At 45.4% G+C, this 125,804-nt stretch overlaps 1 protein-coding gene across 1 annotated transcript; it reads left to right on the top strand.

Moving 5' to 3' along the window:
- Positions 1-7,457: 7,457 nt before the first annotated feature.
- Positions 7,458-119,353, top strand: DIPK2B (divergent protein kinase domain 2B). The gene is made up of 5 exons (XM_089665131.1): positions 7,458-7,716; positions 35,436-35,700; positions 70,820-70,993; positions 88,353-88,641; positions 117,627-119,353. The coding sequence occupies exons 1-5, from the start codon at positions 7,499-7,501 to the stop codon at positions 117,956-117,958; spliced, it is 1,278 nt and encodes a 425-aa protein (XP_089521257.1). The 5' UTR covers positions 7,458-7,498; the 3' UTR covers positions 117,959-119,353.
- Positions 119,354-125,804: the final 6,451 nt, after the last annotated feature.

Raw genomic sequence — 125,804 nt, forward strand, 5'->3', positions numbered from 1 at the left:
CATAAAATTAAAAATATTAACATTGACGTACAAAGCTGTTCATAACACTGCCTCAAACTACATCACCGACCTGATATCCATCTACCACCCAAAACTCACTCTCCGTTACTCACAAGACCTCCTACTCTCCAGTTCCCTGGTCTCCTCCTCCCATGCCCATCTCCAGGATTTTTCCAGGGCTTCCCACATCCTCTGGAACCCACTACCCCAATCCATCAGACTGTCACCTTCCCTCCTCACCTTTAGGCACACCCTGAAAACCCATCTCTTCAGAAAAGCCTACCCCGTCCTCACCTAATTGCTGAACTCCTCCGCTCTTCCCACCACTCCATCCCCCACAGCAATTTCCTCCTGTGCCACTCTCCCCTCCCTCCTAGATTGTAAGCTCCAAGGAGCAGGGCCCTCGAACCCCTCGTGTATTGTACTGTATTGTTACTGTACTGTCTCGTGTACTGTCTCCCATTATAATGTACAGCACTAAGCAAACCGTTGGCGCTATATAAATACTGTATAATAATAATTCATTTTTATTATTCAAAGCAAACTCATCCATCCGTGTTGGTATTTCTGGCAGTGGCCATCTTGAGTAAAGGCAGATGATTCATGTATCATTTACTTCCTGGAATTAATCTGCCCTTATTCAGGCAGATTCTGAGCTGAGAACCCTCCATCCCATCCTGAAGACTGCTGGGATGTATGTTGTCATTTGCCTAGGCATGGAAACCAGGAAGTAACTGAAGAAATGTAAAAAAAAGTTTAAAACAAGTAAATATTATATTTCCTATCTATTTACTAATGTTAGCAGCATAAAAATTAAAAATAGTCAATGTTGATTGAGAGAGCGAAGTTCCACTTTACGCATATCAACCATTGGTAATTATCTCTCCAGGTCAGACTTTTTAAATTTAAACCCTACTGTTTGGCAGGGCACAACAGGCCTTGTAGTTGGTCAACACCTGCCGAATTTCAGGTTGACCAATTCTGCTCCAAACCTTTGTTTCACAGCTAGATTAAATGATGTATGCCTTGGCTAGCGATGACCAATTCAACTGTTGAATTTCCTTGAATCCAAATATCTCTGAAGCATGTAGAATGTATATCTGTATACCTTTAGTATATACATATGTTATAAAACACCCATATAACAACATATATTTTAAATAACTAATAATAAGTTGTATATTATTTGATATTTGCTAAGACTTTAACTGTTATCCTTCATTAATGTTAACAAACAAATATTCCACTCTGCTCTATAGTATGCATGGGCACTACAATGTCTTTGCATTGGCTAACATCCAAGGAATAATTCACCCTGCCATACATCAGACTATGTTTGGTGATGAGTGTCTTCTCCCTTTGGAGACTGGGCCGCAAGGCAGTATTCCAACATGATAACGACCCCAAACACACCTCCAAGGCAACCACTGCTTTGCTAAAGAAGTTGAGGGTAAAGGTGATGGACTGACCAAGCAGACCTAAACCCTATTGAGCATCTGTGGGGCATCCTCAAATGGAAAGTGGAGGAGCGCAAGGTCTCTAACATCCACCAGCTCCGTGATGTCATCATGGAGGAGTGGAGGGGAGGACTCCAGTGGCAACCTATGAAGCTCTGGTGAACTCGATGCCCAAGAGGGTTAAAGCAGTGCTGGAAAATAATGGTGGCCACACAAAATATTGACACTTTGGGCCCAATTTGGACATTTTCACTTAGGAGTGTACTCACTTTTGATGCCAGCGGTTTAGACATTAATGGCTGTGTGTTGAGTTATTTTGAGGGGAAAGCAGATTTACACGGTTATACAAGCTGTACACTCACTACTTTACATTGTAGCAAAGTGTCATTTCTTCAGTGTTGTCACATGAAAAAATAGAATAAAATATTTACAAAAATGTGAGGGGTGTACTCACTTCTGTGAGATACTGTAAATGGTTTACGTGAAAGTTTTAGCGTTTACAAATGGCGGTATAGATACAGGAATTTTTTTTTATTTTTTACTAGTAATGGCGGCAAGCAGCAACTTATAGCGGGACTGCGGCGGGCATTCTGACACTGGGGGGAACTGACTTGGTGTCACTGTCATCTCCAGTGACACCAATACAGTGATCAGTGCTAAAAAAAGCACTGACACTGTACTAATAGCACTTGGCAGGAAGGGGTTAACATGAGGGGCGATAAAAGGGTTAACTGTGTGCTGGGAGTGTTTTACTAGGGGGCTGTGTCCATGTGCTTCACTGTAAACACACTGCTTTGGATGGCTGTGTTGTGCACAGCCATCCAAAGCAGTTTGCCCGAGGTGACAGGGAGGAGAACTGTTAGTAAACCAAAGAGTTCTCCTCCCTGTCAGAGATCATCGAAAATCACCGGGCGCCGGTGATTAATCACCATTCAGGACTGGGTGATTGACAGCCGCAGCCGCAGATGGAGGCACGGGTAGGCCCCGTGCAAAATCATATATATATATACGCGATTTTGTGCACCCGTGCTGCCCTGTAGCAGTATTTCTGTTATAGGGCAGTCAGGAAGCTGTTAATAAAACTGGAGAATGCAAAATCTGGTTCAGTTCTGCACAGAAACCAATCAGCTTCCAGGTTTTATTGTCAAAGCTTAATTGAACAAGCTGAAGTTAGAAGCTGATTGGATACCATGCACAGCTGCACCAGATTTTGCACTCTCCAGTTTTTCATAAATCAGCCCCACAGTATGTGGTTATTTCAGTAGGCGAGGGTATTTCTTTTCACTCTATAACACTACATTCTCTAGCAGTCTTTGACTGATTGAAGAGTGCCAGTCATAGAATGCGGAGCAATACTCCATTTTCTACATCAAATAAATGAGAAAAGGTGTTTCAAAATTTGTCATTTTTTATTGAGTGTAAAAAAGTTTGGAACCCTTTTATGTGGTGGACAAAGTGTCTGTCTTGCAGTTACAAGGTCAAACAAAGTTGAGAAGAAAATTGTCGTTTGTCTGTAAATCCATAGTGGGATGTATAATTGTACGTGATTTGAAAACTTGGGCATACAGAGTGCAGCTCACAGGTCAGGGAAATGTTGTGCATTTTATCTGTGTAATGAGAGTTCATTCTCCTTGAGACAACAGCGATCTCAAGCTGTGGTCCTATTTCAAAACTCTACAATAGTGCAAATTAAACCAAGAGAAGGAAAAGAAAGCAATCTTGTAACACTATTTCATCCCTGCCGAGCAAAGTATATGGTGTAGAAAACCTTATCACAGATTGTTTCAAAAGTCTGTAAAATCTTCAAAGCAAGAAAATTAAAGGACACGCATGATCTAAAACAAGTCCTGGAAGTGCTTTACCTATGTACATAAGACAGCTCCTGTAAAGCCAGAAAGCAAGGAATTGAATATTATTGATTTTCACTATATGACTGTTCATCTTCTGGTTCAACAGGAATCTATCACATTTTAGGCATTTAATCTCATTTTAATATAGTCTTGTCTGTCTTACTTCATTAGATGAGTCAGTTGAAGGGTTTTATTTGATTAAAGGGAATGTATAGCATTTTTATACAAAAGAACTTCTAAAGAATAAAAAATGAATTTAAAATATTTTTTTCTTTCGTTGTAGTTAAATATAAAATACAGTATAATAATATGTATATATCCAGCCTGCAGGTAGATTTTTAGTCTCCTTTTTATGGGTTCCATTTTTTGCCTAAACTCCTGTTTAGAAAAAAGTGTGTTACGTACAGAGCTCTGTAGCTCAAGGGGAAATGTATACACAGAATGGAATGAGTTGGGGCAGTGACTTTACCTCCTCCTTCCTCACAGCTCTGTGAGGAATCATACTCACCTAGATGGTTGCAGCACCTATCCCATACAGTCGGACTGTCTGTCTGTTTTTCATCCATCTGTTGACAGATGAAAACTAGACAGCAATGTATTTCTATGGATCAAGGATGTGAATGGATGATCATCTATTTACATCCGTTTACCTGTTCCAGTCCAGTACGCCCAGATCCATTGAAACGGATGGAATGGATGTAAACAGATGTAAACGGATGCTATACATTTACATCTATTCCGTTTATGTCCATTTTTAGGCAAGACATTTTTTTGTTTATACTTTTGTCATCTCTGATTGGTCTCTGCAAAAACGAAATAAAATTGGATGCAAAAACAATGTAGACTGATGTAAACTGAACTGATATAAACTGATGTAAATTTAATGGAAGTGAAAGCTGACATAAACTGACACAAACTGAACTGAACTGAAAAATAATGTAAAAACTGAAGTAAATTACTGTAGTACTGCGTTTACACGTGTTTTTGCCGGGTTTAGCATTTTTCTGTTGCCAGTAGAGTTAACAGCTTCCCGTCCCCCCTATAGCAGAAGTACTGCTACAGGGCGGCACAGGTGTGCAAAATCACGTATATATACGTGATTTTGCAGTTCCGGGCAGGGGGCACGCGTCCTTGCACACATAGGCTTTTATCAGAGTTTAGTAGCACAAGAGTTTCGGGGCAGTTAAACATTCCTCTCCTGAATACAGAAGTATTGCATTGAGGAGAAGAACATTTTGGCCAAAAAAAGCCAAACACTGAAAAAACGTGTGCAAACATGCTTAAGCTCTAGCCGCATTTAGGGCTTGGGCATTTATGCATTTCAATGGCAAATACTCTGGTCAATGAAATGAATAAACGTCCAAGTGCTAAATGAGGCAAAACCCAGTACTGAGTTTACACTTGTTTTTGCCATGTTTAGCATTATTCTGTTGCCAGTAGTGTTAATGTCTATGGCAGTTCCAGTGTACACGTAGCCTTAGCCTGAGCCATCTGCTAGTCCAGGCATATGGGTGGATCCAGACTCTAAAGTCACGATCTCTCCAGAGCCTGGAGTGGCTGAGTGACAACAGCCGACATCGGACATAAGCGTGCTGTTGGCTGAAAATGAGTCACAGGAGGGTAGAACAAAGTCACTCCTGTGATCCATAGAAGTAGGGCCAAACGAGCTTTGGCCCTACTTCTCTACTTCTCCTTTAACAATTACTGTTGTAATTTCTCTTTAGAAACCCACAGTTTACTGGGAATGCTTTGTTATATTTTAATTGTTTATTATTGATTTTATAAAATCAGTACTGCCTGAAGAAGGAGGTTCCTTCCAGAGAAAACGGCGGGCTGTTCTGTGCCAATCCCTGCCCTATTACATCCTGCTCTGCCCCACTCCACTGATTGGCATCATGTAGCTACTTTTTGGCTCATACCTCATGTTGTTGTCAACAAAGTGCAAAGGCTTCAATGGGGAAGCATTGTATTACAAAAATAAACAGAAAACTAAGAGATTTTAACCATTTCATATCTAAAACAAAAAGTTTGACTTACTTTAAATGCTGGTCAATGTACTCCCATCAAATGAAAAATGAAAGAACACCTGAACTGGATCAATTTATTAAAGATCATCATCTTGGTAGAGACAGGGCTTTGTTTTTTCATGTCAAAGCCTCAAACAAACAGAACAGTGAGTGACATGATAGAAACTCCAACAAATGTAATTTCAAATCTACTGAGACTAGCAGTTACAGGCAGCAGTCATTAAAAATCTTCAAGTGTACTGTACTTTACTAATACCACAGGAGATCTGTTAGTCCTTGCAAGCTCTGCACATATGGACAGCACAGTGGCTAAATGGTTAGCACTTCTGCCTGGCAATATTAGGGTAGTTAGTTTGAATCCCAACCATGGCACCACCTGCCTGGAGTTTACATGTTCTCCCTGTGCCTGCGTGGGTTCCCTCCATGTACTCTAGTTTCCACTTACACTCCAAAGACATGCTGGTAGGTTAATTGGATCCTGTCTAAAAATTGGCCCAAATATGTATATGTATGAATGGAAGTTAGAGCTCTTAGATTGTGCAAATTGACAGCACTATATAAAGACCTGTAATAAACTAATAAATATCCAAAGGCCATATAAGCAAGCAAAAATGAAACACAAACCAGATCCAACAGATGTAAACACCTTTTAATAAATAAAAAATTATTAAATTTGAACTTACAACAACGTGGCTTGGCCAGAACACATTATCAAGAATGTCCCACCAACAGATGCTGAAGACATTCTCACTGGATAGCAAGCAAAAGAAGAGACACTAGTAAGGATGATTACCTCTGAAGGGGGCATTGCAGAAACCATGGACACGGAGTGTACAAAGACATCTCCAGAGCCCGGAAACAGAGGACAGAATTTGTATCTTGGATATGTGAAGTACCTCCACTAACATGTTTTGGGGCCTATGTCCCCTTATCGGGATAAGATACTAAAAGAGGTTTTAAGTAGGCTTTGGAGAAGACTGTAATCAGCTTATTGTTCACATGGGACTAAAAGTCCAGGACAGCTCTGCCATTCACTGACGGCCAGGATGAATGTACTAGCCACGCTCTGAGGCATGTCCCACTGCAATGCTGTCACACTGAAGCTTGCATTTGGGCACTATTTACAGTCCTTTCCCTAGCCTACTTCAACACTCTTTTAGTGCCCCACCCTCAACTATGATGAGGGGGGCATGGGACCCAAAACATACTAGTGGAGGCACTTCACATATCAGGATATAATTTGGGTCTTTTGTTTCCACACTCTGGGGACATTTTTGTACATTCTTTGTCCACGGTTTCAGCAATATCCACTTCAGAGGTAACCATCCCGGCTAGCGTCTCTCCATTTGCCAGCTACCCAGTGAGAATGTCTTCAACACCGGTTGTTGTGACCTGGTTTAGCATTGCAGGGATATTCCTGATTATATGTCCTGGTCAAGCCACTTTATTGTAAATGCAGTTTTACCATTTTTTATTTATTAAGTTATTCAACTCTGCATGATCTAGTGAGCTCTGTTTTGTGTTTCTATCAGAGGCAGCAGTACCTTGGATTTCACATATCATTTGTACAACTAGTTAGCTGAGTGTTCTCCAAACTACCTATCTGGAGAAAAATCAGCAGGACAGGAAATGAGGGAAAATTTGTCAAACAGAATCCCGAAATAGCAGTAAAATAAACAGTGATTCAAACGTTCCCCACTCTATGACTAAGAAAAGAAGTTTGTGCTAAACATACACTTTTAATATATCTTACCTATTTTAAAGGTGACAATTTTGGTTACCAATTTCGAATCAATCAACACATTTTTCAATCAAATATTATGTTGTATTATTTATGTATGCATGTTGTTTGTTAAAGGTCAAATATGTGTTATTTGTTACTTACAAACAATTATTTAAAAATGTAGGTTGTGCACACAATAAAGTGGAAAGTATTTTTGTGTCCACTGATCTGAATTCTTTAAAGGTTTCTAGCTCAAACCTGTAAAGTTAGCATAGGAAGAGTAACCATAGCAATCAATATTATCTGTATCCTCCACGAGTTTCCTTCTTCCTCTCATTGCCAGCAACACTTCTTCCCATTTAGAAGTAGAAAGTTACATTTCTTTTTGATGGATCGTTAGTGAAGTTGTTCAGAAGATTATGCAACCAATCTGATGCAAAAATGTTTTTTTGGCTATGCTTATCTTTTTTACAAAAATGTCACATTTGTATTTCCTTTCTCATTATTATGATGGAAAGAGAAAATGTTGGTGCAATCAATTCTTCAGACTCCAAACTGAAAAGCTCCTATAATTTTGGAAAAAGTTTTCTTGGATTGGACAAATGTAATGCTTGCATTGGAACTTCTGCATGCAAGAAATTCTTTAAAGAAGAAATAAGGTTAGCAGCTTTATCTATCTATCTATCTATCTATCTATCTATCTATCTATCTATCTAATAATGATCTATCTATCTATCTATCTATCTATCTATCTAATAATGATCTATCTATCTATCTATCTAATAATGATCTATCTATCTATCTATCTATCTATCTATCTATCTATCTATCTATCTATCTTATTTTCAACTCCTGATTATAATGGTCAGTGTGAGAAAAACAAATTTGGCATCAATGATAATTGGGAGTAAAAAATACACTAGAGTGAATAGAAAGAAAAATACCCTGGTGTCAGTTGTCAGTGGGAGGAAACAAACCTGGTGTCAGTGCTCAGGGAAAGTAATAAATACCCTGGTGTCAGTGGTCAGTGAGAAAAAAAATGACTTGGTGTGGGTGGTCAGTGGAAGTACTAAATGCAGTCAGTGGGAGCAATAATACTTTGGTGTCAGTGGGAAGAAAAAATACCCTTATATGTGGGAGGAAAAAATACCCTGGTATCAGTAGTCAGTTGGAGTAAAAATATATCCTAGTGTCAGTGGAAGTAAAAATTACCCTGGAGTCAATGGACAGTGGGAGGCAAAAATATACTCTATTTTCAGTGGTAATTGAGAGAACAAATATCCCGATGGCAGGATCAGTGGCAGGAAAATATTACCCTGGTGTCAGTGGTTAGTGGAAGTAAAAATTATCCTGGTGTCAGTGGCCAATGGAAGTGAAAAATACCCTGTTATAAGTTGGAAATAAAATGTCCTGTTGTCAGTAGTGAGTGGAGGGAAAAACTATCTTGGTGTCAGTGGGAGGAAAAATGGTTTGGTGTCAGTGGTCATTGAGTGAAAAAAAATTACCTGGTGTAAGTGGTCAGTGGGAAGAAAAAAATACCCTGTCAGTAGTCAATGGGAGGAAAAAATACCCTGGTTTCAGTAGTCAATGGAATGAAAAAATACCCTGGTTTCAGTACGGTGGGAAATTTAAAAATGTGAAAAGTGACATTCACTAAATTCACTAAAATCACACAGTATAACATTACTGTATCAAAGCATTTCACATACATTTTGTCCCTACTGCTTTGTCCTGTGCCCTGCCTGCATTTTTACTGTTCTTTCTGCCTGGAAACTAATAAACGTCCATGGCGTCCAAAAAGCGCCCCTTTATGTCAAAATCGGTTTTAGACCAGCTAGAGAACAGCGATAGTAAATTATAACCACTTTCAGAATTGAGTGATAATGATTCGTGGGGAAATTCGTCATCAGACACTGAAAACGATTTTGCGACTTTGCTCAGTGATTTGCGAACTTGGCGATATATTTCAAATTTCAGTGTTTTTGGTTTGATTATATTATTGAATTCAATTTATTATTATTATATTATTATTTTTTATGATTATTAAATTATAATTTATGATTTTGTGTTTCAAATTTTAACATACCCGGGATGTTTACTAGACTCTTATAAGATAGATAGTGCAGCGCTAGATGATATATGACTGCACCAGTATTAAAGATGGTGCAATATCCCTTACTTAAATGTCAACTAATGTGGACCACATACATTATATATGACCACATACACTGTATATGACCTTCCCAAGAATTGAAAAAAGGGGGGATATAATGACGTGAACTCCACACGACTTAACTTCACAATAAAAAACGCACAATATGAATGCACAATACAGTCCAGTCATCAAAGAAACACAGACAAGTGTATCTTGATAAGATCCTTATGATGCATGTAGTCCGGCGATGTGCAGAAGAAGTGAATAAATTGCGCACTCACCGGAAGCACAATTTAAATTGTGCGTTTGTGTCTCATACACCAAGGATCACTCCGACTGTAGATGAAAGGAAGCTCTGTACAGGTGGTTCTGTGATAAAAGGTAACACATCTGGGGATTCCTTCTGGCAGACAGGCTCCAAAACAGGATCAGCTGAATATTTCTCTGGACCTTGGGGTAGTCACCTGGTAGTCCTGAGGAATTAAATGCTCGATGTGGAGCAAAAAGGAATACCCATAATGTAGTATTTAAATCAAATTTTAAAAAAGATTTATTGTATATTAGAAAAAAACACTTAACATGAGTATGAGGATAAAATCAATCCTTGTGCACTAAGGATATCATAAATGACACACTGACCAGCTGGTATAGAAGAGTGGCCGCCGGACCCCCTTGATTCGGCGGCTTGGTGTCACGGCTAGCAGGGGCTCCTCCTTGACGCGCGTTTCGTATCACACGTACATCATCAGAAGGAATAAGAGCCATAGCTGCCGGACGTCACAGGAGCTATATATATAGTGTATTGTGTGCCTGTATTAAAGTTAATTGGGTGCCATTTTGCCGAAGTCCCGCATACTGCGCATGTGCGGGCGTCCGGGCACCATTTTCTAGTGGCCTAGATTATGTATGTATCCACCGCATACCCAACCGCGGTGGAACATACTACACACAAATGAACTGGTGGGCAGAACAGGAGCTCACCCCCCTCTCCCGCATGCTGCAGTCCCAGGCGTCCCCAGATACCCCCAAAAGGAGATAAAGAAAGCGCCGATCCATGCGGATCGGCGCCATATTGCCGGGGGCGGGCTGTATAAGTGCGCATGCGCGAATGAGCACGACGGACCGACACCATTTTACCGTGGGTCGGTACAGCAGTGCGCATGCGCGAACGGAACCGCCATATTTCCGTGGTCTCACAGGATGGATACACACTCACTGCACTTGCACAGATGCAGGGACAGTGAATGAACAATTAAGGATATACTTGAAGTTTATACAATGCCCTATTCACCTAGGGGAGGCTCTAATATATAGATTCTACAATTAGATACATCATTCTTAATTACTAAGTGTCCCATATGGTATCTTATATGCCCATTAGTGACATGTACCTTTGTATACAAAACTCTTGATCACTCTATGGTGATCAGAAGTCACTATGGTTAAAACTAAAATTATATACAATACTTAAAATCATTATGCATAAACAGTATTATTGTATACAAAAATGTATAAAATTATGCACATGTTAACCGTTGAGGATCATATAAAACCAAAATATGGGGGCTATAATGAATGTACATAACCATGCAGTATATGTCCTCATTAAACCCACTTCGATACAGTAAAATACATGAGGTTGAAGTAGAAATACCCCAAGTCTATAAAAGTTATAATAACCAATGTCAAAAAAATAGAATAGAATAAAATTTCTAATTTCTAAGTGGACCATATTAGAAAACCTTATAAGTCATAGTAAACAAATAGGTGGACTGTTATAATACCTAAGGTAGTCTTGATCTATATTCATGGTCTGTAATGTTATAATACTCCTGATAACCCACAATATAAATGTGAATAATTAAAATTAAACAAAGGGCCATATAAACAATTGAAGACATAGATGTTAACTGTTATCTATATAGCAATTTATATCTACCTCTACATTATGGCCAAGAGGGGATAAAGTTCTCATCTCATATATCCACCTCGTTTCCATTTGAGAGACTTGTCTTAGCTTATTTGTACCTCGCCAGTGACTATGAACTACATCGATCCCTGAAAATTTCAAAAAGGTAGGGTCCCGGTTATGATGGTATCGGAAATGTCTAGACAGAGGATGTTCTTTCCGGCCCTTTTCTTATCATCAGAAGGCCGCTGTCCTAAAGGAAAGATTTATTGAGAAAGGGTATAATGCTGCAGTATTGGATGTTGAGATGGCCCGTGTGGCAAATATGAATAGAGATACGATGTTAACCACCTCTGCCTCACGTAAGAACGGTAAATTTTGTCCCTTTATTACATCCTTTTCCATTCAATAAAAACAAGTCAGTAAGATTATTAAGAAAAACTGGGACATTCTTAAGGCTGACCCAATCCTAGCTAGAGCATTACCTGATAGGCCTGAAATAGTCTTCAGGAAGGCCCCTACCTTACGGGATAAAATCTCATCAAATGTGGTAGATCCTCCCTCTAGAACTACGTTCTTTGGTAATATGACGGGTTTTTACCCATGCAACAAGTGCGTTATATGTAAGTTAGATGGCATACGCAAAAAGAAAATTGAATCTTTCACTTCCACTATAACTCGGAAAACATATGACATCTCTACATCGATCACCTGTCATAGCCGCTATGCGGTATACCTCTTAGAGTGCCCATGTAAACGGCAATATATTGGTCGAACCACCAGAAGGCTCAGAGACAGGTTTAGAGAGCATGTTAACTGTATCAAAAAGGGCCGAAAAGAACATCCTCTGTCTAGACATTTCCGATACCATCATAACCGGGACCCTACCTTTTTGAAATTTTCAGGGATCGATGTAGTTCATAGTCACTGGCGAGGTACAAATAAGCTAAGACAAGTCTCTCAAATGGAAACGAGGTGGATATATGAGATGAGAACTTTATCCCCTCTTGGCCATAATGTAGAGGTAGATATAAATTGCTATATAGATAACAGTTAACATCTATGTCTTCAATTGTTTATATGGCCCTTTGTTTAATTTTAATTATTCACATTTATATTGTGGGTTATCAGGAGGAGTATTATAACATTACAGACCATGAATATAGATCAAGACTACCTTAGGTATTATAACAGTCCACCTATTTGTTTACTATGACTTATAAGGTTTTCTAATATGGTCCACTTAGAAATTAGAAATTTTATTCTATTCTATTTTTTTGACATTGGTTATTATAACTTTTATAGACTTGGGGTATTTCTACTTCAACCTCATGTATTTTACTGTATCGAAGTGGGTTTAATGAGGACATATACTGCATGGTTATGTACATTCATTATAGCCCCCATATTTTGGTTTTATATGATCCTCAACGGTTAACATGTGCATAATTTTATACATTTTTGTATACAATAATACTGTTTATGCATAATGATTTTAAGTATTGTATATAATTTTAGTTTTAACCATAGTGACTTCTGATCACCATAGAGTGATCAAGAGTTTTGTATACAAAGGTACATGTCACTAATGGGCATATAAGATACCATATGGGACACTTAGTAATTAAGAATGATGTATCTAATTGTAGAATCTATATATTAGAGCCTCCCCTAGGTGAATAGGGCATTGTATAAACTTCAAGTATATCCTTAATTGTTCATTCACTGTCCCTGCATCTGTGCAAGTGCAGTGAGTGTGTATCCATCCTGTGAGACCACGGAAATATGGCGGTTCCGTTCGCGCATGCGCACTGCTGTACCGACCCACGGTAAAATGGTGTCGGTCCGTCGTGCTCATTCGCGCATGCGCACTTATACAGCCCGCCCCCGGCAATATGGCGCCGATCCGCATGGATCGGCGCTTTCTTTATCTCCTTTTGGGGGTATCTGGGGACGCCTGGGACTGCAGCGTGCGGGAGAGGGGGGTGAGCTCCTGTTCTGCCCACCAGTTCATTTGTGTGTAGTATGTTCCACCGCGGTTGGGTATGCGGTGGATACATACATAATCTAGGCCACTAGAAAATGGTGCCCGGACGCCCGCACATGCGCAGTATGCGGGACTTCGGCAAAATGGCACCCAATTAACTTTAATACAGGCACACAATACACTATATATATAGCTCCTGTGACGTCCGGCAGCTATGGCTCTTATTCCTTCTGATGATGTACGTGTGATACGAAACGCGCGTCAAGGAGGAGCCCCTGCTAGCCGTGACGCCAAGCCGCCGGATCAAGGGGGTCCGGCGGCCACTCTTCTATACCAGCTGGTCAGTGTGTCATTTATGATATCCTTAGTGCACAAGGATTGATTTTATCCTCATACTCATGTTAAGTGTTTTTTTTCTAATATACAATAAATCTTTTTTAAAATTTGATTTAAATACTACACTATGGGTATTCCTTTTTGCTCCACATCGAGCATTTAATTCCTCAGGACTACCAGGTGACTACCCCAAGGTCCAGAGAAATATTCAGCTGATCCTGTTTTGGAGCCTGTCTGCCAGAAGGAATCCCCAGATGTGTTACCTTTTATCACAGAACCACCTGTACAGAGCTTCCTTTCATCTACAGTCGGAGTGATCCTTGGTGTATGAGACACAAACGCACAATTTAAATTGTGCTTCCGGTGAGTGCGCAATTTATTCACTTCTTCTGCACATCGCCGGACTACATGCATCATAAGGATCTTATCAAGATACACTTGTCTGTGTTTCTTTGATGACTGGACTGTATTGTGCATTCATATTGTGCGTTTTTTATTGTGAAGTTAAGTCGTGTGGAGTTCACGTCATTATATCCCCCCTTTTTTCAATTCTTGGGAAGGTCATATACAGTGTATGTGGTCATATATAATGTATGTGGTCCACATTAGTTGACATTTAGGTAAGGGATATTGCACCATCTTTAATACTGGTGCAGTCATATATCATCTAGCGCTACACTATCTATCTTATATTGTCTGTTTGAAGGTTTATGGTTTTTCCTTTTTAATGTATCAGCTGCTGTGTTGGTTAGCGCTCACTGAATCCCTCATTACCATGTTTACTAGACTCTTGTTCGGACTGATTTCAGTGACTTATTCCTAAGAATTACAGGCCTACAATAAAAAAATACATATTTCCATGCAAAAGAATTTACCGCTTTGAGCACAGAAATATGGACATAATCAGACAGCTAGGGAGGTTAACTTCCTGTTGTTATGATCATGCATACTACTATTATCATCACTATATGGGGATATTACCACATTTAAAATATTTTGCGCATATTTATTGCCAGATTACTGTTATTTGTGGTTGCCAAAGTTTGTTGATGACTCCATTATTTTATAGATACAAAATACCATCACATATCACAACTAATGTCACCACCAGCACTGGTATTTTTGTTTGTACTTCTCTGTATGGGCACAGTTTGTTTGTATGAAGTTTATCTTTACTAAAAAAAAAAAAGATTCTTTAAGCATGATTAAAGCATCTATGAATAGAGATTTTTTTAGTGGAAAAAAAAATATAATCTAATAGTAGAGCTTTTTTCATCTCCAAATATGACCTAGTTTTGTCTCAAATTCTGACGCTGACAGGTTCACCAATATCCAGAACAACCGAACACCCTGCATAATTTTGCTGCTTTGCTTGCTGTGCTGTAAAATAATTTGAAGTTGGATAGCCTTGACCCTGTCTGTGTCCTCTTCCATGATTACTTCTTCATGGCTGAGATATCAAAGTTAAACTCCAGGAAGATATAAAAGACACAATTAAAGCAGCTCTGTTTGCATTAATACATTACTAAATGTATTGTTTTTAATGTAGGCATGTAAGTACTTAAATTTGACTTGGTAGCAGCTGCAATCCCTGTGCAACAGAGCTCAGACTGAAATGGGGAGAAGCAGCACAAGGAACCAGTCCATTTTGATGCAGTGTTTATCTGCTAACAAGGAACTTACTGATTGGAGGACTATGACAGAGAGATAAACTCATTAGTTTGCTGTTTTTTCTTTCATTGTCCAATCATGGACTGGGGGAGGGGAAACCTGCAAGTGTAACTTAACTGCAGCGGAGAAAAATCAGGACTCCTGCCCTGCTAGACAGATCTGTGAATGGGCAGAAATGTAAATTATTGGCAGGTAAAACAACTCCTGTGTATTTCATCTCTAGAGTTTGCAGGGAGTTCAGATTTAAGCACAAGAAAGTGAGATCCAATTTTTTTCTTCTTGATTGTGATCTACCTAAATCCTGTGTTAGGGGGAATGGATAAATACAAGTTGGTCGTAAAGGCTGAAGGTTTCTTACTTCATGCATTCAGCACCCCCAGCCCCCTCAATACTTACCTGAGCCTCATCCAGTGATGTGATTGACAGCCTCGGCTGTCCCAGGTCTCTGCCTCCTCATTGGCTGAGACAGCAATCGGGAGCCATTGGCTCCCACTTGTGTCAATCACAGCTAGTCAGCCAATGAGGAGAGAGGAGGGGTGGGGCCAAGCCACAGCTCTGTGTGTGAATGGTCACACGGAGCAGCGGGTACACCCATAGCAAGCTGTAGGGGCATTTGACAGACAGGCGGGGCCAGGAAAGCCTGCAGGGGACCGGAGAAGAGGAGGATCCAGGCTGCTCTGTGCAAAACCACTGCACACAGCAGGTAAGTATAGACATGTTTGTTATTTAAAAAAAAATTTACCTTTTAGAATTGCTTTAATTTTGGAATTTTTACTGCATGTGTGCTATGTGTAATGTGGGGACCCCAAAGAGAAAAGGTGTAAATTGTAGATATAGAAGTAGGGTCACTTGTGCAAAGACTGTAGTCTCCCAGCATGTGAAGTTTATACAGGCCCACTTTCACCTTTTCTTGCTCCCTTCCCCACCAACTTTCCCAGGTTTACTCCTCTTTGTAGCCTTTACATACTGTAACTGTAGAGGTCCCAATAGGGATGAGCTGCCAAATCATCCTTCACAGCACAATTACTCAGGGAAAGATTTAGAGCCCTGGTGCCCAATCTGAGCCCCTTTGGTACCTTCTGTGCGGCTCAATGGGCCCGCGCAGACACTAATCTGTTTCTGCCAAAATCCTTGTTATAGCAGTGATTACAGCAGTCTCATGAAATATGTTTCCTGAAGCATGTCACCAGTCTCCAAAAACTCCTGTAGTATGTTTACAGATTCTTGACAGTCTCTTGTATCATGTTTGCAGTCTCTGGACACCTCATGTATCATGTCTGCAGTCTCTGACCATCTCCTGTACCATGTCTGCAGTTTCTGACCATCTCCTGTATTACATCCACAGTCTCTGATCATCTCTTGTATCATGTCTCCAGTCTCTGTCCATCTTTTGTATCATGCCGGCATTCTTTGACCATTTCTTGTATCATGCCTGCAGTCTCTGACCATCTCTTGTATCAAGTTTGTAGTCACTCACCATCACCTGTATCATGTCTGCAGTCTCTGACCATCTCCTCTATCATGTCTGCAGTCTCTGATAATCTCTTGTATCAAGTCTGCAGTCTCTGGCCATCTCTTTTATCAAGTCTGCAGTCTCTGACCATCTCGTGTATCAAGTCTGCAGTCTCTGACCATCTCCTGTACCATATTTGCAGTCTCTGACCATCATAGTCTCTGACAATCTCTTGTATCATGCCTGCAGTCTCTGACCATCTCTTATATCAAGTTTGTAGTCTCTGAAATCTCTTGTATCATGTCTACAGTCTCTGACCATCCCCTCTATCATATCTGCAGTCCAGGGGCAGACTGACAACTCATGGGGCCCCCGTGCAATAAGAGATAATGGGGCCCCCTGTGTCTCCCCCTACATTAAAGCCAAAGTCACACCCACACAACACCCCACCTACATATTGCAGCTCAGCTGCATAGAAAGGGCATTAAAAAATATTTTTTAAATAATAAAACAACGTCATGGGGTCCCCCCTCCATTCATACCAAGCCCTTCGGTCTGGTAAGTGTTTTGAGGGGAACCCCAATGTCAAAATTTAGAAAAAATGGCATGGGGTCACCCCCCCCCCCCCAAGATCCATACCAGACCCTTATCCGAGCATGCAGCCCAGCAGGTCAGGACGAGCAAGCAACCCCCCTCCTGAACCATACCAGGCCACATGCCCTCAACATGGGGGACAAGGGCCTCTTCCCCACAACCCTGGCCTGTGGTTGTAGGGGTGTTCTGGCAGGGGACTTTTCAAAATCTGGAAGCCCCGTTTAGCGAGGGGGCCCCCAGATCCCGCCCCCCCATGTGAATGAGTATGCGGTACATGGTGCCGATACCCATTCACAACAAAAAAAGTGTAGTATAAAAAAAGACAGGAGACAGTCTTTGACAAGTCCTTTATTAAAAGAAGAAAAAAAAAGAATTTCTCCCGAAGTAGATCCAACGTCAATCACGATGCCCGCTGCCGCCTCTACACGACTAAAGGAAAAGAAAAAAGGCTCTGCTCCCGATGCTGGCTCCCAGACATCTGACTGCTCCGTTGGCTTGACAGTTCTTAAATATGTAAGGAGTGGGGCCACCCAGTGACATCATGAGTGTGGCCCCACCTCCTTGTGACATCATTGACCCAGTATTCCCCAGTTGATGATGCCACAAGGGGCGGGGTAACACACGTGATGTCCACGGGTGGTCCCACCCATTACATAGTTACATAGTTAGTCTTGCTGAAAAAAGACAAAAGTCCATCCAGTTTAACCATATTTACATATTTAAGAACTGTCAAGCCAGCGGAGCAGTCAGATGACATCGGGAGTGGGTGTCCAGGCTGGTCGATCTGCTGAGGGGTTGTCTTGAAGTGTGTGTATGTTCCATGTGCCAATAGTGAGCGGTGTCACCTTATGTTTTCTTTGAAGTTTTGTTATTTGACCTCATGAAATGGGATCCCCTCCAGCCGCAGTAAGCTGGCCAGGGTTCTGTGGAGCAACAATATTTAGGGCCCCTTTTCTAGCCCCTTCCTCTTGCTACAGAGGTGAGCAGTGTGGTCCTAAAGAGGGCTGCTCAGTCACTCAGATAGACACCGAATCCAGCTGTTGCTTCAATCAGCAGGAAGATGACCATTATACCTGAGCCGCCTGTGTGCAGGTCCCTGGCTGCAGCTGCCAGTGTATCCAGACCTGCTGCTTGCTGCTCGCCTATCGCCACAGGACTTTGAAGATTTATGGGAGTTGGGGGATGTCAAGACCTGCGCATGAATTGGATTAAAGTGAGGGAGAGGTGCACATAGACAGCCTCACTCTCTCTTCCCAGATTCCATATTGCTCCAATGGCTGGACAAGAGCTGAGACAGTTGGAGATGGGCTGGGTGCAATGGTTGACCAGGGCGCCTTTTGTGTATTGCCGTGCTCTTAGCGTACCACATCACTTGTGCAGACCTCCTTCATGAGCATTGTCCTATTTTAGTAGATTCCATCTGCTCAATCCACCAGAATCTGTCTTCACATGCTTGGGATAGACAAGTTCCTGTTTCACGGAAGGTCAATGACCCAATGACTACTCTCAACCTGGTTCAGCCAGCCTGTCGAAGATGTTGCCAGGGGTGTGACTGCTGTGCATGCTGCAGATACTAGGAGCCACAGGTGAGAGCTGAGTGACAGGTGGGGACCAACGGTGGATGAGCTGCCCTGAAAAGAAATGACCTGCCCTTACACCAGAGGTGCTACCCCCTACCTGCACACCCCATACACCCCAGAGTGTATGAGAGTACCCCTCAAAATCCATACCAGACCCGAAGGACTTGGTATGGATGGAGGGGTGACCTCACATCGTTTTTTAAAATAATTTTTTCAATTTGCCGGCAGCTCTTTCTTTTACATTCAGCTGTTAGTGGGGGATTCTCCTGACAGCTGAAACATTAAGGCATGGTTTTCACTACTAAAACACCACATGACTTGATGAAATAACTCATGCAGTATTTTAGTAGTGTTTTTGGTGAATTCAAACATTTTTTTAAATGCTATGCGGTTTCCACCGCATAGCATGTTGGAGTAAGATACCACTTAGTGAATTGTGCCCAGTGAGCCTCTCACCGGGCCCCGTACTGACCCCGAGCCCTCGTGTAATGCCCGAATGCATGACTGGTCAGTCTGCCCCTGCTGCATTTTCTGATCATATCTTGTATCAGGTTTGTAGTTTCTGAGCATTTCCTGTATCTAGTGGTGTATTTAGGTTTTGTGCTGCCCTAGGCAATACAAAAATCCCCCCCCCCCCACAGAGATAGCCTGACATTGACCAACAACCCCCCAACCTCCTCCACAGGAGAACCTTCCACTACCACTGCCCCCATACACCAGCCACCATCCGCCACGGCGAGGCAGAGAAAGACACTCACCTTCAAATCCTCGGATATCCCTGGGAACAAGAATGGGGTAGTGCATACACCATCATGAAACCCGCAGTCTCTCTCAGAATTCACCAGGTCCCCATGCTGTGTGTGTCCCTTCTTCCATCCCTTCTTCTGAGGGGAAGTGCTGCCCCCCCTGAAAAATTCCGCCCTAGGCAAATGCCTTGTTTGCTTTGTGATAAATACACCCCTGCCTGTATCATGCCTGCAGTCTCTGACCATCTCCTGTACCATGTCTGCAGTCTCTGACCATCTCCTGTACCATGTTCTCAGTCTCTGACCATCTTTTGTATCATGTCAGCAGTCTCTGGCCATCTCCTGTACCATGTCTGCAGTCTCTGACCAGCTCTTGTATCCTATCTGCAGTCTCTTATCATCTCCTGTGTTATGTTCACAGTCTATGGCCACTTATTGTTTAATGGCCATAGTTTTTGACTATATCGTGTTTTGTGTCTGCTGTCTCTGATTCTGAATGTTCGCTGAATTTTATGTGCGACCCTTTGGTGATGTGAGGGCCACAAATGAGGGTCCTATATCAAGAAAGTGGATCACCACTGATAGAGAGCATAATGACCCTTCTAAACGCATCCTCAATTTCTGATATCACATGACCAACATGAGGGGACACACAGGGAAGTGTACTACCCTTTGTTGTAAAGGAGGATTTATCAGCAGTTACAAGAAATGATTTAAACGGATTGGAACTGGTGGAGATAGAGCTGAGTCACAGTTGTGACTACCACTACAGGAAGTGTTCACCAGAGTTCTTCTTTAAAAAATAAACTATTTCAAGCTTCTTCTTTTTTTTATTTACTTATGCAGGCATTTTATCAGTATGTACCATAAAAAACAAACCTGAATTTCATCAGCCTCTGTACTGAACTAATAGCAGCTATTTGCTAAGTGTTTTAAGCCCCTGACCTCTTTTTATAGTTAAATCCAAATATGAAATCTGTTTCTAGTGTGTAATGTAAGCTAATTTAATTTAAGATACTGTAATCTTCTCCTTTGATCGTGCTTTTCTAAGTATCTATAAGTCATCTCCACTGTGATTTCACATAAATGCTTCTGAAACTTCTCCTACAAAGTAAGCTTACGATTAGTTATAATTGCTAATCTATGGAGTTGCACTTTACAATTTGCATTTTATTCAGCTCTCAAAGTATATGTGTGAAACTCTATTATAAAAGAAAAAAAAGAAAAAGAAAGAAAAATCGCCTTATAAAAGTCTTAAAATATAGAGATAGAAATTTAATCCTCTCAAAACAGATTACATATTAATCTTTTGCATGTTCTTTTTTAAATCATTTTCCAGACAGTTGATTTTATTTTTAATACATTATACATTTTTACACTCTAACTTACTTATATACAGCTGATTGATAAGGATATCAGTTGGTATGAAACATCACCACTCTTAGCCACTGATCAAGTCAACATAACAAAAATGTACTGGGTGGTGATGTCACAACATTAGCTCCCTTGAGTTTGCTGTGAAATTGTTGATTTGGCTGTCATCAAAATTTTGACAAAATAGAATGCTCAATTTAATTTCCTGAGCTTTCTTAAAAAAGTTTTCTTTTTATGTATAGGGTTTATTTTGGGGTATAATTAGGGCATTTCATTTTCTTAGTTTTTTTTCTCTTTTTTAGTATATTTGATCAATATTTACTGTTGTTTTGCTTTTTCTATTTTAATTTTTTTTTTTGTGTGAAAAGCAAAAAAAAAAAAAAAAAAAGGGATAATGAGGGGCCATGTTTTAGCACGAGAATGTGTCGAGGAAAGGAACCTCTATAACCCTTAGAAACCATTTAAAGTAGAACTAAGTTCTAAAATTAAAAGTTTTTTTTCTGGGAAAAAGCTAGGCTTTCTTTTGACAATATTGTCTAGCAAAAATGTTTTAATTTTTGTAATCTATGAACAAAATGACATAAAAACTAATGAAATATGCTTGTTTTTTCTATTTTGATAAGGGTTGGTTTTAAAAATTAGTTTTGTAAATAAAAAGTATACATTATATAGTATATTATGTCCCATTTAAAATGACACTAAAATTATATTTCTTGTACAAAGCATGAAAACATTATTTGCAAATCAAATATATATTTTTTAAATTGTGTACAAAAGTTAAAAAATAAAATTCATTAAAATGAAAAAAATTACATATTAAAAAAAATCAGAAATGTGTTTTATTTTATTTATTTTTTAAAGGTACTTATATAGCGCCGTCAATTTATGCAGAGCTTTACATATATATTGCACATTCACATCAGTCCTTAACCCTCGAGGGGCATACAATCACATTCATACATACACATACTTGGGACAATTTAGACAGGATCCAATTAACCTACCAGCATGTCTTTGGAGTGTGGGAGGAAACAAGAGTACCCGGAGGAAAGCACACAGGCACAGGGAGAACATGCAAACTCCAGGCAGGTAGTGCCGTGGTTGGGATTTGAAACGATGACTCTAGAAATGAAAAAAATAGCTATCTGCAAATGCAAATTTTACAGAGGAGGGGCTGCATTTTGACAGCCAACTCTGCTATATAGACATAGCAAGTCTCAGCTGTCATTTTGTAAAAGAGGTGGCAGGGAGAAAGTAGCTGGAAGGTTTTAGGATGTACTGTATCTCCTAGGTTTACAATTCTCAAGTTGTTAATAAATTTTACTTGACCATTGGAGTTTTTCTCTGTTCTCTTTTCTGGGCAACTGTCATGGGATATCCCTGGAACCTATTTTGAAAGCAACATCTCTTCATATGAGAGAATTTCCATACTGATATTTGTATGTGCACCTTTATTATGACCAAACACACATTGGCTGGAATTGTTATTCCTTTCAGGGATTTTACAGATTATTTATTATGGATTTCACTTAATTTAATCATGATCTTTAGGTTTTTATTCTGTTGATTTTTTGCGTATTTTGAAATACACCGAGGGGTTAATTTACTAATGCTGGTTCACCCAGAATCTCGTGCACCTGTGAATGGTGGCCAATCAGCTTCTAATCTCAGCTTGTTCAATTAAGCTTTAGCTATAAAACCTGGAAGCTGATTGGTTCGTTGCAGAAGTGCACAAGATTCTAAGTGAACCAGCTTTAGTAAATAACCCCTGAATGTCTCTAATTTACATGATTTATCATCTATTACTTTGGGACATTTGTAGGTCCCTGTGCTTATAATTGGAAAAAACACTCCCTCCAAATATTCAATATCTTTTCAGATATTAAAATATACTGTATGTAAAGTCAAAACATTTTATATACAGTAATCTTGGATAGAGTATGTGATATTTAAATACATGTCAGACTTATTTTCCATTTACATCCCATTGGTAAGATTTTTCTTCATTTATGAAAGTGATTTTTTTTTAATTACAATACATTAAGGCTTTACATAACTGAACTATGACTTTTATAGCTGACGTGTCACTGTAAAGGAAATTTGTAAATTCTGTATAAAATGTATGTTTTATATTTTGTATGCTTTGCCTATGTATTGTACACTGCTCTCATTACGCCCATGGCACTAATAATGTTTTGATTACGTTTGCAATTCTTCAAGTCCTGATTAGAAATGAGCCTGCCTATGTAACACCCCTTGTTACCATAAAAGTATAATTGTAATATTAATGTGATACCTATGTAATTGTGTGTATAAAAAACTTCAAATGCACCAAATACACAGAACAGTGATTTGGAAAGATGCTGAGTGTATCTTTTTGTGTCTGTTCCCTACTGCAGTAGGTATTATTAAAGTGATTCTAAAGGTTAATTATTTTTCTTTGGAAAATAACAGACATGCTTTACTTACCTACTGTGTGAAGTGGTTTTGCACAGAGCAGCCTGGATCCTACTCTTCTCGGATCCCCCGCAGGCTTTCCTTGCTCCTCCTGTCTGTCAGGTGCCCCCACAGCAAGCAGCTTGTTATGGGGACACCCGCTGCTCTGTGTGTCCATTCACACACAGAGCTGTGACTTAGCCCCGCCCCCTTTCTCCCCTCATTGGCTGACTGGATGTGATTGACTGGGAGCCAATGGCTACTGCTTTTTGTCTCAGCCAATGAGGAGGCAGAGACCTGGGACAGCCGAAGCTGTCAGTCACATCGCTGGATCACAATGAGGCTCAAGTATTGAGGGGGCGGGGGGAACTGCTACACACAGGTTTTTTACATAGAATGCATGAAAGTAATAATCTTTAGCCTTTACAACTACTTTAACTGCTTCCCAACTGCCCTAGAGCAGAAATACTGCTACAGGGTGGCATGAGTGTGCAATATCATGTATATATACGTGATTTTGCATTCCCAGGTAGGGGGCGCATATGCCCTGCCCGCACCGCCATTCACAGCCGTGACTGTCAATCACCGGGTCCTGGCCGGTGATTACTCGCCAGTGCCCGGTGATTGCCAAGGATCTCCAACGAGAAGGAGAACTGTTTGTAAACAAAACAGTTCTCCTCCCTGCCAGCGCATGCACACTACTTTGGATGGCTGTGCACAGCACAGCCAAGTCAAGTAGTGGGCTTACCGTGAAGCACACAGACACAGCTTATAGTAAAACAGCACACACCTGACCCTTTGATCGCCCCACATGTTAACCCCTTCCTGCCAAGTGCCATTAGTACAGTGTCAGTACTTTTTTTTTAGCACTAATCACTGTATTGGTGTCACTGGGGATGTCAGTGACACCAAGTCAGTTACCCCCAGTGTCAGAATGCCCGCTGCAGACCCGCAGTCCCACTATAAGTCGCTGATAGCCGCCATTACTAGTAAAAATAGATAAAAAAACTCAGTATATATACCGCCATTTGTAAATGCTATAACTTTCACATAAACCAATTAATTTACATGTATTGGGATTATTTTTAGCAAAAACATGTAGCAGAATACATTTTGACCTGAATTTATGACGAAATTAGATTTTTTAATTTTTATACTGGACATGTTTAACCTCCCTGGAGGTATTCCCAAGTGTAGCTCGGGGTAAAGTCTCAGTACCACAAGCGATAACCCCGAGCTACACTCAGGAATACCCTGCAGTGCTGCTCCGCGATCTCTTCTTCACTTACCTTGTCCTGCGCTCCCGCGATGTCCCTCCTGCAGTGTCCCCGGCAATGTCCTCCGGCGGATGCCGGCATCTGTTTTCTGGGTTCCAATTCCAGCGACGTCAGGACGTATGGGAGAAATTAAAAAATGTGAAAAAGTGACACTCACTAAATACACTAAAATCACATAGTAAAACATTACTGTATCAAACCATTATACATACATTTTGTCCCTAGTGCTTTGTCCTGTGCCCTTCCTGTATTTTTACTGTTCTCTCTGCCTGGAAACTGAGAAACGTCCATGACGTCCAAAAAGCGTCCCTTTAGGTCAAAAGCGGTTTTAGACCAGCTAGAGAACAGCGATAGTAAATTAGAACCACTTGCAGAATTGAGTGATAATGATTCATGGGGAAATTCCTCATCAGACACTGAAAACGATTTTGCGTCAGTGATGTGCGAACTTGGCGCTATATTTCAAATTTCAGTGTTTTTGGTTTGATTATAATATTGAATTACATTTATTATTATTATATTATTATTTTTTATGATTATTTAATAAATTATAATTTATGATTTTGTGTTTAAAATTTTAACATACCCGGGATGTTTACTAGACTCTTGTTCGGACAGATTTCAGTGAGTTATTCCTAAAAAATTACAGGCCTGCAAAAAAAACTACATATTTCCATGCAAAAAAATGTACTGCTTTGAGCACAGAAATACTGACATAATCAGACCGCTAGGGAGGCTACTAACAAAAAGTAAAAAATATTGTTTTCTTCTCAAAATTTTTGGTCTTTTTTTATGATTATTTATTAAATTATAATTTATGATTTCGTGTTTCACATTTTAACATAGCCGGGATGTTTATTAGACTCTTGTTCGGACAGATTTCAGTGAGTTATTTCTAAAAATTACAGGCCTACAAAAAAAAAAATTACATGTTCCCATGCAAAAAAATGTACTGCTTTCAGCACAGAAATATGGACATAATCAGACCGCTAGGGAGGCTACTAACAAAAAGTAAAAAATATTGTTTTCTTCTCAAAATTTTTGGTCTTTTTTTTTACATAGCGCAAAAAATAAAAACCGCAGGGGCGATCAAATACCACCAAAAGAAAGCTCAATTCGTGGGGAAAAAAAAGGACATAAATTTAATTTGGGTGCAATGTTGCATGACCGGGCAATTTTCACTTAAAGTAACACAGCACTGTAACAAAAAATGGCCTGGTCAGGAAGGGGGGTAAATCCTCTGGAGGGCAAGTGTTTAATTTGGAACCACCAATCAATATAAGGAGTTGTCTATCTATAAAATTTCAGTATTCATTTCCAGAACAGTCTCTGTGGTCTGGTCTTATCTATTTGAAATGATGCCATAGATGTTCCATGCCATAAGTTGCTTAAAATGCATATAAAGCCAACCTTTTTTTTTTAGTTTTGGATAGACTGCAGGGTTTTATTGATGCCTGTGCCCCTCTGGAAAGATTCCCCTATCTATTAGTCTGGTGACCATTATCCCTAGTAATTTTGATTGGAAATACAAAATATTACAGTTCAGTGAGATAACTGTGAGTATTTTCCTTCCCCTTAATTTGCGTGTCTCTGAAGCAAGAAGGGAAATATCTCCAATGGGGCACATTCACCAAAAAATAAAAAAACAACCTTAACACTTCCCTATTCCTCCAAATCCTAAAAAAAGTTTGTTTTTACATACACTTTAGTTTTCATTTGTTGTATAAAAGCAATCCATCAGTATAGTCACTTGAAGTCCAGCATTTACTGATCTCACACATTCTCTTCTATTTTCTGAGTGTAAATTCGGCTGCACACACTATAAAATACGTAAGAAACACAGCAAGCTTAATTTGTTCAGTTATGAATAATTAATAGCAAAAAAGAAAAGCATAAAAAAATAGCAATGTACTGTATATGTATACAGGTGAAACTCGAAAAATTAGAATATCGTGCAAAAGTTCATTTATTTCAGTAATGCAGCTTAAAAGGTGAAACTAATATATGAGATAGACCCATTACATGCAAAGCAAGATAGTTCAAGCCCTGATTTGTCATAATTGTGATGATTATGGCTTACAGCTCATGAAAACCCCAAATCCACAATCTCAGAAAATTAGAATATTGTGAAAAGGTGCAAAATTCTAGGCTCAAAGTGTCCCACTCTAATCAGCTAATTAAGCCATAACACCTGCAAAGGGTTCCTGAGCCTTTAAATGGTCTCTCAGTTTGGTTCAGTAGGAATCACAATCATGGGAAAGACTGCTGACCTGACAGTTGTGCAGAAAACCATCATTGACACCCTCCATAAGGAGGGAAAGCCTCAAAAGGTAATTGCAAAAGAAGTTAGATGTTCCCAAAGTGCTGTATCAAAGCACATTAATAGAAAGTTATGTGGAAGGGAAAAGTGTGGAAGAAAAAGGTGCAGAAGCCGCAGGGATGACCGCAGCCTGGAGAGGATTGTCAGGAAAAGGCCATTCAAAACTGTTGGGGACTTTCACAAGGAGTGGACTGAGGCTGGAGTCAGTGCATCAAGAGCCACCACACACAGACGGATCCTGGACATGGGCTTCAAATGTCGTATTCCTCTTGTCAAGCTGCTCCTGAACAACAAACAACGTCAGAAGCATCTTACCTGGTAAAGAAAAACAGACCTGGTCAGTGGTCCAAAGTCCTCTTTTCAGATGAGAGCAACTTTTGCATCTCATTTGGAAACCAAGGACCCAGAGTATGGAGGAAGAATGGAGAGGCACACACTGCAAGATGCTTGAAGTCCAGTGTGAAGTTTCCATAGTCTGTGTTGATTTGGGGAGCCATGTCTTCTGCTGGTGTTGGTCTACGGTGCTTCATTAAGTCCAGGGTCAACGCAGCCGTCTACCAGGAGATTTTGGAGCACTTCATGCTTCTTTCCGCAGACGAGCTTTATGGGGATGCTGACTTCATTTTCCAGCAGGACTTGGCACCTGTCCACACTGCCAAAAGCACCAAATCCTGGTTCAATGACCGTGGGATTACTGTGCTTGATTGGCCAGCAAACTCACCTGACCTGAACCCTATAGAGCAGGGGTGTCCAAACTTTTTTGGAAGAGTGCCAGATTTGATGAAGTGAACATGTGCGAGGGCCGACCATTTTGCCCGACATTCTGATGAACCATTAACATTAAATGCAAATGAACTATTTTATGCAAAAGTTTATTGAAAACGGCATACTTTTCATTTTGTGACTTGGATGACAAATCTAAACAGGTGTTAAATCACTCTGCCAGCACAGGGAGAAGGAAAGCCCGGAGGTCGCGAGATTTGGGCTTTGTTTCTCCTTGCACTGTCTGATGACGTCAAGCGATCCTGAGCACCAATCCATTATAGCCCAAATTGATACCGTATTTTTCGCTCCATAAGACGCACCTGACCATAAGACGCACCTAGGTTTTAGAGGCGAAAAACAGGAAAAAAAAATTCTGAACCAATGGACTGCAGACATAGTACAGGAGATGACCAGAGACTGCGGACACAGTACAGGGGACGACCAGAGACTGCGGACACAGTACAGGAGATGACCAGAGACTGCGGACACAGTACAGGAGATGACCAGAGACTGCGGACACAGTACAGGAGATGACCAGAGACTGCGGACACAGTACAGAAGATGACCAGAGACTGCGGACGCAGTACAGGAGATGACCAGAGACTGCGAACGCAGTACAGGAGATGACCAGAGACTGCGGACGCAGTACAGGAGATGACCAGAGTCTGCGGACGCAGTACAGGAGATGACCAGAGACTGCGGACACAGTACAGGAGATGACCAGAGACTGCGGACACAGTACAAGGGATGACCAGAGTCTGCGGACACAGTACAGGAGATGACCAGAGTCTGCTGACACAGTACAGGAGATGGTCAGAGACTGCGGACACAGTACAGGAGATGACCAGAGACTGCGGACACAGTACAAGGGATGACCAGAGTCTGCGGACACAGTACAGGAGATGACCAGAGACTGCGGACACAGTACAGGAGATGGTCAGAGACTGCGGACACAGTACAGGAGATAGTCAGAGACTGCGGACACAGTACAGGAGATAGTCAGAGACTGCGGACACAGTACAGGAGATGACCAGAGACTGCGGACACAGTACAGGGGATGACCAGAGACTGCGGACACAGTACAGGAGATGACCAGAGACTGCGGACACAGTACAGGAGATGACCAGAGACTGCGGACACAGTACAGGAGATGACCAGAGACTGCGGACACAGTACAGAAGATGACCAGAGACTGCGGACACAGTACAGGAGATGACCAGAGACTGCGGACACAGTACAGGAGATGACCAGAGACTGCGGACACAGTACAAGGGATGACCAGAGTCTGCGGACACAGTACAGGAGATGACCAGAGTCTGCGCACACAGTACAGGAGATGACCAGAGACTGCGGACACAGTACAGGAGATGGTCAGAGACTGCGGACACAGTACAGGAGATGGTCAGAGACTGCGGACACAGTACAGGAGATGGTCAGAGACTGCGGACACAGTACAGGGGATGACCAGAGACTGCGGACACAGTACAGGGGATGACCAGAGACTGCGGACACAGTACAGGAGATGACCAGAGACTGCGGACACAGTACAGGAGATGACCAGAGACTGCGGACACAGTACAGGGGATGACCAGAGACTGCGGACACAGTACAGGGGATGACCAGAGACTGCGGACACAGTACAGGAGATGACCAGAGACTGCGGACAGTACAGGAGATGACCAGAGACTGTGGACAGTACAGGAGATGACCAGAGACTGCGGACACAGTACAGGAGATGACCAGAGACTGCGGACATAGTACAGGAGATGACCAGAGACTGCAGACATAGTAAACAATGGTAAATGGTAGCCCCAGTAGTAATTCCCTGCGCACCACCTGGGATCCCTCGGCCCACGTTCCGGACCCCACATATGAGCTGCCCAATATATAACTTACGGCCCTCCACTAGTGATTCTGTGAACGCCACTGGAGATTCCAGGGATCTGTCGAGCGGGAATTGACGTCATCAGCCGGCACACAGAGAAGGAAAGCCCAAATCTCACGAGATCTCGGACGTCGCGAGATTTGGGCTCTCCTTCCTGCGCCAGCTGATGATGTCAAGAAATCGCTGGAGTCCTCAGTAGCTTTCAGGGAATCACTACCGGGGGCCGTAAGTTACATATTTGGGTAGCTCACCTGTGGGGCCGTTTCAGTCCGGAACGCGGGCCGCAATTGGCCCGCGGGCGGGACTTTGGACATGCCTGCTATAGAGAATCTATGGGGCATTGCCAAGAGAAAGATGAGAGACATAAGACCGAACAATGCAGAAGAGCTGAAGGCTGCTATTGAAGCATCCTGGTCTTCCATAACACCTCAGCAGTGCCACAGGCTGATAGCTTCATGCCACGCCATTGAGGCAGTAATTGCTGCAAAAGGGGCCCAAACCAACTACTGAGTACATATGCATGCTTATACTTTTCAGAGATCCGATATTGTTCTATGTACAATCCTTGTTTTATTGATTGCATATAATATTCTAATTTTCTGAGATTGTGGATTTGGGGTTTTCATGAGCTGTAAGCCATAATCATCACAATTATGACAAATCACGGCTTGAACTATCTTGCTTTGCATGTAATGAGTCTATCTTATATATTAGTTTAATCTTTTAAGTTGCATTACTGAAATAAATGAACTTTTGCACGATATTCTAATTTTTCGAGTTTCACCTGTATACATTTTACCTGTACACATATTAAAAGCAGGTGTATAGGCCCCCTGTCCCCCCTTGAAACTTGCACAGAAAAAATAAAAGTTACACCCCTGACATGCTGACCTATACACTGAAGCCAGCTCCTTCCAGACCTGACCAACCCCTTCTCTAATATTTCAGCTTCTTTATTATAGCAATGATGGGTTATATGTGAATCAAAAGCATTGATAGGGTTCTCAGACACAGGCAGATAATCAGTGCGTCATTCAGGAGAATCTGTGATGAGTAAGTTATGATTCACTCAGGTCATAGCTTATTATACAAGGCTATGAACTGTGACAGTACTAATGTTTGGTGGTTGGCCCAGTACTGTCATGTGCAATGAATCACATGCTCCTCTGTACCCAGAAATACTAGGTAGCTTTGCTTCTGTCAAATGAATGGAGCTGTACCAATGGAAAACACCATTTTGTTTTCTTCAGTTAGCTAAAATACATTAAAATATAAATGGTACAAAAATACACTACAGAATACAATACAAATAGAATTACGCAGTTTGGTAAATATGAAAAGTGGAACTAAACTACAGCATTAGTATCAATGTTTAGCCTGTAAGCAGCTAAAGTATTCAGGGGAAAGATCCATCAAAATTTCTGAGAACATCAACATCTAAACTGTTATACTAAATTGAAATTAATGGAATGACCTCGATCACAATCACCTAATGTGGCTTCAATTACTACTGTACTTCCTGAAAGTGAAATATGGCTGTTACATTTGTAACTTATGTAAAAGGAAAGGTTCCAGGGATGTCATTTTACTGGTTAGTGGGTCAATGGCCTGAAGAACAAGCAATAAAAACAGTGCCCAGGTCAAGGATGATAAATGGTGCCTCTTTCCCCCAATGTGCATGCTTGATCATCTTCTACAGCTGGGATTATACTCCAAGCTGGCATCACACTTATCTCAGAATCACTGTGCAGTTCCAAGTGTATGGAATGATGCCATTCCTCAGACTACGGAATATCTGTCTTGGAAAACTGGATAAGGCTCTGTCCCTGGTCCTATTCAGCTGTGGGCTGGGAGATTCCCTGGCCGAAAGCTAAATGAAAGCAAAGGGGCAGGGGATACTGGTGATGTCATTATCTAAATATGGAGATGCCCATATTTGACGCATGATGAACTCACAGGGAGGCAGACCTGATAAGGAAATAGTCCCCAAGCTCACACCATCCGTTGGGTGAACCTTATGGAGAACTGAAAGACTATTTCCCCATTAGGTCCACTTGCTTTTGAATGACTAGAGACAGCAGTTGGAGGATTCAAAAGCCAAGGAAGGTGGACTTTATGGGGGACTAGCTCAAAAGTTCCCCATCATGCTCCACCCACCTAACTACGAAATGCCTCAGCCATGTGCCTGTTTGTGTGATAGGTGCAATGGTTGAAGAGGGAGTGCAGGGCTGTCCAACTTCAGTACCAGCCTCCAACAAATTCATTTTTCATGTTTTTGATTGATACATGAATCTTGTGTGAGCAGCAACAGTTTCCATGCAGAGGCCCGACAGAATTCCAAAGAGTGTCCACTGTTTTTGAATTCCCCCCATTGCGTTTTTCTTGTGGAAAATTGAGGCTTACTCCTATAGGATTTATTGCCTCAGCCTAGGGGAACATGAGATTATTTCTTGTGTTTACTAAACTGCTAAGTTTCTTTGTGCTTTTTACTTACTGAAACATTCTGAATGTAAGATTTACAAATGGTTACAACTTTATTTCAATTTTGAAATTCATTGTTTTCCCCACATTAGCTGTCAAGTTCCTTTGAACTCCTTCCAATATTTCTCTCCTTTTATTTTTCTGCTGATTTTCTTTCCTTTCTGGTACTATTAATACTTTTTTGTTTCATTTGTTTTGTTCTTTTTTTTGTTTTTGCATTTAAAGATTTGCACAAAAAATGTAAAAAAGCCTTTATTTCATTTGAAAATAACTTTGCCACTCTCTATAATGTAATGTGTCATTATTATAGAATAAAATGTATAAAAAATAATAATAAAATAAAATCTACAGCACCTTTTTCAAGCACTGTTCAAACTGTTTGTTACTTTTTTGTCTATACATTACATAAATAGTAAATCATTTATGTCAGACTATATTGTCGAGAGAAATCCTTGCTTGTTCTGGAAAACAAAATATATTTTACATATCTTAAGTAATGACAAAACTATTGCTAACAGAGATGTGCACAACGTAAAAATTTGGGGGTTTTTTTGTTTTGAATTAGTTTGTTAAGCCAATAATTTTGGCTCATTATATTCGTTGTGCTAGAATTATTCAGTTTCGGAATTTGTTTTGTATATTTGTATTTATTTTGTATATTCAGATTTGGTAGTTCTCTCCTCTAATCTCCTCTCCTTCCCTCTCCTCCCCTCCCCTCCCCAATTCTCTTCTCTTCTTCTCTTCTCTCCAATCCTCTCTTTTCTTCTCTTCTCTCCAATCCAATCCAATTCTATTCTTTTCTATTATATTATTATTATACAGGATTTATATAGCGCCAACAGTTTGTGCAGCACTTTACAAAATGAAGGTAGACATTACAGTTACAATACAATTTGGTACAAGAGGAAACAGAGGGCCCTGCTCATTAGAGCTTACAATCTAGGAGGAAGGGTTGAGTGATACAATAGGTAAAAGCTGTGGGGGATGAGCTGATGGAGGAAATAAAAGGCAGTTTACTAGTTAGAAGCAGAATAGGCTTCTTTAAAGAGAAACATTTTCAGGGATCATCTAAAGGTGGATAGATTAGGACACCGGTCTCCAAACTGCGGCCCAAGGGCCCTTTGCTTGCCTTTATCTGGCCCTTGGGCACTATTCCTCCTGCTGATACTGACTATGGCGTTATAATTCTTGCCACTGACACCAGCAACGGGGCACTATTCCTCCCACTAACACCAATGATGGGGCACTATTCCTCCTGCTGACACCACCAATAGAAGCATAATTCCTTTCACTGACACCAACAATGGGGCACTATTCCTCCTACTGACACCAATGATGGAGCACCTTTCATCCTTCACACCAACAAAGGGATACTACTGCCACTGACACACCAATGATGGGGCACTATTCCTCCCACTGAAGATGTGGCATTGTTTACTCTCTCTGACACCAGGACATTTTCTAGTCCCACTGGCCACAGTCTGGCCCCTCTAAAGTCTAAAGGACAGCAAACTGGTCCCTTGATTAGAATGATTGGAGACCCCTGGATAAGGAGATAGCCGGACAGATTGGGGTAGGGAGTTCCATTGGATGGGAGAAGTTTGAGAGAAGTCCTGCTCTATTCTATTTTTTTCTATTCTATTCTGTTTTATTCTATTCTATGCTGTTCTATTCTAATCTGGTTTATTCTTTTTTATTACTTTCTTTTCTATTCTATTCTATAGTTTTTTTCTAGTTTCTTATATTCTGCTCTATTTTATTCCATTTCTATTTATTTTATTTTTTATTTATTTTGCAATGAAGCGATGTGAAAGCAGCCTAAGTAGGAATCATCATCATATTTCACTTTATTGCAATATGATTCCATTTCGAATTCAAACTCATTTTCAAATTCAGATCATTTCCTTTTCCTATAATTCATTTTGGATTTTGTTGAAATTCGTTACTATCGTGATTCGGAAGTTCGGATACATCCAAATTTCTGAATAACAAATATTTTGTCCGAATTTCGATTCGTAGCAAAACGAAACAGATGTCTAATTACCAAATTATTATATTACTATTATACAAGATTTATATAGCACCTACAGTTTGCTTTACAAAATCAAACAAATTAATATGTTCATAGCATTAATGGTCCATGAGAGGTACATAGGTGTGAAAGCTAAAGTGGTTAAATAAGGATGATAATTACATTTATATAACATGTAGTATCAAGAGGTTACATTTATACCAAGGTATGTAATCTGCTTTCCATTGGAAAATTTCAAATCCTTGATTCAAAATTATTTATGCAGCATATCCGCCTATACATTTTATTAGATATATGTTTAAATGCAATATACTATTTTAAGAATAACTTTGCAAATATACAGTGATCTAAAAGTGAACTTACCATTAATTGTGGGTGGAGGGAGTATGTCAATCTGAAATTAACAGTATTTATGCTACAATAAAGAAAGCATTTAGGTGGCTTTGGTGTCAATTCACTGCAGGTTACCGCATGTGATAACACTGTCACGTGACTCATTTGCAGAAATTATCGCCTGCAGTAACAAAATGTCCAATTCACAAAAAAAAAACGATTCTTTGGTATTTAACGCAAAAATCTGTTGGTAAAAAAACGGTAAGCTGTTAAGTCCAATTCACAAACAGAACAAAAACTAAAAAAAGATGCGATATTTATCACTAGGGTTTTGCTGGCGGTATCACATGCGGTACTTTTCAGATGCAGCAAGAGGGTTCCCCCTCCAACCCCTAGGGGCCTGGTATGGCTATTAAGGGGAACCCTACGCCAATTTTTTTTTTCAACAACGGCGTGGGGTCCCCCCCAGATCTATACCAGACTTAAAATCCCTTAGGATTGTGAGGGGACCCACATGCAATTTTTTTCTTTTTATTTTGGTTATTTTATCACATTATTTTAGTCATCATTTAACTTAGTGAATTGACCTCATTTGTGATAGTTAGTAAGGTACAACAAGGAAGAGTAGATGTAATGCACTAAGCTATAACATATGCGTGTTTTGCCATAATGATCAGTTATTTTCAAGCATGAAACTGTTATTTTCTACTCTCATTGCTAAAAACAACATTTGGTGTGGCAAGTAACAATTGTTATAGCTTATTGAATTGAGCCTAATTTTAAGAATCTATCTCCAGATAACATTCCACATTTATTCACAGGTTATTAAATAATAATTCAATTGAAAGCTTATATTTTTTAGATCTTTATAAAGCCTAACTCACGCCATTTTTAAGTCGCTAATTGTGCCAATTCCTGACTTTTTTTAAATCAGACAAGAAAAATGAAAATTTGTTTTTAAAATGTATTTTTGTTTTGCAATATAACCAGTAATATAATCAACCTAATCATAGTCTGGTGTTTGTCTCACCTATGTCAAAGCAGGTTTCACAACTGGCTTGCACCTCATTTAAGACTTCCTGCTGCTGATCTTCAGAACTATGCTGGAAACCACAGTGATGATGGGGAAAGCTGGAAACCTATCGAGATTTACCGCTTATCTAGTAAAAGGCAACACGATAAGGCAGACAAAAGAATCTGCAGTACCTTCACTAAGAAGACATTATGCAGTATAGAGAAGATATTGAGGAAAACAAAGAGATTCCAAAGATGGAAGACAGCAATACGCCTCACCCCAGACTTAGTACAGGCAAGTGAGTATATCAACACATTAAAGCTGAACTCTAGGCACAAAAACATTCATTTAAATATATTCCTCATTAGCCACCAAGGATATAAATCCCCTTTGCTCTAAATGCCATTTGCAAACCCAGTTATTAACTTGTAAACACCTGTGCAAGCGCAGAGCTATGCGAGGGACCCAGTGGGCCCCACCTACCACAGACTGCCTGCAGAACACTACAGAAGTGGGCATAAACAAGACCAGTCACCCTGTACAATGAGAGCAGCAGAGGCTGGTCTTCATTACAAGAAGTTCTTGCACAAGAAGAAAGAAGAAATACACAAAGTATAGCAAGATTAAATTAAAATATACATTGTATTTAGACAATATTTGCTGATCTTGGGGTTCAGTTTTAACAAACACAACATTATATCTCACAAGGCTTTATATTCAGAAATAATTGTAAAATCTATTTTTGCTGTAGATAGCCAGCAGATGTTTCATTTCATGTACCAAGTGCAGAGTGCGGGGAGAACTGTTTTGGTAAAAATAATGATTCTTCCTCCATATAATAATACTCATTATTCTCTGTACTTATATCATGTGCACACATAATTATTTTCCATATATATAGCCAGGGCCAGTGCAAGGATTGTTGTCTACATAGGCAAATGTGCAGTCTACTGCCCCCCCCCCCCCCCCACTGCCCTCCTTCCATCCCCCTCCCACGCCGGTACCACATTGTGCCCGTAATGAAGCATGCATGAAGTACATCACACAGCACTGAAAATTTGAGCTGTGTTTGGCAGTGTGTAATGAGGGGGTGGGGTTATGCCTTCCCCGCTTCCCCTCACTGGCTAGGCGAGGAAAACTAAAACTCCCACACTGCGCCAGGTAGGAGAGAGAACGTAACATTAGGAAATGGAAGACAGGTATTTTAACCCCTTTATGACCGAGGGTAAGACAAATCATAACCACTTGCCCTCCAAAGGATTTACCCCCCTTCCTGACCGAGCCATTTTTTGCAATACGGTGCTGCGGTCCTTTAACTGACAATTGCGTGGTCATGAAATGCTGTACCCAAATGAAATTTATGTCCTTTTTTCCCACAAATTGAGTTTTCTTTCAGTGATAGTTGATCGCCTCTGCGTTTTTTATTTTTTGTACTATAAACAAAAAAAGACTGACAATTTTGAAAAAAAAAACCAATATTTTTTATTTTTTGCTATAAAACATATCCAGTAATAACATTTTAAAAATCAAGTTTCATCATAAATTTAGGTCAAAATGTATTCTGTTACATGTCTTTGTTAAAAAAAATCCCAATACATGTAAATTATTTTGTTTATGTGAAAGTTATAGCGTCTAAAAATGGCGGTATATATACTGGAATTTTTCTTTTCTTTTTTCTTTATATTAGTAATGGCAGCAATCAGTGACTTATAGCGGGACTGCAGGACTGCGGCAGGCATTCTGACACTGGGTGGGAACTGACTAACTGCCACTGACATCCCCAGTGACACTAATACAGTGATCAGTGCTAACAAAAAGCACTGACACTGCACTAATGACACTGGGCAGCAAGGGGTTAACATCTGGGGAAATCAAAGGGGTAACTGTGTGCTGTGTGCTGTTTTACTATGTGGCCTGTGTGTGCTTTACTGTGTTAGCATGCTGCTTTGTATTACTCTGCTATGCTGGTGCTGTATTGTTTACATACAGAACTCTCTGTCAGTGTTCCTTGGCAATTGCTGAGTGTCGGCGGGGAATCTCTGGCCGGGATCCGGTGATCGACAGCTGTAGCCACCAATGGCAACACAGGTAGGGTCAAGGGCATATTTACCAATAGGCAAACAAGGCATTTGCCTGGAGCAGCATTTTTCAGGGGGGCAGTGAAGAAGGGATGGAAGAAGGAACACACGCAGTATGGGGACCAGGTGGGATCTGAGAGAAGCTGCGGGCTGCTTGATAGGGTATGAAGAGCCTGACACTTGTTCCCGGGGATGTTTAGTGCTGTGAAGGTGAGTGTCTTCTCTCTCTTGCTGGGTTGGGGTGTATGGGTGGCGGTGGTAGTGGAAGGCTCTCTCGGGTGGGGAGGCTGGGGTGTTGTTGTGCAATGTCAGGCTCTCTTCATGGGGGAGGGGGGTGTTGGTCAGTATCAGGGTCTCTCCATGGGGGGGAACTGATTTTTGTGTTGCCTAGGACAGCACGAAACCTAAATACACCACTGGGTAGGGCGGGCGCGTGTGTGCACACTCCCCCTACCCAAAAATGCAAAATCACACATATATACTTGATTTTGTGCAGCCCTGCCGACCTGTAGCAGTAGTTCTGCTATAGGGCGGTCGAGAAGTGGTTAATAGCTGAACTCAGTTTTTGTAATTTTGACATGTGTCGTAAACTCGTACATATCATCACAATTACTTGTGTATCCAGGTGGATTATACCTTATTTTATTTTAGGACAAATTAGGTGGAACAATTTATTTTGGTAGTAAATGATAATGGATATCTCCTGATTTTTTTTTATTATTCAAGGAAAACTGATCCAAAATAGTAAAAAAAATTGAGAAAATAGACATACACAGTGAGCTTTGAAAGATGAGAGGGACAGAGAGGGCGTTGAGTGAAGAACCTGAAAGGTGCTCTGTGGGGATAGGAGGATTCCCACTCCACCTCCCTTGCCTCCACTGGGACTGGGAGAGTGAGTCCAGAGAATTACATGGGAGAGGGAGGCAGGGGACGCAGTGGCGGATTCATGAAGCCAGGTTTCGGTGACAGCAAGTAGACAAAGAGGCCATGAACAGAGGTACGTTTGTTGCAATCAGAGCGAGCATTCCAGAGGGCACAGGAGAAGGGTGGACTGGTTTTTAGAAGAAGAGAAATGGAGACTAAATTTTGTGGATTGTGGCTGCTGTCAGAGGGTGCAGGGTGAGAGGTGCATTGGTTACAGTTAAATAAAGAAGGCCCCGGGTTTGGTGATATGTCTCTGGGGGTTAAGAGAAGCAGAAGGGTGAGAGAGGTAGTATGAGAGTGCGATTTATATGAGGGGACAGGCCTCAGCATCCTGGGGGTTCTATTAGCATGTGGAATAGATTTAGGAAGAGATGATGAATGCAGTGATAAGGAGAGGACAGACGTGAGGGTGATATTTACAGATTGTGGGGTGGAGAAGAGAGGTGATTTGAGGAGAGAGGACACAATTGTGAAAAGGAAAGGTATAGAGAGTTTATTACAGAGAGGAAGGAGAGATGAATGGGGAAAACGAGGTCACCTGCAGTGTGGTGTTTTGCAAATAGCTTGCTGTAGACTTTCACTTTATGCAATCACTGAAGTGCAAGAGCGGAAATGCCACTTAATTAACAAACCCCTCTTTATTGAAAGAACCCCAACATGCACCACCCTGACATGTGCCCCCCAGCATGTGCCTCTCCCATAGAGGTGATCTAGAGTTATACTGTGGTGGGTGGGTGTGGAGTTTGCCAATGAATCAATCAGAAGTTAATTTAAGGCATACAGCTAGCAGAGCAATCTTTTCACACCACTATCAAACTGCAAGAGGACCAAGAGGGCAGGGTTGTAAAGATTAAAGTCAGTCATAATTTAGGTAAGAAACGTAAAGACAAAATAAACAACACAATAATGTGAACAGGGCTACAGATGTATGACAAGTAGCAGAAACATAAATGCAGGTTTACCAGAAAGATATTGAGAGGTGTCTGTATTCAGTTTAAGGTGGATGCCAAGCAGCAGTAACATAAATGTAGGTTTACCTGTGAAGGGAGAGAAGAAATGTCCAGATGAGTGAGTGTGGAAATGCCACTTAATTAACAAACCCCACTTTATCGGAAGAACCCCAACATGTACCACCCTGGCATGTGCCCCCAGTAAATCAAGCCCAATATGTAAGGTAAAATTAAGTTGTTTTGGTGATTTTTTAAATTGTGTAATATGCTTTAAAGAGTATTTCCCCTTTTGCAGTCACACAGGTTACCTTTTTCTTTTTTTAAATATTTCTTACCTTTTCCATGATTCTTAGAAGAAGGTGTCATGGTTGACTGTAAGAATTTCTCAAAAAATTAACTGTGACCTGCCGAAATAGAAATGTGGGGACTGTCTAATCCAGTGTCAATTAACGTACAATGGAGTAGCCTAGCCTCCATATGTTTAAGCCTTTGTTGAGACAGATAGGGGTTTATTTACTAAAGCTGGAGAGTCCAAAATCAGACTCCCTTCTGCAAAGAAACCAATCAGCTTCCAGGTTTCATTGCCAAAGCTTCATTGAACAAGCTGAGGTTAGAAGCTGATTGGTTTCTATGCAGAAGGGAGTCTGATTTTGGACTCTCCAGCTTTAGTAAATAAACCCCATAGTGTTCAAATCTAGTTTACATCGGATGGAATGATATATGTCTGCACAGTACAGTCGGGGTTTCTTATGATAAACATTGCTCCCCATCCCCCTCATAAACAAAGATAACTAGTCGGAATTTATAGTGCTAAATTTTGTAGAAAAGAGCATCTAAAAAGTTAAGTTGAATTTTGTTAAAATTTGTTAAATTATGCTTTGTGAATGGGGACATGCAATAAATATAAAGTAGGTGGTATCTCAATTTAGCTGCAAAAGTGGAAATAACCCCAGAGGTTTTGGGAAGTGTTAAAAATTCTAATATCAACCAGGTCCCATATGAAGAGGTGGTCACTGATGACACTGATAGTGACTACTGGGTTGAGGTGGATTTAGTTGCTTTAGAAGTTCTAATGGCCCTTTATTCTGATACCACCAGTGAATCAGGGGCCTGTTCTTCCTGCTTGCCTGCTTTCATGGGATTTCTCAACAAGGAGGTAGTGCATATTGCTTTTCATCCTAAGTCGATTTTTTACTCTCCATCAGGTAAAGGGCCCCTATATAGAGGCCTTATACAGTCATGGCCGAAATTGTTGGCACCCTTGATATTTCTCCAGGAAATCATGTATTTCTCACGAAACGTATTGCATTAACACATGTTTTGCTATACACATGTTTATTCCCTTTGTGTGTATTGGGACAAAACAAAAAAAGGGAGGAAAGAAAGCAAATTCGACATAATGTCACACAAACCTCCAAAAATGGGCTGGACAAAAGTATTGGCACCCTTTCACAACTGCGGATAAATAAGAATGTTACAAGCATGTGATGCTCCTGTAAACTCACCTGGGGCAAGTAACAGGTGTGGGCAATATAGAAATCACACCTGAAAGCAGATAAAAAGGAGAGACGTTCACTTAACCTTTGCATTGTGTGTCTGTCTGTGCCACACTAAGCATGGACAACAGAAAGAGGAGACGAGAACTGTCTGAGGACCTGAGAACCAAAATTGTGGCAAAATATCAACAATCTCAAGGTTACAAGTCCATCTCCAGAGAACTAGATTTGCCTTTGTCCACAGTGCGCAACATTATCAAGAAGTTTGCAACCCATGGCACTGTAGCTAATCTCCCTGGTCGTGGACGGATGAGGAAAATTGATGAAAGATTGCAACGCAGAATAGTCCGGATGGTGGATAAGCAGCCCCAAACATGTTCCAAAGACATTCAAGCTGTCCTGCAGGCTCAGGGAGCATCAGTGTCAGCGCGAACTATCCGTCGACATTTAAATGAAATGAAACGCTATGGCAGGAGACCCAGGAGGACCCCACTGCTGACACAGAGACATAAAAAAGCAAGACTACAGTTTGCCAAAATGTACTTGAGTAAGCCAAAAGCCTTCTGGGAAAACGTCTTGTGGACAGATGAGACCAAGATAGAGCTTTTCGGTAAAGCACATCATTCTACTGTTTACCGAAAACGGAATGAGGCCTACAAAGAACAAAACACAGTACCTACGGTAAAATATGGTGGAGGTTCAATGATGTTTTGGGGTTGTTTTGCTGCCTCTGGCACTGGGTGCCTTGACTGTGTGCAAGGCATCATGAAATCTGAGGATTACCAAAGGATTTTGGGTCGCACTGTAGGGCCCAGTGTCAGAAAGCTGGGTTTGCGTCCAAGATCCTGGGTCTTCCAGCAGGACAATGACCCCAAACATACGTCAAAAAGCACTCAGAAATGGATGGCAAAGAAGCGCTGGAGAGTTCTGAAGTGGCCAGCAATGAGCCCAGATCTAAATCCCATTGAACACCTGTGGAGAGATCTTAAAATTGCTGTTGGGAAAAGGTGTCCTTCCAATAAGAGAGACCTGGAGCTGTTTGCAAAGGAAGAGTGGTCCAAAATTCCGGGTGAGAGGTGTCAGAAGCTTATTGATGGTTATAGGAAGCGACTGATTTCAGTTATGTTTTCCAAAGGGTGTGCAACCAAATATTAAGTTAAGGGTGCCAATACTTTTGTCCAGCCCATTTTTGGGGTTTTGTGTGACATTATGTCATATTTGCTTTTCTGCCTCTGTTTTATATTTGTTCCAATACATACAAAGGGAATAAACATGTGTATAGCAAAACATGTGTTAATGCAATACCTTTTTTGTGTGAAATACTTGATTTTCAGGAAAAATATCAAGGGTGCCAACAATTTCGGCCATGACTGTATAAGGTTGTGTATAGGGACCTTATGCAGCTCTGTAAGTCCAACATCATCCCAGGAGTAAGGTCTTGCAGGATCTGCAACAACAGGAGGGTCTGGTGTTTAGACAGGCCAACAAGGGTGGGAGCATAGCGGTCCAGAATTATCTTAAGGAGTCACGGAGACTGTTTTCTGATACCACCTATGTTAAACTACCCAGGGACCCTCCCCCTGAAGTAAAACAAGAGCTAATTAACTTGATCTAGCAAGCAGCAAGGGAAGGCATCCTCACAAAGAGAGAACAGACCTTTTTGTGCCAGAAACACTTTAGTACTCCCTCTTTTTATAATTGATCTAAAGTGCACAAAAGACTCACTAGTGGGCTGTCCAAATATGTTGATTTCTTTTTGCAGCCCATAGTAACTACTTTTCCAGCCTACAGTACCTTACTCGTAACATAGGCCACATTCTCAAGCCGGATCTCCCTTGATGTTTTGTGTTCGTACACATTCTTACCTCATCCAATAGGTCTGAAAGACATTCAATATTTTTTTGCTAACCATAATAATTTAAACAGTCATCAAGTCAGATTCATAGTGGAGGCAGTAGATTTTATTCTCAAACAAAACGATTTCAGTTTCCTCAAATATTTCTTCATACAGAAGCTCAGGACAGTTATGAAGGCAAGTTTTTACCCCCAGTTAAGCCAATATTTACATGAGATACTGAGAGGATCTTCATATATGGGCTAGTAACCAATTTGTCAAATGCATCATCGTCAATGGCAGATACATAGATGATGTGCTAACCATCTAGTAAGGGTCAGAAGTCAGTATCCATGAGTTCATTTCTTATCATTTCTTATCATAATAACAAGTTATTTGGCATAACTTTCACATTGGACATCAATAAGGAAGTCCTGACCTACATGGATGTGGATCTCTTCCACGAGGATTCTGGGAGGATAAATTCTCATATATATTTTAATCCCATGTCAGGCAATCCACTATAAGAGTTGTCATCATTCTGTGTGGAAACCAGCCAGGTGAATTATTGCTATCAGAGCTGGGTGCTGAATGGGAAGTTCTCCCAGAAAGCCTATAGCACTGAGTCCTTTAATCTGGATTATAAAAAAAATCTTCTCAAATTTACCAGTAATCCACCAGCAAGCGATGATGGCCAGAGGGGTGAAACTGTGATTTTTGAGGGCCCCAATTTTTCTAAAAAGTCCAACTCCAGCTATCGCTCCATCCAGAAAATATTTACTAAACACTGGAGTATTTTGCAATGCAATCCCAACTGGCCACTAGGATTTCCGAGCACCCTCAGGTAGTGTTCAGGAAATGGTCCAAAAAAGAGAAAATATCCAGTGAGCGGTAGTTGTATGGATGAAAATGCCTTGTTGATGTCAGAGGTCAGAAGAGAATGGGCAGACTGGCTCAAGATGATAGGCAACAGTAACTCAAATATCCACTCATTACAGCCAAGGTATGCAGAATACTATCTCTGAACGCACAACGCAGATTTATTTATTTATTTATCGAGTTTATATAGCACCAAAGGGTTTGCTCAGCGCTGTACAATAGAGGGTGGGACAATACATGAAACAGAACAGTAACATCAAACAGCACACAAGGGGTAAGAGGGCCCTATTCTTTCGAGCTTACAATCCAGGAGGGAGGGGGTAGAGGCACAGGAGGAAATGGCTGTGGGGGATGGAGTGGTAGGAGGAGGGAAGGGCAGCGGCTGTTAGGTGAGGGTGGGGTAGGCTTCCCTGAAGAGGTGGGTTTTCAGGGAGCACCTGAAGGTGAGGAGGGAAGGTGAAAGTCTGATGGATTGGGGTAGTGAGTTCCAGAGGATGGGGGAGGACCTGGAGAAGTCTTGCAGTCGTGCGTGGGAGGAGGAGACCAGGGAGCAAGATAGAAGGAGGTCCTGTGAAGAGCAAAGGGTACGGGTAGGGTGGTACCTGGGAATCAGGTCGGTGAGGTAGTTAGGGGCAGTGTTGTGAATGGCCTTATAGGTCAGGGTGAGCAATTTGAATTGAATGCGTTGGGCAATGGGGAGCCAGTGGAGGGAGAGGCAGAGGAAGGTGGCAGAGGTGGAGCGGCTGGTGAGGTGGATGAGTCTGGCAGCTGAGTTCAGGATGGTCTGAAGCGGGGAGAGTTTGCACTGGGGTAGGCCGGTGAGGAGGGAGTTGCAGTAGTCAAGGTGTGAGATAATCAGGGAGTGTAGTTTAGTGGTGTCTGGGGTAAGGAAGGATCGTATCTTGGCGATGTTCCGGAGGTGGAGCCTGCATGTGTTTGTAAGTGATTTGATATGAGGTTGAAAGGAAAGGTTTGAGTCCAGATTGACGCCAAGGACCTTGGCTTGCTGGGCGGGATTGATGGTGGTGTTGTTGGTAGTGATGGAAAGGATGGGGAGGGGGGCGCGGGCTGGGGGGAAGACGAGAAGCTCGGTTTTGGTTGAGCTTGAGGAAATGGAGCGACATCAAGTCAGAGATGTCATTTAGGAGGTGAGTGATGCGGGCGGAGAATGTGGGGGTGAGGTGAGGGGTGGATAGGTAGATTTGAGTATCATCAGCGTAGAGGTGGTAATTGAAGCCGTGGGAGTGTATGAGTTTGCCAAGGGAGGAGGTGTAGATGGAGAAGAGAAGGGGTCCAAGGACAGAGCCCTAGGGGACCCCAACAGAGAGGGGGAGGGAAGAGGAGGTGGCATCGTTGTAGGAAACGCTGAAAGAGCGTTGGGATAGATAGGACGAGAACCAAGAGAAAGCGGTGTCTCTGATGCCAAGGGAGAGTAGTTTATTAAGGAGGAGGGGGTGGTCGACTGTGTCAAAGGCCGCGGAGAGGTCTAGGAGGAGGAGGACAGAGTAGTCGCCTTTGGCTTTGGCGGTTAGTAGATCGTTGGTGATTTTGAGGAGGGCAGTTTCGGTGGAGTGTAGGGGACGGAAGCCGGACTGTAGTGGGTCAAGGAGGTTGCTGTCAGTTAGGTGGGCGCTTAGGCGATCGAAGACCAAGTGCTCAAGGAGCTTGGAAGTGAGTGGCAGCAGGGAAATTGGTCTGAGGTTGTTGAGGTCAGTGGGGTCCAGGGAGGGCTTTTTGAGTATGGGGGTGATGTGCGCATGTTTTAGGGGGGAGGGGAAGACGCCAGTAGAGAGGGAGAGATTGAAGATGTGGGTAAGGGAGCGAATGAGGGAAGAGGGGGGGTGACCGGAGGAGTTGAGAGGGGATAGGGTCCAGGGGGCAGGTAGTGAGACGGGCTTCTGAGAAGACTCTGGTGACTTCCTCAGTGGTAGTAAGGCTGAAGGAGTGCAGTGATGGGGGGGGTTACGGTAGGCAGGGCCTTGGGTGTGGTGGGGGGCAGTGCCGTTGCAAGGTCAGAGGAGGGGAGAGATGAGGGGGTGATGGAAGGGGGGAGGCTAGATGGGGAGGTAGATTGCAAGTTGACTATGTCCTTGCAGATTGCGTCAATCTTGTTGTGGAGATGAGTGGCAATCTCGTGGGCGGTAAGTGAGGTACTGAGTGGAGGAGGGGGGGAGAGAGCAGGGAGTTGAAGGTGGAGAAGAGCCGGCGAGGGCAGGTGGAGAGGGTGTTGATCAGGTTAACAAAGTAGGCCTGCTTGGCGGCATGGAGGGAGGAGGTGTAGGTGAGTAAGGCAGATTTGTAGAGGGAGAATGCATGAGGGGACCTGGTTTTGCGCCATAGTCTCTCCAGCGCATGACTGCGACGTTTGAGGCATTTAGTATGGTCGTTCTGCCATGGTTAGAGCGGTCTGGGTTTGATGTTGCGTGTGGTTAGGGGTGCCAGAGAGTCTAGGGTAGCTGATAGTGAGTCATTGTACGTGGTGGTGGCTAGGTCAGGACATGACAGTGGAAGGATGCTGTCGTGTAAGCGGTCGGCAGCCGAGTGGAGGGGGGCCGGGTGCAGGTTGCGGAGGTTGCGGCTGGTGATGGTTTGGCGCACTGGGGGGGGGGAGTTAGGGGAAGGGGAGATGGAGAACATGAGGAGGTGGTGGTCGGAGAGAGGGAAGGGGGTGTTAGAGAACTGGTTGAGGGTACAGAGGTGGGAGAAGACGAGGTCCAGGGTGTTCCCATTGATGTGGGTGGAGGATTGAGTGTATTGTGTAAGCGCGAAGGAGGAGGTTAGGTGGAGGAGTTGGGAGGTAGCTGGGGTGTTGTCGTTGATGGGGATGTTGAAGTCCCCGAGGATGATGGTCGGTAGCTCAGAGGAGAGGGAGAAGGGAAGCCAGGCGGCGAAGTCATCCAGGAAGGATGGACTACAGCAGCAGAAGACCACACTGGGTGCCCCTCCTGTCAGCTAAGAACAGGAAATGGAGGCTACAATTCGCACAGGCTTACCAAAATTGGACAATAGAAGATTAGAAAAACATTGCCTGATCTGATGAGTCTTGATTTCAGCTGTGACAATCAGATAGTAAGGTCATAATTTGTCATATCTATCACCACTTTCACACTTGGTTCATGTCACAGTGTTTCGACCAATAATGTCTTAGATCCTAGGTTTAAGTACTGTGTTCTGGGTGTCTTTGGATGCTCAGATTTTTTTTCTGTGTTCTGGGAATCTTCTTTCACCTGTTCTGGAACTGCACTTGTGGCACAAAACAGCCATTTTTTGTTATCTAAGAACATTGTATTAGATAGTGAGCAGCAAGCCTAAGCTTTTTAAAATTAAATCTGGAAAATATTTTATTTTTAAACATTTGTTATCTTAGGCTGAATTCACACTATGCGCAGTGACAGATGATTTACTGCCTTGTAAAACATCTGTCACTACAAGGACACACAGGAAACAATTGTCTCTTATGTGTCCCATTCACACTGCAACGCAGCCTTGGGCTGCTATGCAGCATGGTGGAATAAAATGCAGACATGATGCATTTTATTGCAGCACATTGTGCTGCTGTACATTGTCATTAATGAAGTGTATGTTTTATACACTTCAAATAACGTTTTTACCAAAAAAAGGGAGTTGCTGATATGCTGAATCGCACACCACACTGCCCCCTACCACAGCCAGCTATGGCCAGCTGCTGAAGCGGTAAAGTGCTTAGCATGTTTACATACATGTTAATTCTTGGCTTGTCCTGTCAGCAAATTTCAGCTATTCAGTCCGCAGTGTGGAATTTAAAGCTGAATTGACAATTTCACCAAAATCACTCCGCTAAACCCTACTAATGTGCATACAAAAATGGGAAGTAATATAAACCCCTTTGTGCCTAAGGATAAAGTAAATCTTAACACCTAACCATAATTTTGACATGTGCTGGCAAAACCATACATTTCATCACAACTACTTTGTGTATTCAGGTGGATTATACCTTGTTTGTTCAGGACAAATTGGGGTTTCATATGGAGGTAAATGGTAATGGATATTTCCTGATTTTTTTTATTACGAAAGGAAAACTGATCCAAAATAGTTAAAAAAAAAATTTTTTTAAATGTAGCTGTATATTTCTTGCTACTACCATAACCTACCACCAAAGAACAACCCAAAATAATTTTTCCTGCACCTGACGATCGCAGTGGTACCACATGTATGTATTTTAGTTGTTGTTTGTACCCATAGTACAGCAGAGAAATAGTGTGCAATTTGCTTTTTTTTTCTTTAATCTTGCCACTAACAGTGATATTAATTCACAAATTAAAAAAAAATATCCTTTTTTAATTTTACATGCTTGGTTTTTTTCTCTCTCTGAAAGGATAGAAAGAGATCAAATGTTTCTCTCTCCTCCATTTAGGGAGAGAATAAAAGGGGGCAGGCTTCACAGTGATTGATCACTGTGACAGCCAGTCAGAGGCTATCCCGACGATCAGGTGACCCAGAAACTGGAATTGCGGGTCCCGATTGTTAGAACGGGACCCAGGGTTCTCAGTGACATCCTGGTCTGTGTGCTGGGAGTGCGCTGTGTGGCGTGCTTCCAGCACAAAGACAGGTATGCAAATTAGCGGCCCCACAAAAAAAAGTCCAGTTCTGTGAGGCCGCTAATTTGTGTGAGGTTGGCGTCAACGGGTTAAAATAGGAACACTCTGCTACTGCTGTGGATTTATACCATGCATTCTTTAACCACTTGCCTACCAGGCACTTATACCCCCTATTTACCAGGCCAATTTTCAGCTTTCAGCGCTGCCGCACTTTGATTGACAATTGCGCGGTCATGCAACATTGTACCCATATGAAATTTTGATCATTTTTTTCTCACAAATAGAGATTTCTTTTGGTGGTATTTAATCGCCACTGGGCGCTTTACTTTTTGCGCTATAAATAAAAAAAGTGCAAAAAATTTGAAAAAAAAAAAAGTTTCTTTGTTTCTATTATAAAATTTTTCAAACAGGTATTTTTTCTCCTTAACTGATGTGCGTTGATGAGGCAGCACTGATGGGCACTGATAGGCGGCACTGATGGGCACTGATAGGCAGCACTAAAGGGCACTGATAGGCAGTACTAATGAGGTAGCACGGATAGGCGGCACTGATAGACAGCACTAATGAGGTGTCACGGATAGGCGGCACTAATATGCAGCACTGATAGGCGGCACTGATAGGTGACACTGATGATGGGTACTGATAGACGGCACTGACTGGCATCACTGCTGGGCACTGACTGGCGGCACTGACTGGCACAACCCCTGGGCACTGACTGGTGGCACTGACTGGCAGCACTGCTGGGCTGCACTGGTGGGTGGCACTGGTGGGCAGCACTGGTGGGTGGGCACAGGTGGGTGGCACTGCTGGGCACAGGTAGGTGGCACTTCTGGGCACAGGTGTGTGACACTGCAGAGTGGCACAGGTGGGTGCACTGCTGGGCACAGGTGGGTGCACTGCTGGGCACAGGTGGGTGATCTGCTGAGCACAGGTGGGCGGAGCTAGTGGGCGCACTGCTGGGCACAGGTGGGCGGAACTTGCTGATGATCGGTGCCGATCCCCGCTCTGACAACTGCCGGTTCTCGGCAGTACTTTCCTCACGATCTGACACCATGAGGAAAGTGCAGCCGAGAACCGGCACTTGCATTTCCCTCTGATCAGCGTGTCATTGGACACCGCTGATCACGTGGTAAAAGGCCACTGTGATTGGCCTTTTACCACATCACGTGATCAGCTGTGTCCGTAGGACACAGCGATCACGGAGATCGCTGGGTGCGCGCCCCCTGGGGCGCGCAGGAGAGCGCGTTCTGGGAGGACATCATATGACATCCACTCAGAACTGGCCGGCCGCAGTGTAGCCGTCATTCGGCTATCTGCAGTCGGCAACTAGTTAAGAAGTAAAGCAAGCCATAGGTTATGCCAATTTCTTTTCTTCAACCATAAATTTTAAGGAAAGAACACCACTTGATTCACACAGTCAGTGTTGATGGGGGAATCCACTGTGTTATTGTATTCTGACAGCGGGATATTTCCCTGTCATCAGAACACAATGATCTCTGCTGGCAGCTATAGCTGCCGGCAGTAATCGCATGAAAAACCTTGACAGGCTGGTTGTACCGAAGTTGTTCTTCAGTCGAAGAGCGACTTCAGTACGACCAGTATGGCCATAGATGGATCAAAATTCAGCGGGTTCAGCAAGAATTCAGCAGGATCGATTTGGTCTATCTATGACTGGTCTCAATCTACTTTTGTTGAGAAAAAAAGCGTCCTCTGGGTGATCATAGCATAAATACTGCTACAGGGCAGCAACGGTGTGCAAAATCACATATATATATATATATATATATATATATGTGTGTGTTTGTGTGATTTTGCAGTCCCGGGTAGGGGGTGCATAGCACAGCCATACAAAGCAGTGTGTTTACAGTGAAGCACACACATAGCCTAGGTACTGAAACAGCACACAGCACACTGTTAACCCTTTGATTGCCCCAGATGTTAACCCCTTCCTGCCCAGTGCCATTAGGACAGTATCAGTGATTTTTATTAGCATTGATCACTGTATTGGTGTCACTGGGGATGTCAGTGACACCAAGTCAGTTCCCCCCCGTGTCAGAATGCCCACCACAGTCCCGCTATAAGTCGCTGATCGCTGCCATTACTACTGCCATTTGTAAACGCTATAACTTTCACGTAAACCAATACACACACTGGGATTTGTTTTTAGCAAAGACATGTAGCAGAATACATTTTGGCCTAAATTTGATTTTTTACATTTTTTACTGGGTATGTTTAATAGCAAAAAGTAAAAAAAATATTGTTTTCTTCTCAAAATTGTCAGTCAAAATTGTCGGTCTTTTTTTGTTTATAGCACAAATAATAAAAAGCACACAGGCAATCAAATACCACCAAAAGAAAGCTCTATTGGTGGGAAAAAATGGACATAAATTTAATTTGGGTGCAGTGTTGCATGACCGTGCAATTGTCAGTTAAAATAACGCAGCGCCATATCGCAAGAAATGGCTTGGTCAGGAAGGGGGGTAAATCCTCTGGAGGGTAAGTGGTTAAAAAACACACACATTCATTATTTATTACCAGTTTAGAAATATACAAAATAACAATTAGAGGAACTCTGCAATGCCTAGAAAGTGAAAAGTATACAATGTATCAGTGTAAAAATGTGCTCCTCTGAGCTCAGAAATGAAAATAAATTGTAACATTTCATCAGAGGGAGATCATTTTGTGAATGAAAGCACAATAGAATGTTTTCATATTTTCACAATATTGCTGCCTGCATTCTGGTGCAGTGTTGGCCTCCAACAAAAAAATTGTGAAAAAACACTAGAAATAACACAAAATGTAAGTGCTAAATATCGCAAAATATAAATATTTAAGCACATTCTGTAAATAACACATTTTTTAGTGAATGGACTACTTTTGAAATAAATACCGCATAAGTTATTTTAACTAAAAAATTCATGCGGTATTTATCTCTTAGTGAATTGTTCCCACATTGACCCTCTATAGTAATATAAGTTCACTTAACATGAAAACATAAGTGCTGGTATATATCTGAATTATTAGTGGGGTACTAATAAGAAATCCAGTGACAATATCCCTTTAAGAAACCCATCATGCATGTTTCAATCAAGCATCTGTTCAGTATGTATGTTAGTTATTGTCTGTTCTTGCTATTTTCAACAAATTTCTCAATTCACTTTTTTGTAAATATTTTGATTGTTGGTATTTACATTGAATTTTCTTGAGAATCTTACAGTAATTGCAGCAGTAGCTAATGAGGACATGTGCAAAATGTAATTAACATAACTTTGAGAGAAAGAGACTTGGCTATATAACATTTTCAAGTTACGTTTCCTGAAAAGGCAAGCTGCTTGCTTTTCAGCAATTAAGCTAAGATGTAGTTGATGTGATTTGAATATGACTGAAGTATTTATTTATACCAGAATGACACATTTGTTTAATAAAAGTCAACATGTGGCATCCGTAACAATTAACATAAGAGGAGCTATCAACAAAAGATGGCATACAATCAATGTATTCATTAGTCCTCATGCACACTTGATGTTTTTACAGCGACTGTTTTTGGCTTTTGACTTTTTTTCTACAGCTAGTAAAACCCCCAGCATGTTATCCTGTGTCCATGCACACATAGACTGTAATCAACGTTTTTTGGATAGGACGTTTCTTGGCTGGAAAAAAAACAGGACTAGTTGGTTTCTGGAGGAGTTTTTTAGCTGTAAAAATGCTCTAACGCTGAAAAATATTGCAAATATTGTAAAACTCAACTTTTTTTGGACTTTTTTTGACAACAAAAAAAAATTTTTTTGTTGGTAAAAAAAAACACAAAAAAAAAACGCAAATGTGGAAAAATGCAGGAAAATGCTAATGCAAAAATGCTAAAAAAAAAGCTGAAAAACTCATGTTTTTAACGTGACTTGAGCGTTATCAAAACGCCCAGTGTGCATGGAGCCTCAGTGCTGAACATTAGATGTCCCATCCTGCACATAGAAATCATTTGTGCTGATCTCTGCATACTATATTAATCAGTTGTGTTGAGTGTTGCAGTTACAGAAACTACTGTGAGGACTCCCTGTTTCTACTGACACTGCCAATGTGGATCATTTGCATGACTGCAGTAAAAAAAAAAGCCAGGAAACAGAAAAAACTAGGCTTTCTATGTTCCTTCACATTGGCTGTGCTCTAATTATTTGTATTTCCTATTAAACATTTTAGCTGTGTTCCATTAAGGCCTCGTTCACTTGGGTGCTGAGACCCATATATCATGCAATCTATTAACATGCAGTATTGCCGCTCATCCTAATGTGACAAGCAAAGGGGTGCGAATCCCCGAACACACACTGCTTGCATTCAGGGCTGCTCACCTGCACCTGCCCACCTGTCACTTTAGGATGAGTAGCTTTGTTTACTTTATTATTTTTTAGATATATATTTATTTATTTAATTTATTTTTTCACTCCCACGTTTGTCACTTTTTACTTATGTGTGTGTTTTCTTCACATGATGGAGGGTGTGGGTCCTCGGGCCTGCCCTGAAGTCTAGGGGGAGGATGTGTGGCCTTTTGGTTCCTTCCTCCCCTGGTCCCTAGGGGGTTTTCTCTCCGGGAGAGCCCCCTGACCAAGTACTGGATGTCCGGCTTCGGCTGGACATAAGGAACGGTGGTCCACCAGGCCTTTTGGCCAGGAGGACCAAATGGGAACCTTGCCCCCATCAGGAGCTTCGTGTCCCGGGGGATCAGGGTAGTGGTCCAACCCCTTCGGGGGTAGGACAAAGCACACCCCTAAGTGCACTTTTTGTGTGGTGTTCACACTTTCACTTTTTTGTGATCACTTAGGGGTTTTTCGTTGTAGTTTGCAAGTTTGCGGACTTAAAAAAAAAATGAGTAGCTTTGTTTATGCAACATTGTGTCCTAATAGATATTAATAGGATCTTGCATGCAGCAACTAGAGTCTAGGCATACAGAAAAAAAGGCCAGTTCGTGCTGTACAGGCCTTACTACCTGTGTGAACAAGGCCTTAAAATATAACTGATGCCAAAACATTTTTTTCCATTTTGGATAGAGTAAGAAATGGTTAAAACCTTGGTATGGGCAGCACAGTGGCTAAATGGTTAGCACTTCCGCGTGGCAGTACTAGGGTCGTTGGTTTGAATCCCAGCCATGGCACCATCTACCTGGAGTTTGCATGTTCTCCCTGTGACTGCGTGGGTTTTCTCTGGGTACTCTGGTTTCCTCCCACACCCCAAAGACATGCTGGTAGGTGAATTGGCTCCTGGCTAAATTGGCCCTAGTATGTGTATGTATGAATGTGAGTTAGGGACTTTAGATTGTACACCCCTTGAGGGTTAGGGACTGATGTGAATGTACAATATATATATGTAAAGCACTGCGTAAATTGATGGATCTATATAAGTACCTGAAATAAATAAATTGGTGACTTTTTTTTCACATCTGTGTCCCATTGTAGATTTCCTTTCACTTTCTGCCCTGTAGACACAACAGAAAGTGAGAGGAAATATTTCCAAAGTAAGGTAAATGCCCTCTTAGGTAAAAGTCTGCTTTGGAAGATTCCCCTCTATAACTGTTCTGAAGACAACTCAGAATTCGAGAATTTATCTTACTTTCAGTTCAAGTGCCATTGGTTACTAGAGCTAATAAAGAGAGTGGATCTCCATAGTAGATACATGTGCAGCATGAAAAACCTCACAGGGGTTCCAAGGGTTCTAACCCATCACCACTGTATAATAAATAATTAAAAAAATGGGATTTAGATACGTTTTAACTGCTGATAAAAGAAGTTCACACGGAAACATTGAAACTTAGCTGAATGTGAGTAAGATCAATGATCCCTATGATGACTGTAATGTAGCAGTACCCCAATCGGATGCTGACTGATGGTACTGCAGCACAGTGGCTATATGGTTAGCACTTCTGCCTGGCAGTACTAGGGTCATTGGTTCAAATCCCAACCACAGCACCACCTGCCTGGAGTTTGCATGTTCTCCCTGTGCCTGCGTGGGTTTCTTCTGGGTACTCTGGTTTCCTCCCACACTCCAAAGACATGCTGGTAGGTGAATTGACTCCTGTATAAATTGGCTCTAGTATGTGTATGTATGATGTGAGTTAGGGACCTTAGATTGTACACCCCCTGAGGGTTAGGGACTGATGTGAATGTACAATATACAGTCAGGTCCATAAATATTGGGACATGGACACAATTCTAACATTTTTGGCTCTATACACCACCACAATGGATTTGAAATGAAACAAACAAGATGTGCTTTAACTGCAGACTGTCAGCTTTAATTTGAGGGTATTTACATTCAAATCAGGTGAACCGTGTAGGAATTACAACAGTTTGCATATGTGCCTCCCACTTTTTAAGGGACCAAAAGTAATGGGACAATTGGTTTCTCAGCTGTTCCATGGCCAGGTGTGTGTTATTCCTTCATTATCCCAATTGCAATGAGCAGATAAAAGGTCCAGAGTTCATTTCAAGTGTGCTATTTGCATTTGGAATCTGTTGCTGTCAACTCTCAAGATGAGACCCAAAGAGCTGTCACTATCAGTGAAGCAAGCCATCATTAGGCTGAAAAAACAAAACAAACCCATCAGAGAGATAGCAAAAACTATAGGCGTGGCCAACACAACTGTTTGGAACATTCTTAAAAAGAAGGAACGCATCGGTGAGCTCAGCAACACCAAAAGACCCGGAAGACCATGGAAAACAACTGTGGTGTATAAACAAAGAATTCTTTCCCTGGTGAAGAAAACACCCTTCACAACAGTTGGCCAGATCAAGAACACTCTCCAGGAGGTAGGTGTATGTGTGTCAAAGTCACCAATCAGGAGAAGACTTCACCAGAGTGAATACAGAGGGTTCACCACAAGATGGAAACCATTGGTGAGCCTCAAAAACAGGAAGGCCAGATTAGAGTTTGCCAAACGACATGTAAAAAAGCCTTCACAGTTCTGGAACAACATCCTATGGACAGATGAGACCAAGATCAACTTGTACCAGAGTGATGGGAAGAGAAGAGTATGGAGAAGGAAAGGAACTGCTCATGATCCTAAGCATACCACATCATCAGTGAAGCATGGTGGTGGTAGTGTCATGGCGTGGGCATGTATGGCTGCCAATGGAACTGGTTCTCTTGTATTTATTGATAATGTGACTGCTGACAAAAGCAGCAGGATGAATTCTGAAGTGTTTCGGGCAATATTATCTGCTCATATTCAGCCAAATGCTTCAGAACTCATTGGACGCAGCTTCACAGTGCAGATGGACAATGACCCAAAGCAGACTGCAAAAGCAACCAAAGAGTTTTTTAAGGGAAAGAAGTGGAATGTTATGCAATGGCCAAGTCAATCACCTGACCTGAATCCGATTGAGCATGCATTTCACTTGCTGAAGACAAAACTGAAGGGAAAATGCCCCAAGAACAAGCAGGAACTGAAGAGAGTTGCAGTAGAGGCCTGGCAGAGCATCACCAGGGATGAAACCCAGCGTCTGGTGATGTCTATGCGTTCCAGACTTCAGGCTGTAATTGACTGCAAAGGATTTGCAACCAAGTATTAAAAAGTGAAAGTTTGATTTATGATTATTATTCTGTCCCATTACTTTTGGTCCCTTAACAAGTGGGAGTCACATATGCAAATTGTTGTCATTCCTACACGGTTCACCTGATTTGGATGTAAATACCCTCAAATTAAAGCTGACAGTCTGCAGTTAAAGCACATCTTGTTTGTTTCATTTCAAATCCATTGTGGTGGTATATAGACCCAAAAATGTTAGAAATGTGTCGATGTCCCAATATTTATGGACCTGACTGTATATGTAAAAGTGCTGCGTAAATTGATGGCGCTATATAAGTACCTGAAATAAATAAATGAATAATGCTGAAACATGATTAAGTACAGTCACATGGATGAAGATGATAATTAGAGTTCTTCTCCTGATTGTGCAGAGGCTGCCAACACACAGACTTGCCCTGAGACTGGAAGAGAATGGCCAGATTAGGGGTAGTTAAGCATTATTTGCCCCATAACACTACATTGGCTCTTATCTCCTTGCAGGAACAAGGTGACCTGCATCAGCCAACATTCTCTTACTCACAAGACCAAGAATTAGCTGCCCAGACTTAGCTTCTTGATGCCGTCCAGTGAAGTAAGAGCTCCTAGGCTCTGCCACAGCCAGGACCTTTAATGAACAGCAAATGGAGCAGTGGCACAACTTTCAGAGATACAGTTTCCCAGCTGGTGAAGCTCCTAGGCCAGATGTGTAGGCTTGTGTTCCAAAAGGTAGGCTAGGCTCCTGGGAGGCTTCTGGGCATAGCAGCATGAACAGTCCAGCAGCAGCTCCTTAGGTGTCAGCCTGAGGCAAGAGAGCTAGTACATGGCTTTACCAAATATTTATACTTTCCCCAATCATACCCCAGTGGTTTGAATCTCCTACTGGGATGACCAGGAGGAATAAATATTCATAACTCAGCTAGGAAGAAATCCTCTAACTATGGCCAGTGGAGTGATGACCCGTATTGGTAACAGTGAGAACCACCAACCTTCTGAGCTTAGGGAGAAGCCAAATGTGTACCTACATGAAATCAAACTACCACCCAGCCAAAAACAAAATTTACCTATTTCTTAGCAACTTGACTAAGAGGGTGCTACAGTAATAATAAAGCATAAACACTTAGGGTAGCCGTGAACCCATTTGCTCATAAAATTTTAGTACATGCTGACTGATTGAGGTTGTATTTGGTTTGTTCTATCATTACAAAGAATGCGTATCACTTTTTTAAATGATCAGAGTTTGTCAACCATGTCAATCCTATTGCCAATCCTTATAGCAGTACCTGTGAAAAGAGGCTGTTGCAAGCTAGTTATTGCTGTCTCTCACACACATCACAGCTCTCTATCAACCCTTAGATAGTGGCTGTGAAACCTCTGTGTGAAAGTGTACTGTATTTACTTTTACTTTCACTTTAACCTCCTTCATTTCTCCTTTCTCGTTGCCTGGAATTATATATTTTACTTTTTTTTTTTCAAATGGTTACAATCAGAAAAAAGGAAGTCTTATGTCATTATGTTCAGATAGACTGTGTATACTCTAACTTTACTTTTAAGGCTGTATTTACATTGTTTCAGAGTGTTAACGCATGAATTTCGTACTAAAGCAGCCTATTTATTTGAGTGGCCTACCTAACACACCAAAAGTCACCAAAAAAGGTAGTGCGTGGTAGTGTATTACCATATATTGTTGTGTGTTAGCAAGATGATTCAGGGGGAAATTAGAAGTAAATGGCATCACAGTTCACCAACTTGTTTTCATATTGTAACGCAACAGTGTGAACCCAGTCTTAAAATTTGATTTCCATTCTAAGTTTTCACAGCTGCTATCTAGAGAGTTCCCGAGAAAGGGGGTAATCAAGAGCAGTGTCTACACACAAGAACCGTTACATGGGATAGCAAGAGAAATGGCAAGGCCTATTTATATTGCAGCTATACCTCTAAAGTGAAGATTAGTTGTCTTATAGGAAACATTTTGTAATGTTAATTGGGGCTATGTAGTGCCATGATAAATTCAAATGAGAAGTTTTTGTGCATCTGTCATGTGGCTGTAACTAGGTACTCCTGTGTCTGCAGTAGGAACTCATCTAAGGCAGGTATCACCCATTCCTGATGACTGCTATTTTCACAAAATGTGGAGTGTCTAAGCACATTAGTATCAGTTGGTGGCAGGGTCGGACTGGTCATTTGGAAACTTGGGCACTGCCCGAGGGTCCGGGGTCAGTAGGGGGCCCCATGATATGCCCCTGGTACCTTTTTCATAGGATATTTTGAGTTTGGGCAAGGACACAGGGGCCCCATGATCCCCTATTGCCCGTGGGCCCCATGAGTTGTCAGTTTGCCCCTGGTTGGTGGTATCAAAATTATGGTTTATATTGTCTGATGACCTGCTGGAAAGTATGCTGCACCAGAAGACCTTCTGTTGCAAGGATCTCTTTTCTCCTACTATGTTCCTCTTGAAGATCTATGCTTTCTTCAACTCAACAAGAAAAGGGAGAAAGGGGGAGCACCAACGTAGTGCATTTTTTTAAGAATCTTTATTATAAAATAAGTAGAGTTACTACTCACAAGCGTAAAAGAGCTAAGCACACTTCGAGCCACACATCCGTGACTGGATACAATAATCTTTCAGCCCTAGGGGGACCTCACCGGGGTCCCTGAAGGCTAATGCATTTTGAAGGATGTCCTTCTTCCTCAGAGCCTCTGAGGAAGAAGGACATCCTTTGAAAAGCGTCAAACTTCAGGGACCCTGGTAAGATCCCATTTAGGTCTGCAAGACTGTTGTATCCAGCTAAGGATGTGTGGCTCGAAGTATGCTTTTATCTTTTATGCTTGTGAGTAGTAACTCTATTTATTTTATAATGAAGATAATGCACTAGGTCGGTGCACCCTCTTTCTCCCTTTTCTGTTGTAGTGACTACGGGATGTCCCCAGTCCTTGAGGGCAACAAGACCATGTGTGAATACTTGCTTCTACACTAAACCAAGACTTATACACAGGAGAATTTTGTTTTGTATTGTCGGTCAGCTTTCTTCACCTCTCCTGTTGTTTTTTTTATCATTCCTCGCAGTAGTCTATAGTTTACCAGTCTTAATCACCAGCCTGTAGAGGGGTAGGTCTGACATGAGCAAACAAAGCCTTGCTCTTTTACTAAGATGGCTAAAGCCATATAAACATACAGTAACAAACAAGTAAGGTCAGTCCTGGGAAAAAGTTAATATGCAAGGAGCCTAGTAGCAATACAGGTGACTAGTTTGTGGCCCTCTGCTAGACATTTTGGGGGGAAACAGCGACCAAAGTAGAACACTTGTTAAGGGTTCTTATATACAGACTCAGACCAGCAATTTGTAATACAGTATATCTAGTAAGAATACATGAGCTGAGTTTTAAGATAAAAATTTAGCTGACCTACTCTACATCTCTAACTCAATATCTCAATAAATTGATTGAGGTAAATGTAGATTTATGTATTTGTTCTTCTGTTTTTTTGTAACGTTTCAGATCCTGTTGTGTGATAAGACTGCAATGTTTGCTAGCAGCCCTGTCCCAGATTGTAAATGTGTATGTTTCTGTTTAGAGAAACTAGCTGGTATCCGGTGGAAGTGGTAAACCACGGTACTAAATAGCATATTGGTTAAACACGATTGCCATATTATTTTCTAGGAAAAACATATAATTTCTGTGTGTAGAAAACACAAACTACTACATTTCAAAACAAATATTTTACTCATCTTTCACTGGGAAAAACTTAAAATGCTAGAGCCATTGACAATAAAAAAGAAGCAAAGTACAAAGTGTGTTACAAACTATTAGAATTAGAGTAGGAATTGTTTAATATCACTATCAGATATGCATACACTTTATTGTAAATTAAGCATTAGGGCTCAATGATAGATGCAAAAAATGAAACACTTGATTACTGTATAGTATAGCAGAGAAGTTAGTCTTATCCATTGACTCCTGAATATACTTAAAGCGGAGTTCCAGTTGATTTAAAAAAAAAAAAATGTCAGCAGCTGCAAAAACGGTAGCTGCTGACTTTTAACATACAGCCACTTACCTGTCCCACGATCCAGCGGTGTCCTTGCCATGGCTGATTTCACCGGTTGTCTGCTCTCCCCAGCACCAGCATCTTCAGTGTGGGCACCCGGCTGTGACAGCTTGTGGCTTTACAGCCGGGTGCTGACTGCACATGTGCGAGTAGCGCTGCACTTTGAATGGTCCCATAGTCTTCTGTGACCTGTCACATGTCCCAGAAGACTAGGGGGAGGGAGGGGAGAGGACAACTTCCACTTCTGACAGCCTTAGGCGTTCTCAGTGGAAGTGGGAGTGGGTACCTGTCAAATTCGGGTACCTGTACCAAATGCCCCACAAAGGTGCCAATCCATAACAAAGGCTTAAAGCGGAACTTCCCCTTTTGGATGGAGCTCCACTTTAAATTATGAAATATAGCAGACACTTTTATTTAACCACTTTCCGCCCACCATGTAAGGAAATGAAGGGTGGGCAGCGGTTTTCTCTTTCTGGGAGATCATCATATGACGTCCTCCCACTCTAACTGCGCACACAGCGGATCACCAATCACAGTAAAGAGCCAATGACATCGGCTCTGTCATGTGATCAGCTGTGTCCAATCACAGCTGATCGCATGTAAACAAGGAAATGCTGGTTATTAGCAGTCCTCTCCTGACACTGACAGCACGTGAGGAGAGGAGAGCCAGTAAGCAATTCCTCAGAGGGGACATCTACACTGATCATCGGGGCACTGATGATCAGTGTAGCCCCATCAATGCCACCTGTCAGTGCCCATCAATGCCACCTGTCAGTACCCATCAATGTCAATACCAGTGCCCATCAGTGCACATCAATGCCACATATCAGTGATTACCAGTGCACATCAATGCCAACTGTCAGTGCCAGTCAGTGTTGCCTATCAGTGCTGCCAATCAGTGCCACCTATCAGTGCCAGTCAGTGCCACCTATCAGTGCTCGTCAGTGCTACCTAACAGTTCCAATCAGTGCCGCCTAACAGTCCCAATCAGTTATGCCTATCAGTGCCAGTCAGTGCCGCCTATCAGTGCCCATCAGTGATGCCTGTCAATGCCCACAAGTGATGCCTGCCAATGCCCATCAGTGCCTTCTCATCAGTGCCGCCTATCAGTGCCCATCAGTGCAGCCTATCAGTGTCCATCACTGCAGCCTCATTAGTGCACATCAGTGAAGAAGACAAATGACTTATTTTATGAAATTTTACAACAGAAACTAAGAAAAAAATCTTTTTTACTTTCAAAATTTTCAGTCTTTTTTAGTTTGTTTAACAAAAAATTAAAACATCCAGTGGTGATTAAATACCACCAAAAGAAAGCTCTGTCTGTCTCAAAAAATGATAAACATTTTGTTTCGGTACAGTGTTGCATTGCCGCACAATTGTCATTCAAAGTGCAACAGCCCTGAAAGCTATAAATTGGCGTGGGCAGGAAGGGGGTAAAAGTGCCCTCTGTATATATTTACTAATGAAACCTGGACTGTGGCTGATAACTGCGGTGGAATTTCTTCCTTTGTTGCTGCTGTGTTTTCCTTTTGCAGTGTGGACATGGTTAAACTGAATATTTTTTAATACAGAAAGTGCAGCAGCCATTTTTAAGGATACCACTCCAGTGCAGGGGGCAGCCATCTTGACTGGGTATGATTTGATCCTGAAGGTGGATTGGCTGATGCAACAGAATGAGTAGAAGTGTCTGCAGGCTGACTGTCTGGAAGCAAGCAGGTGTGTGGAAAAAAGACTAAGCTGCTGCTGCTGGCTGAATGAATCTCTGCCATAGCTGACCACAATCAGGTGAGAAGCAAAGAGGCTGAGAACCTTCCCCATGGGAGGGTGTGAAGTGTTATTTGAGCACCTGGTGGGATCAGACTGTGCACCACTTCTAATTCTTGTGAGGAAGAAAATAAATAATTATCTCAGCAGGATTGAAAGAGAGACATCACAGTGATTCCTATCCCTGTCTGAGGACCTACACTGAACCAGAGAACACATCCAGAGACCCAGAAGCTGGCACCATGGATCTTGTAAGAGACTAGCATTGCACAAGTTAATCTGTTGTCTATTGAGAAATGGTGTGCTTTCTTCAAGGGTCCCAACTTTGTCAGCCAATATTTTTTTTTTCATCAATCATTGATCAGTGAGATAAAACTGGAACACTTATAGCAAGTTAGAACTGTCTTTATATACTGTTGCTAGGCAAATTTAGTTAAGTTCTTTTATTAATTGTTAGTCAGAATACTGCATGTGTTTAAGCATACCTCTCAGAGTAGCATTATTGTGTTATTGATTGTCTGTATACATACACTTGCTAATCCTCGCTTCTCTAAGGCTATATTTGGCCTAATAAATTATTTGAAATATCTCAAGGTGTGTTGGTAAGTTCTGGGTAAGCGAGATGTGTCATCTTCAGGGTGTGCATAGAAAAAAATCAGTGGCCCCTCTGGAGGTTGCTCTACACTAATTGCATGCTAGTTTATGCATGTGTAATACTTTCTACCTTTAGGCTCCATGCACACTGGACGTTTTTATAATGCTGGTAACGTTTGCTGTGTAAAGTCATGTTAAAAACATGATGTTTTCAGCTTTTTTTTACTGTTTTTGCATTAGCGTTTAACTGTATTTCCCACAATTAGCAGTGTTTTTCCACATTTTTCTGCGTTTGCGTTTTTTAGCATTTAAGAAAAAAAAAAAATTTTACCACGTTTTTCAGCGTTAGAGCATTTTAACAGCTAAAAAACTCCTCTAGAAACCCACTAGTCCTGGGTATTTTTTCCAGCCAAAAAACATTCCAGCCAAAAAAACCTTGATTACAGTACTCTTGTGAACACATAGGATAACATGCTGGGGGGTTTACTGGCTGTAGAAAAAACGTCAAAAGCAAAAAACAGCAGCTGTAAAAACGTCAAGTGTGCATGAGGAAAAAAAAAAGAAAAAATTACAACTTCAAAACTTGTTATGCCTCTTACTAAATTCCTTGGACTGTCTACTTTCCAAAAGGGGACATTTGGGGAATATTTGTACAGTCTTGGCATTTCTAGGCCTCAAGAAATAAGATAGGTCATCAGTACATTTTCAGATATTTATATACCATAGTTTATGGACTCAATAACTTTCCTACTGATTAAATAATATACACTGATTTGGATTATTTTCACCAAAGAAATGTAGCAGAATACAGCTTGGTCTAAAGTTGCTACATTTTATAAGAGAAACGAAGAGAAGCACATTTTTTTTTTCAAAATGTTCTGTCTTTTTTCGTTTAAACCCAGTGGTGATCAAACACCTCCAAAAGAAAGCTCTATTTGTGTGAAAAATGGTAAAAATTGAATGGGTACAGTGTTGCATGACCGCGCAATCAACATTCAAAGTGTTACAGTGCTGAAAGCTGAAAATTGGTTTGGGCAGCAATGGGGTGTACTATTCTAAGCAAACTCACCTATCCATCCATGTCACTTTACTACTACTGAAAAACACCCCCTAGCATTTCTGGCCGTGGACATTTGAGTAAGGGCAGATGATTTATGTAGCATTTACTTCCTAGAATCCATCTGCCCTTAGCTCAGTCACACAAGCAGGATGGTGTGCTTTGCTGAGAAAACTTCTCCTCACCTTCTGAAGACTCCTGGGATGTATGACATCATTTGCCTAGGCCTGGAAACCAGGAAGTAACCAAACAATTGTAAAAAAAAGTTTAAAAAAGTAAATGCGATATACTTTCCTATCTATTTACTAATGATAGCAACATAATGATTAAGAATAGTCAATGTTTGAGAGAGTGAAGTTCCAATTTAAATGCATCCAGAATCTTACAGGAATATTGTTGCTGAAATTATTGGTCGGGTGGCAGGGTCTCTGAAATACATCTTTTGCCTTGCCCTGCGTGGGTAAAGTAAATAATTATACTAAGAATTAGTCTTGTGACAAAAGTAATGCTACTGTGATCAACCTCTGTAGTTTACCTTTGTAAAAACAGCCACATGCAGATTTCTCAAAATCAAGCTCATATTGGACAAAGCAATACCCTTTTGGAATGCTATAACTTTAAACAATCATTGGAAATTTTTAACTGCTGACTAGAAAGTAACTAAATAAGATTGATTTGACTTTTTATTAAAAAGTACACAATATTCACTTTGCTTTAGTTATGACATGTTCTAAGAACTTTTAAAAATAGCACATTTTATTGAAAAAGGTGAAATACTGTGAATTTTTACACATTTCCAGTCAGTTTGTTAATGCTTACTTTGGAAGGAGAAAGTTCACACCTAACAGCAAAGAACATGTGTAGCAATCAATTAGAGCACAATTATTTCTGTTTCCAGTGAAGCACTTTTATTTATTGCAGAGTGAGTGGAATATAATGCTTTTTTAAGATGTTAGCAGCTCATAAAAGTATAAATAACACAAACCCAACAAAAATAATCTACTAAATTAAAAAAAAATACATTTTGAATTTAGACTAATAAAATAAGTACATGTAGTATGTAAAGGTTAGTTATATACGAAAAAAGAGCAACCTATGATTGAAATGAATAGTAGAAGTAGCAACCACTACAAATCTAAAAGGAAAAGAAGGTGTACTCTTAAAATTATAAAATAAAGCTAAACCCCACAACTTTGTACAAATTGGTTAAAAGCACAACAGTTTGATAGTATGTTTTGTGAGTTTTTTTTGTAGTACCTCACTGCATTGTCTTAAAGTTAAATAAAATGTAAAAATGCAGTGCATAAACCCCACATTCCCTCAACCTCTTCGAATCCCCATATGCACAGTTATTCCCAAAGCAATTCAAAATGTAGGCTTCAGGTATGTATTTGGTAGAAAATGGCAAGTCTCAGGATAATGTCAGAGATTGGAAAGTCAGCAAACAGAAAGCGAAAAGGCAGGTTTCATCTTACAGAGTGTATTAACAGTAAGACAATAGCCACGAATACCGTTCAGTGGCCGGACAGTATATAAGCAGCTTGGTTAGGCTGCAATATAAGAGCTAGAGAGGAGGCAGGTTTTATCTGGAATTAAATGTTAGAAAGTATTATTTGAGAGACAATAGCCACAAATATTGTACAGTGGCTAGACAGTTTGTAAGCTGCTTGGTTAGGTAAGATCACAATGTATTAGGGAGAAACGAGACAAGTTTTATCTTGATATAAACATTATAGTATACTATTTTGAGACAATAGCCATGAATACTGCACAGCTGCTGGGTGGTATTTAAGCAGTCTGGATGAGCACAGGCAGATTTTTTTTTTTAAATACAATTTTAGCTTATTGTTCAAGAGAAAAGAGCCTCAGCAAACATTAGAAATTTAGTAAATTCACACTCTCAAGGGGAATGGTGACTTTGCCTCTCTGTAACAAAACCTGCTGCGCTGAAAGTTCTCTCAGGCAATTGCAGGGCAATGCATGGCCAGCAGTCCAGCCTGGGCACCCAATATTCTATGTGGTCCTAACTTCTAAGAGTGAAGAGTGTCCACACTCAGCCCGGAATCCAATGTAGTCAGTAATGATGTGGTTGCTGCAGCTTGTCCTGTACAACATGCTATAAAAAACACCTAAAAGCAGTGCTGAGGCATCACTGCTACCATTGCTCCTACTTTCAGGGATCAGAGAAGATCAGGCATCAGGAAATATGTCTTTGTGCATCACTTCCCAGGAACCAATTGGTTGCCACCCAACCCTCTCTTTTACACCTAAAATCCAGGGGTCAATGTGTAGGCATATCAGCCTATTCACCACAAATTTCCTGCAGCTGAGGTCATCACGTCCTTATTATCATTGAGGAAAACACTGTCTTTAACAATCTCATCCCAAGTATGTACAACTCCCAAGTTTGGAAGGGGCATTCCCCTTAGAGCCTGCCTTATTTCCTCCTCACCACTATCACCCAACCCATTTCGTTTTTCCTCTGCCTCCCAATACAATATATAAGAGGCAATAAGTAAAAGAAACTGCTGACTGTATCTCCAGTGGCTGGTCTATCAGACTATGGCGTATATATTCCAGAAGGAACACGAGAAGCACTGTATCACTAATCCCTGCCTTGTCACAGCTCACCTTTCTGGTCACTTCATCAAAAGGTGGTAAAATGTCCTGCAAAATGAGCCACTGACACAGTGAAAAGAACCCCAGCTCTCCAGAGCTTGTTTTTGTACTGTAATAATATAGGTACTCATGGATGGCATGCTGCTGCTGGTGCAGCCTCTGCAGCAAGGCCAATGATGAGTTTCAGTGAATGCAGTTATGGCTTAATTAGCTGATTCGAGTGGGACACTTTGAGCCTAGAATATTGCACCTTTTCACAATATTCTAATTTTCTGAGATTGTGGATTTGGGGTTTTCATGAGCTGTACGCCATAATCATCACAATTATGACAAATCACGGCTTGAACTATCTTGCTTTGCATGTAATGAGTCTATCTCATATATTAGTTTCACCTTTTAAGTTGCATTACTGAAATAAATGAACTTTTGCACAATATTTTAATTTTTCGAATTTCACCTGTATATACTGTGTATCTATCTATATTCAATATACAGTTGTGTTCAAAATAATAGCAGTCAGACATCACTAACCTGATCAATCACTGTTTTTGGTAGAAATGATATTTCTACATGGCAAATAATTTACTAGCAGGTGTAGTAGAGTAATAGAAATCCAACAGACCCAACAGTCATGACATGCATGCTGCTGATTCTGTGTAATTGAATCACTAATTGAAAGGGGCATGTTCAAAATAATAGCAGTGTGGAGTTCTATTAGTGAGGTCATTCATTCTTTGAAAAACAGGTGGCAATTATTGCCCTTATTTAAGGAAGGAAGGCAGCAAATGTTGTACATGCTGGTTACAGTGCATTTCTCTCTGAAATTCTGAGGAAAATGGGTCGTTCCAGACATTGTTCAGAAGAACAGCGTACCTTGAGAAAAAAGTTGATTGGAGAGGGGAAAACATATAAAGAAATGCAGAAAATGATAGGCTGCTCAGCTGAAATGATCACAGATGCTTTAAAATGGCAACCAAAACCTGAAAGACGTGGAAGAAAGCAAAAAACTACCGTTCAAATGGATAGAAGATTAGCCAAAGTGGCAAGGACTCAGCCAACAATCAGCTCCAGGAAGATCAAAGAAGGTCTAAAGTTACCTGTGAGTACTGTTACAATTAGAAGACGCCTATGTGAAGCCAAGCTATCTGCAAGAAGCCACCGCAAAGTCCCACTGTTGAAAAAAAGACATGTGCTGAAGAGGTTACAATTTGCCAAAGAGCACATTGACTGGCCTAAAGAGAAATGGCGCAACATTTTGTGGACTGATGAAAGTAAGATTTTTCTTTTTGGGTCTAGTGGCCGGAGACAATTTGTCAGACGACCCCCAAACACTGAATTCAAGCCACAGTACACTGTGAAGACAGTGAAGCATGGTTGCGCAAGCATCATGATATGGGGATGTTTCTCATACTACGGTGTTGGGCCTATTTATCGCATACCAGGGATCATGGATCAGTTTGAATCCATCAGAATACTTGAAGAGGTCATGCTGCCTTATGCTGAAGAGGAAATGCCCTTGAAATGGGTGTTCCAACACAACAACGACCCCAAACACACCAGTAAACGTGCAACATCTTGGTTCCAGACCAACAAGATTGACGTTATGGAGTGGCCAGCCCAATCCCCGTATCTTAATCCAATAGAAAACTTGTGGGGTGACATCAAAAATGCAGTTTCTGAGGCAAAATCAAGAAATAGAGAAGAACTGTGGAATGTAGTCCAATCATCCTGGGCTGGAATACCTGTTCACAGGTGCCAGAAGTTGGTTGACTCCATGCAACACAGATGTACAGCAGTTCTCAGAAACAGTGCTTATACAACGAAATATTCATTAAGTGATTCAAAGGAAAGCAAAATCTTCAAACATTTTTCAGTTTATATAGTGAATGTTTGAGTTTGTAAAGAAGAATACAAACACTGCTATTTTTTTTTGAACAGTCTAATATTCACTTTTCTTCAATTTGTTTAGAGGAACAACACAAATTTGATATATTTTTCTTCATGTTTTTATTTGGAATAGAATGTGTAGTGTTCCCAATGCATTTGTGTGTATGGAAATAAAAGCTACTAGAAGGATTTTGAGCTTTATTCACTTTTTTCAACACACTGCTATTATTTTGAACACAACTGTATATAGATATTGTGGCAGTACGGTATCCTGCCACAGTGGAAATCATGATGGACACCCAGCATTCTCAACTATACAGGTTGAGGGGCTCCAGGCAGATCTCATAATGCAGAGGAAACTGGTTTATCAGTTTTGGTTTGTAAAGCCTGTTTTGGGACCTGTAGCCTGGAGATTTCTTAGAGATTTGGGAGGGCTCCACCCCGGCAGGTAGGAGTCAGGAGGGCTCCACCCCGGCAGATAGGAGTCAGGAGGGCTCCACCCCGGCAGATAGGAGGTCTCTGCTGTGGAGTCAGGTGGGCTTCACCTAGTGGAGGTGGAAGCCAAAAGCAGCAAGGAGCTGTTTGAGAATAGCTGTGTGCTAAAACAACCATGTGGAAGAAGTCTGTAGGAGACAGAGATAGAGCGATATAGCTGAAAGAGCCAGAAGGCTGAATTGTTTTGCTTGATGGTGGATACCCCTGCGTGGGAAGCATTTTTGTTATTTGAACTTTCTTTTAAATAAAATTGGGCAAAAAGGCCCTTGAGAAGAAGCGAGTTGCTGTGTGCTTTGAAGAGGCTCTACCACTTGAAGCGAGTTCCCACAATATATACACACACTATATTGCCAAAGATATTGGGACACCTGCCTTTACACGCACATGAAATTTAATGGCATCCCAGTCTTAATCTGTAGGGTTCAATATTGAGTTGGCCCACCCTTTACAGCTATAACAGCTTCAACTCTTCTGGGAAGGCTGTCCACAAGGTTTAGGAGTGTGTCTGTTGCACTGATGTCAGATGAGAGGGTCTGGCTCAGTCTCCACTCTAATTCATCCCAAAGGTGTTCTATCGAGTTGAGGTCAGGACTCTGTGCAGGCCAGTCAAGTTCCTCCACCCCAAACTCACTTATCCATGTCTTTATGGACCTTGTTTTGTGCACTGGTGCACAGTCATGTTGGAAAAGGCAGGAGCCATCCCCAAACTGTTCCCACAAAGTTGGGAGCATGGAATTGTCCAAAATGTCTTGGTATGCTGAAACCATAAGAGTTCCCTTCACTGGAACTAAGGGGCAAAGCCCAACCCCTGAAAAACAACCCCACACCATAATTCCGCCTCAGCCAAACTACACTTGGGACAATGCAGTCAGGCAAGAACCGCTCTCCTGGCAAAAGCCAAACCCAGACACGTCCATCAGATTACCAGAGAAGCGTGATTTGTCAATCCAGAGAACATGTCTCCACTGCTCTAGAGTCCAGTGGCGGCATGCTTTATACCACTGCATCAGACGCTTTGCATTCCACTTGGTGATATAAGGCTTGGATGCAGCTGCTCAGCCATGAAAACCCATTCCATGATGCTTCTTATGCACCGTTGTTGTGCTAATCTGAAGGCCACATGAAGTTTGTAGGTCTTTAGCTATTGTTATATTGTCCACTTTGTTATAATACCACTAACAGTTGACTGTGAAATATTTTGTAGCAAGGAAATTTCATGGATGGACTTATTGCACAGGTGGCAACCTATCCCGGTACCACACTTGAATTCACTGAGCTCCTGAGGTGAAACCCATTCTTTCACAAATGTGTGTAGAAGCAGTCTGCACGCCTAGGTGCTTGATTTTATACACCTGTGGTCACAGAGGTGATTGGAACACCTGAATCCAATGATTTGGAGGGGTATCCCAATACTTTTGGCAATAGAGTGTATATATATATAATTTTGTGGGGTCGAGATAAGATTAAATAATGCTCCAGGCAATGGTTCAAGTTTCAGATATACTTTTGTAACACAACCCTGACTTCTGTAGACTTTTATCCCTCACTTGGCTAGTGCCTTGGTCTTCATGATGCTAACTTAGGCAATGGGGTTATTTACTAAATCTGCATGGTGCAGCTGTGCATAGAAACAAATCAGCTTTCAGTTTTTATTGTCAAAGCTTAATTGAACAAGTTGAAGGCTACCATGCACAGCTGCACCAGATTCTGAGTGCACCAGTTTTAGTAAATCTCCCCCATAGACTCTATCAAAGGCTAGGTTCACATCTGTATGGGTGGTGTGGCTGCGGATCCGCATGAAAATCCATGCAGCCGCACCACCCGCACAGAGAAATGTGCACCCGGGGGCAGGCGCCATTAATTCTAATGGCATGCCGCCCGCACTGGAAATCGCAGCTGCACTGGGAACCGAAGTTCCCATGCAGGCTGTGGTTTCAAAGAAGTGCAGGGACTTCTTCCCTGTGTGTCACGGGGCATGGGAGTCCATTCAAATGAATGGGCTCTCGTGCCCGTGCAAAATGCGGGCCGCACAGCCGCATATATGTGAACCAGGGCTAAATCTGGAGCATGTTTGAACAGCTTTTATTTATTCTGAGATTTTGTGATTCTTCAACCACACACATGTGGGCTCCATTCAACTATCTATATGAAGGCACCAAAGTATATTTATATGTATAAAACAGAGTTGGAATAATTTTGCAATCAAGACTTTTCAGGGGTTTTTTTAATTTGCAAATAATTATTATTAATATTATTATACAGTATTTATATAGCGCCAAAGGGTATGCTCAGCGCTGTACAGTAGCAAGGGGGACATAACATGAGACAAGACAGTAACAATACAATACACGAGGGGTTCGAGGGCCCTGCTCTTTCGAGCTTACAATCTAGGATAATGTAGAACATATGTTTTTAATTTTTATAGCCTATTTCATGCCATAAAATTTACAAAAGAGCACTGCTTTCTTTTGTAATTGTAATATTACAAAATGTGGGAAAAGGCAAAGGGGTGGATACTTACAGTATGCAAAGCCCTGGAGTTGGTAAGAGTATACATGCTATATAGCAAACATAAATAACATTCCTTATAGGTGTTTTAGTACATATTACTACAGACAGAGCAAAATTAAAATATATATTCTGTTCATTTTTGTTTTTTTAGGGTCTACCTGTGCAGTTCCTCCGCTGTCCTTCACAACGCCTCTTAGATCGAATAATACGGCGTTACACTGAAGTGTTTGATGCTGGCAGTGTGTACATGACCCACCTAACTGACAGGGATAAAATGAGACTGCTCTACACACTTTCTGTGAACACTCATCCCATTGTCTTACAGGTAATTAAAAGGTGATCTTTCTTGGCAGAGTAGTATTGCTCAAAAAAAAAGTAAAAAGTGGAAGTAGTTTTTGTAATAATAAACCCAATTAAGACTTTTGTTTTTCTTGGTTTAGAGAATGAAAGCTGGCACCTAAATTCTATGGACAATGGCCCAATTTTCCTTGGCTTTCATTTTTATAAACCTTTCCATTATACCATAGTTCCTGTCTAAAGGACTATAGCTGAACACGTAAATGTAATTAATGAAACTATATTGGTAGTTAATAGAAGGTAGAGGAGATAACGTCTCCTCTAACCTCTGTGTGCCAGGGAGGTGGTGGAAGGGAGATGGGAAAGATCTGCCACTGAGCAGCTCTGCTTATAAGAGAATTGTGGAAGCACTTCTCTTTCACTCTGAGTCTGCAGACAGGGAGATAATGTGCTGGAGGCGAGACCAGAAAGATCTCCTCTGTGACCAGCAAAGTGCCGCAAAGGAGAGTGGTATTGGCTTTACAACCAATCAGGACGCCTGGCAGGAGCTCACGTGACCATACACCAAGCCTCCTGATTGGTTGGAAAGCTAGTATCACAGGACTTCTGCAAAGATAGTTAACCTCCTCGGCGGTATGATTCTTTCCGATTTTTTGTGCTGAAAGCGGTACCATTTTTTTGCATGGAAATATGTAGTTTTTTATTGTAGGCTGTAATTTTTAGGAATAACTCACTGAAATCTGTACGAACAAGAGTCTAGTAAACATTCCAGATATGATAAAACACAAAATCATAAATTATAATTTATTAAATAATCATACAAAATAATAATATAATAATAAATTTAATACAATAATATAATCAAACCAAAAACACTGAAATTTGAAATACAGAGGCAAATTCGCACATCGCTGAGCAAAGTCGCAACATCATTTTCAGTGTCTGATGACGAATTTCCCCGCGAATCATTATCACTCAATTCTGCAAGTGGTTCTGATTTACTATCGCTGTTCTCTAGCTGGTCTAAAACCGCTTTTGACATAAAGGGACAATTTTTGGACGCCATGGACTTTTCTAAGTTTCCAGGCAGAAAGAACCGTCAAAATGCAGGCAGGGCACAGGACAAAGCAGTAGGGACAAAATATATGTGAAATGCATTGAAACAGCAATGACAGCAAAAATAAAATTTTTTAAAAATTTCAAATTTCCCGCCGGCGCCCGTACGTCCCGCCGTCACAGGGACCGAAACACGGAAGCCGGGGATGCCGGCATCAGCCGGAGGAGATGGCCGGGGACGCTGCAGGGGACACATCGCGGGAGCGAAGGACAAGGTAAGTGCTGCAGGGACCCCCTGAGCAACGCCGCATGGTAAGCCCGAGTGTAGCTCGGGGTTACCGCTCTTGGTATTGAAATTTTACCCCGAGCTACACTCGGGAAAACCGCTAAGAAGGTTAAGAAAAATGATGATGGGGTTGTGAATACCAGATCTTTTACCCCCTTGTTTCCTTCCAAGTTGTTCCAACTTGTATTTAAGTTCATGCAGATTCAGTGCAGGTGTTGTCACTTCAACATCTGACCTTTTTTACCAGCCTCGCCTTAAGATTGTCGCAACTGAGGTTTATTCACTAAACAAGGGATTATGGACAATTGTAAAGGTGTGTATATATATATATATATATATATATATATATACACACACACACACACGCAGGTGTGTTTGCACTTTTGGGTACACACCCTAATGCAATAGGCTGCGCACATCTATTGCACACCTAGCGCACACTTTCAGGCTATAGGCTGCAGAGCTGATCTGTGTATTCTGTCAGCTGGGATGTTTCCCCACTGTCTGAATACAATGACTCAGCAGGAAGGATTCCTGCATTCACACAAATGTGTATATGGGGGAATTGGGTCAGGTGTTTTTTGTCAACCCACTGGTTTAATAAAAAGAACTGACCCGTGTATGGCCAGCTTTACACCTGTATTAAAGTGTCCCCACTTTGGATGAAGCAGCACAGGGGGCACATTTGGACAGCATGATTGTGTGTCTGGGGAGGGAAGAATATTAGATGTGCTAGCAGAATTAGATACACTAACAAACTGAAGCCAAACTCCAGCTTACCCTGCAGTTACAGCAACAGTTTTTTTCATATGGGGATAAATATTTTACTTGAATAAATGAAAGCTGATTATTGTAAGCATCTAATACAATAAATAATTTGCGCTAGTATATATAAATATAAATATAAAAGTTCAATTCATAAGTCCAAAAAAAATATACCAAAACCACAAAAAAATGCGCAAAAAACTTTTTTTGTGCAAAGAAAATGTCTAAATATAAAAATAAAAAACCACCAAAAAACCTTGATAATATGATGGCAGATCATCCATATATATATTTTCAGAAACGAAATTCTGCAGCCCACCGATCCTCATAGATCGAATAACAGAATAAAAGAAGCTTTTCAAATTATCGGAAATCCACTTCTCCAAAAGACAGAAACCACCTTCAATCGTATCCAAGGAAGAAGATGCCAGGCACTCGAGAGAAACAGAGAGACTTCATGGTGCAATATTATAAAAGCCAATACCTTTATTAGATACTCATTGCACTTACTCAAAAAGGTGTCCCAGCCGACACCAGCATCAACAGCATAGCAGTAATCATATAAAAACGAGCCTAGCTACTCAGCACATGCGCAATAGCTGGCAGCCAAACGTAGTGACGTCACATCAATCAAGCTCCGCCCTACGCGTTTCGTCATCGACGTCCTCACGCAGCGGATAGATGTGAGACGTCGCAACTTCATTAAATATTCACTTCACACAAAACGAACAGCTGACATCAATGGGGAAATCACGCAGACAAGCCGCCCCATGGATGACAGGAGTTCACAGAGGGTATACAATGTATATAATATATTTGCCATCACGAGCAAAAACATTAAAAAATGGAAAAGAAAGCAAATAAAAAGGAAATTAAGAAAAATCAATAATAATAAATAAAACAAATAAATACATTAGCGGACCAGTACCTTCTAAGGCTGTATCCCAAAAACAGGAACTTAAAGGGCCAGTACCACATTAAACCCAAATAAAGGAGAACTCTAATAATAATACAAAAATGATACAGAAATAATACAAAAAAATTATATTAAACATACAATCTACCATATATGGTCATATAACAAACAACTACATAAAAGTTTTGTTAAAAATAATTAAAAATTTGTGAGAAAACAATTTAAATCTATATCAACATTTAACCCAAATGGTTGCAAAGAATTTAATTCATAAATCCAAAACGTCTCTTTTTTGGATATCTCATTAACCAAATCCGAGCCTCTCCAATGGGGTTTCACCATCTCAATCCCATAAAAAGTGAGTAAGCTCGGATCACAATTATGTACCAATTTAAATCCGAGATCCGAGCTTACTCACTTTTTATGGGATTGAGATGGTGAAACCCCATTGGAGAGGCTCGGATTTGGTTAATGAGATATCCAAAAAAGAGACGTTTTGGATTTATGAATTAAATTCTTTGCAACCATTTGGGTTAAATGTTGATATAGATTTAAATTGTTTTCTCACAAATTTTTAATTATTTTTAACAAAACTTTTATGTAGTTGTTTGTTATATGACGATATATGGTAGATTGTATGTTTAATATAATTTTTTTGTATTATTTCTGTATCATTTTTGTATTATTATTAGAGTTCTCCTTTATTTGGGTTTAATGTGGTACTGGCCCTTTAAGTTCCTGTTTTTGGGATACAGCCTTAGAAGGTACTGGTCCGCTAATGTATTTATTTGTTTTATTTATTATTATTGATTTTTCTTAATTTCCTTTTTATTTGCTTTCTTTTCCATTTTTTAATGTTTTTGCTCGTGATGGCAAATATATTATATACATTGTATACCCTCTGTGAACTCCTGTCATCCATGGGGCGGCTTGTCTGCGTGATTTCCCCATTGATGTCAGCTGTTCGTTTTGTGTGAAGTGAATATTTAATGAAGTTGCGACGTCTCACATCTATCCGCTCCGTGAGGACGTCGATGACGAAACGCATAGGGCGGAGCTTGATTGATGTGACGTCATTACGTTTGGCTGCCAGCTATTGCGCATGTGCTGAGTAGCTAGGCTCGTTTTTATATGATTACTGCTATGCTGTTGATGCTGGTGTCGGCTGGGACACCTTTTTGAGTAAGTGCAATGAGTATCTAATAAAGGTATTGGCTTTTATAATATTGCACCATGAAGTCTCTCTGTTTCTCTCGAGTGCCTGGCATCTTCTTCCTTGGATACGATTGAAGGTGGTTTCTGTCTTTTGGAGAAGTGGATTTCCGATAATTTGAAAAGCTTCTTTTATTCTGTTATTCGATCTATGAGGATTGGTGGGCTGCAGAATTTCGTTTCTGAAAATATATATATGGATGATCTGCCATCAAATTATCAAGGTTTTTTGGTGGTTTTTTATTTTTATATTTAGACATTTTCTTTGCACAAAAAAAGTTTTTTGCACATTTTTTTTTTGTGGTTTTGGTATATATTTTTTGGACTTATGAATTGCACTTTTATATTTATATTTATATATACTAGCGCAAATTATTTATTGTATTAATTGTTACACTTTATTTATGGTGATTTTTTGCAGCTGGTACACTATAAGGGAGTTATATAATTTTCATTTTGACCATAGGCGCTATTATTTATTTTCTTTATTGTAAGCATCGCTGTTAGTGGTAAATGGTTGGGTTCAACACTAACTGATACATTTGTAGGAGAGCGTATTCTTTTGAAAAACAACAGACATACTAGCTGGATCACCAGATGTAAAAAAGGAAAGATACTCTAAGAAGGAAAACGAATGCAGCCATCACATCTAAGAATTAGTAAGCTGCAATATAATAAATGTTTGCTTTTGTTTTTTTTCCTCTTTAAAGCTGTACTGTATGTAGTGTGCTGAACCAGCATTATTTTCAGGAACAGCCTCAGCAACAATGTACTTTTGGAAGCTTATTTGGGCTGTTGGATTACATTTTATTAAGCTTTTCTTACAGACAGCGGCAGCACACAAATCTATTTTTATTTGATTCATATCATTAAAAAAAGCTTTTTCTGATAGTTTTATTAGCAACACATTTGTTTTTATTAAGCTGTACTAGACCAACTTTTATCAGCAGAAGTAGCAGCCACAACAAAAGCAAATTGCAAAGCCAAAGAGAGGTATCTCCTCAGGTATGTGTGGATGAAAAAAATTATCTGATAACCCCATAGTTTGATGGTATGGTTTGTGATCTCCCTTTTTACACTGCACTGCGATGCATTGTTTTAAAAGTAAAAAAATAGTGCATTTAAAAAAACACTTTAAACTACCAACCTACGGTATATCCCCTGCGAACTCCAATCTCCATACTTTTTTCAAATATATTAGAGCTACAGTCACTAGGTATGCACTAGAAATTAGCCAGTGGCAGGACAAGTTTAAAGTAGTGAGAACTGAGGAGGCACAAGTCACAGGCAGCTCTTTTTTTGCTACAAGGAGCTCAATGCTCTGTCTTTGGGATAAGGAAGATAACCTTCTTTTTGTGCTATGGCTTGATTTGTCAGCCACTTTGGGCAGATGTGCCTTGCCTCTGTTGTGTGTGGCCTACTACCATTTTGATGTTCAGTATCTGCTTGTGGTGCCTCCATGTGCAACACCACTGTTGCTGCTTTTTAGGCCTATATGACGCTTTGTCTTTTATTATTATTATTATTATTATAATACAGGATTTATATAGCACCAACAATTTGCTCAGCGATTTACAAAATAAAGGGAGACAATACAGTTCAATACAAGAGGGTTAGGAGGGCCCTGCTCCTTGGAGCTTACAATCTAAGAGGAAGAGGCTAGTGGTACAAAAGGTAATAACTGTGGGGGATTAACTGGTAGAAGGAATAGAAGTTTCCATTATTAGCTGAAGGCAGGATTGCCTAAAAGTGGGCAGAGTAGGCGATAGTCTGATAGATTAGCGTAGAGAATTCCAGAGGATGGGGGAGGCTCTGGAGAAGTCCTGGAGATGAGCATGGGAGGAGGAGAAAAGGGAGCTAGAGAGCAGGAGGTTGTGGGAGGAGCGGAGAAGACGGTTTGGGTGATATTTGGAGACAAGATTGGTGATGTAATTTGGGGCAGAGTTATAAATGGTTTTATAGTGATTGTTAATGTTTAGAATTGTATTTGTTGGGCAATGGGTAGCCAGTGGAGGGATTGGCAGAGAGGGATGGCAGATATGGAACGCTTAGTAAGGTGGATGAATCTGGCAGCAGCATTCATGATAGACTGAAGAGGGGATAGCCTGCGATGGGGTAGGCCAATGAGGAGGGAGTTACAATAGTCAAGGCGAGAAATAACCAGGGAGTGAATAAGTTGCTTAGTGGTTTCAAAGGTTAAGAATGGGCGTATCTTGGAGATGTTGCGGAGGTGAAGTCTACAAGATTTGGACAGTGATTGGATTTGGGGCTGAAAGGACAGATGGGAGACTAGGATTACACCTCATACCCTGGCATGAAGGGAGGGACTGATGGTTGTATTATTGATCTTGAATCTTGAAGGAGAAGTCATGGGAGGGGGCACAGGCTGGAGGGAATAGTATGAGCTCAGTTTTAGAAAGATTAAGTTTGAAGAAGTGGAGTGGCATCCATGCCGATATGTCACTTAGTAGGTTAGTGATGCGAGAGGAGACTGAAGCGTTGAGGTGAGGAGTAGAAAGATAGACTTATGTGTCATCAGCATAGAGATGGTACTTAAAGCCATGGGAGTTTATGAAGTGACCAAGGGAGGAGGTGTAGATGGAGAAGAGAAGGGGTCCAAGGACAGAACCTTGAGGGACTCCTATGGAGAGAGGGAGTGAAGAGGAGGAGACAGAGTTATAGGTAACGCTGAAGGAGCGCTGCGATAGGTAGGAGGAGAACCAGGAGAGAGCAGAGTCTCTGAGGTCAAGAGAGTAGAGTTTTTTTTTTGAGGAGGGGATGGTCAACAGTATCAAAAGCCACAGAGAGGTCAAGTAGTAAGAGTACGGAGTAGTGGCCATTGGTTTTAGCAGTTAGTAAATCATTAGTGAGTTTTAGTAGGGCAGTTTCAGTGGAGTGTAGTGAGCGAAAGCCAGACTGTAAAGGGTCAAGAAGGTTGTTGTCAGTGAGGTAGGAGCTGAGGCAATTGTAGACTAAGTGTTCTAAGAGTTTAGAGGTAAACGGGAACAGGGAGATGGGTCTAAAGTTGTTCAGGTTGGTGGGGTCCAGGGACAGTTTTATAAGTATGGGAGTGATGAGTGCATGCTTTAGAGGGGTGGGGAAGGCACCATTAGAGAGGGACAGATTGAAGATGTGAGTGAGGGAGCATAGGACAGAAGAAGAGGGTGCCCTTATTAGCTGAGAGGGGACAGGATTCAGGGGGCAGGTGGTGAGACGGGCTTCTGAGAAAACTTTAGTGACCTCTTTAGTAGTGGCAAGGTCAAAAGAGGAAAGTGTTGAGGGAGGTTTAGTATAAGGTATGCTAAGTGGGATGGATGTCTGTGCAGTGGATATGCCCCTAGGAACTGCATCAATCTTGTTTTTGAAATTATTTGCAATCTCGTAAGCAGTGAGTGAGGTGCTGGGTGGAGGTGGAGATAGAGGTAGAGAGTTAAAAGTAGAGAAGAGACGATGAGGACTGGATGACAAGCTATTAATAAGAGTGAAAAAGTAGGCTTGTTTGGCAGCATGGATGGAGGAATTGTATGTTAACCACTTGCCTACCGGGCACTTATACCCCCTTATGTACCAGGCCAAATTTCAGCTTTCAGCGCTGTCGCACTTTGAATGACAATTGCGCGGTCATGCAAGATTGTACCCATATGAAAGTTTTATCATTTTTTTCTCACAAATAGAGCTTTCTTTTGGTGGTATTTAATCGCTGCTGGGCACTTTAAAAAAAAAAGTTTCTTTGTTTCTATTATAAAATTTTTCAAACAGGTAATTTTTCTCCTTCACTGATGTGCGTTGATGAGGCAGCACTGATGGGCACTGATAGGCGGCACTGATGGGCACTGATAGGCAGCACTGAGGGGCATTGATAGGCGGCACTGATAGGCGGCACTGATAGGCAGCACTAATGAGGTGGCACGGATAGGCTGCACTGATAGGCAGCACTAATGAGGTGTCACGGATAGGTGGCACTGATATGCGGCACTGATTGGTGGCACTGATAGGTGACACTGATAATGGGTACTGATAGACAGCACTGATAGGTGGCACTGACATCACTGCTGGGCACTGACTGGCACAACCGCTGGGCACTGACTGGTGGCACTGACTGGCAGCACTGCTGGGCTGCACTGATGGGTGGCACTGGTGGGCACAAGTGGGTGGAACTGGTGGGCACAGGTGGGTGGCACTGGTGGGCACAGGTGGGTGGCACTGGTGGGCACAGGTGGGTGGGCAAGGTGGGTGGCACTACTGGGCACAGGTGGGTGGCACTGCTGGGCACAGGTGGGTGGGCACAGGTGGGTGGCACTGCTGGGCACAGGTGGGTGGGCACAGGTGGGTGGCACTGCTGGGCACAGGTGGGTGGGTGGGCACAGGTGAGCGCACTGCTGGGCACAGGTGGGCAGAACTTGTGTGTGGCACTGCTGGGCACCGATCATCAGGGCACTGATGAACAGTGATCCTGATGATCGGTGCCGATCCCCGCTCTGACAACTGCCGGTTTTCGGCAGCACTTTCCTCACGCTCTGACAGCGTGAGGAAAGTGCAGCCGAGAACCGGCATTTGCATTTCCCGGTGATCAGCGTGTCATTGGACACGGCTGATCACGTGGTAAAAGGCCGCTGTGATTGGCCTTTTACCACGTCACGTGATCAGCTGTGTCCGTAGGACACAGCGATCACGGAGATCGCCGGGTGCGCGCCCCCGGGGGCGCGCAGGAGAGCGCGTTCTGGGAGGACGTCATATGACGTCCACCCAGAACTGGCCGGCCGCAGTGCAACCGTCATTCGGCTATCTGCGGTCGGCAGGTAGTTAAACTCCCTGGAGGTATTCCTGAGTGTAGCTCAGGGTAAAGTTTCAGCACCACAAGCGGTAACCCCGAGCTATACTTGGGAATACCTTGCAGTGCTGCTCTGGGATCTCTTCTTCACTTACCTTGTCCTGCGCTCCCGCGATGTCCTCCCTGCAGTGTCCCCAGCAAAGTCCTCCGGCCGATGCCGGCATCTGTCTTCCGGGTTCCGTTCCCTGCGACATCAGGACATACGGGGACGGAACTGGTGGGAAATTTGAAAATTGAAGAAGTGACATTCACTAAAATCACATAGTAAAACATTACTATATCAAATCATTTCACATACATTTTGTCCCTAGTGCTTTGTCCTGTGCCCTGCCTGCATTTTTACTGTTCTTTCTGCCCTGAAACTGAGAAAAGTCCATGGCATCCAAAAAGCGTCCCTTTAGGTCAAAAGCACTTTTAGACCAGCTAGAGAACAGTGATAGTAAATTAGAACCACTTGCAGAATTGAGTGATAATGATTTGTGGGGAAATTCGTCATCAGACACTGAAAACGATTGTGCGACTTTGCTCAGTGATGTGCGAACTTGGCTCTCTATTTCAAATTTCAGTGTTTTTGGTTTGATTATATTATTGAATTAAATTTATTATTATTTTATTAATTTTTTGATTATTTATTAAATTATAATTTATGATTTCGTGTTTCAAATTTTAACATACCCGGGATGTTTACTAGACTCTTGTTCGGACAGATTTCAGTGAGTTATTCCTAAAAATTACAGGCCTACAATAAAAAAAATACATATTTCCATGCAAAAGAATGTACCGCTTTGAGCACAGAAATATGGGCATAATCAGATCGCTACGGAGGTTAATAAAGTTAGATTTATATAGGGTGAATGCTTGGTGAGATTGCATCCTGTCTCCTAGATGACACTTTCCCAGCTGCCTTTCACACTGAAAACTCACATAATATGTTGCTGCATTACTGCTGCCATCTTCTGCAGAGACACAGCCACAGTGTCAGGAATGGGCTCACCTGCCGTGTGGGCTGCAGTACCGGTGCTTGCCAGCGGGTGCTTTCAGCAGCCAGGATCTCACTCCTGCAATCAAGCCATCACCTGAGGCTGATTGCAGGAGGTATATTTAAGCAGCACCAGGCCTGCAATCAGTGCCTTGATGTTTTCCCCATGTGCCCTGTTGTCCTGATCCTGTTTCCTGTATCCTGCCTGCTTGACTCTGACTCTGCTAGAACTCCGCCTGCACCGACCCCGGCTATTCCTGACCATTCTCCTGCCTGCTCCTATTGTACCTTATCTGCCTGATTGGTCCTGACCTGGCCAGTCCTGACCACTCCACCTCTCCAGCCCTGACTACAATTGTTCATATCTATTATTTAGTTGGAGGTTTGGTTTTGGTTGCATGTGGTTTGTATATTTGTGCTCCTATTACATTTTATTATTATTTCATCATTTCTGAAGCCTGTTGTTCCCTGTGTCAGTCCACACATCTCTGGTCATACCTGGATCCCTGACATAACACCAAGGCCAGTCCTGACCAGAAGTGGCTGCACAGGGAAGCCATCTTGGCTTGTTGTGAAGGATGCATCCGGAGGAGGTTGTGTATTTGTCTCTGCTAGTAATAGAAGACAGAGAATACCGCTATGAGATTCTGAAGGAGTATGCCAGGGATCAGCTGCTAGAGTGCATGCGGGTTGCTCATTCACTAGTAGATCAGGGCACGGAGTTTTCTGAGGTGCAGCCATTGATCCAGGCTTGTGCTGAGTTGGCTCTGTTCTGTACCCCTGAAAGCAGGGATGACTTTTCTCCGCCATTCAGTGCAGATCAAGTAGAGTCATTAGTATGGTTGTTGGAGGATGATCCGGATTGCTTCCTTGAGCATTATTCAGCATGTCCACCACATGTGCTTGTGGATTTTATAAACGCAGTGCAGTCTTTGATCAGACAGGCTACGTGTAAGCTAATCTACCGGTATTACAGACATAGTCAGATTTGTTACACCCAGCCTCAGTCAGCTTGCAACAATCCAGTCCCGCTTCTAATCATTCATCTTCTCAAAGCTCTCTTCCTTCTTTCCCCACAGCACCCCCAGTTACGGCCCAGTATGCCCTGCTATCAACCACATATCAGTACCCTGTTCCCACTCACGGCACCTATCCTGCCTTTAATCCTGTAAAGAAGTCCTCTGTAGCAACTGCTCCCTCCTCTGTTCCATCCTCCAGCTCTTCTCTGTCTTCAGCTGCTCCCTCCGTTTACAGCCCTGCATTTACTTGCAGTACTTCAGTAACTAAACCCAAGAAGAAGAGAAAATTCTTTCCCACCAGTACCATCCTGCCAATATCCAAACCGGTCAGCCTGGTGTCTGAGAACCCGCCTTCTGTTATCCTGCATGATGACCTGACATCTGCTCTCCAGCCTGATGCCTTGACGCCCGCTGTCCAGCCTGATGCCTTGACGCCCACTGTCCTGCCTGATGCCTCGATGCGCTGTCCTGCCTGATTCCTCAATGCCCACTGTCCTGCCTGATGCCTCGATGCCCGCTACCCTGCCTGATGCCTTGATGCCCGCTGTCCTGCCAGATGCCTTGATGCCCACTGTCCTGCCAAATGACCCGGTGCCCGCTGTCCTGCCAGATGACCCGGTGCCCGCTGACCTGCCAGATGACCCTGCGCTTGATGTCCTGCCAGATGACCCGGTGCCCACTGCCCTGCCAGATGACCCGGTGCCCGCTGCCCTGCCAGATGACCCGGTGCCTGCTGTCCTGCCAGATGACCCGGTGCCCGCTGTCGAGCTTGATGCCTCGGCGCCCACTGTCCAGCCTGATGCCTCAGTGCCCGCTGTTCAGCCTGATGCCCTGATGTCTGATGACCCAGTGTCCGATACCCAGCCTGATGTTTCTATCTGGCCTGATGATCCTACCCGGCCTGATGGTCCTACCCGGCCTGATGATCCTACCCAGCCTGATGACTCTACCCAGCCTGATGACTCTACCCAGCCTGATGACCCTACCCAGCCTGATGACCCTATCCAGCCTGATGATCCTATCCAGCCTGATGATTTGGTGCCCGCTACCCAGCCTGATGATGCTATCCAGCCTGATGCCGCGGTGTCCGTTATCCAGCCTGATGCCCCGGTGTCTGTTATCCAACCTGATGCCCCGATGTCCGTTATCCAGTCTGATGCCCTGGTGTCCGTTATCCAGCTTGAGGAACCGATAGCTACCACTCAGCCTGATGACCCGGTGCCTGCTGCCCAGCCCGATGACCTGATGCCTGCTGCCCAGCTCGATGACCCAGTGCCTGCTGCCCAGCCCGATAACCCAGTGCCTGCCGCCCAGCCCGATGACCCGGTGCCTGCCACCCAGGCCGATGACGCGGTGCCTGCCGCCCAGGCTGATGACCCGGTGCCTGCCGCCCAGCCCAATGACCCGGTGCCTGCTGCCCAGCCCGATAACCTGGTGCCTGCTGCCCAGCCCAATGTGCCTGCTGCCCAGCCCGATGTGCCTCTGCTCACTGCGCAGCCCGATGTGCCTCTACTCGCTGCGCAGCCCGATGTCCCTCTGCTCGCTGCCCAGCCCAATGTGCCTCTGCTCGCTGCCCAGCCCGATGTGCCTCTGCTCGCTGCCCAGCCCGATGTGCCTCTGCTCGCTGCCCAGCCTGATGTGCCAGCCCCTGATTCCCAGCTTGCTTCTGGAAATCCTGTGTCCAGCAACCTGCCTTCCTGCGGTCTCCTACAAAAAGATAGGTCTACCAGGAGGAAACCCAACCAGTCGCTTGACTCCGGCAGTGGGATATCCAGCCAGTTACCTGACCCGGGCGGTGGAACATTTTTGCCATTAAGGACTGTTTGGAGCGTCCTGAGGCCGCTCCTTGAGGGGGGGCACTGTCAGGAATGGGCTCATCTGCCGTGTGGGCTGCAGTACCAATGCTTGCCAGCGGGTGTGTCTAGAATGGGCTCACCTGCCGTGAGGGCTGCAGTACCGGTGCTTGCCAGCGGGTGCTTTCAGCAGCCAGGATCTCACTCCTGCAATCAAGCCATCACCTGAGGCTGATTGCAGGAGGTATATTTAAGCAGCACCAGGCCTACAATCAGTGCCTTGGTGTTTTCCCATGTGCCCTGTTGTCCTGATCCTGATCCTGTTTCCTGTATCCTGCCTGCTTGACTCTCCTGCTTGACTCTGACTCTGCTAGAACTCCACCTGCACCAACCCCGGCTATTCCTGACCATTCTCCTGCATGCTCCAATTGTACCGTATCTGCCCGATTGTTCCTGACCTGGCCAGTCCTGACCACTCCACCTCTCCAGCCCTGACTACAATTGTTCATATCTATTATTTAGTTGGAGGTTTTTTTTTCTGGTTGCATGTGCGTTTGTATATTTGTGCTCCTAATAAATTTTATTATTATGTCATCATTTCTGAAGCCTGCTGTTCCCTGTGTCAGTCCACACATCTCTGGTCATACCTGGATCCCTGACACACAGGAACATGGTCAGTGCATGGGTTATAGATGCTCCTATATCTGGACACTATTGTATCCATTTTACATACCATATTCGTTAGTACTCTGCTGGGGATCACCTGACTTAGCAATAGCAGATCACAGGTGTAAGGTAGCTAGGACAAAAGGAAACGAATAGTATGTGTTCTGAAGAGTGCCTACTGGAAACTTTACTCACTGCTCCATTGTCCTGGAACAATGTTATAATTTGACACTGTTCCCATTATCTATCTGACTCTGGCTCCCTCTCAGGCACACATGTGGCTTGTACGACAAAAGCAGATTTCTCTGCCACTATTTAGAATTCTTTAGAAAATTCTCCTCGCTTAGAGAACCTTTAATTTCCAGAGGCCGACATGATACAAGCCTACTATTCCCTCTTAACCTGTCCAAGATTCAAAACCAGAACCTGCTTCCTTTGATATTATGGAGGAAAGTGATAAGTACCTTTATTTTATAGCAGATGTTCCAGAGAACTTTCCCTCCCCTGCATTTTATGAGGCTCAAGCTATGGCTTCAACTTAAATACCTTCTACTGTGGACACACTAATTCATGCTGTGTGCGCTAGACTTTGTGTAACAGCACCTGGATCTCCACAGTCTAAACAGGTCCCTGTGGACACTAAAAAAAAGTCCAGAAAGATGCTTCCAATACACTCAGATTGATTGAGCAGGTTATAATGACTGGCCCAACCCTAAGAGAGTTTTCACTTCTCTTAAGATTTTTGCTGAGATGTATACTAATGAAAATGATTTTAAAATGAATTGGACAGTTCATGTGGTAAATCCTGCCATTTCAGTTCTCAATGAACACCTTACATCTCCTATCGAGGATGTTCTCTCTTTTAAGGATTTTGTTGATAGATGTCTAGAAGTCCTCTTAACGACCTTCTTTGCTGTTGCAAGTTCTATCCCACATCCAGCTATTACTGCTATGTATATTTTTCAGACTATTGCTAACAGGACAGGGCATATAAATTAAGAACATACCTTCCTTGAGGCTGTAGTGAAGAACAAAAACAAAAGCGCACCAAACTTGTGCATTACCTCAGTAAGCAAAGGGTAAATTTATTGAATTAAGATATATACTCACAAAAGTGGCAATATATAAGGCATATAAAATCCAAAAAATCCTCGGAGCTCTGAGGAAGAAGGGATCTCCCTTCGAAACGCGTCAGATTCGCCCTGAGAGTCTCCCCTCTCAATGGGATTCACACGTGTCTCCTATTCCAGTGCTTCGATTTTGGATTCTATATGCCTTATATTGCCACTTTTGTGAGTATATATCTTAATTCAATAAATTCACCCTTTGCTTACTGAGGTAATGCGCAAGGTTCGTGCGCTTTTGTTTTTGTTCTTCACTACAGTTTCTATTGGGCTTCCCCAGGCTCGTGTTAGAGCTGCACAACCTTTGATCGGTTACTGGACAAACTTTCTTATATTGTTCCATCGACCCACTTCTGATCTGGGTCCCTGAGCACAGGAGGTGTTGTATTTGCTACCTTCCTTGAGGACCTTGCTCTCTTAGTACAATTAAAACTGATGCCATCAGAATTGTTGTTATGTGGTGGGTCTCTAGAGAATGTAATTTGCCAGGTCTCTGGAATGTCCCTTATCTCTATGCGTGTATACAGGACTTTGTGGCTAAAAGCTTGGTTTGCTGAAACTGCTTGTAAAAAGTGTCTTCTTTGCATGCTTTTTGATGGTGAACACCTGTTTGGGGAAGTAAAGGTGCTTGTAAAAAGGTGCTTTTAATGCAAAAAAGCATAAATCTCCTATTCCTATGACTGTTAATTCTTCTGAGGGAAAGAGTCCTTTTCACTCTCCTTGGTCATCTGCTTCCAAACCAAGGCTTAGCACCTCCTTTTGTTGCAAGCCCTAGACTCCCAAGCCTGCCAAGTGTACTTAGAAGCCCTCCTCACAATGAAGGGGCACCCCCACTTATAGGAGTGAGGGGATGTCTGTCGGCATTTGTGCCAATCTGGATACAAGAAGTTCTGAAACTCTGGTTCTAATCTGTCATTTCAAAGGGTACAAGTTTCTATTTCTGCCCCTCCTTGCTTTTTGCCTTTGAATGTGGCAGCCACAGACTGAAAGAAGACTGATTTAATGACTGCCTCCCATCACCATCAGGCACAGTAGTGGTTGTACTAGTTCCTTTTGAAGAATAATTTCAGGGATTCTATTCAAACTTATGTACAGTACCAAAACCAAATGGAGGCACCCACCCAATATGGGATTTAGAAACTCAAAATTGTACCAAAATTCTGGATGGAATCAAGGAGATATGCTTTCTATAAGACAAGAGGAATTTCTTGCATCGATAGACATACAAGATGCCTATCTACACATGCCTATTTCCACCCACACCAGCATTTTCTGCATTTTACTATGGAAGACCAACACTTTCAATTTTTAGCACTACCTTTTGCGTTGTCCTCTGCACTCCAAATACTCACAAAGTCTCATGGAGTGGGTAAGGTTATATGGTGCACTCTGCGGGTGGTCCCACCAAGTTTATTTGCCAGTGTCCAATCACCTGATGGTTCTTGCATGCATCCCATAGTCTAAGGATACAAGTCTTGTCTACTGTACTGTATTCCAAGGTAAAGAATTTACAGGTAATTCAAAATTCCTATTTTTTCATTCTTTAAAGTGTGTTTAAAGTGTGTTCAACAACCAGCAGCGTTCACTACAGTATGGCTGCTGGAATATGATATGAATGCAGTGGTGTCAGTGCACATCCCTCAAGGAGTCATAAAGCATGTTATATAACCGGATGATCCCAGGCAGGATGGATCTCTCCTTCTAACTGGACACAGGAATGTTCCACATTCATTTATGAGCCATTGAAGATTCCCTAAAGGTGTTTTGACCAACTTTTGATCACGGTGGGAGCTGATCCTGTGTCCAGTCAGAGGGAGAGATCCATCCTGCCTGGGATTATCCGGTGATATAATATGCTTTATGACTCCTTGAGTGTCATATTTTTTAGGTGAGCGCACAGGCCAGATGGTGCCGGATAGATTGGCACGATTTTTATGAGCACGCAATATATAAAGTTGAAGAATTGAAATCTGGATTTTTTATTTTATTTATTTTATTTTTATTTATTTTTACACTTGGGATTTTTGCAATTTACCTATTGTCATGGTGTATGATTTGATCACTTTTTGATTTTAATTGTCTCCTAGTCACTAGTATTTTAATTATTTGGATCATGGTACATTTTATATTTGAAATTAAGTTGGTTCATTAACATTGTTTATTGATTACACACAGTGTCACATCACTAATCTATATTTATTCACAATTTTTATTATTTTTATTGCCTTTCATTATTCATTTCAAGTATATCACAGTACACACATTCTTTTACTAATTTGTTATACATCATATCAAAGCTGGGTGTTAGCAACTACTTCATCTTCTGAGAGGATTTTTTGGCAGCGCATGAGTCCACCCCCCTATTTAATGCACATCCCACTGAAACTTTTTTTTGTTAGAACTTCATAAAGTGACATTTCATGCTGTTCTGTTGGCCACAGTGAGGTGGATTGCGCTACGTTGTGCTACGCTGTGCTGAAAAAAAACATTTTTTCAGTACACACCACATAGCATGGTATTGTGAACTGTCATAATAGGGAACAAGGTTTATTTTTTGTCTATGCATTGATACTGCATTGGGCTAGGCTGACCAGCACAGCCCAATGGATTTGATTTGAACAGCCTCAGGCAACTGCTTGCATTGCTGGCACTTTGATATTGATACTAAATTAAAAATGTTAACATTAACCTTTTGATTCTTAAATATTATCCTTAGAATATTTTATTATTGCTGTTTTAGATGTTCCCCGGAGCAGAGGGATGGCCTTTCCCAAAGTACTTAGGGTCATGTGGACGCCTGTTTGTGAGTACAAGTTCCCGTCCACTTAATTCCTTCAACAACTCTGCTCCTGAAATAGCAGCAGACCTGGTGTACCAACTTCTTCAAACCATACACCATTTGAGCAACAATGACTTGAATTACTTTTTTTATTTTACACAAATTGATGGAGACACCTTTGGAACAATTAGTGATGGTCGTTTATTTATCAGAGATACTAGCAGTCTTGGCATCATCGACTTGGAAGACGGTAAAAAAAAAACCGTAGTGGTCTATAAATATATCTGTCTTTAAGGTAGTGCTCACTTTAGCATGATACAGACTTATTTTGTTACACAAAATGACATTAAAGGATATTTAACCTCAAGAACAGGCTAAATACATTTATCCAGGTACAGAAAAGTACCTGTTGACCTTGCCAGAGTTTCAATATCCTTGTAACCTTATTTTCACTGAATTGAAATTCCATACAATGTTTATCAGATTTCCCAGCTATCTGTAAACTACACCACCACTGCTCCCTTTGTAAAAGGGGTATGAAGAAAGGAAGTGCTTATAGTCCAGATCAGGAGAGCAAGCTAAGCTGAGAACATTGCTCCTCCATGGTTACAGTACAGTGAACTATTCACAACTGAGGACATCTAGCTGATCAATTAGTTGAGCACTGTTGAAGTCCTGGCTGAAAGCAGATAGCAGACTTCCCCTTAAATTCTAGTAGCAAGTAGTCTAGGAGTGAGCAAAGTCCTTTTAGCGGTAGACTGTGGCAGTCCAAAAGTAATGGAACTGAGCAAAGTCCTTTGCAGTAGCAACAGTTCGACATGCTCTTCAGAACACCAGCCAGTGTACCCTTTTTTTCTCAGACCCACACTGACTGTCAAGCACCAGAGGAGTCGCAAAGTTCACAGATTCCCCAAGATCTCTCAGTGTCTGTATTCTAAAGTCCAAGGACAGAATGGCAGCCTCCTTCCAAACTTCTAAGCGACTCTCTCCAGTGATACTAGGCAGATCTTTGGCAGACAGGTCCCCTCTATCAGCTTTCTGTAGAACCAGGGTCACTCTTTCTAAATTCAGGTCCTCAAGGCCCGCTTGGCAGCAATTGCCAGGTGAGGCAAGTCTGCCTCTAGCCTGGCTTGGTGCAATCCTCTCCATGCAAAAACGCTGAGCCTATGTGCTCACAGAACATAAATACCACTCCCAGCATGCAAATGGACCACCCTCCCCTGCAATTGGCCAGGGTTGTATCCATATTAATGCTGTTCATTTGCCTAGTTCCCTCTCAGGTTCTGGAAGGCTCTAGTTGCTTTCAGAAGGTGGGCAGAACTCAAGGCAAACTCAGCAGCACAAGTGCGTCATGAGAAGACTTGATTAATCAGTTACAGCACTCTGTTAAGCAGAGAGTCCAATTAGATTTTCCTAACAGGCTCTCTGTTAAGCAGATAAACACAGCTATACTTATCCTAAACTATACAAATCCTAGCACCCAACTAGGAGGGTGCTATGTATGTATAACACACTGCACTTTTACTGTTTGCAGGATGTTGATTGACTACAACATGGCGGTGTTTAGCAGTTTGGCTATTACAGACTTGAGTATAGCAAAGTGTAAAGGAAATTTATAAATTCTGTATAGAATTGTATTATTTATTGTATGCTTTGCCTATGTATTGTACACAGCACTCATTGTGCACATGGCACTAATAATGTTTTGATTACTTTTGCATTCCTTCAAGTCCTGATTAGAAATTAACCTGCCTATGTAACACCCCTTGTTACCATAAAAGTACAACTGTAATATTAATGTGATACCTAGGTAATCATCTGTATAAATAACTTTAAATGCGCTGACTAAACAGAACAGTTATTTGTAAAGATGCTGAGTGTATCTTTTTATGTCTGTTCCCTACTGCAGTAGTTATTAATAATTTGGATTAATTTGGAACCACTAATCAGTGTGAGGATAGGAGTTGCCTATCTATAAAACTTTAGGATTAATGTCCAGGACAAAAGCATTGTTGAACTTGTATGCTGAAGACAAGACCACTGTGTCTGGACTGGCTGAAAGCAAATTAGCTGGTGAAGGGGCAGGAGCCTATATAAACAAAAGCCCGAGAACTTCCTGGAGGAAATAGAGAGACTGTGCAAGGGTGAAGACTTGTGCTGGATGCCAGTGCAGGAGTCATGGGGCCCGGGCCGGATTGGGTCACATCGGAGAGCTGGAAGGATGGACTACAGATCGCTGATATTGCTGACAACCAGGAGAGTCGACCCTGCAGGCAGGACAATCATGAAATCAAGCCTGGTATCATTTTACTCTCAGAGGGACTGAGAGGACAAGGGGGCCCTCCAACCAAGAGACCATTCTTCAGTCTGCTAAGACTACAGACTTGGTGAGAGGATTCCACAACCCAAACCATCTTCAGTTACCAGATATCCTGCTGTTTTTCAGTTACTTCAGTACACTTTACATCAGAGTCTACCACTTCACTGACTTCTTAGCCCAATTCAGTACAACCCTACAACCAACACATATGGACTCCCGTAGAAGAGCAGACATAGTAGAAATAGTCTCAGAGATGATCACTATGAGAGCTCTGCAACACAGCAGTGGCAGAGTGCTCATTGGAGTCTGTAACAATTCATCACCTTGAAACCCTGAGTGCTGTTAGGGAAAGTGAATGGTGTCACCCCGGTAATGTGTCCAATCCACCCAAAAATACCCTCAGAGAGGGTTACAGCCTCCAAGACTCCCTTCTGCTAGAATGCTAGAAGACTGGAAGCAGAGAACAAAGGATAGGCTGTCAAACTGGTAGAAAATGTTCTCCAAGAATGACTATGACGTTAGATGTGCCAAGAGTGCCCAGCTTCAGATCCTTTTGAGCAAGGACAATTCATTTCAAAAATGAGCTCGACATATTCCCCTGGGGGATCTGGAAAACCTGAGAGGGCAGTTAGTGGAGTTGAAGGAAGCCGAAATCATTAGAGAGTCCAGGAGCCTTTATGCCTCCCCCATTGTAATGGTGCGAAAGGAGAATGGTACTGTTAGGAATGGACTGGCCAGCAATGGTGGGACTCACCTGCCTTTTGATCTGCAGTACCAGGGCTGGCCAGCGGGTGCTCCCAGCAATCAGAGACTCAACCTTTCAGCCAGCTAACACCTGGAACTGATGATACTGGTGTATTTAAGGGATGGCCAGACTTGCAGACTCTGCCTTGGTGTTGTGTTTGTCCTGGGCCCTGTATCTGTCCTGCATCCTGTTTCTGTTCCTTTGCTGACTTCTCCTGCTCTGATCCTGGCTTGTGACCCTGACCATCCCTCTGTCTGACCCTCTGTACTACGCTGCTTGCTACCTGTTCTGATCCCTGGCTTGTGACCCGGACCATCCCTCTGCCTGACCCTCTGTACTATGCTGCTTGCTACCTGCTGAACCTGGCCTGTGACCCCGACCATTCTCCGCTTGCTCCCCCTGTACCTACCTGCCCAATTGATATTGACCCGGCCTGCCTGACGACGCTTGCTTGTATATACTGTTATCTGTGGGTGGTTTGGTTTGGTTTGTTTGCACCGTATTATGTTTTAGTATTGCACTGCGTTTATGTTTGTACTGTTAGTGTTAATAAATTATATTGTTTATAACATATCTGAGGTCTGCGTTTCCCTGCATCAGTCACACACCTCTGGTCATACCGGGGAGCCCTGACATTACACCAAGGCCAATCCTGACCAGAAGTGGCTGCACAGGGAAGCCATCTTGGCTTGTTGATGGGAAGGATGGATCTTGAGGAGGTTGAGTATTTATATCTGCTAGTGTTTGATGACAGGGAGTATGCTTATCAAACTCTGAAGGAGTATACCCGGGATGAATTGCTAGAATGTATACGGCTCGCTCATGTTCTAGTAGATCAGGGCACAGTGTTCTCTGAGGTGCAGCCATTGATTGAGGTTTGTGCAGAGTTGGTTTCATCTGGTTCCCCCGAATGCAGGGATGAATTTTTGCCACCATTTAGTGCAGACCAGGTAGAGTCCCTGGTGTGGTTATTAGAGGATGATGTGGGTTACTTTCTGGAGCGTTATTCCACATGTTCACCACAGACACTGAGAGATTGTATAAACGCAGTGCAGTCATTGACCAGACAGACTTTGTGTAAGCTCAGCTTTGTTCAACCCCTACTGCAGACATGGACAGATTTGTTGCACCCAGCCTCAGTCAGCTTACAAAAACCCAGTCCTGCTTCTAACTCTACTCCTGTATTCCCACCAGCTCCTCCAGTTACAGCCCAGTATACTTGGCTATCTACCGCATGTCAGTACCCTGTTCCCACTCGCTGCACCTATCCTGCCTTTAACCCTGTAAAAAAGCCCTCTGTAGCAACTGCTCCCTCTCCTGTTCCATCCTCCAGTTCTTCTCTGTCTCCAGCTGCTCCATTCGTTTGCAGACCTGCGTTTACTTGCAGTGCTCCAGTAGTTAAAACCAGAAAAAAGCGAAAATTCTTTCCAACCAATACCATCCTGCCAGTATCCAAACCGGTGAGCCTGCCTTCCGTGGTTCAGACTGATGCCTGTACGCAGCCTGAAGCCTCTACTCGGCCTGAAGCCTCTACTCGGCCTGAAGCCTGTACTCGGCCTGATGCCTGTACTCGGCCTGATGCCTGTACTCGGCCTGATGCCTCTACTCGGCCTGAAGCCTCTACGCGGCCTGAAGCCTCTCCTCAGCCTGAAGCCTCTACGCGGCCTGAAGCCTCTACTCGGCCTGATGCCTCTACTCGGCCTGATGCCTGTACTCGGCCTGAAGCCTCTACTCGGCCTGATGCCTGTACTCGGCCTGATGCCTGTACTCGGCCTGATGCCTCTACTCGGCCTGATGCCTCTACTCGGCCTGATGCCTCTACTCGGCCTGATGCCTCTACTCGACCTGAAGCCTCTACTCGGCCTAATGCCTCTACCCAGCATGATGAACTGATCCAGCCTGACGATCCTATTAGGCCAGTTGACTCGATGCCCGCTGTTGATCCAGATGATCCGGTACCTGATCCGGTGCCCGCTGTCGTGCCAATTGACTCAGAGCCCGCTGTCGTACCTGGTGACTCGGTGCCCACTGCCTTGCCAGGTGACGCGGTGCCCGCTGGCAAGCCAAATGACCTGATGCCTGGTGACCTAGTGTCCGCTGTCATACCTGATGACCCGATGCCCGCTGTCGAGCCAGACAATCCGGTACCTGATGACCCGGTGCCCACTGTCGTGCCTGTTGACTCGGAGACCACTGCCTTGCCAGATGACGCGGTGCCCGCTGTCGAGCCAAATGACCTGATGCCTGGTGACCCGATGCCCGCTGTCCAGCCAGACGATTCAATGTCTGCCCCGGTGCCCGCGGTCATGCCAGTTGACTCGGAGCCCACTGCCTTGCCAGATGACGCGGTGCTCGCTGTCGAGCCAAATGACTTGATGCCTGGTGACCCGATGCCCGCTGTCCGGTCAGACGATCCAATGTCTGACCCAGTGCCCGCGGTCATACCAGTTGACTCGGAGCCCACTGCCTTGCCAGATGACGCGGTGCCCGCTGTCGAGCCAAATGACCTGATGCCTGGTGACCCGATGCCCGCTGTCCAGCCAGACCATCCAATGTCTGACCCAGTGCCTGCGGTCATACCAGTTGACTCGGAGCCCACTGTCGTGCCTGGTGTCTCGGTGCCCGCCGCTCCGCCTGGGGGCCCGAGACCTGTCGCTCCGCCTGGGGGTCCGGCACCTGCCACTCCGCTTGAGGGCCCGAGACCTGCCGCTCCGCCTGGGGGTCCGGCGCCTGCCGCTCCGCCTGAGGGCCCGAGACCTGTCGCTCCACCTGGGGGTCCGGCGCCCGCCGCTCCGCCTGAGGGCCCGAGACCTGTCGCTCCTCCTGGGGGTCCGGCGCCCGCCGCTCCGCCTGAGGGCCCGAGACCTGTCGCTCCGCCTGGGGGTCCGGCGCCCGCCGCTCCGCCTGAGGGCCCGAGACCTGTCGCTCCACCTGGGGGTCCGGCGCCCGCCGCTCCGCCTGAGGGCCCGAGACCTGTCGCTCCACCTGGGGGTCCGGCGCCCGCCGCTCCTCCTGAGGGCCCGAGACCTGTCGCTCCTCCTGGGGGTCCGGCGCCCGCCGCTCCGCCTGAGGGCCCGAGACCTGTCGCTCCACCTGGGGGTCCGGCGCCCGCCGCTCCGCCTGAGGGCCCGAGACCTGTCGCTCCTCCTGGGGGTCCGGCGCCCGCCGCTCCGCCTGAGGGCCCGAGACCTGTCGCTCCGCCTGGGGGTCCGGCGCCCGCCGCTCCGCCTGAGGGCCCGAGACCTGTCGCTCCACCTGGGGGTCCGGCGCCCGCCGCTCCGCCTGAGGGCCCGAGACCTGTCGCTCCATCTGGAGGTCCGGCGCCCGCCGCCCCTCCTGGGGGCCCGATGCCCGTCGCCCCGCCTGGGGGCCCGATGCCCGTCGCCCCGCCCGGGGGCCCGATGCCCGCCGCTCCGCCCGGGGGCCCGGTGCCCGCCGCTCCGCCCGGGGGCCCGGTGCCCGCCGCTCCGCCCGGGGGCCCGGTGCCCGCCGCTCCGCCCGGGGGCCCGGTGCCTGCCGCTCCGCCCGGGGGCCCGGTGCCTGTCGCCCCGCCCGGGGGCCCGGTGCCTGTGCCTGTAGCCCCGCCCGGGGGCCCGGTGCCTGTGCCTGTAGCCCCGCCCGGGGGCCCGGTGCCTGCTGCTCCGCCCGGGGGCCCGGTGCCTGCTGCTCCGCCCGGGGCCCGGTGCCTGCTGCTCCGCCCGGGGGCCCGGTGCCTGCTGCTCCGCCCGGGGGCCCGGTGCCTGTGCCTGTAGCCCCGCCCGGGGGCCCGGTGCCTGCTGCTCCGCCTGGTGGCCCGCTGCCTGCTGCTTCGCCTGGTAATCCGATGTGCCTCTGCCCGGAGTCCTGCCCGATGTGCCTCTGCCCGGAGTCCTGCCCGATGTGCCTCTGCCCGGAGTCCTGCCCGATGTGCCTCTGCCCGGAGTCCTGCCCGATGTGCCTCTGCCCGGAGTCCTGCCCGATGTGCCTCTGCCCGATGTGCCTCTGCCCGGAGTCCTGCCCGATGTGCCTCTGCCCGGTGTGCCTCTGCCCGGTGTGCCTCTGCTCGATGTGCCTCTGCCCGGAGTCCAGCCCGGTGTGCCGCTGCCCGTAGTCCTGCCCAGTGTGCCAGTCTTTGATATCCCGCCAGTTGCCAGACCCGGGCGGTGGAACATTTTGCCCAGCTAGGACTGTTTGGAGCGTCCTGAGGCCGCTCCTTGAGGGGGGGGTACTGTTAGGAATGGACTGGCCAGCAATGGTGGGACTCACCTGCCTTTTGATCTGCAGTACCAGGGCTGGCCAGCGGGTGCTCCCAGCAATCAGAGACTCAACCTTTCAGCCAGCTAACACCTGGAACTGATGATACTGGTGTATTTAAGGGATGGCCAGACTTGCAGACTCTGCCTTGGTGTTGTGTTTGTCCTGGGCCCTGTATCTGTCCTGCATCCTGTTTCTGTTCCTTTGCTGACTTCTCCTGCTCTGATCCTGGCTTGTGACCCTGACCATCCCTCTGTCTGACCCTCTGTACTACGCTGCTTGCTACCTGTTCTGATCCCTGGCTTGTGACCCGGACCATCCCTCTGCCTGACCCTCTGTACTATGCTGCTTGCTACCTGCTGAACCTGGCCTGTGACCCCGACCATTCTCCGCTTGCTCCCCCTGTACCTACCTGCCCAATTGATATTGACCCGGCCTGCCTGACGACGCTTGCTTGTATATACTGTTATCTGTGGGTGGTTTGGTTTGGTTTGTTTGCACCGTATTATGTTTTAGTATTGCACTGCGTTTATGTTTGTACTGTTAGTGTTAATAAATTATATTGTTTATAACATATCTGAGGTCTGCGTTTCCCTGCGTCAGTCACACACCTCTGGTCATACCGGGGAGCCCTGACATTACACCAAGGCCAATCCTGACCAGAAGTGGCTGCACAGGGAAGCCATCTTGGCTTGTTGATGGGAAGGATGGATCTTGAGGAGGTTGAGTATTTATATCTGCTAGTGTTTGATGACAGGGAGTATGCTTATCAAACTCTGAAGGAGTATACCCGGGATGAATTGCTAGAATGTATACGGCTCGCTCATGTTCTAGTAGATCAGGGCACAGTGTTCTCTGAGGTGCAGCCATTGATTGAGGTTTGTGCAGAGTTGGTTTCATCTGGTTCCCCCGAATGCAGGGATGAATTTTTGCCACCATTTAGTGCAGACCAGGTAGAGTCCCTGGTGTGGTTATTAGAGGATGATGTGGGTTACTTTCTGGAGCGTTATTCCACATGTTCACCACAGACACTGAGAGATTGTATAAACGCAGTGCAGTCATTGACCAGACAGACTTTGTGTAAGCTCAGCTTTGTTCAACCCCTACTGCAGACATGGACAGATTTGTTGCACCCAGCCTCAGTCAGCTTACAAAGACCCAGTCCTGCTTCTAACTCTACTCCTGTATTCCCACCAGCTCCTCCAGTTACAGCCCAGTATACTTGGCTATCTACCGCATGTCAGTACCCTGTTCCCACTCGCTGCACCTATCCTGCCTTTAACCCTGTAAAAAAGCCCTCTGTAGCAACTGCTCCCTCTCCTGTTCCATCCTCCAGTTCTTCTCTGTCTCCAGCTGCTCCATTCGTTTGCAGACCTGCGTTTACTTGCAGTGCTCCAGTAGTTAAAACCAGAAAAAAGCGAAAATTCTTTCCAACCAATACCATCCTGCCAGTATCCAAACCGGTGAGCCTGCCTTCCGTGGTTCAGACTGATGCCTGTACGCAGCCTGAAGCCTCTACTCGGCCTGAAGCCTCTACTCGGCCTGAAGCCTCTACTCGGCCTGAAGCCTGTACTCGGCCTGATGCCTGTACTCGGCCTGATGCCTGTACTCGGCCTGATGCCTGTACTCGGCCTGATGCCTCTACTCGGCCTGAAGCCTCTACGCGGCCTGAAGCCTCTCCTCAGCCTGAAGCCTCTACGCGGCCTGAAGCCTCTACTCGGCCTGATGCCTCTACTCGGCCTGATGCCTGTACTCGGCCTGAAGCCTCTACTCGGCCTGATGCCTGTACTCGGCCTGATGCCTGTACTCGGCCTGATGCCTCTCTTCAGCCTGATGCCTCTACTCGGCCTGATGCCTCTACTCGGCCTGATGCCTCTACTCGACCTGAAGCCTCTACTCGGCCTAATGCCTCTACCCAGCATGATGAACTGATCCAGCCTGACGATCCTATTAGGCCAGTTGACTCGATGCCCGCTGTTGATCCAGATGATCCGGTACCTGATCCGGTGCCCGCTGTCGTGCCAATTGACTCAGAGCCCGCTGTCGTACCTGGTGACTCGGTGCCCACTGCCTTGCCAGGTGACGCGGTGCCCGCTGGCAAGCCAAATGACCTGATGCCTGGTGACCTAGTGTCCGCTGTCATACCTGATGACCCGATGCCCGCTGTCGAGCCAGACAATCCGGTACCTGATGACCCGGTGCCCACTGTCGTGCCTGTTGACTCGGAGACCACTGCCTTGCCAGATGACGCGGTGCCCGCTGTCGAGCCAAATGACCTGATGCCTGGTGACCCGATGCCCGCTGTCCAGCCAGACGATTCAATGTCTGCCCCGGTGCCCGCGGTCATGCCAGTTGACTCGGAGCCCACTGCCTTGCCAGATGACGCGGTGCTCGCTGTCGAGCCAAATGACTTGATGCCTGGTGACCCGATGCCCGCTGTCCGGTCAGACGATCCAATGTCTGACCCAGTGCCCGCGGTCATACCAGTTGACTCGGAGCCCACTGCCTTGCCAGATGACGCGGTGCCCGCTGTCGAGCCAAATGACCTGATGCCTGGTGACCCGATGCCCGCTGTCCAGCCAGACCATCCAATGTCTGACCCAGTGCCTGCGGTCATACCAGTTGACTCGGAGCCCACTGTCGTGCCTGGTGTCTCGGTGCCCGCCGCTCCGCCTGGGGGCCCGAGACCTGTCGCTCCGCCTGGGGGTCCGGCACCTGCCACTCCGCTTGAGGGCCCGAGACCTGCCGCTCCGCCTGGGGGTCCGGCGCCTGCCGCTCCGCCTGAGGGCCCGAGACCTGTCGCTCCACCTGGGGGTCCGGCGCCCGCCGCTCCGCCTGAGGGCCCGAGACCTGTCGCTCCTCCTGGGGGTCCGGCGCCCGCCGCTCCGCCTGAGGGCCCGAGACCTGTCGCTCCGCCTGGGGGTCCGGCGCCCGCCGCTCCGCCTGAGGGCCCGAGACCTGTCGCTCCACCTGGGGGTCCGGCGCCCGCCGCTCCGCCTGAGGGCCCGAGACCTGTCGCTCCACCTGGGGGTCCGGCGCCCGCCGCTCCTCCTGAGGGCCCGAGACCTGTCGCTCCTCCTGGGGGTCCGGCGCCCGCCGCTCCGCCTGAGGGCCCGAGACCTGTCGCTCCACCTGGGGGTCCGGCGCCCGCCGCTCCGCCTGAGGGCCCGAGACCTGTCGCTCCTCCTGGGGGTCCGGCGCCCGCCGCTCCGCCTGAGGGCCCGAGACCTGTCGCTCCGCCTGGGGGTCCGGCGCCTGCCGCTCCGCCTGAGGGCCCGAGACCTGTCGCTCCACCTGGGGGTCCGGCGCCCGCCGCTCCGCCTGAGGGCCCGAGACCTGTCGCTCCATCTGGAGGTCCGGCGCCCGCCGCCCCTCCTGGGGGCCCGATGCCCGTCGCCCCGCCTGGGGGCCCGATGCCCGTCGCCCCGCCCGGGGGCCCGATGCCCACCGCTCCGCCCGGGGGCCCGGTGCCCGCCGCTCCGCCCGGGGGCCCGGTGCCCGCCGCTCCGCCCGGGGGCCCGGTGCCTGCCGCTCCGCCCGGGGGCCCGGTGCCTGCCGCTCCGCCCGGGGGCCCGGTGCCTGTCGCCCCGCCCGGGGGCCCGGTGCCTGTGCCTGTAGCCCCGCCCGGGGGCCCGGTGCCTGTGCCTGTAGCCCCGCCCGGGGGCCCGGTGCCTGCTGCTCCGCCCGGGGGCCCGGTGCCTGCTGCTCCGCCCGGGGGCCCGGTGCCTGCTGCTCCGCCCGGGGGCCCGGTGCCTGCTGCTCCGCCCGGGGGCCCGGTGCCTGCTGCTCCGCCCGGGGGCCCGGTGCCTGTGCCTGTAGCCCCGCCCGGGGGCCCGGTGCCTGCTGCTCCGCCTGGTGGCCCGCTGCCTGCTGCTTCGCCTGGTAATCCGATGTGCCTCTGCCCGGAGTCCTGCCCGATGTGCCTCTGCCCGGAATCCTGCCCGATGTGCCTCTGCCCGGAGTCCTGCCCGATGTGCCTCTGCCCGGAGTCCTGCCCGATGTGCCTCTGCCCGGAGTCCTGCCCGATGTGCCTCTGCCCGATGTGCCTCTGCCCGGAGTCCTGCCCGATGTGCCTCTGCCCGGTGTGCCTCTGCCCGGTGTGCCTCTGCTCGATGTGCCTCTGCCCGGAGTCCAGCCCGGTGTGCCGCTGCCCGTAGTCCTGCCCGGTGTGCCAGTCTTTGATATCCCGCCAGTTGCCAGACCCGGGCGGTGGAACATTTTGCCCAGCTAGGACTGTTTGGAGCGTCCTGAGGCCGCTCCTTGAGGGGGGGGTACTGTTAGGAATGGACTGGCCAGCAATGGTGGGACTCACCTGCCTTTTGATCTGCAGTACCAGGGCTGGCCAGCGGGTGCTCCCAGCAATCAGAGACTCAACCTTTCAGCCAGCTAACACCTGGAACTGATGATACTGGTGTATTTAAGGGATGGCCAGACTTGCAGACTCTGCCTTGGTGTTGTGTTTGTCCTGGGCCCTGTATCTGTCCTGCATCCTGTTTCTGTTCCTTTGCTGACTTCTCCTGCTCTGATCCTGGCTTGTGACCCTGACCATCCCTCTGTCTGACCCTCTGTACTACGCTGCTTGCTACCTGTTCTGATCCCTGGCTTGTGACCCGGACCATCCCTCTGCCTGACCCTCTGTACTATGCTGCTTGCTACCTGCTGAACCTGGCCTGTGACCCCAACCATTCTCCGCTTGCTCCCCCTGTACCTACCTGCCCAATTGATATTGACCCGGCCTGCCTGACGACGCTTGCTTGTATATACTGTTATCTGTGGGTGGTTTGGTTTGGTTTGTTTGCACCGTATTATGTTTTAGTATTGCACTGCGTTTATGTTTGTACTGTTAGTGTTAATAAATTATATTGTTTATAACATATCTGAGGTCTGCGTTTCCCTGCGTCAGTCACACACCTCTGGTCATACCGGGGAGCCCTGACATTACACCAAGGCCAATCCTGACCAGAAGTGGCTGCACAGGGAAGCCATCTTGGCTTGTTGATGGGAAGGATGGATCTTGAGGAGGTTGAGTATTTATATCTGCTAGTGTTTGATGACAGGGAGTATGCTTATCAAACTCTGAAGGAGTATACCCGGGATGAATTGCTAGAATGTATACGGCTCGCTCATGTTCTAGTAGATCAGGGCACAGTGTTCTCTGAGGTGCAGCCATTGATTGAGGTTTGTGCAGAGTTGGTTTCATCTGGTTCCCCCGAATGCAGGGATGAATTTTTGCCACCATTTAGTGCAGACCAGGTAGAGTCCCTGGTGTGGTTATTAGAGGATGATGTGGGTTACTTTCTGGAGCGTTATTCCACATGTTCACCACAGACACTGAGAGATTGTATAAACGCAGTGCAGTCATTGACCAGACAGACTTTGTGTAAGCTCAGCTTTGTTCAACCCCTACTGCAGACATGGACAGATTTGTTGCACCCAGCCTCAGTCAGCTTACAAAGACCCAGTCCTGCTTCTAACTCTACTCCTGTATTCCCACCAGCTCCTCCAGTTACAGCCCAGTATACTTGGCTATCTACCGCATGTCAGTACCCTGTTCCCACTCGCTGCACCTATCCTGCCTTTAACCCTGTAAAAAAGCCCTCTGTAGCAACTGCTCCCTCTCCTGTTCCATCCTCCAGTTCTTCTCTGTCTCCAGCTGCTCCATTCGTTTGCAGACCTGCGTTTACTTGCAGTGCTCCAGTAGTTAAAACCAGAAAAAAGCGAAAATTCTTTCCAACCAATACCATCCTGCCAGTATCCAAACCGGTGAGCCTGCCTTCCGTGGTTCAGACTGATGCCTGTACGCAGCCTGAAGCCTCTACTCGGCCTGAAGCCTCTACTCGGCCTGAAGCCTCTACTCGGCCTGAAGCCTGTACTCGGCCTGATGCCTGTACTCGGCCTGATGCCTGTACTCGGCCTGATGCCTGTACTCGGCCTGATGCCTCTACTCGGCCTGAAGCCTCTACGCGGCCTGAAGCCTCTCCTCAGCCTGAAGCCTCTACGCGGCCTGATGCCTCTACGCGGCCTGATGCCTCTACTCGGCCTGATGCCTCTACTCGGCCTGAAGCCTCTACTCGGCCTGATGCCTGTACTCGGCCTGATGCCTGTACTCGGCCTGATGCCTCTCTTCAGCCTGATGCCTCTACTCGGCCTGATGCCTCTACTCGGCCTGATGCCTCTACTCGACCTGAAGCCTCTACTCGGCCTAATGCCTCTACCCAGCATGATGAACTGATCCAGCCTGACGATCCTATTAGGCCAGTTGACTCGATGCCCGCTGTTGATCCAGATGATCCGGTACCTGATCCGGTGCCCGCTGTCGTGCCAATTGACTCAGAGCCCGCTGTCGTACCTGGTGACTCGGTGCCCACTGCCTTGCCAGGTGACGCGGTGCCCGCTGGCAAGCCAAATGACCTGATGCCTGGTGACCTAGTGTCCGCTGTCATACCTGATGACCCGATGCCCGCTGTCGAGCCAGACAATCCGGTACCTGATGACCCGGTGCCCACTGTCGTGCCTGTTGACTCGGAGACCACTGCCTTGCCAGATGACGCGGTGCCCGCTGTCGAGCCAAATGACCTGATGCCTGGTGACCCGATGCCCGCTGTCCAGCCAGACGATTCAATGTCTGCCCCGGTGCCCGCGGTCATGCCAGTTGACTCGGAGCCCACTGCCTTGCCAGATGACGCGGTGCTCGCTGTCGAGCCAAATGACTTGATGCCTGGTGACCCGATGCCCGCTGTCCGGTCAGACGATCCAATGTCTGACCCAGTGCCCGCGGTCATACCAGTTGACTCGGAGCCCACTGCCTTGCCAGATGACGCGGTGCCCGCTGTCGAGCCAAATGACCTGATGCCTGGTGACCCGATGCCCGCTGTCCAGCCAGACCATCCAATGTCTGACCCAGTGCCTGCGGTCATACCAGTTGACTCGGAGCCCACTGTCGTGCCTGGTGTCTCGGTGCCCGCCGCTCCGCCTGGGGGCCCGAGACCTGTCGCTCCGCCTGGGGGTCCGGCACCTGCCACTCCGCTTGAGGGCCCGAGACCTGCCGCTCCGCCTGGGGGTCCGGCGCCTGCCGCTCCGCCTGAGGGCCCGAGACCTGTCGCTCCACCTGGGGGTCCGGCGCCCGCCGCTCCGCCTGAGGGCCCGAGACCTGTCGCTCCTCCTGGGGGTCCGGCGCCCGCCGCTCCGCCTGAGGGCCCGAGACCTGTCGCTCCGCCTGGGGGTCCGGCGCCCGCCGCTCCGCCTGAGGGCCCGAGACCTGTCGCTCCACCTGGGGGTCCGGCGCCCGCCGCTCCGCCTGAGGGCCCGAGACCTGTCGCTCCACCTGGGGGTCCGGCGCCCGCCGCTCCTCCTGAGGGCCCGAGACCTGTCGCTCCTCCTGGGGGTCCGGCGCCCGCCGCTCCGCCTGAGGGCCCGAGACCTGTCGCTCCACCTGGGGGTCCGGCGCCCGCCGCTCCGCCTGAGGGCCCGAGACCTGTCGCTCCTCCTGGGGGTCCGGCGCCCGCCGCTCCGCCTGAGGGCCCGAGACCTGTCGCTCCGCCTGGGGGTCCGGCGCCTGCCGCTCCGCCTGAGGGCCCGAGACCTGTCGCTCCACCTGGGGGTCCGGCGCCCGCCGCTCCGCCTGAGGGCCCGAGACCTGTCGCTCCATCTGGAGGTCCGGCGCCCGCCGCCCCTCCTGGGGGCCCGATGCCCGTCGCCCCGCCTGGGGGCCCGATGCCCGTCGCCCCGCCCGGGGGCCTGATGCCCGCCGCTCCGCCCGGGGGCCCGGTGCCCGCCGCTCCGCCCGGGGGCCCGGTGCCCGCCGCTCCGCCCGGGGGCCCGGTGCCCGCCGCTCCGCCCGGGGGCCCGGTGCCCGCCGCTCCGCCCGGGGGCCCGGTGCCTGTCGCCCCGCCCGGGGGCCCGGTGCCTGTGCCTGTAGCCCCGCCCGGGGGCCCGGTGCCTGTGCCTGTAGCCCCGCCCGGGGGCCCGGTGCCTGCTGCTCCGCCCGGGGGCCCGGTGCCTGCTGCTCCGCCCGGGGGCCCGGTGCCTGTGCCTGTAGCCCCGCCCGGGGGCCCGGTGCCTGCTGCTCCGCCTGGTGGCCCGCTGCCTGCTGCTTCGCCTGGTAATCCGATGTGCCTCTGCCCGGAGTCCTGCCCGATGTGCCTCTGCCCGGAATCCTGCCCGATGTGCCTCTGCCCGGAGTCCTGCCCGATGTGCCTCTGCCCGGAGTCCTGCCCGATGTGCCTCTGCCCGGAGTCCTGCCCGATGTGCCTCTGCCCGATGTGCCTCTGCCCGGAGTCCTGCCCGATGTGCCTCTGCCCGGTGTGCCTCTGCCCGGTGTGCCTCTGCTCGATGTGCCTCTGCCCGGAGTCCAGCCCGGTGTGCCGCTGCCCGTAGTCCTGCCCGGTGTGCCAGTCTTTGATATCCCGCCAGTTGCCAGACCCGGGCGGTGGAACATTTTGCCCAGCTAGGACTGTTTGGAGCGTCCTGAGGCCGCTCCTTGAGGGGGGGGTACTGTTAGGAATGGACTGGCCAGCAATGGTGGGACTCACCTGCCTTTTGATCTGCAGTACCAGGGCTGGCCAGCGGGTGCTCCCAGCAATCAGAGACTCAACCTTTCAGCCAGCTAACACCTGGAACTGATGATACTGGTGTATTTAAGGGATGGCCAGACTTGCAGACTCTGCCTTGGTGTTGTGTTTGTCCTGGGCCCTGTATCTGTCCTGCATCCTGTTTCTGTTCCTTTGCTGACTTCTCCTGCTCTGATCCTGGCTTGTGACCCTGACCATCCCTCTGTCTGACCCTCTGTACTACGCTGCTTGCTACCTGTTCTGATCCCTGGCTTGTGACCCGGACCATCCCTCTGCCTGACCCTCTGTACTATGCTGCTTGCTACCTGCTGAACCTGGCCTGTGACCCCGACCATTCTCCGCTTGCTCCCCCTGTACCTACCTGCCCAATTGATATTGACCCGGCCTGCCTGACGACGCTTGCTTGTATATACTGTTATCTGTGGGTGGTTTGGTTTGGTTTGTTTGCACCGTATTATGTTTTAGTATTGCACTGCGTTTATGTTTGTACTGTTAGTGTTAATAAATTATATTGTTTATAACATATCTGAGGTCTGCGTTTCCCTGCGTCAGTCACACACCTCTGGTCATACCGGGGAGCCCTGACATTACACCAAGGCCAATCCTGACCAGAAGTGGCTGCACAGGGAAGCCATCTTGGCTTGTTGATGGGAAGGATGGATCTTGAGGAGGTTGAGTATTTATATCTGCTAGTGTTTGATGACAGGGAGTATGCTTATCAAACTCTGAAGGAGTATACCCGGGATGAATTGCTAGAATGTATACGGCTCGCTCATGTTCTAGTAGATCAGGGCACAGTGTTCTCTGAGGTGCAGCCATTGATTGAGGTTTGTGCAGAGTTGGTTTCATCTGGTTCCCCCGAATGCAGGGATGAATTTTTGCCACCATTTAGTGCAGACCAGGTAGAGTCCCTGGTGTGGTTATTAGAGGATGATGTGGGTTACTTTCTGGAGCGTTATTCCACATGTTCACCACAGACACTGAGAGATTGTATAAACGCAGTGCAGTCATTGACCAGACAGACTTTGTGTAAGCTCAGCTTTGTTCAACCCCTACTGCAGACATGGACAGATTTGTTGCACCCAGCCTCAGTCAGCTTACAAAGACCCAGTCCTGCTTCTAACTCTACTCCTGTATTCCCACCAGCTCCTCCAGTTACAGCCCAGTATACTTGGCTATCTACCGCATGTCAGTACCCTGTTCCCACTCGCTGCACCTATCCTGCCTTTAACCCTGTAAAAAAGCCCTCTGTAGCAACTGCTCCCTCTCCTGTTCCATCCTCCAGTTCTTCTCTGTCTCCAGCTGCTCCATTCGTTTGCAGACCTGCGTTTACTTGCAGTGCTCCAGTAGTTAAAACCAGAAAAAAGCGAAAATTCTTTCCAACCAATACCATCCTGCCAGTATCCAAACCGGTGAGCCTGCCTTCCGTGGTTCAGACTGATGCCTGTACGCAGCCTGAAGCCTCTACTCGGCCTGAAGCCTCTACTCGGCCTGAAGCCTCTACTCGGCCTGAAGCCTGTACTCGGCCTGATGCCTGTACTCGGCCTGATGCCTGTACTCGGCCTGATGCCTGTACTCGGCCTGATGCCTGTACTCGGCCTGATGCCTGTACTCGGCCTGAAGCCTCTCCTCAGCCTGAAGCCTCTACGCGGCCTGAAGCCTCTACTCGGCCTGATGCCTCTACTCGGCCTGATGCCTGTACTCGGCCTGAAGCCTCTACTCGGCCTGATGCCTGTACTCGGCCTGATGCCTGTACTCGGCCTGATGCCTCTCTTCAGCCTGATGCCTCTACTCGGCCTGATGCCTCTACTCGGCCTGATGCCTCTACTCGACCTGAAGCCTCTACTCGGCCTAATGCCTCTACCCAGCATGATGAACTGATCCAGCCTGACGATCCTATTAGGCCAGTTGACTCGATGCCCGCTGTTGATCCAGATGATCCGGTACCTGATCCGGTGCCCGCTGTCGTGCCAATTGACTCAGAGCCCGCTGTCGTACCTGGTGACTCGGTGCCCACTGCCTTGCCAGGTGACGCGGTGCCCGCTGGCAAGCCAAATGACCTGATGCCTGGTGACCTAGTGTCCGCTGTCATACCTGATGACCCGATGCCCGCTGTCGAGCCAGACAATCCGGTACCTGATGACCCGGTGCCCACTGTCGTGCCTGTTGACTCGGAGACCACTGCCTTGCCAGATGACGCGGTGCCCGCTGTCGAGCCAAATGACCTGATGCCTGGTGACCCGATGCCCGCTGTCCAGCCAGACGATTCAATGTCTGCCCCGGTGCCCGCGGTCATGCCAGTTGACTCGGAGCCCACTGCCTTGCCAGATGACGCGGTGCTCGCTGTCGAGCCAAATGACTTGATGCCTGGTGACCCGATGCCCGCTGTCCGGTCAGACGATCCAATGTCTGACCCAGTGCCCGCGGTCATACCAGTTGACTCGGAGCCCACTGCCTTGCCAGATGACGCGGTGCCCGCTGTCGAGCCAAATGACCTGATGCCTGGTGACCCGATGCCCGCTGTCCAGCCAGACCATCCAATGTCTGACCCAGTGCCTGCGGTCATACCAGTTGACTCGGAGCCCACTGTCGTGCCTGGTGTCTCGGTGCCCGCCGCTCCGCCTGGGGGCCCGAGACCTGTCGCTCCGCCTGGGGGTCCGGCACCTGCCACTCCGCTTGAGGGCCCGAGACCTGCCGCTCCGCCTGGGGGTCCGGCGCCTGCCGCTCCGCCTGAGGGCCCGAGACCTGTCGCTCCACCTGGGGGTCCGGCGCCCGCCGCTCCGCCTGAGGGCCCGAGACCTGTCGCTCCTCCTGGGGGTCCGGCGCCCGCCGCTCCGCCTGAGGGCCCGAGACCTGTCGCTCCGCCTGGGGGTCCGGCGCCCGCCGCTCCGCCTGAGGGCCCGAGACCTGTCGCTCCACCTGGGGGTCCGGCGCCCGCCGCTCCTCCTGAGGGCCCGAGACCTGTCGCTCCTCCTGGGGGTCCGGCGCCCGCCGCTCCGCCTGAGGGCCCGAGACCTGTCGCTCCACCTGGGGGTCCGGCGCCCGCCGCTCCGCCTGAGGGCCCGAGACCTGTCGCTCCTCCTGGGGGTCCGGCGCCCGCCGCTCCGCCTGAGGGCCCGAGACCTGTCGCTCCGCCTGGGGGTCCGGCGCCTGCCGCTCCGCCTGAGGGCCCGAGACCTGTCGCTCCACCTGGGGGTCCGGCGCCCGCCGCTCCGCCTGAGGGCCCGAGACCTGTCGCTCCATCTGGAGGTCCGGCGCCCGCCGCCCCTCCTGGGGGCCCGATGCCCGTCGCCCCGCCTGGGGGCCCGATGCCCGTCGCCCCGCCCGGGGGCCCGATGCCCGCCGCTCCGCCCGGGGGCCCGGTGCCCGCCGCTCCGCCCGGGGGCCCGGTGCCCGCCGCTCCGCCCGGGGGCCCGGTGCCCGCCGCTCCGCCCGGGGGCCCGGTGCCCGCCGCTCCGCCCGGGGGCCCGGTGCCTGTCGCCCCGCCCGGGGGCCCGGTGCCTGTGCCTGTAGCCCCGCCCGGGGGCCCGGTGCCTGCTGCTCCGCCCGGGGGCCCGGTGCCTGCTGCTCCGCCCGGGGGCCCGGTGCCTGCTGCTCCGCCCGGGGGCCCGGTGCCTGCTGCTCCGCCCGGGGGCCCGGTGCCTGCTGCTCCGCCCGGGGGCCCGGTGCCTGTGCCTGTAGCCCCGCCCGGGGGCCCGGTGCCTGCTGCTCCGCCTGGTGGCCCGCTGCCTGCTGCTTCGCCTGGTAATCCGATGTGCCTCTGCCCGGAGTCCTGCCCGATGTGCCTCTGCCCGGAATCCTGCCCGATGTGCCTCTGCCCGGAGTCCTGCCCGATGTGCCTCTGCCCGGAGTCCTGCCCGATGTGCCTCTGCCCGATGTGCCTCTGCCCGGAGTCCTGCCCGATGTGCCTCTGCCCGGTGTGCCTCTGCCCGGTGTGCCTCTGCTCGATGTGCCTCTGCCCGGAGTCCAGCCCGGTGTGCCGCTGCCCGTAGTCCTGCCCGGTGTGCCAGTCTTTGATATCCCGCCAGTTGCCAGACCCGGGCGGTGGAACATTTTGCCCAGCTAGGACTGTTTGGAGCGTCCTGAGGCCGCTCCTTGAGGGGGGGGTACTGTTAGGAATGGACTGGCCAGCAATGGTGGGACTCACCTGCCTTTTGATCTGCAGTACCAGGGCTGGCCAGCGGGTGCTCCCAGCAATCAGAGACTCAACCTTTCAGCCAGCTAACACCTGGAACTGATGATACTGGTGTATTTAAGGGATGGCCAGACTTGCAGACTCTGCCTTGGTGTTGTGTTTGTCCTGGGCCCTGTATCTGTCCTGCATCCTGTTTCTGTTCCTTTGCTGACTTCTCCTGCTCTGATCCTGGCTTGTGACCCTGACCATCCCTCTGTCTGACCCTCTGTACTACGCTGCTTGCTACCTGTTCTGATCCCTGGCTTGTGACCCGGACCATCCCTCTGCCTGACCCTCTGTACTATGCTGCTTGCTACCTGCTGAACCTGGCCTGTGACCCCGACCATTCTCCGCTTGCTCCCCCTGTACCTACCTGCCCAATTGATATTGACCCGGCCTGCCTGACGACGCTTGCTTGTATATACTGTTATCTGTGGGTGGTTTGGTTTGGTTTGTTTGCACCGTATTATGTTTTAGTATTGCACTGCGTTTATGTTTGTACTGTTAGTGTTAATAAATTATATTGTTTATAACATATCTGAGGTCTGCGTTTCCCTGCGTCAGTCACACACCTCTGGTCATACCGGGGAGCCCTGACATTACACCAAGGCCAATCCTGACCAGAAGTGGCTGCACAGGGAAGCCATCTTGGCTTGTTGATGGGAAGGATGGATCTTGAGGAGGTTGAGTATTTATATCTGCTAGTGTTTGATGACAGGGAGTATGCTTATCAAACTCTGAAGGAGTATACCCGGGATGAATTGCTAGAATGTATACGGCTCGCTCATGTTCTAGTAGATCAGGGCACAGTGTTCTCTGAGGTGCAGCCATTGATTGAGGTTTGTGCAGAGTTGGTTTCATCTGGTTCCCCCGAATGCAGGGATGAATTTTTGCCACCATTTAGTGCAGACCAGGTAGAGTCCCTGGTGTGGTTATTAGAGGATGATGTGGGTTACTTTCTGGAGCGTTATTCCACATGTTCACCACAGACACTGAGAGATTGTATAAACGCAGTGCAGTCATTGACCAGACAGACTTTGTGTAAGCTCAGCTTTGTTCAACCCCTACTGCAGACATGGACAGATTTGTTGCACCCAGCCTCAGTCAGCTTACAAAGACCCAGTCCTGCTTCTAACTCTACTCCTGTATTCCCACCAGCTCCTCCAGTTACAGCCCAGTATACTTGGCTATCTACCGCATGTCAGTACCCTGTTCCCACTCGCTGCACCTATCCTGCCTTTAACCCTGTAAAAAAGCCCTCTGTAGCAACTGCTCCCTCTCCTGTTCCATCCTCCAGTTCTTCTCTGTCTCCAGCTGCTCCATTCGTTTGCAGACCTGCGTTTACTTGCAGTGCTCCAGTAGTTAAAACCAGAAAAAAGCGAAAATTCTTTCCAACCAATACCATCCTGCCAGTATCCAAACCGGTGAGCCTGCCTTCCGTGGTTCAGACTGATGCCTGTACGCAGCCTGAAGCCTCTACTCGGCCTGAAGCCTCTACTCGGCCTGAAGCCTCTACTCGGCCTGAAGCCTGTACTCGGCCTGAAGCCTGTACTCGGCCTGATGCCTGTACTCGGCCTGATGCCTGTACTCGGCCTGATGCCTGTACTCGGCCTGAAGCCTCTACGCGGCCTGAAGCCTCTCCTCAGCCTGAAGCCTCTACGCGGCCTGAAGCCTCTACTCGGCCTGATGCCTCTACTCGGCCTGATGCCTGTACTCGGCCTGAAGCCTCTACTCGGCCTGATGCCTGTACTCGGCCTGATGCCTCTACTCGGCCTGATGCCTCTACTCGGCCTGATGCCTCTACTCGGCCTGATGCCTCTACTCGACCTGAAGCCTCTACTCGGCCTAATGCCTCTACCCAGCATGATGAACTGATCCAGCCTGACGATCCTATTAGGCCAGTTGACTCGATGCCCGCTGTTGATCCAGATGATCCGGTACCTGATCCGGTGCCCGCTGTCGTGCCAATTGACTCAGAGCCCGCTGTCGTACCTGGTGACTCGGTGCCCACTGCCTTGCCAGGTGACGCGGTGCCCGCTGGCAAGCCAAATGACCTGATGCCTGGTGACCTAGTGTCCGCTGTCATACCTGATGACCCGATGCCCGCTGTCGAGCCAGACAATCCGGTACCTGATGACCCGGTGCCCACTGTCGTGCCTGTTGACTCGGAGACCACTGCCTTGCCAGATGACGCGGTGCCCGCTGTCGAGCCAAATGACCTGATGCCTGGTGACCCGATGCCCGCTGTCCAGCCAGACGATTCAATGTCTGCCCCGGTGCCCGCGGTCATGCCAGTTGACTCGGAGCCCACTGCCTTGCCAGATGACGCGGTGCTCGCTGTCGAGCCAAATGACTTGATGCCTGGTGACCCGATGCCCGCTGTCCGGTCAGACGATCCAATGTCTGACCCAGTGCCCGCGGTCATACCAGTTGACTCGGAGCCCACTGCCTTGCCAGATGACGCGGTGCCCGCTGTCGAGCCAAATGACCTGATGCCTGGTGACCCGATGCCCGCTGTCCAGCCAGACCATCCAATGTCTGACCCAGTGCCTGCGGTCATACCAGTTGACTCGGAGCCCACTGTCGTGCCTGGTGTCTCGGTGCCCGCCGCTCCGCCTGGGGGCCCGAGACCTGTCGCTCCGCCTGGGGGTCCGGCACCTGCCACTCCGCTTGAGGGCCCGAGACCTGCCGCTCCGCCTGGGGGTCCGGCGCCTGCCGCTCCGCCTGAGGGCCCGAGACCTGTCGCTCCTCCTGGGGGTCCGGCGCCCGCCGCTCCGCCTGAGGGCCCGAGACCTGTCGCTCCGCCTGGGGGTCCGGCGCCCGCCGCTCCGCCTGAGGGCCCGAGACCTGTCGCTCCACCTGGGGGTCCGGCGCCCGCCGCTCCGCCTGAGGGCCCGAGACCTGTCGCTCCACCTGGGGGTCCGGCGCCCGCCGCTCCTCCTGAGGGCCCGAGACCTGTCGCTCCTCCTGGGGGTCCGGCGCCCGCCGCTCCGCCTGAGGGCCCGAGACCTGTCGCTCCACCTGGGGGTCCGGCGCCCGCCGCTCCGCCTGAGGGCCCGAGACCTGTCGCTCCTCCTGGGGGTCCGGCGCCCGCCGCTCCGCCTGAGGGCCCGAGACCTGTCGCTCCGCCTGGGGGTCCGGCGCCCGCCGCTCCGCCTGAGGGCCCGAGACCTGTCGCTCCACCTGGGGGTCCGGCGCCCGCCGCTCCGCCTGAGGGCCCGAGACCTGTCGCTCCATCTGGAGGTCCGGCGCCCGCCGCCCCTCCTGGGGGCCCGATGCCCGTCGCCCCTCCTGGGGGCCCGATGCCCGTCGCCCCGCCTGGGGGCCCGATGCCCGTCGCCCCGCCCGGGGGCCCGATGCCCGCCGCTCCGCCCGGGGGCCCGGTGCCCGCCGCTCCGCCCGGGGGCCCGGTGCCCGCCGCTCCGCCCGGGGGCCCGGTGCCCGCCGCTCCGCCCGGGGGCCCGGTGCCTGCCGCTCCGCCCGGGGGCCCGGTGCCTGTCGCCCCGCCCGGGGGCCCGGTGCCTGTGCCTGTAGCCCCGCCCGGGGGCCCGGTGCCTGTGCCTGTAGCCCCGCCCGGGGGCCCGGTGCCTGCTGCTCCGCCCGGGGGCCCGGTGCCTGCTGCTCCGCCCGGGGGCCCGGTGCCTGCTGCTCCGCCCGGGGGCCCGGTGCCTGCTGCTCCGCCCGGGGGCCCGGTGCCTGTCGCCCCGCCCGGGGGCCCGGTGCCTGTGCCTGTAGCCCCGCCCGGGGGCCCGGTGCCTGCTGCTCCGCCTGGTGGCCCGCTGCCTGCTGCTTCGCCTGGTAATCCGATGTGCCTCTGCCCGGAGTCCTGCCCGATGTGCCTCTGCCCGGAATCCTGCCCGATGTGCCTCTGCCCGGAGTCCTGCCCGATGTGCCTCTGCCCGGAGTCCTGCCCGATGTGCCTCTGCCCGGAGTCCTGCCCGATGTGCCTCTGCCCGATGTGCCTCTGCCCGGTGTGCCTCTGCCCGGTGTGCCTCTGCTCGATGTGCCTCTGCCCGGAGTCCAGCCCGGTGTGCCGCTGCCCGTAGTCCTGCCCGGTGTGCCAGTCTTTGATATCCCGCCAGTTGCCAGACCCGGGCGGTGGAACATTTTGCCCAGCTAGGACTGTTTGGAGCGTCCTGAGGCCGCTCCTTGAGGGGGGGGTACTGTTAGGAATGGACTGGCCAGCAATGGTGGGACTCACCTGCCTTTTGATCTGCAGTACCAGGGCTGGCCAGCGGGTGCTCCCAGCAATCAGAGACTCAACCTTTCAGCCAGCTAACACCTGGAACTGATGATACTGGTGTATTTAAGGGATGGCCAGACTTGCAGACTCTGCCTTGGTGTTGTGTTTGTCCTGGGCCCTGTATCTGTCCTGCATCCTGTTTCTGTTCCTTTGCTGACTTCTCCTGCTCTGATCCTGGCTTGTGACCCTGACCATCCCTCTGTCTGACCCTCTGTACTACGCTGCTTGCTACCTGTTCTGATCCCTGGCTTGTGACCCGGACCATCCCTCTGCCTGACCCTCTGTACTATGCTGCTTGCTACCTGCTGAACCTGGCCTGTGACCCCGACCATTCTCCGCTTGCTCCCCCTGTACCTACCTGCCCAATTGATATTGACCCGGCCTGCCTGACGACGCTTGCTTGTATATACTGTTATCTGTGGGTGGTTTGGTTTGGTTTGTTTGCACCGTATTATGTTTTAGTATTGCACTGCGTTTATGTTTGTACTGTTAGTGTTAATAAATTATATTGTTTATAACATATCTGAGGTCTGCGTTTCCCTGCATCAGTCACACACCTCTGGTCATACCGGGGAGCCCTGACAGGTACCTTACAGATGTGTATACAGACTACCAGACTCTCAACAGAAGAACAATCCCTAATCAATACATTACTCCCAGATTCAAAGATGCATTACAGTGCCTGTCGGGGTACTACCAAATCCCACTGCATCCCAAAGATAGAGAAAAGACAGCTTTCTTTATTGTTTGGTTTTCTTGAGTTTGATTGTATGCCCTAAGGCATATGGCAGTTATTTTTGCCTGCATAATTCAAGAGAGCTGTGCTAAAATCGTTGCATGATGAACATGGACAATTAGGGTCAGAGAGAACTTTTCTGTTAGTGAAGGTCCAGCCTTGAATGAAGTTGGTATTGGACAAAGTATTGCAGCACCTACATGAGTTGCATCCAAAGAAAAACCTTGCCCAAACAGGCTGACTCAATGGGCCACCTTCAGAGCCAGGGACCAATGGAGTTGGTGTGTATTGACTTCCGTTGTTTGGAGCCAGACTCCAGTGGATAGGAAAATGTTCTAGTGATAACTGACCACTTTCCAAATATGCCCAAGCATTTCCCACAAAGGATCAACAGGCCTCCATGATAGCTAAGGTCCTAGTAGAGATATTTTTTGTGAATTATGGTCTTCCACAAAGAATTCACTCAGATCAGGGCAGAATCTTTGAGAGCAAGTTAATCAAAGAACTGTTGATCCTCTTGGGCATAAAAAAATCTAGAACTACTCCTTACTACCCCCAGGGTTACCCCCAGCCAGAGCGGTTCAATCGAAATCTTCTAAATAAGCTTGGCACCTTTCCCCTGTAGAAGAAATAGCAGTGGAGTCAATATATAGCTGTGTTGGTGCATGCGTACAACAGCACTGAAAACGATGCCACTGGCTATTCTCCCTATTGCTTAATATTTGGGCAGGAGGCCAAATTACCAGTAGATCAAGCCTTTGGTACTGCCCTAGACCACATCACTCCTGCATCAAATCAAGGATATGTGGAGAGGTTGAAATACCAGTTAGAAACTGCTTATGAGAAGGGATGTCAGGCCATCAATGTGGTGGAGCAAAGGAATAAGAGAAGGTATGACTCCATGGTGAAATTGCAAGACTTGCATCCAGAAGACTGGGTGCTATTGAGGAACCTTGGGGAAATGCAAATTAGCAACTCGCTGGAAGCTACAACTCTATGTCATCCATTGGAGGTTACCAGGCTTGCTAGTCTATCAGATTTGCCAAGAAGGGAAAAAAAGACCAGTGAAGTCATGGCATCATAATCATCTGTTGCCCATGTTTGATGCTGTACAGGTCCCAAATTCGATAGACGAACCCCCTGTAGAGCAAGCCCACCAACCCCGACCTTCTCCATCTTCTCCTTGTCCTACTCAAACTTCAGAAGAGGAGGTGGCCGAAGAGAAAGAGGGAGAGGAAATAGGGCTTTTATGGTGTCAGAATTTATATGCAATTAAGGACAGACAGTAAAGCATTGTTGAACCAGCTGAATGCAGACTACATTTCCCAGAGGAGCCAGTGAAGGGGTAGGAGCCTATATAATTAAAAGCCTGAGAACTTCCTGGAGAGAGGAGAGAGACAGTGGGAGGGTGAGAACACATACTGGATTCAAGGGCCCGAGGCCAGATTGGGTCACATCAGAGTGCAAGAAGGAAGGACTGCAGATTGCTGGTATTGTTGACAAGCAAAAGAGGTGACCCTGCAGACAGGCAGATTGTGGAATCATGACCAGTATAATTTCTCTTTGAGGGACCAAAAGGACAAGGGGTTCCCTAACCAAGAGACCATTCTTCACTCTGCTACAGACTTGGTGAGAGGGTTCCACAACGCAAATCATCTTCAGTTACCAGATATTGTTGTTTTTCACTTACATAAGTTCAGTACACTTTGCATCACAGTCTACCACTTAACCCAATTCAGTACTGCGACCTATAGCTTTAATGTTCTTTTTCCCCTCTATTGCTCAGGACACATGACTCCTCTTGCGGCATGTGTCTTTGTGGCAAGTAACACTATAATACCTCATTTGGCTGAGCTTTTCAGAGTGTCTTACTTTTGTACACGCTTACTATTATTTCTTTTGTGTTTGTACAATTTTTACTTTGATCTCAATACAATCAGAGTTGGTTCACCTAAAACTGTGTCAGTACTTTGTGTTTCCGGGTCATGGGGTTCTTTTGGTTAAGGTTTTACGGTGGGTCAGCAGGGGCAGTGCCCAAATTAGGTCAGAACAAACAGAGAACCCAAAAATACTCAGTGGCTCTTAAGGGGGTAGAGCTATATACAGTCAGGTCCATAAATATTGGGACATCGACACAATTCTAACATTTTTGGCTCTATACACCACCACAATGGATTTGAAATGAAACGAACAAGATGTGCTTTAACTGCAGACTGTCAGCTTTAATTTGAGGGTATTTACATCCAAATCAGGTGAACGGTGTAGGAATTACAACAGTTTGCATATGTGCCTCCCACTTGTTAAGGGACCAAAAGTAATGGGACAGAATAATAATCATAAATCAAACTTTCACTTTTTAATACTTGGCTGCAAATCCTTTGCAGTCAATTACAGCCTGAAGTCTGGAACGCATAGACATCACCAGACGCTGGGTTTCATCCCTGGTGATGCTCTGCCAGGCCTCTAATGCAACTGTCTTCAGTTCCTGCTTGTTCTTGGGGCATTTTCCCTTCAGTTTTGTCTTCAGCAAGTGAAATGCATGCTCAATCGGATTCCGGTCAGGTGATTGACTTGGCCATTGCATAACATTCCACTTCTTTCCCTTAAAAAACTTTTTGGTTGCTTTTGCAGTATGCTTTGGGTCATTGTCCATCTGCACTGTGAAGCGGCGTCCAATGAGTTGTGAAGCATTTGGCTGAATATGAGCAGATAATATTGCCCGACACACTTCAGAATTCATCCTGCTGCTTTTGTCAGCAGTCACGTCATCAATAAATACAAGAGAAGCAGTTCCATTGGCAGCCATACATGCCCACGCCATGACACTACCACCACCATGCTTCACTGATGAGGTGGTATGCTTAGGATCATGAGCAGTTCCTTTCCTTCTCCATACTCTTCTCTTCCCATCACTCTGGTACAAGTTGATCTTGGTCTCACCTGTCCATAGGATGTTGTTCAAGAACTGTGAAGGCTTTTTTAGATGTCGTTTGGCAAACTCTAATCTGGCCTTCCTGTTTTTGAGGCTCACCAATGGTTTCCATCTTGTGGTGAACCCTCTATATTCACTCTGGTGAAGTCTTCTCTTGATTGTTGACTTTGACACACATACACCTACCTCCTGGAGAGTGTTCTTGATCTGGCCAGCTGTTGTGAAGGGTGTTTTCTTCACCAGGGAAAGAATTCTTCGGTCATCCCCCACAGTTGTTTTCCATGGTCTTCCGGGTCTTTTGGTGTTGCTGAGCTCACCGGTGCGTTCCTTCTTTTTAAGAATGTTCCAAACAGTTGTTTTGGCCACGCCTAATGTTTTTGCTATCTCTCGGATGGGTTTGTTTTGTTTTTTCAGCCTAATGATGGCTTGCTTCACTGATACTGACAGCTTATTGGATCTCATCTTGAGAGTTGACAGCAACAGATTCCAAATGCAAATAGTACACTTGAAATGAACTCTGGACCTTTTATCTGCTCATTGTAATTGGGATAATGAGGGAATAACACACACCTGGCCATGGAACAGCTGAGAAGCCAATTGTCCCATTACTTTTGGTCCCTTAAGAAGTGGGAGGCACATATTCAAACTGTTGTAATTCCTACACCGTTCACCTGATTTGGATGTAAATACCCTCAAATTAAAGCTGACAGTCTGCAGTTAAAGCACGTCTTGTTCGTTTCATTTCAAATCCACTGTGGTGGTGTATAGAGCCAAAAATGTTAGAATTGTGTCGATGTCCCAATATTTATGGACCTGACTGTATGTCTTGGAGATACTTTGGAAAATTAAAAACTTCTCTTATGCTTTTTGTTGCTGTCTGTGGTCCCATTGAAGAGATTGTACCTTTCTTCCTGTCCCTGTAGAAGCAGGGCAAAAACAAAGAGAGTCTTTTTAGAAAAGGAGACATGTACAATAATAATAACCTAAGAGAGGTTGTAAACATTCCCCTTTTTACTGTAGTGTTTTGTTGCAGCCTGCATCCTCACTGGGGAGACTTCCTACCATTTGGCTTTAAATGTTTTTGATTTACTTTCTTGATCACTGTAGTAACAGCATTTAGGAGATTACTGATTGGTTGCTATGGGTTGCATATCAATATCGCTTTGCTTTACTGAATATTCTTGATTTTATTTTTTTACAGTTTACAAACAGAAAACGTTGTTGACAGTATTATTAATAATATTTCTGCATCTTAATGCATTACTTTTAACTTTTTTTTCAGAAAAATCAGGCAGAGATAGAAACGTTGAAGAAACTGATATATTTAGTTGCTTATTGTCTGACTGTCCACCAATATTATCATCTTGCTCCGACATTTCTGAGAAGCAGAATCTTGTTTTAGTGTGCAAAAACATTCTCCCCTATTTGTTATCAGGGAAGTTTCCTAATTCCACTCAGCAAGAAATCAACAAATTTATTGGAGTCTGTTCAGACAATCTTATCACTGACCTGGAGGCATGGAAAATTTCTGAGAATCTAATGAACATCTTGAGGCCGTGGCGAGCATGTGATTCACGATTTGCATACAGATATCCAGAGTGTAAATATAGTTGACTCTAAATGCTAATGTATGTTATATGTTATAGGACAAAGTGTGATTTGGGATGTAGTAAGAGTAACAGAATGGAAGTTTTATACATTGAGTCACTGGTAATTTTGTAGAGTACATAAGGTAGAGGACATACTGCATAGTAACTCTATTTGGATTTAAAATAACATGTGGTTTGCCTATGCAGGGACAAAGCAACAGGTTCACTTTAATGACAGCCCCATCAGCAAGTTATATTAAGCTTTCCTTTTCTCCCCCCAATGCTCCATTTGGCTAGTAGGAGAGATGAGAATTACCCAGTACTTCTGAGTATAGGGAACATGGGACTCATTCTCCTTCATCTCATGTGACAGCCCTGGAACCTTATGATTAGCTGTTCAGGCACCCAGCAGCATGACATAGGGGTGTAGCCCTGTGTATGCTTTAGGTTACAACTCAGAGCTTACATGGATCTTTCTCTCTTTGTTCCTGCTAAACCAGTGGAGGAAAGAATAAAAAATAAGTTTAAGCAGCTGCTGGGTCTGGCATTAAAGCAGAAGTCAACTTTAGCTTCCCATACAGTTGCAGACAGACTGGGTCAACAAAGAATCTGGCTTCTTTGGCAGCCATAGCTCCATGTGTAGTAAAACTGACTGTCCATGGTGCTGGCCAAGAGCAAACAGTGCATATCCTACAGGAGACAATAGAAAGACCCTTTGTAAAGACAGGCTGTTGGGACATTTTAATGCTGGTATCTTCCAACCCACCCAAATGATATCCAAATGGACAATTATCAGGCTAAAAGTTCAATGGCAGATTGCATATGCTCTAGTTGGTAGCAAAGGTCTCAAACAAGCCTTTTCCACAGGTAATTTGCATGTTTGGGCACCTTCAGGAAAAACACAAAATAAAGTGTATGATATCTTAACAAAAATAAACTCTACAAAAGCCATGGTCAACAAAAAGGAATAATGGTTACTGTTACTTGTGTACCAGTATATTTAGTTTAACTATACAGGTTCTGGGTTGATTTGATTATGTTTTTAATGTTTTCAGGTATTTAAATTGATGCTTTATATCTATTTTTGTATTATTTATATCAATATATATATATATATATATGCAATAAAGTATATACAAAATAACATTTCAATACTGGATACACTCATGACACAGGATTCACAGAACATTATGGCTTTTTGTAAAGGGAGAGTACAACAGAAGCTGTTTGCATGTAGGTTCTCTCTCTCTAATTGAACTTGCCCTCCAGAGGATATACCCCCCCTTCCTGACCAGGCCATTTTTTGCGATACAGCACTACATTACTTTAACTGACAATTGTGCTGTCATGCAACGCTGTACATACTGTAAATAAAATGTATGTCCTTTTTTACCACAAATATAGCTTTCTTTTGGTGGTATTTGATCATTTCTGTGTTTTTTATTTTTTGCACTATACACAAAAAAAGACCGACAATTAAAAAAAAAAACAATATTTTTGACTTTTTGCTATAAAACATATCCAATAAAAAAAATCAAAAATCAAATTTCATCATAAATTTAGGCCAAAATGTATTCTGCTACATACCTTTGCTAAAAAATATCCCAAATTCATTGGTTTACATGAAAGTTATAGCGTCTACAAATGGCAGTATATATACTGGATTTTTTTTTTTAAATACTAGTAATAGTGGCGATTAGAGACTTACAGAGGGACTGCTGTGCAAAGAAATATGAAGCAGCATGTCCTTGCTGGCAAGAGAGAGACCTCCTGTGTTGTTTACACACAGATCTTGCTTCTGTCAGCTTTCCCCAACGATCGCCGGGTGCTTGCAGGGAATCTCCAGCCAGGACCTGGTGGTTGACATCCCTAACCACCAATGGCGGCTTGGGCAAGGCGGCACGTGCACGCCCCCCTACCCAGAAATGCAAATCATGTATATATACATGATTTTGTGCAGCCCTGCCACCCTGTAGCAATACTTCTTCTATAGGGTGGTGGGCAAGCGGTTAAAGGAGTCACCCGTACAACAACATCTGTAAACGATAGGCATCACCTAATGGCTGAAAATGCTAAATAATACAAGTATACAATATTTTATATGTAGTTGACTTAAACAAAAAATATACTGTAAATGCTATTTTTTTTATTCCTGATTCCCCCCCCCCCCCCAATCCAGGTCTGAAAGCTTGCACAGAGCTGAATATCTCAGTAAATACTTCAATGTTTGTTGCACATTTATAGGACAACGTTGGCCCAAACGTTATATGCAATGCAAAGAATGTTTTCAGCAGCGGTGGAGCTTACCCTCAGTGACCTGTATTTTAGTGCACATTATCATTATTATTATTATTATACAGGATTTATATAGCACCAACAGTTTACACAATGCTTTACAATATAAAGGGAACATGAGGTAATGCATAGTATATGGGGTTTGCCATTCATTCATATAAACAGACATACAGTATCTCCCAGAAGTGAGTACACCCCTCACATTTTTGTAAATATTTTATTATATCTTTTCAGGTGACAACACTGAAGAAATGACACTTTGCTACAATGTAAAGTAGTGAGTGTACAGCTTGTATAACAGTGTAAATGTGTTGTCCCTTCAAAATAACTCAACACACAGCCATTAATGTCTAAACCACTTCTTATAGCCTAGGCCATATTTATGTAGAGCAGCAATTCTTTTTTTTCAGATCCTCAGAGAGTTCTTTGCCATGAGGTGCCATGTTGAACTTCCAGTGACCAGTATGAGAGAGTGAGAGCGATAACACCAAATTTAACACACCTGCTCCCCATTCACACCTGAGACCTTGTAACACTAATGAGTCACATGACACCGGGGAGGGAAAATGGCTAATTGGGCCCAATTTGGACATTTTCACTTAGGGGTGTACTCACTTTTGTTGCCAGTAGTTTAGACATTACTGGCTGTGTGTTGAGTTATTTTGAGGGGACAGCAAATTTACACTGTTATACAAGCTGTACACTCACTACTTTACATTGTAGCAAAGTGTCATTTCTTTAGTGTTGTCACATGAAAAGGGATAATAAAATATTTACAAAAATGTGAGGGGTGTACTTACTTCTGTGAGATACTGTAAATGCACCCACACTTTATTACGCCACAATTCACAAATGTGAATTCTGGAAGTGTTGTGCTACGCTACATTGTTAGAAATGGTGCAAATGCATTAGTTGTGCATTAAGAGCCCATTAAAAATGTAAGCTTTAGTGCACTAAATCCTACGTGTTAATACATATTCATTAACAAATGCAAAGGTGTAATGGATACCTTAAATACCACTGAATAAAGCGATAAAGCAATATCTAAAAATAATTTAGTCTAAACTTGTCTCTATACACATCTCTCCACTGTTTAAATTCTCAATTCACACAGAATAAAAATGTGAAAATCTGATACTTGACAGTTAAAGTGTAAACTAAAGAAAATTATTCAAATGATATGCAAATGTGAGAGCTGCTTCAAGTTAAAAAATAAAATGAGTTTTTAAAGCAGATCTATCAATAACTTGGTAAGGTTTTATGAACACATTGCTAATATCATTCATAATAATTTATAAAATAATTGCTATATTGCTAATAAGATAAAACCTCTCTTCAATCTCTTCAGCAAAGCTTATGCCTCCTCTGCCTAACAACTGAACTGTTACTTTTTCCATGAACTCATTTATACACAGTTATTACCTTTTTGTATCACTCGCCCCTCCCTTTTGTCGGCACTCATGAGCAGGGCCATACTAACCCTCTTGTCTTGGATTGTATTGTAACTGTTCTGTCTTTCTGTGTAAACTGTTGGTGCTATATAAATCTGGTATATAAATAATAATATGTCAGAATTTAAAGCAACAGTTTAATTATAAAAGGCACCTTTAATGGTACTTGAGATCCAGGGCCCATTCTCATCATAGCAGTTCAATAACCACAATAAGTGGCAATACACATTACATGCACTGCTTTGCTGCAGTGGCATTCAATGTAAATGGCACCCCAACATCCCTCCAAATTGCAAGTGCACAGCAGCATCGCAGAGCACACGAGACAGTATCCTATGCACTGCACTGTTTTTTATGAAATTGCCATCAATTTTGTTTTCCCTTTTCAGCTTTATGCAGGGTACACACGGGGAGTATTTTTATTCAACTTAGTGGGTTGATTGAAAAAAAACTGAGAGGTCTCTGTACTAAATAAGCGATGTTAGTGCGGCGATCTCCCCTGCTGAGCTATTGTGTTCTGACTGGGGTATTGCCCTCCCACCAGAATATTCTGATCAACGCTCACAGTATTTGGCTGCAAGAGCTGATCAGATTTTCTAGTACGCCCATTCAATAAGAGGCGGTCGGCTTCTGTCAGAGAGGCTGCTTTACACATGGGCTGAATGTCGGCTGTTTTCTGTTGAACCAGTCAATATTCAGCCTGTGTGTACCAGCCTTATGTCTTCCCTGTCTGAAGTCACCAGTCATATCATCAGTGGCAGAGTCAGAGTATGGAGCTGTTCAGGGTATATATACATGCTGCAAGACAGTAAACATCACTTGTTAAGCACAGCTATTTACAAGATTGTGTATATTCTTCAATAGAATCTTAGTCCAAGAAGCAGATGCTAACCCTGGATAAATATACTGTATTAATAGTAAAAAGGTCAGGTTTTAGGGCATAGGACATCACAAGATAACAAGAGTTGGTCACTGGGGGGAAACTGAAGTCACATATACAGTATTAAATACCTTTCTCAGCTCTGTTTAGAGAAAGGTTCAAAATAGTATAGTATGACCTCAAATAAACCACAATGGCTCAAAATTAATATAGTCCAGAAACAGACAAACGAATGCACCTGGGCCAGATGGCTTACATCCATGTGTCCTGAAAGAATTAAGAATGGTTATTTCAAAGCCATTGTTTATCATTTTTAGAGACTCCGAAATGACTGATTTGGTAACAATGGACTGAATCAAGGTCCATGTGGTGCCTATATTCAACCACTTTTATATGTATAAGATACCTGATGAAAAAAAAAACTTTAGTAAAGTTTATTTGAATGTATCTCCAATGCCCTGCTAATCTCCTGCTGTCACACCCCTTGCCACTATTACCAGCTGTCAAAATGACAAACAGGAATTGCTTTATATTACACAGTAGGAATGGTTGTCGAAATTTGCTACCTTTTTTTAAAAAAATTTTTCATTTACAAATAGCTTTGTAATACTCTGTACTAGGAATATTATATTAGTGGCAATTTAAATGGGACAAAAATGTAACATAAAATATATAGTGTTTATGCACAGTAAAGGAACTGGTCAAAATAGAAAAAAGCATGTTTTCTTTTTACATTATATAGAAATGTAAAACGTTTTGCTAGATAATATTGCCAAAAGAAGGTCTAATTTGTCCCCAAAAATATGTTATGATTAATTTATCTTACATTACAACAAAATTATGGGTAAATAAACAGGACCAGAGTGTAAATCGGTGGCCTCCAAACTGCAACCCTTTGCTTGCTTTCATCCAGCCCTTGGGGCACTATTCCATCCACTGATACCAACAATGGGGCATAATTCCCTTCACTGACACCAATGTAAGGGTTGATACCAATGATGGAGCACAATTCCTCCCACTTCCACCAATAATGGGGCACAATTCCTCCCACTGACACCAACAATGGGCCATTGTTTTTCTTCACTGCCATCAGGACTTTTTCTACTCCAAACGCTTAACTAAAGTCTGAGGGACAGTAAACTGGCCCTTGGTTTGGAAAGTTTAGAGACCCCTGGTGTAAATGAAAAATTTGGATTCAAGAAATACTAAAGTTGTAAAACAAATCTACTTTCTTTTTATGGGGAAGTTAAAACATATTCAAAGAAAAGGCTGTGGATATAGCATACCTGAACTTTGCTAAAGCGTTTGGCACAATTCCCCACAGTTGTTAAATGTGTAAGCTAAAGTGATTGTAAATGCTTAAAAAAAAATAAATAAATAAAAAACAGGTTTATACTTACTTGCTTTGTACAATCAAATTGCTCAGAGCGGCTCCAAATCTATTCTCAGGTACCCTGCCGGTGCTTTTGGCTCCTCCCCTTCACCAAGGGCACCCATAGGAAGCCGCTTTCTATGGGGGCATTCATGCAAACCCTTTGGGTTTTGGAACTGAGGATTAAACTATTCAGCCACAGGTACTGGGAAAATAACACTTTGAACCAGAAGGCCTAAGAGGGATAGATGAAGATTCGCTAATCTCTGAGATGATACAGGAAGGTTGGAGGTGGGAAACCAAGAAGGGGACAGGGAGTGAAACTCTAGCTTGTAGTCCCTGGAAGCTACATACTGCACCCTGTGGAATTGTAGTGATTAAGCTCAAGCTGTAGGCGCGTTTACAATGAGTTGTGCCAGTCCAAAACTGTATTTTAGAGCATGGCAGCCCACTTTTATTTAAAGAAACACAAAGTTCACAGGTGCACCGGTTGACCACACAGGGGTTTCTTCCAGACATTATACACAAATGAAAATAGCAAGCCACCGGGCTTGCAGTACTGTTGCTTCTCTCACCAGTCCCTTTGACTGTGTTGTCCAGCCCTCCTGGATGTTTTGCTCTCTAGTCTTTAGTTGCAGTGCCCTGCTCCATGTCCCACCTCTAGCCTATGAATTGGGGTCTCTTCTGATTGGGACGACCTGACTCCTGGAACTAAGACCTGCTGTTTCCTGGCTTCTGGTTGGGGTCCCCTGTACCTGGGTGAGACCTTCCGTCTCCAACACTGGGAGCTGTCTCCAAACTGGCCAAAGACCTAAACTTTTCTCAGACCTATCTATACAATGACCTTTGCACAGCTGTGCACTCAGACAGGTTGCAGGAATCTGGCAAAACCCAGACACAGGCTAGAAAGTTGGATACAGAATCCAGAGAAAGCCAAAAACACAGCTTTCTCTGCTCAGAAAGAGCAATCTGGAACTTCGCATTAACTATAAATTTGAATCCTGTCACATTGTCTTATATTCTCACAGTGACAGAGCCTCTCTCTGTCACAACCCATGTGTCTGAGGTACAACCTATCCTTAAAGGTTAACAGACATCTCCCCACTTGGAAAGTGGAGGTGAACTTCATCCTGAGAAAGATTTGTCTGAGGGTTTGCCGTTTGTGAGGCACTGAGTAATCTCTGGAACTGAATTGATTGCCCTCGCATCAGGCAAGGTAAGATTTCCAAGAATGAGAATAGATTGTCTTCAGTGTGGCTTTTCTTGTTTTCAGCAAGGTAAGAATAACAGACTTAGAAATCCTTTAAGACCTGAATGTTAACAGCCATGCTGTTAAAGCCTAAGACTGTGAAGCACGGTGGATAGAGGGCCTTGAGATAGAAGAGGCCAAGGATTGTCTGCTAGAAGTTTGAGTATGAGTATGTCTGTGAACCAAGTTCTTTTAGGCCAGTTTGATGCAAGTAGAATTACTTAGAAGGTAAGAATAACAGACTTAGAAATCCTTTAAGACCTGAATGTTAACAGCCATGCTGTTAAAGCCTAAGACTGTGAAGCACGGTGGATAGAGGGCCTTGAGATAGAAGAGGCCAAGGATTGTCTGCTAGAAGTTTGAGTATGAGTATGTCTGTGAACCAAGTTCTTTTAGGCCAGTTTGATGCAAGTAGAATTACCATCTTGTTCTACAGTGTAATTTCTGGAGCAGCTGAGGCAGAATTCTCAGTGGAGGGAAGGCAAAGATTAGGCTGAACTGAGACCAGGGGATAATAAGCATCTGAGTCTAGTGTTAGAGAGAGTTAGTCGTTGTATCTGGAGGCAAGGAGGTCTACATTTAGAGTCCTCCATTTTTGGCATATCAGATTGAACACATCTGGAT

The sequence above is a fragment of the Staurois parvus genome, unplaced genomic scaffold (genome assembly GCF_062004578.1).
Source record: "Staurois parvus isolate SC_StPar_1 unplaced genomic scaffold, SC_StPar_1.0 ptg002140l, whole genome shotgun sequence".
Lineage (NCBI taxonomy): Eukaryota > Metazoa > Chordata > Amphibia > Anura > Ranidae > Staurois > Staurois parvus.

Bases quoted from the DNA above. Each gene is read 5' to 3' on its own strand.
- DIPK2B (XM_089665131.1), top strand. From the start codon at position 7,499: ATGTTTTTTTGGCTATGCTTATCTTTTTTACAAAAATGTCACATTTGT. The intron at 7,717-35,435 runs GTTAGCAGCTTT...ATGTCAAAGCAG, and splicing joins TTCTTTAAAGAAGAAATAAG to GTTTCACAACTGGCTTGCAC. The intron at 35,701-70,819 runs GCAAGTGAGTAT...TTGTTTTTTTAG, and splicing joins TCACCCCAGACTTAGTACAG to GGTCTACCTGTGCAGTTCCT.